Source organism: Labeo rohita, chromosome 9 (assembly GCF_022985175.1).
Source record: "Labeo rohita strain BAU-BD-2019 chromosome 9, IGBB_LRoh.1.0, whole genome shotgun sequence".
NCBI classification, from domain to species: Eukaryota; Metazoa; Chordata; class Actinopteri; order Cypriniformes; family Cyprinidae; genus Labeo; species Labeo rohita.
In genome coordinates, this window is record NC_066877.1 from 28,342,559 (window position 1) to 28,454,894 (window position 112,336).

Below are 112,336 nucleotides of genomic sequence, written 5' to 3' on the forward strand. Positions count from 1 at the left end.
TTTTTTCTTAGAATTGTTTCTTGCAATTCTGACTTTCTCGCAATTCTGACTTTGTTTCTCACAATTCTGACTTTTTCTTACAATTCTGACTTTTTTCTCAGAATTGTTTCTTGCAAATCTGACTTCGTTTCTTAAAATTCTGACTTTTTTCTCTCACTTCTTTTTTTTTTTCTTAGAATTGTTTCTTGCAATTCTGACTTTCTCACAATTCTGACTTTTTCTCGCAATTCTGACTTTTTTCTCTCAATTCTGACTGTTTCTCACAATTCTGACTTTTTCTTACAATTCTGACTTTTTTCTCTCAATTATGACTTTTTTCTCTCAATTCTGACTTTTTTCTTAGAATTGTTTCTTGCAATTCTGACTTTCTCGCAATTCTGACTTTTTCTCGCAATTCTGACTTTTTTCTCAGAATTGTTTCTCGCAATTCTGACTTTTTTCTCTCAATTCTGACTTTTCTTAGAATTGTTTCTTGCAATTCTGACTTTGATTCTCGCAATTCTGACTTTTTTCTTAGAATTGTTTCTTGCAATTCTGACTTTCTTGCAATTCTGGCTTTGTTGCTCACAATTCTGACTTTTTTTTTTTTACAATTCTGACTTTTTTCTTAGAATTGTTTCTTGCAAATCTGACTTTGTTTCTTAAAATTCTGACTTTTTTCTCTCAATTCTGACTTTGTTTCACGCAATTCTGACTTTTTTTAGAATTGTTTCTTGCAATTCTGACTTTCTCGCAATTCTGACTTTTTCTCACAATTCTGACTTTTTTCTCAGAATTGTTTCTTGCAAATCTGACTGTTTCTCGCAATTCTGACTTTTTTCTCTCAATTCTGACTTTTTCTCAGAATTGTTTCAATTCTGACTTTTTTCTCTCAATTCTGACTTTTCTTAGAATTGTTTCTTGCAATTCTGACTTTGATTCTCGCAATTCTGACTTTTTTCTTAGAATTGTTTCTTGCAATTCTGACTTTCTTGCAATTCTGGCTTTGTTGCTCACAATTCTGACTTTTTTCTCTCAATTCTGACTTTTTTCTCAGAATTGTTTCTTGCAAATCTGACTTTGTTTCTCGCAATTCTGACTTTTTTCTCTCAATTCTGACTTTTTTCTCTCAATTCTGCTTTTTTTCTTAGAATTGTTTCTTGCAATTCTGACTTTCTCGCAATTCTGACTTTGTCACAATTCTGACTTTTTCTTACAATTCTGACTTTTTTCTCAGAATCGTTTCTTGCAAATCTGACTTTGTTTCTTACAATTCTGACTTTTTTCTCTCAATTCTGACTTTTTCACACAATTTTGACTTTTTTCTCTCACTTTTTTTTTTTCTTAGAATTGTTTCTTGCAATTCTGACTTTCTCGCAATTCTGACTTTGTTTCTCGCAATACTGACTTTTTTCTCTCAATTCTGACTTTTTTCATAGAATTGTTTCTTGCAATTCTGACTTTTTCTCGCAATTCTGACTTTTTTCTTAGAATTGCATGATATAAACAATTGCGAGTTACAAAGCAACATAGCGATTCTTTACAAAATGTTTTTCCTCACAAATACTAATTTGTTTCTTGCAATTTTGAATTTTTTTCTCACAATTCTGACTGTTTTTTTACACAATTCTGACTTTTTTTTTCCTCGCAATTCTGACTTTTTTCTTAGAATTGTTTCTTGCAATTCTGACTTTGATTCTCACAATTCTGACTTTTTTCTTGGAATTGCATGATATAAACTCACAATTGCGAGTTACAAAGCAACATAACGGGATATAAACTTGCGATTCTTACTTTTTTTTCCTCGCAAGTACTAATTAGTTTCTTGCAATTCTGACTTTTTTTCTCGCAATTCTGACTTTTTTTCTCAGAATTAGAATATAAAATGTGAGTTTATATCTTGTTCTATCTTAAGTCAGTATGATAGGACATCCAGACCCCCCTTGAGTCTGGATGTCCGAAACTCGACAATGAAGTGCAAAGAACATTCTGAAATACCAAAGACTTTTTGTTTAGGGCCTCAGGAGGATGTCAGATTATCCCTTCTTAAAAACTGTGTTTTTCTGAAGTTGAACAAGTGATATAACTCTACATTATCACATCAAAACCAGCACAGTCCCTTATTCCCTGGAAAGAAGATCTTATTCAGATGCCGTGTTTACTTTACAGATAACTGGAAATTGTGCAAGTAAACAGTCGACTCCCATAAAATCCTGGTAGCATTCCTGAGGAGGGTCTGGATGGTTATAGCGATTGTTTTCATTGAGTAAAGACTCTCAGTCTGGCCATTTCCTGTGCTATCAAAGACAAAGCTTGATTAGACAGAACAAACATTTGGCGCCTTTGTTTCCGGAAAGAATTTGTACCGTGCAGGTCACTGCGGTGGGGTTCAGGGCCCCAGTATATGTACTTCGAAGTCTGAGTTTGGTAATCCTGAATTATTTATACTTTGCAATTCCCTACCCAAGGACGTTCTCATAGATGTCCCTTCAGGGTCTTTTTGGAGTCTCTGTAATTGTGATGTGTGTAAAATGTTACGCTGTAGTGAAAGTTATTCTGTCAGTCAGAATATTGCCCACAGAAATGATGTGACAAGATTGCTCGTTTTGGACATTTAGATGGCAATATTTACACTATTGAAATGAAAGACAATAGATGTGTACGTAACGCTAGTCACATGTGCGTTTCATTTAACCGTGAATATTGTTTTGTGTCATGATCATTTCAGTGTGCAATCTTTTCAACAACATAATCATTTTTGGTGATGTAAGAACTATATGCAATTAGTGAAATAAACAAATGGAAGAATAGGCTTTTCTCTGTGTGTGTTCCATTCGCTGTGCTTCATTCATGTCTTTCCCCAGGCGCATGAATGTGTGAGGATGAGAGTGAGTGTTACTCACCCATCTGTGAACTGGTATAAAGCATGTTTTCATCAGATTTTGAAGCTAAATGCAGGTGACATTGGCCTCGGGCAGCCTCCACCCAGTGTTATATTCCATTAGTCTGGCCTGCCTGCTGTGTAGGTCACATAGGGCTAACTGTAATCTTAAAACATGAATGCTAATGCTGTTGCATCTACATTATGAAAGATTTTAGATGTTAATATCAAGAGAGTTTAACAGATTAATTAAGGCAAAATAGGTTAATCCATTTAGAGATGATTGGAAGATATATTGGAGGATAAGGTTAAACATGAAGGTTACATTTTGCTTGTATGGATGTGGCTGACTGTAATGCATTTGGTAATTTCCTGATATTTCTTTTTAATTAATTTCCATTTATTTGATTTTGGGCCGACAGTGCTAAAAGGTATCCAAGGTAACTGTTAAATGAAGTCAGCTTTATAGGACTGATCTCTACACTGTTTAAGCCTTGCCAGCAGTAGAAAATATAGGCTACATTTTTATTTTGTATGGGTCAAGGCTTGTGCTGTATGTTTAAAGGAATAGTTCACCCAAAAATGAAAATTCTGTTATTAATTACTCACTCTCATGTTGTTCCAAAGTAACAATGTAAGTAATTACTGGTTTGGAATGAATTTAATAAGTAATTAAAGAATGCCTAGTAATTAATGACTGTATTTAAATTTTTGGGTGAACTATCCCTTTAAACATTAAAAAATAAAGAAGTCATTACAAAGTGGTAAATTTCAGTTTTATGTGAAAGTTTGGGAACCCCTTTCAGAATCTGTGAAAATGTGAATAATTTTAACAATATAAGAGAGATCATACAAAATGCATGTTAGTTTTTATTTAGTGCTGTCCTGAGTAAGATGTTTTACATAAAAGGTGTTTACATATAGTCCATAAGATAAAAAAAATAGCTGAAATTATTCAAATAACCCCCTTCAAAAGTTTGGGAACCCTTCTTTCTTAACACTGTGTGTGGTTACCTGAATGATTCACAACTGTTTTTTTTTTTTTGTTTTTTTGATGGTTGTTCCTGATTCAGCAGTGACTGTATTGTTTTGAGATCCGTCTTTTCAGGCTGAGGACAATTGAGGGACTCAAACACAGCTAATAAAAAATGTTCAAACATTCACTGATGCTCCAGAAGTAAACATGATGCATTAAGACCCAGGGGGTGAAAACTTTTGGAATTTGAAGATCAAGGTAAATTGTACTTAATTTGTCTTCTGGGAAACATGCAAGTATCTTCTTTTGCTTCCGAAGGGCAGTACTAAATGAAAAAAAAAAAGATATTTTAACAAAATAAGAAAAAATTGGACATCTTCATCCTGTTCAAAAGTTTTCACCAAAAGTTTCCTTTTGTGTTTCCTTCTGGAGCATCAGTGAATGTTTGAACCTTCTGTAATAGTTGTGTTTGAGTCCCTCATTTGTCCACAGTGTGAAAAGAATAATCTTAAAACCATACAGTCACTGCTGGAAAGCGTTCAGATATGCAAAAGATCATGGAAAACTGAAGAATCTGCAGGACCTGGAAGATTTGAACATGACACGGAACAGTGCTAATTTTACCTGTTCAGAGCAATCAAGGGACTCATGAACAACTATCACAAAACAAAAAACAGTCGTAGATCATCCAGGTAACCACACACAAACTTTTGAAGGTGGTTGTTTTAATCATTTCAGCTATTTTTTGGTCTTGTGGACTATATGTAAACATCTTTTATGTGAAATATCTTACTCAGGACAGTACTAAAAAAAATAACATGCACTTCGTATGATGTCTCTTATATTGTTAAAATTATTCACACTTTCACAGATTCCCAAGGTGTTCCCAAACTTTCGCATAAAACTGTAAATAAATTTTCCAGCAGCATTTCTTGTAGCAATTTAAACATTCTAAAAATGTTTAATTAGTGCGTCTCACAAAAACATGTCCAGATGTCTATTTTAATATCTGTTTTAGTGTAATTTAAGGTAATTTCCTGCTAAATTCTTATTAACGTAACGCCTCCAGGTGTATTTATTGTATTACACTAAAAATACTGCAGTATGATGATTTATAAAGCTGCCACACTCTCAGAAATAAAGGTGCAAAAGCTGTCACTGGGGTAGTACCTTATCAAAAGGTATATGTTTGTTTATTGCATTTAGTTAGACCTCGAACAATACAATATAATATTGTGGTGTTTCTGGGGTTTAGTTACTGAAATTTACCATTTGTAAATTTAATGTGTCTGGCTTCCGGTCTCATTCGTGTCCAACAATTTTTAGCTGTACAAAACAGCTCGTTTTGCAGCTTGATATTTTAAACTGGTGTGTCTTACCATATTATTTTAATGTGTTATCTTAGTTATCTTAATTATCTAAAACAATGGTTTGTAGTGCAAACAGGTTTACTGTTTACTGCACTTTGTTATTCTTTTCGTTGTTTCCCTAAGGTGGCTCATGAGTCTAACACGTTACCAGAAAACAGCTTACATCCGCATTGAAAAATAAGGTGGATAATCCATCCCCATGTACTAAAACAACATAATTTGCAGTCAGTGTGTGTGATGTGCAGTCTCCCAAGAGAGCTGGAGCTAGTCTTTCATAATTTATCCCTTTCTATCTGACATTTCCTGTATGTCCTTGTCTTTGGCATTGATTTCAGAAAATACGTAAGATGTCCTCAAAATACATAGACTGTGACTGAACATAATGGAAGCATATTAGGTGCATGGAAATGATTCATTACAGCTAATTGAGCTTTATTGAATATTATGATTCCTGCTTATGTGAAGCCAATTTTCACAAATGAAAACCCTCAATTACTTACCATGTTGTTCAAATCCTGCTTTTTTATTTTCTACCTTGAAATGCAAAATAGATGTTAGACAGCTTTTTAAGCTTCAGGTTGTATGCAAGGGAAAACAACAGTGATTTATACCACTCTGCTTACCATTTTGTGTTCTCTTTAATAAAAAAAAAAATAATAGGGTGAACAATTGCTTTAAGATAACTAAAGTGACGTTTTTAATAATCTGACCTGAAACTGTGAACCTTTTGGTTCCTTTAGAGTTTTTTTTTTTTTTCCCGTCATTTTTTCTCATAACTGCATTCTTCACCTGGCAGAAGTGTCTCATCGTGCCTGCTGTATCTCCCTGAATACAGATGCGTGCTATTTATTCAAGGCAATGACGTAGGGCACTGTTGAAAGTCTTGGATAAAGCAGAACATACGGTGAACACTTTCATGTGGGCAGAGGAATGAATGCTTATCTCCTGTTTGTCAAGTGGTTTTGCATGTTAGCCCACCTGCTTCACCAGCCTTCAGTTTCAGTGGACTTTCCCTCTGATTAGACAGCATGCTACATGTTGAGAGAGGTTTCATTTTTTAGCTTGAACGCTGAACGTGTCTTTTTGAGTTGGAACAGAATAATGAGATGTGAACACATTCTCTTCAATAGTCAAGCTAAAGGAAAATGGGCAGCAAAGTATAACATTTCAGACTAAATTATACTGATGGCCCCATGTCCCAAAGGCAGTTTTTTTTTTATCCAGTCTGTCATACAACTGTTTCACAGTTTGTTTTCCATTCAAATTGTGTAAAGACAGTGCTCAGTCCTCTCTGGGATTGCCCTGTTGGCTTAATGCTTTCCAAGATGGTGGACAACATATGGTCTCAATTTAATGCTGCACTGTGGCATGTCAGAGGAAACATCTGGTGGGCCCATACTTCCTTGGTAGAACTTTTTTGTAGTCTGTACACACAGCATGACACCCTTTAGTTCTCATAAATATCTGATGACATGCAGTCCAGACATTTACCTCTGTGAATTTACACTAGCAGGTAGGAATTCAACAATAAAGCAGCTACAGTATATCATCTTATTTTATTGTTAACAGCAGATTTGGAATTTGCTGTTTGGAAATGTCCTTTGAGGGAAAAAAGCTGCATGTTTGTAAACAAATGCATCATTAATACATTTTTTAAGCTCAAACTGTTGCTTCCAGTGAAAAAGTTGTTTTGTCTGAATCAGGAGAGAAATATGCACAGATCAAGCGCTATTTGCATGTTATTTTTTATTTAGAACTGTTCTGAGTAAGATATTTTACATAAAAGATGTTTACATATAGTCCACAAGACAAAAAAAAAAAAAAAAAAAAAAAAAAAAAGGCTGAAATAATTATTATAACCCCCTGGTTGTTAATACTGTGTGTGGTTACCTGGATGATCTACGACTGTTTTTTTTTTTTGTTTTGTGATGGTTGTTCATGAGTTTCTTGTTTGTTTTGAATGGTAAAAATGCCCGCTGTTCTTGCAAATTCTTCAGTTTTCCAGCATCTTTTGCATATTTGAACCCTTTCCAGCAGTGACTGCGTGATTTGAGATCTATCTTTTCACACTGAGGACAACCGAGGAACTTAAACACAACTATTAAAAAAAGGTTCAAACATTCACTGATGCTCCAGAAGGAAACACGCTGCATCAAGAACTGGGGTGTGAAAACTTTTGAAATTTGAAGATCACAGTAAATTGTATTTCATTTGTCTTCCAGGAAACATGCAAGTATCTTCTGTTGCTTCCAAAGGGCAGCACTAAATGGAAAAAAAAAAATGATTCCAACAGAATCATTTAAGAAAAATTTGGACCTCTTCATCCTGTTCAAAAGTTTTCACCCCCAGCTCATAATGCATTGTGTTTCCTTTTGGAGCATCAGTGAATGTTTGAACCTTTTTAATAGTTGTTTTTGAGTCCCTCAGTTGTCCTCAGTGTGAAAAGATGGATCTCAAAATCATACAGTCACTGCTGGAAAGGGTTCAAATGTGCAAAAGATGCTGAAAAACTGAAGAGTCTGTAGGACCTGGAGGATTTTTCTGAAGAATAGTGCTCAGTTAACTGTTAACAGAGGGTTCAGCCATCACAAGCCATCACAAAACAAGTAACAGTAATAGATCATCCAGGTAACCACACACAGTATTAAAAACCAAGGGTTCTCAAACTTTTGCAGCGGTTATTTTAGTAATTTCAGCTTGGTATTTTGAACAGGAGCGACGGTTTAAACAGACTTCATGGATTTGTTTATTATAAACGCGCACCTTTTCACTTCCCAAGATGTTAATTGATGGACTGGAGTCTTGTGGATTATGATGATGTGATATTTTATCAGCTGTTTGGACTCTCATTCTGATGACACCCATTCGGTGCAGAGGATCAATTAGTAAGCAAGTGATGTAATGCTAAATTTCTCAAAATCTGTTCTGATGAAGAAACAAACTAATCTACCTCTTGGATGGCCTGAGGACATTTTCATTTTCCAGTAAAATCCTTGCCTATATAACCAGATACTGTTTTTCTTTTTTATAGGCAATAAGATATTTTATTGATTGAAATGTAACATTATAGTTGTTAGATTTTTCTCTAGCAGTGGTCATCTAGACGGATTGGCTTTAGCTTTTATAGAGAAAAGTCGTTCTTGTTCCTCATTGTGTGTCCGTGTTCCTAAGCCAACTTATTAAAAATTCACTCGACTAAAGGGCACGTTTGATGCCGAGCATGACTTTGTGAGAGGACGTCATTAGATTGCCCTTGGAATTTAAGTAAATTGACTTCAATCCTCTGCAGTGTGAATAGTGGAACCTTTGATGTGCTTTCATGTTTTGATTAACTTCCCATCTCCACCCCAGTGCTTTTAATGAAACACACATTAACATGCAAACTGGACACTTGAAATAATCAACTATAATTACAGAATAATACAATACACATGATTGCAACACTGCCCACATTTTATGAAATAAATGTTACACGAATACACCTCAAGAGAACGAGACAAATTACATTCATACAGAAAAGAACATTAGAAGTGGTTGAATTTAAGTGCAGCATATACACAATACAACTATTCTGATAACTCGGAAAGCAAAACTTACTTTCACACAAAGTACAACCTTAAATACGACAAGCAAATATGTGTATGAAACGTATGAAACCGCCCTGCAGCAATTGTTTTGTTTTCACTGAAACACACAAAGTATAACTAACAACACAACGAAAAAACATCACAAAGCATTATGAGCAACAGTAATTGGCACACATTCATTAAAACTGAATGACATTCAAGAAAAAGAATATTGCGTCGAGTCTGATGATGAAAACCTGATGAAATGATACAGTGGATGTTTGATTGGCATTTGTTTACATGCTGTGAAGTGCTGTGGTTTGCAATATTAATACTGATTCGTTCCAAACCCAGAATGAGTTACGTTCCTGTTCAGGGTGGAAGAAATGCACACAAATCACATCAGCGGTACAAAGCGATGATATGCACACCCCTATAAAATATTCAAATGTGATTACAGCTAAGAATATATTATTTACATAATTAATACAAGCATATTCCCGCATTTGTAGCATTGCCAACAATTTTGTTTAAATATGCATACAGACAAAAGCTGGAATTAATTGAATAGTTCACACAAAAAAACAAATGCAACCGGATCTGGGAGCTTTTCATATATTTGTGAAAACATCACCGATGCAAAATAATAATTTAACTCACAGTGAATAATGGTTTGCAATTTAATCTATTTGTCATGTAAAGCGAACAGATTGAAATTTAAATCTTTTATGCTTTCTGAAAGCTTAGAATATAATGCATGAGTCAGATATGGGTTGCATTTATAATACATTTATGATGTTGTTTTGACAGATGTGGCCACTATAAGCTATTATTGGAAAGAGAAGCATGAGATTCATTGGAAATACTCTGAGTCTACATACAGTACGAGTTTGGAACGACATGAAGGTGAGTAAACCAAGACAATTTTCATTTTTGGGTGAACTATTCCTTAAAGCATTATGAAATCTTGTTGATTGTCAGAGAAGTCTAAAATGGAGTGAGTTTTGCTAACGCTGTGACATTTAAAGGAAATAAACAATGGGCACATTATTCAAATCATATGGAATGTAATTGAATTTAGGTAGAGTGGGTGAAAGGAATCCCTGCTTTTGACACAAGAGAGCGGTATCTCGAAAAACTCCACTTTTGCTATGTTAAAGGAAAAGTTGCAGAGTAACACTAGGTAGCGGGTTATTGTACCTTATTTTACAAAAGCCACATATTAAAAGAAACGTATACATGAAGAGAGAGCACTACAAGAAATATGAAGTCAAAACCTTGAAAATGTGGCATGTGTCATATAAATTAATTTGTGGAAAATAAGCATGTAATTTGTGAAATATATCTTAAAGTGGTAAGCTTGTTTTCGTACTGTAAGTTCTTACTAAACCTAGAAATGTTACATAAATTGTGGTCCAATCTCCAGTGTCATTTTTAGGGGTCAGGTGTTTATGAATGATTATGTTTGTGATTTGTGTCAAATACCTAGATAGCACACGTACGTCTGCAAGATGTCTGTTAAAGATCTCTTGATCTGGAAAGCATCTGCTGTGTACAAACGTCTGACAGACGTCTTTCAGATGTCAGTTTTACGTGCATTCTAAATCATAAACATCTTAAAGACATCTAATAGACGTCTATTTGACATCTGATAGGAGACGTCCAATAGACGTATTGCAGATGAGCAAACATTAAAAAAAAAATACATCTTGCAGATGTGAAATAGACGTCTTTGTGACGTACGTGTGCTATCAGGTTAACGGATGTATTTGAATCCAAACTTGAGTATACTAAAAATTATAAATCTTCAAAGTTTCAAGTTAGTTCTTGTCCAGATTAACAAAGACAACAATTGTCTATATTGGCTGTAATATTGTCTGCATAGGAAAAGAACAGATTTGCATTAAAATTATTAAATCATTATTATAAATGAGAAAAGTGGCATTGGCTTTTGGGCACTTTTCAATTTTTGTGTTTCAACTACATATAATTTTGTTTTTTAGTAAAAATATACATTTCTCAGTGTGGTCATGATTTTGATTAGATATACAGTTCATATATATATATTTTTTATCACAGGGACAAATATAAGACAAAGAAGTGCATTACACATGAAATCTGAAAAAAAAAAAAAAATATTAAAAGAAAAAAAAGCTAAATATTTACACAGTTCCACTGCGCACTGCAGTCGAGCCAACTAAAATACTGCAAAGTACAAAGACAAGGCCAGTAATGCTTATATTTGTCCATTTAACATTAAATGAAGGTAGTAAAATGTTTTCAGTGTAAATTCTAGGAGAAATGCCTTTTCTCCACCCTTCAGAGAGTATGAGCAGTGAATTATGGGGTAAAAAGGTCCAAGTCAGCCATGTGACAGCTGTCGCTGTAGTCAACAGTTTATTATATTTTTTTTTTTCTTAAGCGGCATACTGCCACATTCAGTGGCATCAGGCAAAGGGGTTCTCTGGTTTTAAGTTGATGTTGTCAATGTCATGATAGTTTTTGCCATTCAAGTGTTCTGTGTGGCCGTCAATGCTGTAACAGCCCTGCACCTCTGTAATGGAGGACGTGGTGTACGATGCAGATCTCAGACCATCAGACTGTATGATGCTCCCAAACTGTATGCGGTACTGGTTCCAGTGCCTTCTCAAAACAGCCTGGACCTGAGGAAAGTATGGATAGATGATCCGCTTAGTCAACAGAAATCACTAGACACGCAGAATGAATTATCCATTATCTTCTTGAACAATTTACAATTTTCAGTTTAAAAAAAAAACATTTCAGGGAGCCTGTAATGACTATAAATAAGATTTTTTTTCATAGGAAGCCCGTTTCTGGCACTGAATAAAAAATAGAAAAGGTAATTGTGACTTTTTATTTTACAATTTTGACTTTTTCTTGCAATTTCGAGTTTGCATCTCTGACTTTTTTCTCAGAATTGAGAGAAATAAACTCACTCAAAAAAATCTCAGAACTGCATGATATAAACTCACAACTGCGTATTATATGTGAGTGTTATATTTCAGAGTTTGTCTCACAGTTCTTGTAATTCTGAGAAATAAAGTCAGAAATAAAGATGCAGTAATTGTGAATTTTTATTTCTCATAATTGTGAGTTTACATCTCGCAATTCCGACTTTATAAGATACAATTGCGAGTTATTAGGTCAGAATTCTGAGACATAAACTTGTAATTCTGAGAAAATCTGTTATTTTTCCTCTTTATAACTCACAGTTGCGAGTTTATATCTCACAATTCTAAGAAAAAAGTCAGAATTGCGAGAAAATAACCTGGACTGCGAGTTTACTTCAAGCAATTCTGTGAGGGGGGAAAAAAAAAGTCTTAATTGCAAGTTTTTATTTCGCAATTATGACTTTATTTCTCACAATTGTGAGTTTACATCATGCAATCCCCATTTGCAATTCTGAGAAAACAGTTCAGACATGTGAGATAAAAAGTTGCAATAACTTTTTTTTTTTTAATTCAGTGGTTTCCATATTATTTGGAAATTTAGCAAATAATACAATAAAACTATGGAAAACCTAAAATTCACCTTGAAGTTGTTGTTTTTTTTGTTTTGCTAGGTGCCAAGGTTACATTTTTCATTTAGTTTAACTTGATACAAAATTGCCTGAAACTAAAACTGAAATTAAATTAAAAACTATATAGACAATAATAATAATAATAATAATAATGGCAAAAACATCAATCTAAAATTAAAATAAAGTATAAAACAAAAACTAATTCAAATTCATAATAAAAATCTATAATAGTATCTCATATATATGTATATATATGTATGTATGTATATATATATATATATATATATATATATATATATATATATGTATATATGTATGTATATATGTATATATGTATATATATATGTATATATGTATATATGTATATATATATATATATGTATATATATATATATATATATGTATATATATATATATATATATATATATATATATATATATATATATATATATATATATATATATATATATATATATATATATATATATGTATATATATATATATATATATATATATATGTATATATATATATATATATGTATATATATATATATATATGTGTATATATATATGTGTATATATATATATGTATATATATATATGTGTATATATGTATGTATGTGTATATATATATATATATATATATATATATATATATATATATATATATATATGATACAGAAATAACACTGGATGTTGTTTAAATAACCATATGGTAATGCATATTTTAATTAAAATAAATCTAATTTGATTATTTTCTCAGAAATTCAAACCAATAGCTAATTTAAGAGTTTGTTAATGACAAATTATGTCTGGCATTAGAGCTAAAACAGCACTGCAACAAAACTCAAAACATATTATAACATTTATAGTTACATGTAGTGTACCATCGTATATATTTGATTTTCATTATACATTTCATCATATTGACCAGCCATCTGTTTAAACATATAGGCTGCATTAACTGTTGGACTGATAATATTATCCATAATGGCTTCTGCATTCCTCATTACCACAGTGCCTCTAAAACAGCTCAGTGCAAAACAAAATGTTTTGGACAGGTTCCCTCTGAGTCAGGCATCTCGTATTGGTACATGTGGACATCTGCCAATGTTTGTAGGATTTAAACAGCCAGTACAGAATCTCCATATCTGAGCTTTGCTTTCAAGGAAAAGGATGTTGCACAATCCATAATTCCTTGCAGATAAACAGGAAATTTTTCATTTGAGCTGGATAAACACTTACCTCACCGTTAAAAAAGCAGAAGATCGTGGCCACCAGAAGTCCCTTAAAAACAAAATCAGAAATGCACGTCAGCAGTAAATCAGCATAAACTGCTATCTTGCACTGCTAAACTGTAATCTCATATATCGCAGCTTCTTCACTAATCGTTTCTCGGATGGTGTTGAGTACTGTTCTCCCTTGTGTTTTGACACATTTTGCCAGAGCGAGTGCTCTTGATGTGCACAGAGAGTCATCTGGGATGACAAGCCTGTTTTGTTGCATTATTCATTGTGCCGATTCAGCTAGGTCTAGCGGTACCAGCTGTCCAAGCCTTCTCACTTTGCTGTTTTCTTCACAACAGACTACAAATGATTATTTTCTTGCTGCTGAACACCTACCCATCTCAAAATAAATGTTCACGAGTCAGACTTTTAGGAGGCAAGTGACCTGATCCTAACAATTGCATTTGTAAATAATTGGTTCACCCCAAAAAAAGGTTGTGCCTTGTGTTATTTGCAGTTATTTTTTTTTAACTGAGATGAAGAATAACTGTAAATAATGACTTGCACTGGAAAAGACTTTTGTTTAGAACAGGAGAAAAACAGCATACTGTTTACAAAAAGTGTAATGTACAATATACCTGATTATTTTTCATTACAATTATATTTTAGCCATTAATGTGGCAAAATGTTCATTTTGGAACTCATAGAACTATTTCAGGGAGGCTGTAATGACCATAAATAATAAGGTTTATTTCACAGTAATAGTATTTTATAGAAGCCCGGTTCTAGCACTGAATAAAAAATAAAAAAGGTAATTGTGACATTTTTTTTCTTGCAATTGCAATTTCTTGCAATCTCACAATTCTGACTTTTTTCTCAGAATTGTGAGATATAAATATATAAATATATATAATAAGATACAATGTCAGAATTCTGATATAAACTCACAATTGCGTGTTATATTTCAGAGTGATATATTTTAGAGTTCTCGCAATTCTGACTTTTTTCTTAGAACTGCGTGATATAAACTTGCAATTTTGAGAAATAAAGTCAGAAATAAAGATGCACAAGGTTTCTGCGGATCTTAAAAAAGTCTTAAGTCTTAAATCATTTTTCCATCAATTAGGGCCTTAAATCAGAGCAGAAAAAGAAGAACTTGTCGTTTAGATTTTTTTATAGTAATAAAAATCATTTAGTTCAGTTAGAGAACTGACAGTACAATTAAAACTGAATGTGGCTGCTCAATGCAGTGTGCCAAACGACAGTCGCATTACAGATCAGATTTCATTTATCAGGCGAAGTAAGTCGAGCAGACTGACCAGAAGAGAAAGGTGAAAAAGACAAGACTTTGGCAGAAGAGAAATGCAAAAGCCCCTGTTTTAAAAATATTTTGGATTTTGAAAAGCCTGTTGAATTCTGCCATTTATCTAAGGTGATAGTGGAAGTTTCATATTTATTTGGTTCCACAGTGTTTGCTGATTTTTATTTATTTAAAATTTGTAAAAAAAAAAAAAAAAAAGATTTTATATTAGGCGTGCAAGGTGTATGTCGTGCTTTAAGCTTTTTTATTCGTTTTGCTAATAATCGTTCTTATAACGTTTATAAAAGTTTATTATTTATTTGGTTACGCAGTGTTTACTGATTTTCAGTTTTGTATATCTATTTAAACTGTATAAGTTATTATTTTATATTAGGCATATAACATGGTGTATTATTATTCATTTTGTTAATAAAAGTTCATTAAGTTACGTTAACGGCGCTAATTTAAAAGTGAAAGTAAAATGCGCAAGACGCTTTTACAAACTACTTAAAACTGAAGGAAAGTGAAGAAAAGAGGAAAAACTCAAACAAACCAAAAACAAACAACTGCTTGACGCCGAATTGCTACTAATTTGAAAGTGAAAGTAAAATGTGCATGGGGCTTTTACCGAAGGAAAGCGAGGAAAAGAGGGAAACTGAAGCAACCTAAAAACAAACAATTGCTAGACACTGAATTGCTGCTAATTTGAAAGTGAAAGTAAAACTCGAACTATACTTAGGGAACATATTGCTGTATTGTTTTTAGTTTTTTCTTAAAAAGGTCTTAAAGTCTTAAATTTACCCTCATAAAACCTGCAGAAACCCTGATGCAATAATTGTGACTTTTTATTTCTCAGAATTGCAAGTTTATATCTCACAATTCTGACTTTATAAGATGCAATTGCACCTGACCAAAAAGTTATTTGGTCAGAATCGTGAGATATCTCGTAATTCTGATAACATCGTTTATTTTTCCTCTCAAAATTGGACTTTATAACTCACGATAGCAAGTTTTTATTGCAAGTTCGCAATTCTGACATTATTTCTCGCAAATGTGAGCTTGTATCACGCAATTCTGAAAAAAAGTCAGAATTCTGAGATAAAAAGGTGCAATAACCTTTTTTATTTTTTATTCAGTAGCTTCTGTATTTTTTTTAAATTTAGCAAATAGTAAAATATTACATTTATAGTTATGTAAAAATAAAACTATGGAAAACCTGAAATTAACCTTGAACTTGTATGTAAAACATATATATATATATATATATATATATATATATATATATATATATATATTTTAGCTAGGTGCCAAGGTAACATTTTTCATTTAGTTTAACTTGATACAAAATTGTCTAAAATTAAAAATAAATTAAAAACTATATAGACAATAATAATCCCAAATGTATATTTTAAAAAATGCAATACAGAATATACATGACTATTTTTAATTAAAATTATATTTTAGCCATTAATGCGGCAAAATGTTCATTTTGGGTAAGCTTTTACTTCAAGAGTGACCGTAAACTGATCTGACAGCTTACCTGATAATGCATTAGGATATGCATGACATAGTCGTAGATTTCGGCAGAAACACGTTCCCCGGGTTTGTATGGGAGGAGAACGTACTGGATTCCCAGCAGTGGAACCAGAATGAGGGTGGCGCGGACCGCTTTCATATACAGACTAGACTCTGCTTGGTGCGTCACTTTCAGTTTGGTGATGAGAACTCGAACGATGTTCAGCAGAAAGAACAAATTTACCTGAAAGGACAGGCAAGATAAATGGGCAAAACAAAAAGATCCCAGCTGGATGGCAGATGTCAGAAGAGAGTTTCTGTATGATGTAGGTAACTTCAAACCGCTTTAGAATCCTAGTGTTCTTTTTGCTGTACCGATACACATAAACATTGTGCTCGGCTACTCGAAAATAAATTCTGGATGTAATTTGCACAAAAATACAGAAAGATTATAATTAATGTTGTACAAAAAGATGTGTTTGGAAACAAAGAGGACAAAAACATCCAGATGCCTTACCAGCAGTGCTGCGCAGATAGGACCATGAATAATGTATAGAAGAGAAGTACTTGAGCTGATCCAACAACTGCGGATTAGGAAGGAAAGGATTAGCCGAATGTTTGATACTGATCCTTAAACAAGAGTATTGTTTTGTACAATAACATGAATTTAGGTAAGAAAGCTAAAGCTAAGATTTTTTCAGTGTAGCTTATAAATTACAAAAACGAGTCTCACTATGATATCTTACATTAGCAATAATAATATAATTTTTTCTTAAAGCTACAGAACAAGTATACTCACTTATCATTGTAGTAATAACTTCTGGCTACGGCATGTATTGTAGCGGGTATAAGTGGGAAACCTGTGAGATTTAGAGGCCAGATTTAGTTTATGCAATTAATGCTGTAAATAAATTGCTTTATAAATATTCAAAAACTCACCCCATCCAAGAAGGTAATACCACATTAAATGCTGTTTTTCAGCAAAAACTGCCACAACAATGAGTGTGTGCAAGTAAATCCCTTCGCAAAGCATCCAGAAGTAGTTGCATCCAAAGATGTACAGATGGATAAATTGTGATACTTTGCAGCTGATCTGAATGGAAGCAAAATGAACATTTGAGGAAGATGAGGTAACATGCTGTAATGCCTTTAAATGATCAAAGAAAAATGAAAGTACTGTCCTAATTATTCACCATTTTGCTCTATAACTTATAACCTAAATATAAATTATTATTCAAAAAATTATTTTGATTTCCACAGAAAAAAATAAGCGCACAGGTTTGTAGGGAAACTTATTTATGCCACAGGATAAAAAAAAAAAAAAAAAAAAAAAAAAAAAAAGTATTTGTGACTTCATTTCACAATTTTGACATTTTTCCTTGCAATTCTGAGTTTTTATCTCACAATTCTGACTTTTTTCTTGCAATCAGAATTCAGAATTGGAATTGCAATCAGAATGTCTGAATTGTGAGAGATTCTTAATTCGCAAAGTTGCAATTGTGAGAAAAATTGTGAGATTAAAAAGTCGCAATTAGTATTCCTTATTCTGTGGTGGAAACGAAACAATAGAATTGCAAGGCGTAAACTCAGGAGTCTAAATAAATAAATAAATAAATAAATAAATACATAAATAATTAAAGTTAGAACTGCAAGATGTGAACTCAGAATTCCGGGGGAAAAAAGAATAAAAATAAAGTTAGAATTGCAAGATGTAAACTCAGAAAGTCAGTAAAAAGAAAAAAGAAATGTTAGAATTGCAAGATGTAAACTCTGAATTCCAAAAAAATAAATAAATAAAGCTAGAACTGCAAGATGTAAACTCTGAATTCTAAATGAATAAATAAATAATAAATAAATAAAGTTAGAATTGCAAAATGTAAACTCTGAATTCCAAATGAATGAATGAATGAATAAATAAATACATAAATAAGGTTAGAATTGCAAGATGTAAACTCAGAAGTCCTAATAAATAAATAAATAAAGGTAGAATTGCAAGATGTAAATTCAGAAAGTCAGTAAAAAAAAAAAATTGAATTGCAAGATGTAAACTCTGAATTCCAAAAAAATGAATGTAGGAATGAATAAATAAATAAATAAATAAAGTTAGAATAGCAAGATGTAAACTCTGAATTCCAAGAACAGAAATAAATAAAGCTAGAACTGCAAGATGTAAATTCTGAAGTCCTAATAAATAAATAAATGAATAAAGTTAGAACTGCAAGATGTAAACTCAGAAAGTCAGTAAAAAGAAAAAAAAATGTTAGAATTGCAAGACTCTGAATTCCAAATGAATAAATAAATAAATACAGTTAAAATTGCAAGATGCAAACTCTGAATTCCAAATAAATAAATAAATAAATACAGTTGGAATTGCAAGATGTATACTCTGAATTCCAAATGAATAAATAATAAATAAATAAAGTTATAATTGCAAGATGTAAACTCAGAAGTCCTAATAAATAAATAAATAAATACAGTTAGAATTGCAAGACGTAAACTCAAAGTCAGTAAAAAGAAAAAAATGTTAGAATTGCAAAATGTAAACTTTGAATTCCAAATAAATAAATAAGTAAATAAATAAATAAATAAAGTTAGAACTGCAAGATGTAAACTGTAAAGTTGCACTTGTGAAGAAAAAAGCCAGAACTGTAAAATAAAAAAAAGTGTGAGTAAAGCAACAATATTTTACGGTATTTATGTATATTCACACTACTTACTGGGTTTTCCTGAACCAGCTCTTGGTTGTTTGCCACTGCTGTTAACCAAATGATCGTGATGATAGAGTTTAATACAAATGAAAAGAAAAGGTTTTTGTGCAGGGTGATTCTCTGGCAGCTCAAACTCCTATAAGCACAAAAAAAGAGCGAAATGATAAGATAATTGTGACGATGTGTTAAAACATAAATACAGTATTGAAAGAGACAATTGCACTTACTTGAAATGAAAGAATATGCCTAGCGAGATGAACAAAGATGTTAAAGAGAGCCCGTGACCTATTAGCGCCAAGTAGAACAAATTCATTGCGGTCTGCAATCACACAAACAATACAGTCATGAAGTGTTTATGTTGCAAGCCAATTCAGATGGGTGTTTATATTCATCTCAAGTGTTTACAGTGTTCATGCTCATACCCTGCGTCCTTCACTAGTGTGCAAATTACATCTGGTGAAATTCGTCCATGTGCGATTACTCTCAGGATGCGAGAACCACTGCCCGCTTTCCGTACATATTTTGGTGACCATTTCTGCAAAGAAACAGAAGTAAACCAAAATGTGTTACTAAGAGAAGCATCAATATGGAGTCCAGACATCTTGATAATATTTGCTTCTCTTAGAAACAGTTTAAGATATGATGTCATGATACTCCTGTTTTGTATTTGTGTTGTGCTTTATTTATTCATTTTAATATTTTTGTTTTGTTTTTGTCTTATACATTCATTTTTTATGTACACAGTCAAAAGTTTTTTTAACCGTAAGATTGTTTTTTTTTTTTGAAAAATTCTCTTCTGCTCACCAAGCCTGCATTTATTTGATCCAAAATACAGCCAAAAAGCAGTAATATTGTGAAATATTTTTACCATTTAAAATAACTGCTTTCATATATATTTTATATATTTTATATATATATTTTTTTTTTGGAAAGATATTATAGAAATTAATACTTAATTAATACTTTATTTAACAAAGATGCTTTAAATTGATCAAAAGTGACAATAAACATTTATAATGTTACAAAAGATTTCTATTTCTATTCATCAAAGAAACCTGAAAAAAAAAGTACTCCACTGTTTTCAACATAATAATAATAATAATAATTGTTTTTTTTGTTTGCAGCAAATCAGAATGTTAGAATGATTTCTAAAGGATCATGTGACTGGAGTAATGATGCCAAAAATTCAGCTGTGAAATCACAGGAATAAATTACTTTTTAAAGTATATTCAAATAGAAAACAGTTATTTAAAATAGTAAAATATTATGTTTTTGCTGTACCCTTGCTTTGTTCTTCATGTATTTTTCTTCTGTTGTTTGGTTCTGTATATTTTGGTGGTATATGTGGTTAAATTGTTAAAATTGTTTTAAATAATATAAATAATAGCTATTTGTTTGTTTGTTTTCATGCTCCTCTGCATGTGTTTTTTTTTCTATTGTTGTAAAAATTAGACCATAATAATAGCTCAAATAATATTTATTCTAAGCCCTTTTTAAGATTGAAGGTAGAAATTATTACAGTAATTAATACCTTTTCTGCAAAATTTATTAAACCTGGAAAATGTCTTTAATATTGTAAATATGCTCATCCATTCACCTTATCTTACTTCAAGGCAGAAAATAAGTCTTATCAAAGTTTTAATAGCCATTTAGCCTATGGATTTAGCATGATTTGACAGCGAGGGGTAATAGAGCGAAAAAAACTGACAATGACGTATTAGGTAGGTGGCTAGAAAAGTAAAGTATAGGTGAAAGGAACCTTGCACTGAGCTCTAATATTCACCTGTAGGGTCAAAGTCCTGGAAATAGTCCGGGCAGTGTTGCTCAGAAGTGACACCGGCCTCGGTGTCATCCCAACACAACCATCCATCCCACGTCCTATTGCACACGGGGCCAACTATATGAAGACAAAAAAGCCCAAAACATTTATTAGTTTCTATGGAGACTGGGAAACTAACTTCCTGTTATTTTCGTTATGACTATTCTTAGTTTTATGAGCCTGTTCAAAAACCTAGTCCCCCGTGAGCTATAGGTGCGCTGCAGCCTATGGGAAACGTTCCAAATCAGCAATTGTTGTGTCTTATTTAGGATGCTAAGTAGGAAGTCTACTAGGTTTTGGAACAGAGCTAATATTTCACAGCTGTCCTGCCACCCAATGGGGCCAAATATACTCTTCCTAACAGAATGAATATGAGCCACCTGAGGCTTTGTGTGTTCTTGCTGTACTAATTAGACAGGATGACAAAAACTACGGTCACAGCTAGCAATGTATACTCCATGAGAGGTTTATTGAAAATTGACTTGAATTATTATTGTTATATATTATAAATTTAGCATGACACATTTGCGCTAGAGTGCTTGTACGAATACAAAACAGTAATATGGCTAGATTGAACTGGCTTGAAGTGGCTGATGTGTAATTTCTGTCACCAGTAGCATTAAACCTGTATTTGCATGCTTTAACATTGATATACACAGGATACAGAATAATACAGCTTGATCTCTGTCTTGTAAAAACATTATATGCAAAGTGTCTACCTCTTCTGTCTTGACTGGTGTCCTTCATGATCTTCTGATAGCACTCGAACTGTGCCGTCACAATCTTGTTTCTGGTAACTCCGATGTCATGGTACACATTTTGAGGATGTAGTTGCTGGCTTTCGTTTACCTCAGGACTGGCTAGAACAATGAACTACAAACAACAGAGACATTAGGAAAATAATGTCTGAGAACAGGCAGATTTTACAAGTAATCATCTTAAAGGGATAGTTCACCCAAAAAAAGAAAATTCTGTCATTAACTCCTTACCTTCATGTCGTTCCAAACCTGTAAGACCTTTGTTTATCTTCAGAACAAAGATTAAGATATTTTTGATGAAATCTGTGAGCTCTCTGACCCTCTTTGTTTTCTTTGCACACAAAAAGTATTCCTATAGCTTCATAAACTTACATTTGAACCACTGATGTCACATGGACTGTTTTAACGATGTCCTTACTACGTTTCTGTGCCTTGATCATGGTAGGACCCTTGTCTATCGAGCTCTCGGATTTCATCTAAAATATCTTAATTTGTGTTACGAAGAGAAACAAAGGTCATGGGTTTGGAATGGCATGAAGGTAAGTAATTAATTAATGACAGAGTTTTCATTTCTGGGTGAACTATCCCTTTAAGCTTTCATTTCATTTTTTCATTAAATGTATGATGCAAGTACACTTCCCTCCAAAAGTTTGGAAACACCCCTGGCAAAGTGTGGTTTTGGACAATATCAGCATAAATCCTTATCATTTTTTGGAGCGAATACATTAAAGTAACTTGACATTATCATTTAGAACCAGCAATAATAATTTTCATTTTCATTGCATAATAATGGCAATATATACATGTCAAAGTCAGACATGCCCCTTTGCCAGCTGTGATGCCTGGTTACTGGTTTAAACTTGGCACAGGTTTTTAAAAGATTTCTGGGTCAGCACACCTTAATAGCTTCAACAATTGATTGCCAATTAAGTTTTGAATACAGTGAATTTAGGCCCAGGTTATGCAGAGCTGTAATAGCTGCTAATGGTGGATATTTTGATGAATCGAAAATTTACGTTTTTTTCTATGTATAAACTTTTTATGTAATAAAATGTTTTCGTAGTTTGTGTTGTCCCTTATCAGTGCAAAATTAATCGCAAATTAAAAAGGATTCATGCAAATATTGTCCAATAACCCAATTTTCTAGTGTGTTTCCAAACTTTTGGAGGGTAGTGTAAATTTAAAATACTGCCTTATGTGGTTGTTCTTTAAATATAGACACTATATATACTATATATATAGGACAGATTAAAAAAAAACATATAGTCACTTTGGATGTAAATGTAAGTTAAACACATGTATATTTACTTTTTAAAGTTGCTACCTACTATATTTTGTACTAATCTCACTGAAATGTACTTAAGCAGCTGCTTCATTTATACATAATGTACCATAATGAGACAATTACCCATTAAAGTCATTACTCTATATTGTAATTAGGAGATCATGTTTTTTTGTAGGCCAAAACTCGGAAATGAGTTAGCTTTATTGGATGGGTTATTGGTTAAATGCATGATATACAGAACAGAAATGTAATCTGTTTCATTGTAATTTGTAAAATAGTTTATATAATTTTTAGTATTTTTTTTTATTTTATTTTTTTATAAATGTCGGTATAGTTTCTAATTTTTTATTTTCATTTTAGTCATGTTAGTACATCTATAAACTAAAAAAAGTGTTATTTATAAAAAAAAAGTTGTATTGTATTTTTACTTCATGTAACTAAAATGTTTATTATGGTTTTACTGGTAACACTTTACAATAAGGTTCAATAATTAACATTAGGTAACTACATTAGTTAACATGGACTAAGAATGAACAATACTTCTACAGCGTTTATTAACCTTAGTTAATGATAATTTAAGCATTCACTAATGCATTATTAAAATCACAAGTTGTGTTTGTTAACATTGGTTGCACTGTGAACTAACATGAACAAATAATGAACAACTATTTTTATTAACTAACACTGACAAAGATTAATAAATAGTGTAAAAAAGGAATTTTTCATTGTTCATTCATGTTAGTGAATACATTAGCTAATGTTAACAAATGACAACTTATTGTAAAGTGTTGCCATTATTTATATATATATATATATATATATATATATATATATATATATATACACACACACACATATACACAATGGCAATATATAATGTATGTGTGTGTGTATATGTGTGTGTGTATATGTGTGTGTATATGTGTGTGTGCGTGTGTTTAATGCATTTTTAAAATAAAAAATATATATCATCATATATATATGATATCTGTTGCATTGTAATTTTTTATTTTAAAAATGCATTAGTAAATGCTGAACATTAAATAACAGACTTTCAAATAAAAACTTAGTAAAAAAAAATCTAATTTTTTTTTCTTTACTTGTGTTTATCATTAAAGTATAAAAAAATATACAATAAAAAATATGAATTATTCCAGGCACGTGTTAAAATTTAGGGAGGGGGGGAGGGGAGGGGGTGTCTGTGAAATGAGACCGTTTTTATTAATTTACTGCAATGTATGTGAGTGGGAAGCTCTTTTAAATTCAGGTATGCCCAAATCCAAAAATCCAAAATATGCCAAAGAGGTTAAGATTAATAAATGCTGTAGAAGTGTTGTTCATTTTTAGGTCATGTTAACTAAAGTAGTTAGCTAATGTTAACTAAAGTACCTAAAGTGTTACCATGTTTTTAAAATAAAGACTGAAAGAGTAGCTGGAAGCTAAGTGATGGACATTCATTTGTGAAGATTATCATGATGAAACTTTAATTGGTCACAGAGCTTATTTTCTGCAATATTCTGAAAGCTAATGAAAAAATCCTGTTGGGTTTTGTCAATGGAACCAGGGTGATGCTTATTTCTGGGTTGGCTTACAAAAATACATTATCACTGCAGCATTCTATATTTTAAAACTACAGAAATCTTATGCATGTTTATAAAAATGATACAGCAAATAATCTTTCACCTCTGTGGCAGATCCCAGCAGAAACAGACAGATCGTCCAGCAGCTAGCTGTCATCTTCTTTGGCATTTGCAATGACCCACTATTGATCTGCAAGAAAGGTAATGTCAATAAAACACTGTACACAGTTCTAAGGGCTCTTATGGTGTTATTGACACAAACAGAAGTACTTGTCTACCTTTCTAGCGTATTGCAAACATACACCCATACCACTACACATAAACATACCTTGCACACATAGACACACATGCACAGAATACAAATTTAGAATATTTGAACTATTGTCTCTGATGGTTACTTAAGTTATGACACTTATCAAGACAAGCTGGAACATTATAACAGAAACAATTACGTGTTTATACAGCAGAAACACGTTTAAACGATTTTGTGTGTTGATGCAAAAGAATCATGAAAACATGAGTTTTGAATCAGTTCACTTAAATAGACTGCTTGAACTCATTCACATATGCTGTAAGTCTAATGACAAATCTTTAACCTAATAGACAAATAAAACCATTCGAGATATTCACAATTTTACTTGTTGTAAATACCTACGTAGAATGGTTATTTTTCACAGTTTGTGATTCTAGCCAGGTCAAGCACACACTTTGACCTAGATTGTGCAGTTTCTTTAAATCCCAGTGGCAAAGAACAGTTTAGTCAACGAGGGACCCTCATACGCAATAGAAAATATTGTGTAAAAAAAGAGTAGCTGATGTGGAGAAACATTCCCTGATATTACTAAATAATGTCCCTTGACTGCTCACATGGAAGTAATGGCATATGGTCTTTTTGGACGTGCACTATTCATGTTGGGTCACACTCTTGCAGCAGCGTGGGGGGGAAAGCACGGGGGGTATTGCAAATTAGAAACAGAAAGCCAGTTGTAATGTTACCCACAATTCAGCATATCATGAAACAGCACTGGCAAATCCCGAGGACCACTGCTTGTAGCTGCGTCATTGGCTGCAGCTGATAAAATGGTGTTTACTTTTCCATTCGAGGGAATAAACATGCAGGTTAGAGCCTTTGTGAGCCATTCTGCAGGCTGGTCGTGCTGATGTCTGTCCTCTATTGATATCCGCACTCTTTTATCTTTCGTTGATCGCACTACTTGAACAAACAGCCGTATTTCCCTTGCCGATGAAACGTCTGAGTACAAGCACATGGGAGGAAACTAGAGGCGTGTTTTGGTCATTTTAACTGCTTGAATTTGATAAATCATCTGAGTACTCAGGGGATGAGCTGGATGGAGCAACTTCAGTTTGTGCTTGTGTTTCGAACCATAGCTGTTTTTAAGAAAATAGTTAAAATAGTTAAACTTTTTTTTTAATGCAGTAACACATACTCTATGTACTAGGGGTCAACTGGTCTTTCAGTTCAGTTAGTTTTGCTGTTCTGTCCATTTGGTGCTGGCTGTGCATTATGACTCTCCACATGCATTTTCTACTTGCTCTCCTTTGCATTATTAAAGTGATGGTGTAAATGAATATTGTATAGAAAATACATATTAAAATAATATAATAGATATTAACCCTTAAATGCATACCTCGGGTCTTTAGCAACCCGGGACGTCATTTACTACCCTCTCCCTCCTTAATTTTTTAAAAATTCGACATCAGCCTTCTTAGAATTCTTCAATCTATTAATTATGAACAATAAAACAAGAATATATATATATATATATATATATATACAGTGTGTTCGGAAAGTATTCAGACCCCCTTAAATTTTTCACTCTTTGTTATATTGCAGCCATTTGCTAAAATCATTTAAGTTCATTTCTTTCCTCATTAATGTACACACAGCACCCCATATTGACAGAAAAACACAGAATTGTTGACATTTTTGCAGATTTATTAAAAAAGAAAAACTGAAATATCACATGGTCCTAAGTATTCAGACCCTTTGCTCAGTATTTAGTATAAGCACCCTTTTGATCTAATACAGCCATGAGTCTTTTTGGGAAAGATGCAACAAGTTTTTCACACCTGGATTTGGGGATCCTCTGCCATTCCTCCTTGCAGATCCTCTCCAGTTCTGTCAGGTTGGATGGTAAACGTTGGTGGACAGCCATTTTTAGGTCTCTCCAGAGATGCTCAATTGGGTTTAAGTCAGGGCTCTGGCTGGGCCATTCAGGAACAGTCACGGAGTTGTTGTGAAGCCACTCCTTCGTTATTTTAGCTGTGTGCTTAGGGTCATTGTCTTGTTGGAAGGTAAACCTTCGGCCCAGTCTGAGGTCCTGAGCACTCTGGAGAAGGTTTTCATCCAGGATATCCCTGTACTTGGCCGCATTCATCTTTCCCTCAATTGCAACCAGTTGTTCTGTCCCTGCAGCTGAAAAACACCCCCACAGCATGATGCTGCCACCACCATGCTTCACTGTTGGGACTGTATTGGACAGGTGACGAGCAGTGCCTGGTTTTCTCCACACATACCGCTTAGAATTAAGGCCAAAAAGTTCTATCTTGGTCTCATCAGACCAGAGAATCTTATTTCTCACCATCTTGGAATCCTTCAGGTGTTTTTTTTTTTTAGCAAACTCCATGCGGGCTTTCATGTGTCTTGCACTGAGGAGAGGCTTCCGTCGGGCCACTCTGCCATAAAGCCCCGACTGGTGGAGGGCCGCAGTGATGGTTGACTTTCTACAACTTTCTCCCATCTCCCGACTGCATCTCTGGAGCTCAGCCACAGTGATCTTTGGGTTCTTCTTTACCTCTCTCACCAAGGCTCTTTTCCCCTAGTCTTAAAAGATAGCTCAAAACTGTTTGGCCGGAATGCGGCCAGCTCTAGGAAGGGTTCTGGCCCCTCGTCCCAAACGTCTTCCATTTAAGGATTATGGAGGCCACTGTCCCCCTAGGAACCTTAAGTGCAGCAGAAATTTTTTTGTAACCTTGGCCAGATCTGTGCCTTGCCACAATTCTGTCTCTGAGCTCTTCAGGCAGTTCCTTTGACCTCATGATTCTCATTTGTTCTGACATGCACTGTGAGCTGTAAGGTCTTATATAGACAGGTGTGTGGCTTTCCTAATCAAGTCCAATCAGTATAATCAAACACAGCTGGACTCAAATGAAGGTGTAGAACCATCTCAAGGATGATCAGAAGAAATGGACAGCACCTGAGTTAAATATATGAGTGTCACAGCAAAGGGTCTGAATACTTAGGACCATGTGATATTTCAGTTTTTCTTTTTTAATAAATCTGCAAAAATGTCAACAATTCTGTGTTTTTCTGTCAATATGGGGTGCTGTGTGTACATTAATGAGGAAAAAAAAAAGAACTTAAATGATTTTAGCAAATGGCTGCAATATAACAAAGAGTGAACAATTTAAGGGGGTCTGAATACTTTCCGTACCCACTGTGTATATATACATATATATATATATATATATATATATATAGGGTCACTAGAGACCCGAGGAGTGTAATAGTGTATTAGTATAGTATATTTTTTGAGCGCAAAAATTGGTAAATATCTGATTATCTGATTACTAAATACATGCAATTCACCTTTAGTCCTCGAGATGGCACTTTTTGATAGACTATAATGATGTAATTACTCGCTTGTTGCAGGCATAAAACAAAAGAATTATATCAGCAAAATTTGAATTGGTTTGAATGGCTTTACTGCAGAGCAATTACTGTATGCAGAAAAATGGATGTGGCGAATAAGCTGCCAGCGATCAAAATAATGATTTTGAAGTCATTGAAAACGATAGTTTTGCGAGTATCATATTGAGATCGGGAATATGAGCCAGATGCTGAATGTACTGTGGAAGTGCGCTCTGATAACAGCGATGGTAAAATCATCTGCTCAATTTATCCTCTTTTAAGATTAAAAAGGTAACTAAATGTGCTTTATTTTATTCTTTTTTAATAGTTATCAAAATATCAAGAGAGTTTTTTGCTTTTGCAGCAGTTAGAGATCCATCCGTGCTGCATATGTAGGTCAGAGTCGCTAAAGACCTGAATATGTAAAAGCGATTGGCGAAACAGTCATGCATTTAGGGGTTAAACAAAAGATGACTCAGATTCATGTCTTTATTCCTATTGTATCAGAATGATGTTGTTGTGTTGAGTTTAAAGGAGAAGTCCACTTCCAAAACAAAGATTCACATATAATGTACTCATCTAAGATATTTATGTCTTTCTTTCTTCAGTTGTAAAGAAATTATGTTTTCTGAGGAAAACATTTCAGCATTTTTCTCCATATAATGGACTGATATGGTGCCCCGATTTTGAACTTCCAAAATGCAGTTTAAATGCGGCTTCAAACGATCCCAAATGCAGTTGTACGCAGACGTACCGACACAGTCTTTGCAAAGTGAACATTCAGAGATCAAACACCCTCAACAAAAAAGGTAAAATAGCGATATAGGGCGATTTTGAAGTTGAAGGAAGAACATGAGTTTTTCGACATACCCTAACTGTCCTGAACCGGAAAAAACAGTCCAGGCAGAGTAAGACAAGATGAGTGTTTGACATTAAAAAGTATATAAATTGTATTATTTTTATGAAAATAACCAATCGTTGCGCTAGATAAGACCCTTATTTTTCAGCTGTGATCATTTACAACCGCATTTGGGATTGTTTGAAGCCGCATTTAAACTGCATTTTGGAAGTTCAAAATCTGGGCACCATATCAGTCCATTATATGGAGAAAAATGCTGAAATGTTTCCCTCAAAAAACATAATTTCTTTATGACTGAAGAAAGAAAGAAAGGATCTTAGATGACAAGGGGGTGAGTACATTTTATGAGAATCTTTGTTTTGGAAGTGGACTTCTCCTTTAATACATTCTTCAACCGGTTTCAGAATTGTTTGATTTACTTTTGGAAAAATGTGCTATAAATGTGCTATAAATCTGGATATAAATGTTGTTGTTTTTTAAGTAATTTATCATGATGTGGCCATTCTAGGGAAATGGATGAGTAAACTGAGGTAATACGCTCAAATGTGCCAGAGATGGAGAACAGAAACCATCCAGCGCTATGTTGAGCATATTATCTCGACAAGTCAGCGGTCTGAGTGGCCATAAAAGTTACAAACAAGCAAAATGTTATTTCTTTGTACATTATACAAAGAAAACAGACAGAACAGAAAAGGTAAGAAGCTTTATTTGACAAAAGGGCATACTAATATAATAGGCGCAGACCTGTAACTTTACCCTGCGTTGATGTAATTTCAGATTTTTGTGAAAAAGCAAAGTCCTTTATCTATTCACCATATTTTCTCTATAAGAATTTAATTTAATGAATTTAATGTGCCTGGTTTCTGGTGTCATCTGCTTTCAGCTATTTTTAGCTGTACAATACAGCTCATTTTGCTGCAAACTGGTGTACCTTACCGTACTATTTTAAAGTATTATCTTAATTATGAACAAACTTTTTTGTAGTGTAAACAGTTTTTTTTACAGCACTTTACTTATTCTTCTTATTTCCCTACAGCGGCTAATGAACCGGAAGTCCCACCCTTTTACAGAAAACTGCTTACTTCCACATTGAAAAATAACCCTGCTGAAAAGAAAAAGATAACCAGCCTTAGCTGGTTGGCTGGTTTTAGCTGGTCATCCAGCCTGGTCTTAGCTGGTCAGCAGGCTGGTTTTAGAGGGGTTTTGGCCACTTCCTTAGCTTGTCAAACTGGGAGACCAGCTAAATCTAGCTTAGGCTGGTTTTAGCTGGGGGTTTTTTTCAGCAGGGAAGGTGGATAGTCTTTGGAATAATATTTGACCGGAAGGTTAAAAATGACAGTTATTTTCGTCATTTACGGCTCATTAGCTCTAGCATTCTGCCCACTTCAAATCAGACACAGAGATGAAATAGTGCAGTAAGAGCACATTTATTTGAAGGAAGTATAGCATTTTTTAATTAATTGTCGATCAATGGATCGAGAGAGAAAGAGGGATGTAAGGTGAGGGATGTAAACTTCTCGACAAACGGTGAAGTTTGGTTAAAAAACAGCGATTTTCCTCGTTGCTGAGGAATATAATGTAGCAATACAGTAGGCCTACTTAAGTTATTTTATTAATAAAAGTCGCAGGGCAACATTGACCTCTGGAAACATCCTGGATGTTTCTGTGTCTTCGCAGTGTGATTCTCTCTCTCTCTCTCTCTGTTTGTGTGCGTCAATGAAATTGTAATGAAACAATAATAATCATAATAATTTATAAGACAGAACTGTTAAACATACCATAAACAAATGATGACTAAGAATAGGAGCTCTAAAATGAGTCCTACTTCTGAATAACTTATTGGCCGATGCCAATAATAAATAATAAATGACAAATACCCCGAATACTCTCTCATATATATAGATATGCTATGCGTTGGTGATATAACGGCCCCTTGACTTAAGGCTGGAATACACTACATGACTTTTAAAATTTGATTCTGAACAGATTTTTAAAACACTAGGCATCATACAATTACCGACTTCGTAAATAGTGACAGAGAAAACTGGCCATCATACACTAAATGACTGAGGATCATGCACTACCAGACTCTGAAGTCGTTCCACTCACAACTAACTCACGCAGAAACGTGTGCCTTTTTGTTAGGCGACGCATGATAAATGAAAACAATACGTGTTCTAAAATCGGCTGAAAATATCAAACATGTTTGATATCCTCCGACTGGGTAGAATCATAATCTGAAGCTAAAAAAACTTGGAGGTTGTGACCATCATATGCTATGTGATTTTCTAGAATCTGTTAACTCTAATCTGCAGACTGGCTCTGACTTTCGGCAACTAGCGTCGACTTCTCCAAACTGTAAATCAGCGTAAAACGGGACAAAAACTGTGTAGTGTATTCCAGGCTTTAGTCACATTGTATGCTACACAAGTTGCCATTTTCCTTTCACTTATTTGATCCTAAGATACCACAAAAATATCACCATAAGCAAATTTCGCAATTAAAAGCACCCCATTTTTTTGTATTTGACACCAACTTTAATGCAATCAGTGTTTTAATTATCACTGCTGTCACTTGAATACTCAGTTAACTGTGCAGATTCCTACAGGAAATGTAATAAGCAATGATGAATATGCAATTCAGAACATGTACGTAAGTACTTTACAGATCATTAGACTGAAGTTGAAATGGCGTATTAGGAAGTCACACTTCCTATCACATATCTGAATCGAGTACTTCAGTGCTAGTTAAGGATTGAAATCTATTTGTACAGATGCATTGCTTATTCTATTTCGAATTTATATTTTTTGTCAGCAAAAGTGTGCAAAACTGGTTTGAGGGAGAGTAAGGTCAGAATAATTAGAATTTGCCAAATTTACATGTACTTGTGTTACCATCCTATAGCTTTATAGTGTGCTCTGATTGTTATGCATGTGTGTGAATAATGAAATCTGCCCACAAACTGATTTGCATTTGAATTCTTGCCTACACCTTCACGCATGAGCCTGTTCATTTGTTTCCTCATTTTAGGATAATCTTGTCCACATTTTACTCATGTGTTCACTAGTTTTGGGTAAACTACATTGAGTGTCCACAACAATGGCTGATAATGTTCTGTTTAAGCTGTTCTAAGTGTGCATTGTACTGTAGTTATGTTTTAACATAACTGCAATGCTTTTAACTTTTTTTGGGTTTCACTGTTAACTAATTGTAAAACATTATGGTTACTTATGGTACTTTCTCCAATCTTGTGAGTCCTCAAGCCCTTGTTTTATGCTCACAAGAAACTTTACATTTATAAAGCAACACCTTTTTGTAGTACACGATTTACTTCAAATGAGGGAACAAATGAATTAAACATCATTTGTCATCAATGATCATCCACAATATTGTCCCCTGTATGTCATGAGAGGTTCTGTACGTACTAGTGCAGTGATAAACATGTAACTGAAATTCTTTTAACTTTTGCTCTGATTTAAATACATTTATATTGTGTTCACTGCAGAAGTTAAATCATTCATGTGCCACATTAAGTGGAGAACAATTCAGAATGAGCAGGAAATAATCAAGGGTAAGTGCACGCACACTCCTTTGAGTAATGACCAATCGTCTCCACCCTTACTTATCCAACAAACGGAAATCCAATAACACTTCCTTTAATAACACTTGTTGAGGTCATTATTCATAAGTAAAAATGTCACTTTCCTGCAAACATGCAATTCGATAAATGGCGAGGCATCCCAGACTATTTCACTTGTGTGTTACCTTACTACAGTTGGAATCGATAGACAAAAAGGTCACTTTGTTGGTCAGGCAATCTTCCTTCACCTCATTGGGTAATAGATAAGACTTTGACATGTGTGGTACTTAATGCAGCAGACCATGTATTAAACATTTACATCACATGTGTGAAGAGAATTGTGTACTTGTGTATAGATTTATAAGGAAACCGTCTTTCTGCTTATCGGCACTATTGTTTTGAATGCAGTTGAAGCTTGTAAACATCCTACAGTGACCAACGGATGTTTGCTTACTATCCAAGTTCCTCCTTAGCATTCACGATTACCTTTTCCTATTTTCAGAACAACCCCAGCTCGCTCAGAACTCCCACAATGTGATCTGTAGCGATTAGACTTATCGCTCAGCTACATGCTCGACACAGACCCACATCGGTGGATGTAAATATGCCCTGCATACAATTAGTATTAATCTCGTTAGAGATGCAAATGTAAACACTGCAACTGTTCATTCAAGATAAACACTTCTTAAAATATATTGGACTGAAATCCAAAACAGTTCTGTCAGTAATTAATCCTAATGTTATTCTAAACTTATTTGTGGCTGTTTCTGACACCCAAAGGAGTGTTTTTGAAGAAGTTCACACGGCTCCATACACTGGCTGTAAAGCTCCAAAAAGGACACCGTAAGAGTCTATATTCCAAGTCATTTTTTTTAATTTAGGGCCTAATTGGACCCTAATTTAGGACCCTATTGGAATAGCTCAGTTTCTTCTTATTCTCTAAACATGCTTGAAAACTCATGAAACTTTGCGCACATACCAAAAGTGGTGAAAATTTACATCTGATATAGATTTTAGAAGTGGGTGTCAAAACACATCGATAGCTCGACCTAAAAAAAAATTCAACAAAGTGCCTCTCGAGATATTTCACATACATGGACAAAATTCGCTAGACACATGTAACACACCAATACCTACAAAAAAGTGTCCTGGTACAAAGTTCGAAACCCCATAGGAAGTCTGTTGTTTTGAATTTTCTCTGCAAACTCCTCCTATAGATTTTGTCAGATCAACAACAAATTTGGTCAGTGTAATCTAATATTTAGTCAGTCTACTCTAAAGGCCTTTGCAATGTTAAATTGCAAAGATCTTAAGTTTTCGCTAAAGGGCATATCTGTGGCAGCCTGACAAATTTCGATGTTTCACCATGTAAAAGGAAGTTGTTATAACTCAGCCATACAATGTCCGATCTGCCCCAAGCTTCACGTTTGATAAAAGTACTGGCCTAAACACATCTAAAAGCCAATATTCAGTTATAATCATCGTGCCACCTGTTGGCAACAGGATATGTCATGTCTTACACTAATTCAAACATACCATGTTCAATCTGCGCCAATCTTTATGTTTGAACAAAGTCTTGGCTTGAAGACATCTACATGCCAATATTTAGTTGCAGTCATAGCGTCACCAGCTGTCAGCAGGAAGTTTGGCACATATAAATGACTTTGACACATTGCTCCTATATTTACCACTTTTAATGCATACTGCTCACGGTTCGCTGTTTTCCTAAAGCCACCGGGTGGAGATAAGCTCAGGTGTGAGGGCCCTTTCAACACTGTTTGCAGCTTTAATTATTTATTTATTTTTGGTGAACTATAACAGTAACACTGCTCCAAAATGCAACCCATTCTTTCTTGTAACTAGCAGCCCTTATATATTTTTACAAAAAAATCTGGAACAAGACCACATACATATTCTAGAAAAAAAAGGAAAAGGAAACAGCTGTCTTTGCACAAGTCACTCCCAGCTGTAACCTGCCACCTGATTTGCACATAACAGCCTAAAGCCCTCAGGTGCAGTTCAATCTTTTACACACTCACTCCACCCCTTTGTTTTGTCAGAGCACCTTAAACCCTCAAACGATCCTTTCATGTGATCCTACTCTTGTGGATTTTTTTTTTTTTTGGTCGCAGCTGATGTGTATTAGCTGAACATGAAAATTAAGCCAACATTGGCTCACAGTTTGCCTTGGGCACAACCAGATGTTGAGCTTTATAAAGCCAATCATAATGAGGTCATGCAGATTCTGGAGAACACGACAGGCGATGCTATCAGAGAGAAAGCTGCTCTGAATTGTTTTAGAAGGCCTACGTTGGAGGGTGGGTTGTAGAACAGACCATTAAAAAAAAATGCCAAGCTTTTACTTTGTCTGATCCCTGTGCCCACACCCCTACACAACTATCCATGACACGTGCAACAGCATATGAAGACAGTGCAACAGTATAGCTGCATTTAGCTTTTTTATTTTAGACCTGAGATCCATTTTTGTGCCACGACTCAACCAGTTGAGAACCTCTGTAGACACAAGCTTGTCATATTTGTTTTTTATGAAATAAACATAAGGTTATTTCAATGTCAGCTTATAATGGTTTCAACAAAAGCAGCTAATGCAGCAACAATTTGATGGATTATGTAAACCTGAGTGTCAGGTTTGTCTTGATAGCTGCAGGATATTACAAAAGAGGGTGTGAAAACATACACTGTAACACAATCTTTGGAATATACCATTACTGGAACTTAAAATAGTGCCAGAGAGTATAAAAAGCAGCATATATACAAGTATGCTTAATTCAGACTGAAAGCTGCACCAGCATCTGCAAAATCAGGGCAGCAAATTGCTGTTATGAAACAGCAGTTACTACCTGGACACATTTGCTAATGTTGATGCTTGGTAATGTGAACCACCCTTTCCTGCTTAGTACAGCTGAATATGCAGAACCCCAGGGGCGACCATTATCCTCCAGTATGGCTACTGATACAAACAGCCCAAGGAGAACAGAAATAAAACAGTGTGGCAATGCCGGGCATATACGGCTACAAAAATACACATTTAAAAATAAAGCCATCACAAGCTGCTCCAGAATAACACCTGCAGAGTAAATACATATTTAATGCTATTTCAGGGCTCAAACTGTAATCCATTCCCAAAGTGTTTCCACTGTTTGTCATAACTCACTCTTGAGTGGCTGAATTCAGATGCATGTCGTGATGGAAAATATGATAATGATCTTTATGCACGGGCGAATTAAGCTCAAACAGATGCTTAATGCACTGGAGAAAATTATATTATTGTTATTTTTTAGCTTTTTAATTTGTGCTGTTTATTTACAGAATTTCTTCGGTGAACTGGATGCTGAAAATGCATGTAAATACAGTGGTATCTGCTGGCATAATTCAAATATTTAGTGTTTACCTGACAGCATATTCTAACTTCTACTGTTTAACATTGGCAAAGAACATCCTTTGAAAATATGTCTGCTAAATACACAGTTCTCTCTAGATTTATTGCATTATTCAAAGTAGGGCTGTCACTAACAATTATTTTGGTAATCGAGTAATCTGTCGATTATTCTGATGATCAACAGAGTAATCGGATAATTATAATACATTTTTTTTTGTAGTAATAAAAATAGACCTAAGTGAACAATATCCTTTAAAATCACTTAAAATACAACAACAACAACATGCAGAGACGCTCCACACATGTAAACAGTTTTGTGTTGCAGCATTTACTGTGAACTGTGAGCCACTCTGAGATGCACATATGTAACCTATACACATGTAAATAATTATATATTTACAATAATTACATTACACGCATATATTTATTTAACTGAATCATAGCGTTTGTGAATTCTTAATTGCATTATGCTTTATTATGTTTTTTTAAATGGGTTTAGTGGAATGCGCCACTTTCAGTATTTTGCCGATTACTCTGCGCTGGCAAAATGCAATCGAGGGTTTTTTAAAAATCAAATAATTACTCGAATAGAATCAAGGAATCGTTGCAGCCCTAATTCAAAGCATGTAACACGGATGCTCATGTGCAAAGTAATCATGTAGCTGCTCTTGCAAATAAGGTATTTTTATTTTAGTTTGAAGGAAAAGTTTACCAAAAATTTAAATGTGTTGAAAATGTACTCACCCTGAAGCCATCCAAGATGTAGACGAGGTTGTTTCTTCATCAGAACAGATTTGGAGAAATTTATTATCACATCACTTGCTCACCAATGGATTCTCAGCAGTGAATGGGTGCCATCAGAATAAGAGTCCAAACAGCTGATAAAATAATCACAGTAATCCACAAGTAATCCACACAACTCCAGTCAATCAGTTAAAGGGGTCATCGGATTCCCATTTTCCACAAGTTGATATGATTCTTTAGGGTCTTAATGAAAAATCTATAATATACTTTGGTTAAAAATTCTCAATGGTAGTGTAAAACACCACCCTTTTTACCTTGTCAAAATGAGGTCTGCAAAAATCATCCCATTCTGGGGGATTGTTCCTTTAAATGCAAATGAGCTCTGCTCACCCCGCCCCTCTTTATTCACTGTGAAGTGACCAGCTGCTCTAAGAGATTGTTTACTTTAGCCGCCTTTAGTGCGTTTAGCTGTGAAACTTGCTAACTAGCACGTTATTAGGAAAGGTGAAACCTTATACTCACTTCTGCTGTAAGTGAATCTGGATCACGAATGATTTGTGCAAACAAAGATGGATATATGTAGATCGGGAGGCGCATTCCCTTCACAAACAAATGTAATCCACTGCATCTTCAGTGGCTCAGATATCGGGAGTAAATGACGACCATTATGTTCATTATTACATCCAGCAACACAACACCTCAATCGTTCAATCTGAGATACTCTTGTCTAATTTACATCCCTGCTCCGGCATCCGAACAATGGAGGTCAGACTGTTACAGCTGATCTGAGGTAAGACGCTCATGTCAATCAACTATTATGGGAGCGGCCTCTGTCGGTGTGATGCCACACTGACAGACATCTGAGAATGGCTCGATTTGAAAAAGGGGATATTATTTTTACAGATGAATCAAAAACCACTGCATGGATTTTTATTATTATAGGGTGGATTTGTACATACACTGCCAACACACATTAATGTTCAAACAACATGTAAAAGTGAAGTTTGCATCCGATGACCCCTTTAATAGGAGAGACAAATCCATCATTAAGGTGTTTTAACTTTTTTGCTTCTAGCCAAAATATGAATTCTCCAGTATCCATATACTTTGTTGTTTAACATCAAAATCCACCAACTTATTTGTTTAGAACTGTTTTGGACGGTTTCCGCTTGTAAACGGTGCTTGATCTAGGCATATTTCTCACCTGATTCATAGAAAATTACTTTCATTGGAAAAAACAATGTTATGGAAAGAGGGTTTATATTTTAGCCAGAACAGCAATGGTTTGAAGTTAAAAATGTCTTGATGATTAATTTATTACAAACATGCAGCTTTTCGCTGGACTGGAGCCAACTGGATTACTTGTGGATTATCATGACATTTATAATCAGCTGTTTGGACTCTCATTCTGACGGCACCCATTCAATGAGGAGGAACCATTGGTGAGCAAGTGATGTAATACTAAATTTCTCCAAAACTGTCCTAATGAACAAACAAACTCATCCACATCTTGGAAGGCCTGAGGGTGAATAAATTCTCAGCAACTACTAATTTTTGGGTGAAATATTCCTTTAATGTAGCATTGACGAAAGAAAATCTGCAGATCAAGTAACAGCACAAATTAAAAATTTAAATTCATACAAATATTTTAATACCAGCAGTGCATTTCAGCACATTTAGCATCTGGTTGAGCTGTTTAGTGAATTTATATCTGCATTTACAAAACTATAAAAGTACAATTTTCCATTTAATTTGTGCGGTTACTTGATTTGCAGACTTTCTTTGGTGAGTTGGATTCTAAACAACTAAACAAAATACATGTAAATATAGTGGTATCAGCAAGCATGATTTAGATATTCAAGTGTTTAGCTGACAGCATATTTTAACTAGTGTTTTAATGACTGCTAAAACAGTTATTTTTAGTTTACAGCAAATGAATTATTCAAAGCATGTAGCACAGATACCTATCTGCTAGATAATCACATAGAAGGTCCTGCAGTGAAGAAAGTTTTTTTTTTTTTTTTTTTTGTTGTTTAATGAAGCACCCAGGACTAAAACGACTATGATTTTGCGTATTCTGCAGGAACAGGCTTGTTCCAATAAATCAAACAGAAGGACCAGGTCTCCTTTTATTTCACATGGCTTTTTTTAGAATGCATAAACAAACTGAAGAGGCAATTAGGACTTTCTCAAACCACAGACATGGAACCTCGACCCTCTTGTGATTCTGAGTTCAGCAACCAAAATGAACTGTTTTCCATCTACTTCGCTGCTTTGAAATTTGTCCAAACATATGCAAATACATTCCCAAAATATTAAAACTAGACAGCTGAAAAAGCTCAGGGGGAACTATTGTGTTCACAGACGATCCCCCAAAAACATCCTGCTGTGTATAGACAGCTAGTTCTGTGTCTGGCATATAAAACCACTTCCTTTGCAGACCATAACCCAGGACCAGAAGAGCTCTGCTTTGCAGGCCATCAGTCTGCGCTCCCTGGATTCCTCTGAGCTACGAAAATAAAACTCGGAACCTGATCACATTCACTCCTATTTTTAAACCTGCAGACCTTCAGCCGGTATCCTCCAGGACTATAGAAGGCATGTGAAAGGTCCTGAACTTGAACTGCTGTCAACTTTGCTGCTTACAGGAGAGAACGGCATCAGAATTTTTGCGGTCTAATGAGTTATGCAACTCGGGTAACACTTTCAGCAAGCAAACAAAAGTGAGAGATTATGGGAAAGATGAGAGTGTTAAAATTAGAAGAGGAAGATCCAGTTCCACTTGGTGCTCCTAAATCATTCTATGAAAAATTAAATCCCGCTTCAGAGGAAGTGTTTGGCAGACACCTGATAACCTAAGACTGACCCACTTGGAAGTGGGTGTGCTCTGATTCATCCACACATGTTCCCAGGATCCCCCGCACTCCGAGTGGTAGCAAAGGCCAGTAAATCTTAAAGCCGCTGTCCGCCAACGCTAGTTTGTTTAGTATATATCAGCTTTAAGCATTCATTCTGAAGCTCCATTTATATTGCCACTGTCCAGCAACCCACACAAGCCCTTCATCTCTAGGGTCCATTTTTAAAAATACTACAGTCCCATTCATTGTGTGTCACCAGTGACATGTTTGGCCATGATTAAACATTCTGCAGGACAAACCTGTCTGCCAGTATCCATGGAAATATTCATATCAAGCTGTTATTAGTAGTCATATGTATAGTGAACCGTTACTCTGATATCTGATATTTATTAATAAAATAGTATATATACACTACCAGTCAAACGTTTTTGAACAGTAAGACTTTTAATGTTTTTCAAAGAATTCTGTTCTGCTCACCAAGCCTGCATTTATTGATGGGGGAGAACTAAATTAAATGCAATTTGCTTAAATTTAATTATCTGCCAGTTGGGTAAGTAAAATACTCTCAATGCTTAAGAATATTTTACTCACCCCACTGGTGGATAATTTTACTTGTTTCCAGGGGGAAAAACAAAATTAAGTGTATTTTGCTTAAAACAAGATTAAATATCTTACGTCATTTTGCTTATCTAGTAAATGCATCTCAATTTAAGAATATTTTGACTAGAAACAAGATAAAAATAGGATCAAAATAGAGAGTAAAACAAGCTTTCCTTTTTTTTTTTTTTTTTGTTCCTGTGATCAAAGCTACATTTTCAGCAAGGATGCTTTAAATTGATCAAGTGTGATAATAAAGACATTTATAACGTTACAAAAGATCTACGCTGTTCTTCATCAACTTTTTCATCAAAGAAACCTGAAAAAATTCTACTCAGCTGTTGTTTTTAACGTAATAATAATAATAATGTATGTTGTTTTGCGCAGGAAATCATAATATTAGAATGATTTCTGAAGGATCTTGTGACTGGAGTAATGATGCTAAAAATTCAGCTTTGAGATCACAAGAATAAATACATGCATAATAAATACAATACAAGGAACAAATACAGGAACAAATACATTTTAAAATACGTTAAAAAAAAAAAAAAAAACATTTAAAAAAATGTAATTTAAAATATTTCAAAATATCACTGTTTTTGCTGTACTTTGGATTAAATAAATGAAGGCTTGGTGAGCAGAAGAGACTTCTTTAAAAATCGTACTGTTCCAAAACGTTTGACTGGTAGTGTTTAAATTAATAAATCAAATTATTCAAATTAATAATTTCAATGCAAATTATGTGTGAAATTTATTTGGAAAATTACTTTAATTTAATATATATTAATAATAATAATCATCATCATCATCATATTTAACCAAAAAGCTTGTTTATTTCCGTGTCTAAATTAAATAAATTAGGTGAATATTTTAATGTGATACCACATACGATTTTCATAAAATTGATGAATGTAAATATTTATTTTACACAATATTAACTCAAAATCACTAAAATACTTGGGAAAATTGTTAAATTGTCAGTAGTACCTATCAAAAGTTAAGAATAATTAGGATTTTTATTTATTTATTTAAAGAAATCTGCTTACCAAGGCTTCATTTATTTGATCAAAAATACAGTAAAAGCAATAATACTGTGAAATATTATTAAGAAAAAAGTTTTCTATTTTAATATATTTTAAAATGTCATTTATTACTATGATGGCAAAGCTGAACGTTTAGAAGCTAATACTTCAGCATTCAGTTTCACATGATCCTTTAGAAATCATTATAATATGCAAATATTGTGCTTAAATATTAATAATGGTTATTCTTATTATCAATGTTGAATACAGTTTTTGCTGCTTAATATTTTTGTGAAAACCTTAATACATTTTCTTTCAACATTCTTTTATAAAGCTCAAAAAGCAAATATTTGATCACTTGATCAATTTATCGCGTCCTTGCTAAATAAGTTTTCTTTCCTTTCTTTTTTTCTTTCTAATTCGCTTGCCCCCAATGTTTGAAAGGTAGTGTATTACAGTTTCCACAAAAATATGAAGCAGCATACACAGGTCAAACTACTTGTGTATACAGCAGACAGAGATATTTCATAAGCTTATACCTAGAGCAACAATTCTCTACCAAGCATCAGTTAGAAATAAAACATCCGTGATTTTAATGCAATAATACTGAGTAGCGAATGAAATAGATATGATGGAAATAACAGCTAGATAGCGGGTTGCGGTAAAAGGCTTGTTGCGCTTCAACACACATAAAACCTAATGAATTTGGAGAGAGGAAATGAAATTGTCCTGTTAGCCCGACACCAGTCTAATGCCTAAAACAAGACACTGAATCCCTGACTGTAATAAATCAGATTTTTATGCATTAATTCAAAGCATCTAATCATCAGATTGCTGCTTATAAAAATGCAAGACATATCATGGCCTGTCTTGCGGTGAAAATAGAGAAAACATTTACTTTGCCAATGCTCAGGGGTGTTTTGAGCTCACATGCATCTAATTATGACTAGTGTGCACAAATTCTATTAATCCAACCAGTGGGACTGTAAAGTATATTGCTCAAGAGCAGGCTTTTACACTGAGGGCAGGATTGTGATAGCTATATTTGCTGTAAAACATTCTGGCACCGTTTACTGTCTGCTCTCCACGTTTCCGTGACGGAGGCAAGGGGTGAACCATGGTAATGGCACAGTAACTGAATGCAATGTCGCCAGGCCAAGAACACAGCTTTGTTCCACTGACATTAAATCCTCCTTGAAAGCAGCACTCAACCCTGACAAACGCACGCATGCTTTGGGGCTCTGCATTGAGATCCACATAAAAGGCTCTCAAACGGCCAGGCTGAATAATTGATTCCCTTTTTAAAACATAATCTGTGCTCTTTAACATATTCTGTGTGAGGATTAATTGGCTTTCCGTGATCTAAGTAACAAATCCTCTTTCATTAGGTCTCTTTGCCAGTATAGCAATCCCGAGAGACGAGCGGTCACTAACCTTTTTATTTTGCAACCAATGCAGCTGAATCCATAGAACAAATTGTTCATACCTCAGCACTATGTATAAGGTTTAATTATGAAAATAAGCAATATTAGAAAGTGCTTGTTCATGCAAAATTCACTGCCATGATTCTAGGATGTTATGGTTGATTGACAGAGCTTTGCTATGTCTTTGTTAAGGTGTTTTGAGTGGTTTTACCATGCTTCTGTTGTGGTACTAGTGTATTCCAGGTGGTTGCATTGCTAGGTGTCTGCTAGTGTGTTCAGGTAGCTGCACGATTTAAGGTAGTTAAGGTCATGGTCAGTAGCACAAACACCATAATTGAAGTTTTACGTTTGGAAGTTTAAGATCTGTAAAGTATGAGCAATAATAATTAATGCTTGCATTTGAAATTATTTAAAATTAGAGAGCCAAGCAAAAGGGATGAAAGATCTTCAGAAGATGTTGCGCATCAAACCGAGACGGTGTCATTGCATCAGATGAGTGAAATCTGTAAAGATCATTTTAGCAATCTTTACTTCATCAGCTTCACAGTATTTCATCATGTACTGTGATGCTTATGTAACCATGTGTCCAAAAAACACAAATACCAAGACTATCTGTTGGCTAATTATCACAATCTTTCCTCCTTGGAGAGATTGTCAGACCCCTTCTGTCAGGTTAGGTGTCAACAGAACTTGGTATTTCTAGTTACTTCATGATACTGGTATTTTATCTTCTCAGTTCCTGGCAGTGATGAAGCTGTAAGGTTTTGGAATAATGAATAATCATAACAATAAGAGCTATAGATCTAAGACTGAATGGAAAAGAAATATATGTAGAGGTCCCCATAATGTCCAGCAAATTCAGTTTAGGTTTGACTAATTATATCAAAGCAGACACTTTCTTTACAGAAAATCAACTTTTGACTACCCAACTTTAGTCTTTAAGTGAATTTAGATGTGTGATGGTAGTGACATCCATCACTTTTTGTTGAAAACGTTGAATAAGTGTAGTACTTGCTAAGTAATCTGAAAAAAATATTAACCTTAATATAAAGAAATTGAGTGTTTCTCATTTACAATATTTAACACCAAGTATTTATTTGCAGAACGAGTCACGATAATCCATGACATATTAGTAATGACAACAGTCAGGACGAGAGTTTATACACACAAATACAAATTTAAATTCATTAATTTGTAAGTGCAATCAGGTTTTAATCATTCTAATACTGAATAAGACACATCCATGCAGATGTAGTCAAACTCACACAAAGCATCTCAACGGAGTTATGAAATTACGGGAACACGAGCCAAACTGTCCATTTGATATTTTAAAAATTTCGCTTTAACAGCGTCAACAGTCTTTAACAGGCAAAACCTCCGTTTATTTCTCAGTCTGACGCTCTTATTAATTCATAAGAAGTCTTGGAGTCCGTTCACAGTCAGCAATTATTATAACATGACATGAAGCTCGTTTGGCTGGAGAGGCTCCAGCTGCACTTGGTAAATTAATTCCCTGTCTGTCCATATCTATAATTCACAAGTCGTTCATCTGTATCAAGCGTATCCTTACCTGTAGATTAAATCCAAGGTGTTCTGCAGATGTTCAGATAAAAACGAATGCGTCGTCTTGTTATTTAAAAACACAAACAGTCATTACTTTCCTTCTCGACGTCACGACGGAATGAAACTAGGTAACAGTATCAGAGATGAAAGAGCGCCTGAGACGCGCAGCGCGTGAATGACGACGGCTGTCAGGCTGTAAGATATTCAGTGTAGTAGCTTCCTGTTACATCATCACAGCTTATCCCCGCCTCAATGGCACACAGGAGCTTTCCTTACACTGTTTGCTTTGTTATTTAAAACTATGAGGGTTGTCCTTGTTACTAGTACTGAGTAATATCAGTATCATCATGGTGTATGATTATTTGCATATCTATCTATCTATCTATCTATCTATCTATCTATCTATCTATCTATCTATCATAATTACTTTAGATTTGTGGGGTGAACAACATTCCTATTTTGAAGTAAAATTAGACCCTCTGTGTTAGATGGCATAAGTACATAAAAATATAGAACATAAATATTACATTTTAAGAAACATAATGAATTACAACCATAATGAAGCCACTGAAAGATCATTACAATATAATTGTTTAATAAGAGTTCATGTAAAGGCATTTTAACCACTGTTGGTGGATTTCAAAATGTCTTCTTAAGAGTAACAGCTCCATCTTGTGTAGAAAACAGAGTCGTAAGCAGTTTTTTAATCCATCAAGAAGTCCTACAATAACTTTCACAGTTTAATCACTGGTGCTCTACTGGTAATTTAAGATGTTAGTAAATTATGCAGTCATATAGGGATAAGTGGTACTCTTTGTGATGATCTGTTGGTCATGTTTTTTAAATGCTAGACTCAACTTTCAATCACTGTGTCTTTGTTTAAAAAAAAAGTTATTTGCCTCTAGTCATATAAACAGTGGCAAGAGTTCAAGGTCACAGTGCAAGGGCATAAAAAAAATAACATTTTAGAGTGTACTGTATAAACATCATAAAAAGACCAAGAATTAGTATGTTACAAAAAATAAAGGAAGAGACAGAAAAAGGTTTTAGAATCTTTAGCAAATATTAATAACAGCCATAAATAGAGTTAAATAGATCCATAATTAGTGGCACTGTGAAAAAAAAAAATCATAAGAGTAATTTTTAATGAAATGCATAGAGTAATTTAGTATGTGAATCCTTTTTTCCCCATAAAACGATATAGAGTGCAAGATTATGTTTTACACTTAAAATACATAGAATGTCTTTATATATGAAGCCCAGATTAAAATCCATTAACTGTGATAATTATGTACATGACAACAATGTAGGGTCAGCGAGGTACTAGCACATGCTTTCTTATTTTCTCTCTAAAGAGTGGTTTAGGATTTGGTATCATGAAAAATATATGTCCTAAACGGATCGGAATAAGATATTTGAGTTTCTTGTCTTTATCCGTATTTGCCTCCTCCGGCTGTGATCTGAAAGAGAAAACATTGAACATATAGAATCAACAATAGACACAAATTTTCCTGCTTCACTTTTTTTGTGGTCCAGGCAAATGGAACCCAAGTTGTACGTTTGAGCATGCAAGTACCATTATTGACACTAAACTGTATAGGTCTTCTCAATTATAATATCAAACATTAAGCAAGGGCTGAGGTAAACACACCTTTCATGCACGTTTTCATGCAGTGTCTCTTGTGGACAAAGTTGTTTTTGTTGCCTCCACAGCCAGTGTAGCGAAACATCTGGCATCTCCCAGTTCTGGGGTTATGCACGTATCTCCTCTCAGAGCCATCACAATCGCCCCGGTCAACTGGACTCGAGCAGAATTCTGGGGGATTGAAATCTGAAATGCAATAACAATATGTTGGCGATTATATATAGACCATTTTGTCAGATGTAAACATACTGGTCCCAATACACTTCCTGTTTCTTTTTTTTTAACTTTACACAAATATCACAAAAAAATACAACCAACATAACATTTGACTGGATGAAAATGTTACATTAGCACCTTTAAGATGTATTTGTATATGTGAAATAAAATAAAAAATAAAAAACAAAAAAACAGGAAGTGCTTCTGGACCAGTGTTGTTTACGTCTAGTGAAAAATTATTTTCCCCCAAATTAATCTACACTCCATACACCATAATGACAAAGCACAAAACAGATTTGTGACAACTTTGCAAATTTAATAAAAATAAAACACTGAAATAAGTGCATTGCATAAGTATTCATACCCTTAACTCAGTCAGTACTTAGTTGAAGCAGCTTTACAGCCACAAGTCTTTTTGAGTATGATGTGACAAGTTTTGCACAACAGCATTCAGCAATTATCTGCCATTCTTCTCTTCACCTCTTCACCTCTCAAGCTCTGTCAGCTTGGATGGGGGCTGGTAGACATTTTCAGGTTTCTCCAAAAATGTTTGATTGGCTTCATGCTCGGGCTCTGGCTGGGCCACTCAAGGAAATTCACAGAGTTGTCTATAAGCCACTCTTGCTGTGTGCTTAGGGTCATTGTCCTGTTGGAAGGAGAACCTTCAGCCCAGACTGAGGTTCTGAATGTTCTGGACTGGGTTTTCATTAAGACTATCTTTGTATCTTGCTGTGTTGAGCTTTCTTTCTACTCTGGTGAGTGTCTCAGTCCCTGCTGCTGAAAAGGAGCCCCAGAGCATGAGGCTCCTGCCAGCACACTTTACTGTTAAGATGCTAATGTGCAGGTGATAAGCAGTGCCTGGTTTCCTCCATACATGATGTTTGGAATTGAGATTCATCAGACCTGAAAATCTTGTTTCTCACAGTCTGAAAGTTCTTTAGATGCTTTGTTTCAAATTCCAAGTGGTTTTTCATGTGTCTTCATTGAGGAGAGGATCAAGTTTGGCCACACTGCCATAAAGACCAGATTGGTGGAGTGTTGCAGTGATGTTTGTCCTTCTGTAAGTTTCTCCAGTCTGCATACGTGATCATGAATTCCAACTAGAGTGACCATCAGCTTCCTGGTCATCAGTCTAACCAATGCCCTTCTCCATCAGTTGTTCAGTTTGGCCAGAAGGCGAGCTCTAGGAAGAGTCCTAGTTGTTCCAAACTTCTTCCATTAAGGGTAATGGAGACTACATGCTTCTGTGAACCATCAATGCGGCAGATTTTTTTCTGAACTCTTCCCCAGATGTGTGCCTTGACGCAATCCTGTCACTGAGCTCTACAAGCAGTTCTTCTGACTTCAGGGCTTGGTTTTTGCTCTGATATACATTTTCAACTGTTAGACCTTTTATTGAGAGATGTGTGTGCCTTACCATATCATATTCATACGAATGAAATTGCCACAGGTTAACTCCACTCAAATTGTAGTAACATCTACAAGTGATATGAATGCTCCTGAGCTAAATTTCTACTCTCCCAGATAAGGGTATGAATACTTATGCAATGGAATAATTTAAGTATTTTTTATTTCTAATAAATTTGCAAAGTTGTTACAAACCTGTTTTGTGGTTTGTCATTATGCTGTATGGAGTGTAGATTAATGTGGGGAAAAAAGTAATTTAAAACATTTTAACATAAGGTTACAACATAAAACATAAAAATACATCATCACTGAAGCAATCTATTCATGATGTTAAACATTAAACTCAACAAACGTGGTCCACTAGATGGCAGTAAAATCTAAGCATTGTCTTTCAGTGGACCCACAAAGCACTTGGGCATCCAAATGACCCATTTAACCCAAAAGCAATTATTGTAATTATTCTGCGGTTACTTTTAACTCAGAAAGTAAATTGGCAATAATAAATTAGTAAAACAGAATGTTGACAGGATAGTAAACATATGGTAATTCACTTGCTATACTTCATTAAGCACTGCGATTAAGGCAAGAAGAGGCAAATGTGGAGTAATATGTATAGCTCCCATTAAAAAATTTTAACCATGTAAATAAAGAAAATTGCAAGCGTTTAATAATTTGTTTGCAATTTTCCTAAAGAGCCCTAATCCCAAAATGAAAGAGTTTAACACAACAAAATATACTTGCAGTTACCCTGATATTCAGTTCAAGTTTCAAAACCAAATATTAATATGACAAAAATCACATATTTGACTCGGATTTCTGTGCAATCTGTGTGCCAGACAAGGATGTCATGTGCCCTGGGGCTGCGGAGCAGAGAGCAGCTCTTAACTGTCAAAATAAGCAGGAGGAGGCAGAAAAAATGGCTGCTACGTTGCCCTCTGGACTCAGACAAACAGACTGCCTGACACGAAGGCACAGCTGTCTAGAACCCTCTGCCTATGTGTGTGTGCTTGTTTGTACACGTGTGTGAGATGACTCTCACCTGCTTCCTGTGCAGATGTTTGGGACATTCTCCGCAGCGGCAAATGTGATGCATTCAATGGAGCTTCAACTAAAAATAACCAAAATCCACAAATATGATTAGTATAAAAAGTATTAATGCTATTTCTACAGAAAATGTGTTTTTGTGCAATGCTGCATATGTGCTAAAAGGTGCAACAGAAATCCAAAACAAACCAAAAATGGCTGAGTGCACCTTTAATTATTGATTACCACAAAAATAACCAGTAGACAAAAAAAGATTTTCTGATATTATCAACAAGTGGGACTTGGGATTCATCTTACCATGTTTAGCGAGAGGTTCTGTCTTGGGTTTGACTACTTCTTCCTCTGGCTTAAATGGAGCATTTTTTTCCATGTGGTTTGAGGCAGCTAAAAAGAGGAAAGAAAAATATTATATTTGTTGTCCTGTTGTTACAGAAAAGTCTTTCTCTCTCAGGTAGCACTATTAGCGCTATTAATGTTTCCTGTCTGCCTGTTTTTCAGGGTTAGTACTTCTAGGGCGACCATTCACACTCTCATGTCCTGGCCAGGATTTCTTGCCTAAAACGTCTGGGTTTGGCTTTGTTTTCATACTTGCTGAGGGTAATGACTGAAAAGTAGTTTGACCAATAGCGTGCAGGCATTGTACATAATCGACCAATCATGGCATGCAAGGAGGTGGGATCTGCAGGGAACGGTAAAAGCAATGCAAATATCTGTACATATAATGTATTAGGACTGTACAGAGCACATCAATAGGAAAACAAAGCAAAAATCTGGACATTTTAAACAATTTAGAAATCCTGACAAGGACATGTCTGTGAAAAATAGGACAAATGTTCACCCTAAATACTTCTGTATTCAAACATATGCTTAAAAATAAGTAACTACTGAACTCTTGATACAATTTAAACATTATTTACACTTCTTTTAGAACTTAAATGTATGTAGTTTACATTTCGCATGATTTTTCCTCTTTTTTAATTTTGTTTAGTGTTATTTTTTAACTTGTGAAAAGTAGTGAAGTGGTTTTTGAGGCTATATTTTTGTCAAAAACATTTTCACTTAGAAATTGCTAGTAGATTTAAAAGAGAAATGGCAATTTCAAATAACTGGCAAGTAACACGTTGAATTAAATGTGAAATTTTAAATAAAAACTGAAATAATATTCATCTTAATTTACTTAATTAAAAAAAAAAAAAAAACTTTTTAATGTAATTTTATAATACATTTTATGTAATTATATATATATATATATATATATATATATATATATATATATATATATATATATATATATATATATTCTATGTAGCATCTGTGGTATGTGGAATAGTCATCTACTAATTACAATTGTGGCAAACAAAGCAAGATTTATTGGATAGTTTGCCAAAAACCTAATTTTGTGTTTTGCTGTTGTTTTCACCTTCTCTCTGACCTTTAACAGGCGACTGTCCCTTTAAGACATCTGTGTAAATGTGAAATTGGATACATTGCTGTGCTGCTCTAACACACAAGCTGTCTGTTTGCTACTGGTTCCAGTGTAGTTTTTAACTGTCTTATCCTTCAAGTATAATTTGATTCCTAATGATAGCATTAAATGTGCTGAGAAATTTTCTACATTTGCATTTCTGCACTGACTGTGGCTGTTCAAATTTGTGCTAAAAAACAAAATGTGGACTGAATTATAACGGGCTGAATTAAAAGTGCTAATTGCACTATGGAATGAAGGTTGTTGAGATCAGAATACAAAAGGGCTGTAACCGTTGTCATGCAGATGACTTTAATCACAGGGCTTGTACAAAAACAATATGTCATTATTGAAAATTGCAGAGAAGAGAAATATTATGTTGCGGGTACATACATAGACATTTCTCTTGGCATTGTTTTATGGTCTTGAAGTTGTTGGCATTCCCTAAGCAACCACCATAAAAGAATCGCTTGCATTCCTGGCTCTTGTAATCAAAAAAATAACGAGGCACCAGCCCTCGACATGGCCCCGGCTCATCCTCCAGAAGGCATGGACTCTTATTCTCTACAAAAAAAAAAAAAAAAAAAAAAAAAAAAAGGAACAGACCATAAATCATTATTCATCATAAATCTTTTTCATTAACTTTGGACATGAACATAAATTAAACATACAATTATTTATTTCCTTTTTATCCATCTTTTTTCCATTCTTGCTTTAAAATATTGCATATAGGATACAACAGAGCTAAATGGACATTTTAAGGATGCAGAAAATGATCTATTAAACATTAAAGTAAAGTTAATATTAAGTCTCAAACAGAATAAGTTAATAAATTAATACTTTAAATTAATAATCAAAACAACTTCAAACTTATTTTCTGTTTATTTAAATATTCAAAGAATATATTAAGAATATTTAAATATTCTTAAAGCTTTATACTTTTAGATCCCATACACTTTATAATCCCATATAATTTAAAATGGCTTTATAGTACAATAAATATATGATGTTTAAAATTGTGTTGTTAATTATATGATGGTTTCATTATAATTATGGTGATTATCTCCCAACCTAATAAATGATATTAACCATCTGAATCGAACCATTTCATGTCAATGAAAAAAGTCAGCCAGCTATGTATTATAGGGTCTATTATTGTGCCTTTTGCCCCCAAAACAGGGGTACATTACGCATTTGTACATATTCTTCAGTTTCTGAAAATACTGTTACTTTAATTACCTTGAACAAAACTAATTCTAATAATAAATCTATAGATTCTTATTTGCTACATAAAAACATATAAAAAAAAACCATTAGATCAGAACATGCACATATAGTACTGTAGTTTTTGTGGCATCTAGTAATAAATGCACCTTTAGTGCTTTAGATCCTCTACAGTGAATGGGTGCCGTTAGAATGAGAGCTCAAACAGCTGATAAAAACATTACAATAATCCACACAACTCCAGTCCATCAATTAACATCTTGTAAAACAAAAAACTGCATGTTTGTAATAAATCTGTTATTAAGACATTTTTAACTTTTAACCTTTGCTTCTGGCTAAAATATGAGTCCTCTATTCAAAACATTGCTTTCTTCCGTAAAAAGTTGTCTTGTCTCAATCAGGAGAGAAATGTGCAGTTCTAAACAAATATGTTGGTGGATTTTGATGTGAGAGAACAACAGGGAATGGATGTTTTCTCTGGAGGAAGAATTATTATAGATTATAGACTCATAATTTGTCCAGAAGTGATTAAAGTTCAAATTACTTAATGATAAATCTGTTACAAATCTCATTCTGATGACACCCATTTACTGTAATAGACCCACTGGTGAATAAGCGATGCAATGATTTCTCTAAATGTAACCCCTGGACCACAAAACCATTCATAAGTCCCATAATGTCCTATGTTTGGATAGAACAATATTTGGTTGAGATGCAACTATTAGAAAATCTGGAATCAAAATATTGAGAAAATCGCCTTTAAAGTTGTCCAAATGAAGTTCTTAGCAATGCATGTTACTAATCAAAAATTAAGTTTTAATATATTTACGGTAGGAAATTTACTAAGTATCTTAATGGAACATATTACTTAATATCCTAATGATTATTGGCATAAAAGAAAACTCAATCATTCTGACCCATACAGTGTATTGTTATGACTGGTTTTGTGGTCCAGGGCAACAAATATGTTCATATGAAGAAACAAACTCAGCTACATTTTGGATGGCCTGTGGGTGAGCAAATTTTCATTTTGGATGTACTACTGTAATTTTACAGCCTAGGATAATGGTGTACAGCAATTTTTTGTACACAATTTTTATGCAAGAATTACATAAAAAACAGATAATCTGCACATATATGTATAGATGTTGAATGTTTCATGATTAAACAAAACAAATATTGGGATTGAATTCTAAAGCAGTGGCTTTCAGCAGAACCAGCTCTACTGTCCCCTTAACAAACAGCCTGGCCATAAGCCACAGACAGGCTGGAGTGATTGATATATTCCAGCTCCATCTATAGCACATACGCTGTTGATAAATTAATGGCAGGATTCCAAAGTTCCACAGACTAAAAAAATCACTTAATTTCCTGCCACATTTTTACCCTGTAATGCAGAATTTATTTATGGCTATTGCTAATTAAAATATTTCACTTAAGTGGTCATTCATCATGGAGAAAGGCAACTTTAATCCAATCAGCTGGATTGGATCATTATCTTTCGGATAAATCAGATTTAGAAGGAACGATGAGTCGCACTAACCTGATCATAAATGTCACATAGTTACCATATACATTAAAACCGGTTGCTGCTTTTGGATGTAATTCAATGATAATTGCAGTCTCACTTACTGCTTGAAAGTGATTAAAATGCGATTATGGTCAGTGCAAAAACTCTGAGTAAGCAGAAAATAAAACTGCTTTTGGTCCATGTATTGGTAGTCAATAGGGTCAAAAACAACATTGAAGTTAAGCAACTTTCATAATTTACAAAACAGCATATAATTAAAAAAAAAAAAAAAACTTGTCGGTGCCAATAGCCTCACGGTTAATGCATCGACATACAGTGCAATTTCGAATCCCGGCTCGTGGTTCGAGTTCCAATCCCGGCTCGTGGTCCTTTGCCGATCCCACTCCCCTCTCTTTTCACCCAGTGCTTTCCTGTCTTATCTACACTGTCCTGTCCAAATAAAGGCATAAAAAAGACCCAAAAAAAGAAACAAAAACAAAAACTCAAATTAAACGCTGAAATACAGATTTACTTTACCCTAAAGGTGACATTTTCTTATGAAATTTCCACTCTTTGTTGTACATAATAAACTGGGAGAATTCACCAGGGAGCAACTAAACTCATTAAATTAGATACTATGTTCTTCTGTCACTCTACGTCCCAGACAGTCGTCCTAACCAGAGTGGTAGACGAATGCTAATTAAGCTAAGCAAATGACCACTCGCATACAAGATTGATCTAAAGTTTACATTCACAAGGACACTTAGTAAATGGAATTAAATTAACTGAATTGAAAAACTCCGAATGAATTATGCCGTTTTAAATGGGCGCAGTCAATGCACTTCTGCTTCTAGCAGACGTGTGGATGGGATGCATCTAAAACACTTACTAAAATGAATAATTCAAAACTGCTGTTCTCCTAAACAGCCTCTTGGGTGCTTTTTAGGAAAGGAAATTGTCTTGATGCCAGGCTAGTGTCTCTCATTCCATGTATCATTTATTCACAAGGACAGGACTTATGCTTAATATGTTTAACTGAGTGCTCATTAAAAAATATGGCAGCAAGACAGGTACCTTCAAGCAGGTTGTGCACCAGCTAAGCAACTCCTATTGAAATTAATATAAATGCTATAGACAGCTCTGACAAATAAATTGCAATTCCATATATTGCCACCAGAGGCACACAAAAAAATACACACATCACCTTTTAAATTTTAAAACAAAATATCTGTAAAGAAACTGAATCAGTTTTCTAGGAGAAAAAAGATTTAGAAAATGATCTTTCTTTCCCAGTTTCACTTCACATTCAAACACAAAAACAAACCACTCTTTAAAGTGCACTGATACTTTGATTCACTAGATGGAGACATTTATCATTCATTTCTCACAATGGGTTATTATTTTATGTTTGTTCCATACACTCAGTGATTCCCTTTGAATCTGAATTTTAAGTGCTTAAATGCAAACACTGAGAGCTTGTTTAATTGTTGCCTTTTCATTTAGAAGATGCTTTTATCCAAAGTGACTTATAAATTAGGAACATCACAAGCAAGAGCCAAAAATACTCCCAGTACTGCAATGCAGAGTTACAGTGCAGAGAAAACTGCATTTGCATTTGCTTAGGGTTATGCTTGAGATACAAACATAAAGATGTTTGTCATAAGCCATATCATAAAGGTTGTTATTGGCATCTATGGGTTATGAAGAACCTTCAACCACGTGCTCTTAAAAATAAAGAGTAGCATTGGCATTGATGGTTCTATGAAGAACCTTTAACATGCAGCAGTGGAAATTATTAAAATTAGATTATTAAAATGTTCTTTATATGACAAATGGTTCTTTTAAAGGGGTCATCGGAGCAAAGTTCACTTTTACATGTTGTTTGAACATTAATGTGTGTTGGTAGTGTATGTACACATCTACCCTATAATGATAAAAATCCATGCAGTGGTTTTTAATTAATCTGTAAAAATAATATCCCCTTTTTCAATTGGAGCCATTCTCAAATGCCTGTCAGTGTGAGGCCGCTCCCATGATAGTTGATTGACATGAGCGTCTTACCTCAAACCCGCCTTAAATCTGTTGTAACAGTCCGACCACCATTGTTTCGATGCCGGAGCAGGGATGTAAGTTAGACAAGAATATCTCAGATTGAGGTGTTCTGTTGCTGAATGTAATAATGAACACAGTGATTGTCATTTACTCCCGACACTAGCCGGTGAAGACGCAGTGGATTATGTTTGTTTGTGAATGGAATGCGCCTCCCAATCTACATATATCTTCTATGTTCCTGCAAATCATTTGTGACTCAGCTTCACTTACAGCAGAAGTGAGTATAAGGGGTTTTTTTATGAATCTCTAATGTGCTAGTTAGCAAGTTTAGTGGCTAAATGCGGCTAAAGTAAACAGACTCGTCACTCCACAAAGAGAAGAGAGGGGCGGGGTGAGCAGAGCTCATTAACATTTAAAGCAACCTCGACCAGAACAGGATGATTTTTGCAGAGCTGATTTTGGCAAGGTAAAAAGGGTGTTGTTTTACACTACCATTGAGAATTTTTAACCAAAGTATATTATAGACTTTTCATTAAGACTCTAAAGAATCATATCAACTTGTGGAAAATGGGCATCCGATGACCCCTTTAAAGGAGAAGTCCACTTCCAAAACAAAGATTCACATATAATGTAATCACCCCCTTGTCATCCAAGATTTTCATGTCTTTCTTTCTTCAGTCGTAAGGAAATTATGTTTCTTTGAGGAAAACATTTCTGCATTTTTCTCCATATAATGGACTGATATGGTGCCCCAATTTTGAACTTCCAAAATGTAGTTTAAATGCAGCTTCAAATGATCCCAAATGCGGTTGTAAACAATCCCAGATGAAGAAGAAGGGTCTTATCTAGGGAAACAATTGGTAATTTAAATAGTTTTGAGGGAGAACATGAGATGGGAGTTTTTCAACATACCCTAACTGTCACAAACCAGAACAAAAACAGTCCAAGCGGAGTAAGACAAGCCAAGCATTTGGCATTAAAAAGTATATAAATTGTATTTTTTAAAATAAAAATAACAGATCGTTTCGCTAGACCCTTCTTCCTTGGCTGGGACCGTTTACAACCGCATTTGGGGTCGTTTGAAACATGGGTTGTCCAATAAGATTTGAGCATTACATCACGTGGCCACAGTACATTGAGCAGCAGACAATGTTAAATCCATATAAAAGATACATATCCAAGGAAAAATGCATTGTTGGTCGACGCCACCTAGCGTGCGGCCGTGAATTAGCAGAAGGAGAACATTCGGTTCGCGCTTTGTGTGAAAGCATCATTTGTTGGCGATTCGCCTCGCATTTTCGCATCACGCTCAGTGTGGAAAGGCCTTGAGACTTGTATTACATTTTGTAAAAAGTGGCATAAAAGGTTACCTTTAAGAATTGATCACTGAAAGGTTCTTTGGGAAACCCAAAACGGTTCTTGTACAGCATTGCTGCAGATAAATCACTTTAGGAACTTTGTTTTTAAAGATTGTAGGAGGCAGTAGCATCAGAGCACTGACCGAGAGGAGTGTGACATAAACCCTCTTTGGTTCATTGAGGACCAGATGTTATGTTAGAAGTGTTGTTATGTTTAAAGGGTTAAATCTCCTCTATATGACTAGAAAAAGCAAGTTTGGTGGTCGCAGAAATTAGAAACTGACTTGGCAGAGCTGAAAATAATCAGGGGCATGTGGTGAAGAGTGCAGAAGAAATGAATCCAAACACAGCAGTCAATTTCCTCTTCTGCCTCCATGGGGGATCTTTGGCAATACTTCGCAGGCATTTACGAGAGCTCATGTCCTTGGAGGTGTTTGTCCAAATGAGCTGCAAAGTTTCTGTTTTCCCCACTCTGTGGCTGGGATGGGACTGAAGCTTGTTTAGCAGTCACATGACACAGTCTGTTTTGTGCTGATTATTATGATGACCTCTCACAGGAGGCGTCGTTGCAGGGGCCGTCCAATTCACAGTGACCCCCGCTGGAAAGCGTAATGAGATATGACTCACCCAACCAACCAAAGTGCTGTAAATAATCCAATGTGGCCTGACTTTACTGTGAACTGCACATTTGTCCTTGTTTTAATAAGAAAAGGACCAAGAGTTCCTTATTATTCTTGTTGAAATAATCAGATTGCCTAAATGGTATGTTTCATCTCTCTCATCTTAGCCTTGGCTTGTTGCCGTGAATTTGACTCTGCGTCCTCGAGTAATTTTCATTTCTGCCTTTATATACTAATTTAATGGCAATATTGAAGATGAAACCTTTTAATATTTGGTTTGTTTGAATTCTTTGTATTCATCAAAGCTTTGCTTTGAAGGGCTACAAAACATGCATTATTCCATGCATGGCGTCCCATAGTTATCTAACATACACAATAATGTCTTTGTTTTTAAAGCATGAAAGTTTTCTGAACAAAACAACTCCTCTTCTGATCTCAGCCTTGTGTCTTTTAAAGTATCCGTCATGCCCTCGACAAAGTAATATAGCATAGGTTATAATTATAACACTCGCTGAGTCTAAACCAATCCATAATTGCAGTACCACAACAATCCATTACATTATTGGTTTTCATGGGCTGCTAATGAGTCATTGGGAATGACTCCCTCATGGTGAACTCTTCACTCTTCCCATAAAAGTGTATGGTGGAATGTGTGTTATTTCTATGGTTATAAAACAAAGAGTAGTTTTGGATGCCGATTGGTCAACAGCATTCCAGCAGTTGTAAAGTACAGATATGACGTACAACACCCACATCACTGTGCTGCACCCAGAGACTCATGTGCTGTTACTGTTTACATGTCAGTGACTTCACTGAGGTACAAAGCTATGATGTAACATGATATAAAATCCCTGTTTATAGTTAAGGGTTCAAGCGCATAGCACTGAAACCATACTGTAATTGTTAGAATGATCACAGATCAGCAGTCTCCATGTAAAACTGATCGTGCAGACCAAACCGTAAGTTGTACAGACTTGAAACTTGGAGGGATGGTAGTACTCACAACTGCCTACAACGTGACCAAGGCTCTCCCCAATAGAGTATATGTCGAACGTCACCTGCCCAAACCCATAAAACAGGTCTCATCACTTCCACTTGTCAGAGAACGTGTTAATAGCCACATTAAATACTGTCCATATCGATGGACTTTTAACATAATCAGTTAAACGTGCTAGCTGTTTTTATTGTTGATGTTTTATTCGATTTTTATATATAAATGTTAGTTAAAAGAATAAAAATAAAAAAACTTTTATGTGTCAATCCACATATGTTATGGACATTGGTTATGATTATCAAGGTGTCTACTTTGATGACATCTTGAGTAAATCAGCTTCATATTTAATAAGGCATATGCAAAACGCATGAACGAGAAGCAACAAGACCTGTTTAGCAGAATACAGAAGTCTGTTGCTCATAAACCCTACGCTACAGCGAACAAAAGTATAAAGTAATTCAATCGTGAGTCTGGCAAAATTTTTGGGCATTTAGCACTTTTTGAAAAACCTACTTTTGCGAACTAGTCCTAGGTTTTTCGCCCGATTGGAACCACACCAGTGCAGAAAGATTCTCTGGAGAGTGAATATCAATAATAATTAAAAAAGTAGAACATTCGACTCACCATCACAAAGGGACTGAAAAACATAAACAAAATAAAAAATAAAATAAAAAAAAATCGCAAAGCTTGGCTACTTTGTGGCGTTATTGAAACCCATAACAATGGCTGTAACTGCGCAACCATTTGTTCTTTCAACATGGAAATCGGTGTGTACGGTCTTGGTCTACAGTGCCACAAGTGTCTGTAAGGACATTTGCATACCTCAAAAAACACGGCCACCATTGGCCGACAAATTTTGAGCACCTATTAGACAAGGTTAACGGAGGCCAATCGGAACGAAACTCGGTGGGCCTGTTCAACTCGTGAAGAGAAGTTTTAGAAGAGAGAAATTTTAAAGAAATATGCCACTGGGGGGTGATATTGCATTTTTCAAGGGCGTAAACATTTTTACGTCACACTGTTTTTCGCACATATGTGCGCTATTCATATTATACGATAGAACTCCTCATTCTGGACAACTTTGCCTCTTGAACCACTGCTGTCCATCAAATCGTTTGTTAAATGATTGAGAAGATGTACAAAACCTACTTTTGTGAACTACTCCTAGGTTTTCACTCAGTCTGGAAAAAAAACACAATTTTCTGGACTCTCTAGATCAATAATTATCAAAAAAATGTTGAAATTTACCTTTTGGGAGGTTATAATTGGGTCATTTAGAAAAGAGGCCTGTCCAAATTTACCTAAAATCCTATAAAGCCTAAAGGAAAACTCAAAACTTCATGAACCTGGTGAGGACATGAGTCAGGTGATTTTAAAAAGCATGCAAAGTTTTAAGGAGATCGGACCACAACTGGCACTATAACAGTCATAAACATTAAAAAACATCATATTTATATGGTAAATTACCTGGATTTGTCAAAAAATGTTTATTTAAATCATTGATTTGGTGGTTACAGGGTTGCTAAATAATGTTATATTTCGTATGTACTTAAATACCTTGAAGTGTTTAAACCCTGGTAATCGCTGCTTGCAGCTATATTTATTATTATTATTGATTATATACAATAACAGTATATAATATTACACTTTGAGTTAGCAGTTATTTTTATGCTTCAAGTTTTAATTTTAGTTAACGTTTTAGTTATTTATATGTATGCATTTGTCTTTTCATTGTTATTTTATGTGCCTATATACCTTTAACTAATACTTCACTTTTAGTTCTTCATTTAATATTTAGATTTTGTTTTATGATCACTTTTTGATCGCTGCTTTTTTCTCAAAGTTTCAGTTTTAGTTCACAGTAACAACGCTGTTAGAAACAGAAGTACTTTCACTAGTACTTTCAGACTTTTAAAACTCTTTGTACATCTACTTATGTGCTTATTAAAATAATCAGTTTCCCTTATATTTTTATGCATTGGGCGTTTCATAAAAGCAATAAAGCCCTTAAGACCTTGCAATATTGTGAGTAAATACACTGCTGTGCACTAAAAACGCCCCTTGGCTCTGACTCGTTTTACAATATAGCACAATCACTCATAACTTATTGCTTAGTACTATATTCGTAATCTTTGCTTTTACTTTGCCCAAGATACGCTTATCTGTTTGTAGCATAGGTGTGTGGAATACTGTCACGACACATGAGTCTGGGTCAGGCCATCCAATATACTGAGCGAAAATGGAATTTACTAACACAAAGGACACATCCTCATTCCGAAAGATGCATTGAATCTAAAGGCTATTTTACACAAGTTCAGACATTTTCTGGAAAAACAGTGATGTTTGTATTTATTTTTATTTGTCATTGAAGAGCACAAGTCAGGTAAAGATGGCCTTACCTTTCACAAGACACATTTTTTCACATTCCTGCAGGGTCTCGAAATTGTTTGCATTGCCTTGGCAGCCTCCATATTCAAAGTGCTCACAGCGACCTGTGTCAGTGTCAAAGTAGAACCTTTCCTTTATTGCCTTGCACGGCCCTTCGTCTTTCTTCAGGGCGCATGAGTGATGGAATATGTGGAGTTCAGACCTCACTCCATCTGCTGAGGGTGGAAGGAAGCCAGAAGTTATAATTTGCTCCGGACATAATTCACAAAACTCTGCGTGGTAAATTTAAGCCATCTATAAGCTCTCACCTAAGGCTTAGTAGGGGGTGAAAGAGCTTTCTGGCACTGGAAAGTAACTACGCACCTACTTTTAATAGAGCTAGAGCATTTGCTCAAAGAGATCTCATTGATGTGACAGTGTGTAGATTTTAGGGATCTGACAGCTTTGCCCTTGGTGTTTAACGCTTGGTTAAATCAGGATGAACCTCCTACACTTTTCCACTCTCAAGCCAAAAAGGAAGATAAAGCACTCTTTCTTGAATATAAATTTGGATGGTTTAAATCAAATAGTTTTTTCTTTTCCCCAGGAATAGGTTCTTAATCCCTAGTAAGAACCAACCGTATTAGTTTGTTCTAAGAGCATGCTGGGTAAAGTGAACTCAGTGGTCCTTCCCATTCACATAACAAGGACTGAATCCAAAGTGCCACAAACTAAAGTAACAGATGGTCTTGGACTGGAGTGACAACATCCTGCGGGCGGTTGGATCACTTATCCTGTCACATCCTGATGTTCATCTCCTCACTGCTCTCCACTCTAAAATACTCTCTCAAAACTGCCCTCGGGTTGGAGAGAGTTCTGCTGAAGTATTCCACATGCTCTGGATAAAATTCTTGCCTGCACAAAAACAGGAAACACACACCCCATAGCATACGTCTTGATGGCTTTGCCATGTAGAAAAATAACAAAAGCATCAATATTCTTATTTGCATCATTATTCAATGCTAACAGAGGCTACATTTATTTGATTAAAAAAAAAAAAAAAAAAAAAAATATATATATATATATATATATATATATATATGAAAAAACATGTTCTGTTTTAATATATTTTACATTATAGAATGTATTATTAATACATAATAATATTCTTATTATTTATTTTATAAAATAAATATTCCAGTGATGCAAAGCTAAAATTTCTCAGCAGCCGTTACTTCAGTCTTCAGGGTCACATGACCCTTCAAAAATCACACCAGTACTGATTTGGTGCTCAAAAAACATTTTGTATAATTATCAATGTTAAAAACAGCTGTGCTGCTTACTTTTTTTGTGAAAACCTTGATACATTGTTGCAGGATTTTCAGAGAAAAGTCATTTTGAAATCCTATAGAAATCTTTTGTAACATTATAAAAGTATTTACGGTCACATTTGGTCAAATTAATTTGTCATTGCTGAATAAAATGATACATTTTTGTAATGTAGTAATGAAGATATTTCATGTTTTGCGAAATCTGAACACACTAGACACACTGTTGAGATCTCTTGTAAAATGTAAGATTTGCTCTATTATTTATATATATATATATATATATATATATATATATATAATTCCTGCACATTGTCATTGAGAAACTAGAGCCTTCATTAGGATTTTTTTCTATGTTCCATCTAATCATATGAAGATGGAAAAAAAAATCGAAACAAGATAATTACGTTAATTACGTGAGCCAAAATTACAGAGGACTTGTTTTTTTTTTCTATTTCCATGGACACAGCAGCTCTTTTAAGATGAAGCTGTTTAGGTCCTTTAAAATGTAAGCATTTTTAAATGTACTATTTAAACATGCAATTTCAGTGCATCATAACACAGACAATACCTGGACCTGCATTTCCCCCCAAAATGTATGTCTACAATGGAGGGCAAAAAAACTGTCTGGCTGTTAAAATTTCAACTGCCAGATGCTTTTTTAGCCCAGCATGAATTTTCTGTTCTGCTTGGATTCACCTCAATTTGGATAGCGGTCAGAACAACCCAAAACTGGTGCTTTGCCAAACTCATTGCCAATGCTGAGCTCGGGCAGGTTGCCCCATGTTGAGACTCAGCCCTTGCTTGTTTTTATACCCGTCATGAAAGCTAGGTGTTGATTTTATCACAAGGTGGAATTTAGCACATTGGTCAGTATCTAAAAAGAGTAAAACATTGAGGAACTCTCAGTCTAATGGAAAGCACAATGCATGTAAATATCTGTTTACAGGTGTCAACATGTCATGTTTGCTCAAGGTTTGCTGTTGGTTACCTGAGCAACAACGCAATGATTAATAGCAGCGTCAGCAGCGGATTGACCATAACGCAATGACACTATAAAGATGAGTGTCATTTGTAAATTAGTAACCAGTGAGTCAGTTAAAATCAGCCCTTTTTCAGTATGTGGCATATTAACAACTGTTCATTTGTCAGAAGTAATTTCACTGATACAGATGTGAGTGTTAGACAGTAGTCACAAAAAGAGATGTTTCATAGTCAGAGGCTATGATTCTACTAGTCTGAGTCATACTCAGATTATCTGATTTCTGATTTAGTCACCAGATATATAGTCCAAAGTCCATGGGCACAGTCATATTGGATTAACATTCATAATACACAATAAAACAATGTCAATATTGAGAAATATAACATTAAATAGTGTACACATCACCTGTATTCTAAAGTAACACTGTCCAACAGCGACACCAGCAGGTAAAGTTACAGCGGGAGTCCGCGTCTCTCTTGCCTCCCCTGAGACCATTGAGTTTAACAGACCCCATAAAGCATGCGCTGAGTTTGGTGGGGGATAATTGAGAATGAATGGGGGAAAGTCATTCAAGAGGAGGCAATGCCTCCATTGCGATATGATTGGATATGACTGGTTCTGATCGGCTGTGATTTGTTTGTGCGATAAATCCCGCCTCTTGTGTTTGTGCACATTCTGCATGAACAATATAATGGCTGTAATAGGAAGACTAATTTAAAAAAGTAAACAAACAAATCACACACTTAGATATATTCACTTACGTCAAAATAAGAATTTAAATGCCATGAGAACGTGAGTTTGTAGTGAATAATCAGCTTGGTGAAATTTAAAGTAAATATTTGTGTCTGTGACTAGTATTTGCTGTGCTTTGGCTAATGAACTGAAAAATTCCAAAACTGTTAAAAGTTAACTATTAAAAAGAATAGCTGAACATGTTGCAACATATGTTGCTCCTTTAAAGGTCAACTGTGTCATTTTTCAACGTATCTGCAAAATGTTCATTATTTTTACCAAAATTAGAGGGATCATTAAATATTCATGTTATTTTTTTATGAACTGACCCGAATTAGATATTTATCATAAAAGATGTTTACATATAGTCCACAAGAGAAAATACTAGTTGAATTTATAAAAATGACCCTGTTTAAAAGTTTACATAAGCTTGATTCTTAATACTATGTTGTTACCTGAATGATCCACAGCTGTTTGTTTGTTTTTGTTTTGTTTTGTGATGTTTGTTTAGTTGTTCATGAGTCCTTTGTTGTTGACTGTATGATCCATCTTTTCAAACTGAGGACAACTGAGGGACTCATATGCAACTATTACAGAAGGTTCAAACACTCACTGATGCTTCAGAAGGAAAAGAGCCAGGGGTGTAAACTTTTAAACAGAATGAAGATGTGTGCATTTTTCTTATTTTGCCTAAATATCAGTTTTTCATTTAGTACTGCCCTTCAGAAGCTACAGAAGATACTTACATGTTTCCCAAAAGACAAAATAAGTTAAATTCACCATGATCTTCAAATTCAAAAAGTTTTCACCTCCCTGCTCTTAATGCAGCGTGTTTCCTTCTGGAGCATCAGTGACCGTTTGAACCTCCTGTAATAGTTGCATATGAGCCCCTTAGTTGTCCTCAGTGTGAAAAGATGGATCTCAAAATCACTCAGTCATGAGACTATGTGGACTATATGTAAACTTCTTTTATGTGAAATATCTTATTCAGGTCAGTACTAAATAAAAAATAATTAACATTTTGCAGATTCCTCGAGGTGTATGTAAACTTTTGATTTAAACTATGTATGCACTGTTGCTGCCAAAAATCACACTGTGTTTGATGCAAAAATAACTTGACTAAATCAAATAAATCAAGTAAAATAACATTGTAATTGTATATTGTCATGCTTTCTCAAACAAAGCAATATTTAAAAGTCCACTGAAGTGTATCTTCTTACATTTTTGGCATAGACAATGTATTCTGAAGTTATAGGCTACGTTATTTGGCAACATGCTTAAGTAAACTAATAAAGTGATTAAAAATGTTTATATAAAATTTGTATTGATTTTAATGTTCCCTTTGTTTTCCTTATTCCTGTGACACTTACAGTTAAAGTCCTTTACTGATTTCAGTGTTGTCTGCACGGTCACGTTGCAGCGTTTTACATTTTTGATATTTTACATGGTATGTTGTTGGAGTAGCATCACCCATCTGAGAGATTTTAATCTTGGTGTACATGGTTAAATGATTTCCTTTTCATTTTAATTATTTAAAATTTTTAATTATTTTAATTTCTTAATTTTAATTATTTTAATGTTAATTATTTCCCTTGTCATCAACTGACCTGACAACTAGCTGAATCATGTGTTTGATGACTTGTAAGGCAAGGGAGTTGTCTGGTTATCTTGAAAAATTTTACAACATGGCCTTACACAACAATCAAACCGTTGCTCCTTAAAGGTCAAATGTGTAATATCTGTCACCAAATCAAACTGAAAAAAATGACTGTGTTCAGCTGTGGTGAGCTAGTAGGGAAAGTGCCATGTTTATCCTTTGTTAAATGGTTTAAGAGTAATCCTACAATTATTTACTTTTATGCTCGTCTCTACATATTGAACAGAGACTGGAAAAAGTATTTTAAAACAGAGAAAACTATACAGGTGTTTTGTTTATCTTACGCATTGATTTGTAGCAAAGTTTTGATTGATTTTGCTTTACTATTGTAAAGCACCCAGACTTGATCCACGTCTAGGCCTGTTTGTCAGTGGCACTGCAGATCGTCTTTGTCTACAAAATCCTCCACTCCTGCAATGGCTGCAACACCTTAAAATCCCAGATAGGCCAGAACTTGTTTATTCTACTACCGTTCGCAGATAACAACAATGGGTGACCTAGTAAACCTTGTCGTGTCGGATCCCATGAAACTCTTGCGGTACAGAAAATCCTTCTTGCTGTCACCTGGTGCAATTATCTGAGGTCTGCAGTGCAGGGCTCGCTGAAGCAAATAATCCCGTACACCCCAATTAATCATTGTCAGGTCTGCAACTGACTGCATGAGAGGATTCAAGCTCTTCAAATGACTGTGTGGCCACCGGTCTGTTCAACCATATGGGACACCTGATGTGGACATACGTTAAACATAAGGCTTAGAGGAGAAAAACACCCTACAGCATCGCATGGTATGCTGTATAGCAAGTTAACCGCCTAAGGTGAAAGGCTTAACTGGTTGCTCTCTATCTTTACCTGCAATACATCTGTACACAATACAGAAAATGGGAAATTGAGAGCACTGATCTTCCATTAACCACTATGAGGCAGTTGATGTAAACGTGTGCTGGCAGGAATACATATAGAGCAAATAAATCACCATGGTTTAAAGGCCTCGTATTGAATACAGATCTGTACTGTACGAAGATATTTACACACACTTTCAGTCAATTGCTTGTTCGGTCCTTTGTTATATGGCATCTATAGTGGTCTTTAAAAGCCATTTTAATCATTCACAGTGTGATGTTACATTCAAACCACTATGGGTGATTACCTTTGACCCTTTCTCATATTTCTGTCCTTTTTATATGGTGTTTTTTTATTTATCACTACATAAATTCAACATAGCTGACAAAACCAAGCAACAAGGACCTCTGGAATATCTACTTCTACCTTTTCAAGGAGACCTAGACTGGTAAAAAATATATTGTGAAACATTTTGATTCAGGTAACATCTCTGTTATATTTATTTAATTTTATAAACAGGTATTCAAGTGTAACAAGCATTAAAGAGTACTGAATTTCCACTCACCACCATTGTACAGTATATGCAAGACTATTTAAAATAAAACAATGTAACTTTTATGTGTTTTTAAATAGTAGTATGCATAATTTTTACAACTCTAAATACATGGTGTAACTCTCTAACATGCTGTTTGGAAGGTAAAGCAGGAGATAAAGTATTTTTCTTTACTACAGGCTTAGCTATACATAAAACAAGTACAGGCAGCAGAAAACTGATCCACTATTACATTATGTAAGTAACTGCATCTCCACATAATCTATGAAAAATGTTCTGATAACCTCTGCCAGGCCACAAACAGTCCAAAAACCCTACTGTAATAAAAATATTTCCCACTGCACACTATTGGGGAGTGTAGACTATTCCCTGAATGACACTGATTATCTTAGAAAAACACAATGTGGTCGTGAAATGTCATCAATCATGATACAAAAGCTTTCAAGGTCAGAGGGAAGATGAGACCCAGTATTTGTGTATGCATGCATGAATACCATTCCAGTACTTAAAATGTCAGTGCAGTAGAATTTGGAGAGAGAAACCTCAGTGCAGTTCTAAGTTTGGTGTCATGATCTCTTGAGTTAATGCAACAGATCAAACAAGGTCTCGACAAACTGGGAGACCTTTTGGCTGTTTTTTCACAATAATTCTTACCATGGGAACAGTGTCATGAAACAAGTTAATACTCTTGGCAACACTGCTAAGGTTAAGATGTTGCATGGTAAAAGTGTATGTTTCATAATTGATATCAGAGGTATTATAAAGGCACAGATAAATCATAGGAATAGTTCACCCAAAGTGAAAATTTGCTCACCCTCAGGCCATCCAAGATGTAGCTAGGTTTGTTTCTTCATTGGAATCTTGTCTGCATGAACTCTGTGCATGCCGGTTCAATACAGTTAGGGTAGGTCGAAAAACTCCCGTCCCAGTCTCGTCCTACATCGCTACAGAAGTACTGACCCAGTGTTTACAAAGCGAATGTGCAAGGATGGTCAAACACCCTTTACAAAAAAAAAAAAAAAAAAGTAAAACAGCCATGTAGCGAACAATTTTGAAGTTGGAGGAGAAAATGAGATGGGAGTTTTTCGACTTACCCTAACTGTCTTGAATGGGACTGCACAGAGTTATGGTGTGTTCAAGCCATGTCGGATAGATCGTATTTATGAATTGAACGCACATGAACGCCACCACAAAGTCGTTATTACGAGTTGAAAACTCGACATTTTCTTTAAGCCCTGAGTTTCCGAGTTGGGGGCGTGTTAGTCAGAAAACATGTCGGATACAATGGACGCAGCCAAAGACTATATAGATATGCAGCGTCTGTATTGATGGTAAATTTGTTCAAATTAATAAAATGATTATTTTTTGTACAATAAAACTATATTATTGTATAATTACCATAGAATATATAATGATTTAGTTTACATCACCTTCATAAATTTATTAAAAACAGAAAAAAACAAAAACACAATAATGCTTATTCTTTATTCGTCATTTTGTAGATGTAGAGTTGAAAAATGTTGAATTTTATGTGGAAAAGTTAAATCGCCACCTTCTGATGTCGTAATGACGATTTGTCAATTCGTAAGTACAAACATCCCAGAAGGACTTGAATGATGAGCATTTGAGGTTAAAAAGTATATAAATTGTTATTTTATTATTATTATTTTTTTTAAAGACAGATCGTTTCGCTAGATAAGACTCTTATTCCTCGGCTGGGATCATATAGAGCCCTATGAAGCTGCATTGAAACTGCATTTTGGAAGTTCAAACTCATGGGCACCATAGACGTCCACTATTTGGAGAATGCTTTCCTCAAAAAAACAATTTCTTTACGACTGAAGAAAGAAAGTTCTGGAAGTGAACTACTCCTTCAGTGTCTTGTTAAAAACAAACCCATTATTAAGGCATTTTAACTTTTTCACTTTTAACACTTTCACTCGAGAAAGCAAAATTAAAGAAAGATGACTTGTATTTTAGGCGAAAACAGTAGTCTGAAGTCTGAAGAAAATGTTTTAATAATGGATTTGTTTATTACAAACATGCAGCTTTTCACTTCACAAGATGTGAATTGACTGGACTGAAGTCGTGCTTTTATCAGCTGCTTATGGCACCAATTCACCACAGAGGATCCATTGGTGAACAAATGATGTAATGCGAATTTCTCCACTCAACTTATTTACTTCTTAGATGGCCTGAGGGTGAATAAATCGTTGGATGAACTATTCTTTTAAATGGAAGAAATCACAATATGACAGTTACCACATTCAAGTAGATAGGACCTGTACTTGCATGCCTGTTGCGATAGAATATAGCTGCTGGGGGTGTTGCAAACATGGTCGCTGAGTACACCAACTTGCCTTAAAGGAACTTTGGGGGGTTTTTTTCAATATATTTTGACATTTGATATAGACGGCTGAAGGTAGACATACACATAAACGCATATACAAGTACACTCTAAAGGCTTGTAAATGAGAAAACTTAAATTAAGCACTGAAACACAGTCCTTCACTAAGTTTTGATGCCTGCAGAGGTGATTAGCTGACTTTTGCATAGAAGAAAAGTTATGATCCTGCAACAAAGAAGTCCTATTTAAATTTAAAACACAGGGGAAGATTTGACACCAAAGGTTGTAGTTAATAAAACAGTCCACATGAGTAATTTTGATGTTAATCTAGTGTGTTTTGCATGCAAAACCCATCCAGTGTTAGAACTACTCAACTGTGCTATATTGCAATGAGTAACAAGCAGCCCGCAGGGTTATTTGCAATACCTTAGTGTTGATACGTGATCTTAATGCAGTTGTTTTATGATCTTTTATAAAGGAGACAAAGAACAATGTCAGAACGTGCCTTGACTCAACTCCACTGCTTAGCTAGTTTGTACTGAAAGCAAACCAATGATGTCATCTCAACGAAGAGTCATTGTGGAACATTTGATACAGTATATGGCCCAGCAGGCCCAGACAGAATCAGCAGACTTTTTTGTTCATTTTACGAGCTGAACATAGAAAATTCTTTATCAAACTAGCCAAATAAGGAAAGTGTGGGCTTGTTACGCATGTTACAGTTCTGTTGAAACCTACTAAGCTTTCTGTGGAGCTCTGTGGGCACAGATTCCATGTGGGCCTGATGATAATTCTCACTGAACTGTTTTAGGGCGCCTACACATGAGGGAAGCATTTGATGAATAGGACTGATAAAATATGTTTTAAAGGCTAAGGTATAAAGTAGTTCAGGAATAGTACTTCACTGCTACACTTATGTATTATTTTGGGCAGTCTGTACATTACAAGAGTTCTGTTAAAACCAAATAATTGTACTTTTACTCAATAACATTTAAAGAAAAAAAATATTTTTACTATATTACAATTTCATTTAGTTGTATACGAACTAAGCACATTGTCATACATCTTTATAACTTAAAATAATGATTTGATAAAATTTGATAATTTTTGTTTTGTTTTGTTTATACTAATGTGACTAACTGCCCGAAAAGTCAGCAAGAGTTGTTCACCAAAAAATAAATCTCATAGTTTTCCCACCATCACTGTCATTCCAAAAAATAAATTTCAGAATTGTCCCACCATCACTGTCATTCTTCATTACTTTCTTTTTCTGTTTTGAAGAATGTTCATGCTTTTCCTGACCATCATGAAAGTCAGTGCAGACCAGGTCAAGTTTCTAAAAATTTCAGTTTCCTGAAAATGCTGAAAACCTAGCATGAATCATATCATATATCTGCATGAAACTATCATGAATGTAGTAAATACAAATCATGTCCAGAGTGAAATGTATGTTCATTCTCTTTCGTTGTACACACAAGATCAGTTTGGACATTCTGCTATAAATAACTCCTTTGTGTTGCAAGGAAGAAAGTCTTGATTATTAGTCTATGTCAAATATCTGTATAATCTTCCGCTGGTAATTTTGGCTGAAAATATTCAGGTAACAGGTTTCAGGACTTCTCGCATAGTCAGAAAAATTAGATTTTTGATGGGGTTCTTTACAAGGTTGGTTCATTAAAAATTCTAAAAATATAAAATCTTATTCTGTGTTTCTGACTCTTCTTTTTAAAAGTCAAGCTATGAAACTACTTTTAAGTGCTTAAGTAAAATTAAATGTGGACACTTTGTTACTCTCATAATTGTTAAGGCTTAAGGTACTTACAGGACTTTTCATTTTAATTGAGTAAAATCTTTGACTTAGCGTTTGTGCTTTAAAAAAAATGAAAATTACCCTATGAGTTCTCACCCTTAAGCCGCCATCCTAGGTGTGTGTGTATATATATATATATATATATATATATATATATATATATATGTATATATATGTATATATATGTATATATATGTATATAATTATTTTTTTTGTTTCTTTACAACAAAGAAAAAACAGTCTCCTCTTGGCTTATACTGATATTCTCCAACATTTTTTATTTACAAGTCCTTGTTTTGTATTTCTAATTCGAGGCCGGTGTTTTGTTTTACTCTCTCCTCTGCGCTTCCACGTTCGTCACTTCTTACCGATTACGGCTTATGAATACGGCTGCAGATGACTGTTTATATAGTTTTAATTATGGATATTTTTCTTACACAAACACATCGATTTACTTTAGAAAGCCTTTATGAACACGCCGAAGCCATGTGGAGTACTTTTCTAATTTGATGGATGCACTTTATTCACACTCTTAAAAATAAAGGTGCTTCACGATGCCATAGAAGTTGTGTAAATGGTTCCATAAAGAACCTTTAACATCTGAAGAACCTTTCTGTTTCATAGAAGGTTCTTTGTGGCGAAAGAAGGTTCTTCAGATTATAAAAAGGTAAGAAAGAGATGATTCTTTAAAGAACTTTTGACTGAATGGTTCTTCTATGGCATCGCTGTGAAGAACCTTTTAAAGCACATTTATTTTAAAGAGTGCACTGCCATTATAAAGCTTGGAAGAACCAGGACATTTTTTAATATAACTCTGATTGTATTCGTCTGAAAGAAGAAAGTCATATACACCTAGGATGGTTTGAGGGTGAGTAAATCATGGGGTAATTTCATTTTTGGGTGAACTATACCTTTAGGTGCAATATAATGGCAGTCCCAGTACATTTACACTTCTGGTAAAGGGCATGGAAAACCTGTCAGGTTAAAAATGAAAATGTACAACTCTACCCTCCTCCCGACATTCTCGTTTCCTCACTTTCGTAAAAACCCTTGCGTTTTCCGTCTATATTCTTTTTTGACACACTACCGAAATCAATGTTGTCACATCACTGATGCGGTATAAAAGTGTGTAGGCGCCTTTAAGCTCACCCAGCTTTTTACAACCCACACAAGGACCCTGGGTACTTACTCTATATATCTTTGCCCTTTTAGACTGTATTTGAGCAGTACAGCTGCCATATGAACACATTTGAGAATCCATTGCATTTTTTAACGATGTAAGTCTATATTTAATGGCATCAGTCTTGCATGGATTCCTCTTCAGAGTAAATGTGTAAGGAATGACAGATGCAATTACAGTCTCTGTCGTAGTTTAATCAGGAGAGCACACTTCTCTCTGACCTCTCCTGATGTTTCACTGGAACTTTAGATATGGCACTTCAACTTTTACAGACCATTCAAAACTCCCTTAAGGGAGGAGCTTTGTGCAATTCTTCTAAGTGTCTCAACAAACACTGAAATAAGCCATTCGTCTTGAAAAAGGGTCAGACCTCAGGAAAAAGATAGAGCTATCAGCTCAGACAAGCCTTCCTCTAATGACTCATTCAATGAGGCATGACTAATAGTGGTATATTTAACCCAGAAAGAAAAAAATTGTGAGGATTATGTGTCTTCCAGCTTAGGATGGCTTTGCAGGGTTCAGTAAAATTTCGTGATGAAAATTAATGTGAAGTAGCTTCATGTCCGCACGTAATATACCAAACCAACAACAACATACTTTGAGGCTGAGAGTGTTTCTTAAATATAAACATATATATAATCCTGCAAAATTGTGTTAATTTACCTAACCTTTGTCATATAATATTCATAATACTGTCAGTTAGGTCATTAACATAACGAGAATTCATTACACGTTTGTTCATCGAAAAGGTTACTAATAAATCACTTGTTCACATACTGTCACGCCATATCAGAAGCCTGATCTCTGCATTGCACCATCTTGAGAATGGAGGTCGCATCTGGCGAGAGTGGATGTCTCTTTATGTGAGCTTCACAGATGATACTAGAGTATAGGCTCATTGTTCACAGAAAAAAATATCTCTTACTCTTCCCTCTACAATTTTCCAGAGTAAAATGCATCAGTGGCAGAATCTTTCTGAAGAAATTAAACTACTATTTCTATGCATTCTGTATTCTGTGCCAGGTGACAACAGCAAAGTAAATGGCCAAATGCATTTTGTCAAATATGTAATATATGCACAATTAAATTAAATTAAATTACCAATAATCCCAAATTGAAAACTCATTTTTATATATCATATGGAAGCCCATTTCCGCCACTGAATAAAAAATAAATAAGGTAATTGCGACATTTTATCTCACAATTCTGCCTTTTTTTTCTCAGAATTGTGGGATATAAACACAGTCTCACAATTCTGACTTTTTTTCTCTCGCAATTGGGAGTTTGTATCTCGCAATTCTGATTTTTTCCCCAGAATTATGAGATACAAACTCGCAATTGTGAGTTATAAAGTCCAGTTATGAGGAGACAAAAAACTGATACGTTCAGAGAATTGCGAGTTTATATCTCACAATTCTGACTTCATTTCTCAGAATTGCGACTTTATATCTTGGAATTCTGACGTTATAAATAGCAATTGCGAGTTTATATAATGCAATTGCGATTTTATTTCTCAGAATTTCGACTTTATATCTCGCAATTTTTACTTTATAACTCGCAATTTTGAGTTTATATCTCACAAAAAAATTGAGAAAAAAATTCAGAATTGTGAGATAAGTCGCAATAACCTTTTATTTTTTTATTCAGTGGGTGAAACGGGCTTCCGTACAATCAAGTTCATATAAGGGCTTTACAAACCATATTTAATCACACTGTAGTCTTTAGAAGAAAGAAGCATTTTCTTTTAAATGTCAAAGTAAAATCTGCCCAAACATCAAACAAGTAGTGTCAAGCCGGCAGATTTTATAACATATACCATATGCACAACCCAGAGATCTGCAGTATTAATGTTTCATTGCACCCATACGTACACCAATCTATTTTTAAAGATCATTTAATTAAAACAAATCCTTTCATCATAACAGGAACAGTGTTGAGTTGAGATTGTGACCTCCACGCATTCAGAGACGCTAAAGAGATTTATGGAGGATAGAGAGCCAGCATATTGATTGGTGCAGTTAAGCAGGTCTAAAAGTTCACAATGCTTGGACCACAGCCAAAAAGAACAAAAACATTTCTTCAGCGTAAGCGCTTTCCATGTGTAACTTATTAAAGAGTTACGGCTCCAAGGGGTGGGCACTGAGAAAATATTACATTAACAACCAAGCAATCATATTTTACTGATGTTATATCCCATCCATAATGGGATCTATAATGATCTCTGTACCTACAATATCAGATTTGTATATGCTGGAATTCAATTTGTTTAAGTCAGGGTCAAGAATTAATAAGGGGTTGGGGCAAAAATGTCATTGGAAGTAAAAGGAAAAATCCCAGTAATGAATTAGCCTAATGTATTAAGATATTAAGATTTTATACAGATACTTTTGTATTTAACAGTGATTTAATTTTATAGGTAACAGTCTTGAGAACTGATCAACTGATTTGGAAATTGAGAAATAAATGCCTCGTAATTACAAAACTCTGAAAATAAGAGTTTTGATTAAAACTTTTGTACAATATTCATGACACTTGTGGTCTGAATGAATGACATGAAAATGAACTAATTGGTGAAATTATTGCATTAAGTCGAGGAATTCCACTTTTATATCTAATTACTGATTTTGATCTTCTAATTTTGTCAGATTTCCTCAACTAAAAATAAACTAAGAACATGTAAAATAACATTTAGGTACATTTTTGTCTTTTCAAATTATGAAGTCATAGGAAATACATCACATAACTGAGGCAAAAACTTTGGCCAAACAATCTACTGACACGTTTGTTTGCATTGCAGGTATTAAATAAACCTGTCAAGTTAAATATTAAATTCCAGTTCCCGCGAGTTAAAATCTCATCTTCCCATATACATGACAGCAGGCAAAACAGAACAAAAGTGGCACAAAATGCTCATTTTAATGCTCTAAATCCTTTCAATCCTTGAGTTTCATCTCGCTTAGAAATTGTGGTTGTAAAGCACACAGCCCTTGTTGACAAAAAATCTAAAGTTTGTTTTGGATTTAAACATTAAAGTTAAGATGAAAGTTTTGAGCCACCAGCGCGCTTGAACTCTCAGCGGTGGGACACCGTCAGCAACCTAGTATTTAGTATGCAATTCTACAGTCTTTACAAATAACCCGTGATCGGAAATATAACTTAATCTGTCACATGTTACTTTCAAAGTAGCTTTAGCTTTCTTAAACAGTTATAACACGTCAGTATTGCCTGGTTTGACTTTCATTTTCTTACAGTGGTCGTGTTAAGACAAGCTTTAAGTTCTGACCGCAAATATGAGTATAATACTTTTATTACTGTATCTAAATAAACAAATAATCATTACAGCGGGGTTATCTATTCGTTTGAAATGTTTTGAGAACTTCTAGAAGTGCTTCAAAAGGGCATACATTCCCTTCTCCTGTGGGAAAATGAACTTTAAAATAATAATAATCAGAAAAAAAGAATAGTAACTTACCTCTTGCCAATTTTGTGAAACATATTCCAATAAGAGGCAGTATGAGCAGCGTTCTACATGACCAGTTCAACAATGGAGCCATTCCAGCAGGCGAGGCAATCACACGTTCCCAGAGTTATGTGGAGTAGTAAGTATGCTGTAGTTTAGTTTGTGGCTGCAAATAGTCAACTACTCCAAGTATTCATTGACTGCGCGGTAGCCAATGTCACGCACTTCCGGGTGAACGTTCGTTCTGGTGAAGTGTTCTAAAGAATTTTGAGATTCTTATTCCAATTCCCTTTAAAGATTCCAGTTCGATTTACGATTCTTTTAGCACTTCTGAGGGGGAAAAAAAATTCTGAAAGAAAGTAATGTAATGTTCTGTTGTATCATCTGCCTACTGTTGATAAATGATGATAACATTTCCAGAGTCCAGAATATATAACAAATCATAATAGTAATACAATTCATTCAAAAGTTTGGTTTAGATACTTTTAATGACTTTAAAATATAAATATAAGGCTATAAATAAGATCTAAAATAATATCTCCAAGTTCTTATATTCTGTAACTTCATTTAAGTGTCACGATCGGTTTATTCTTTATTCGTTTCGAGGCAGACATAAAATGTAATAATGTGTTACGTTCTGGAAAGATCCGACTCATACGAGTCATTCGTTCGGGAACCATAGTAAGCTGGTCGCTGTGTATGTTTCGATTCATTTAAAAAGAGCCGACTCAGAATAATCATTCATTTGGGAATCGAACTACTTTGGTTGCGCTGTAAGTATTGATTCACTAAAACGAACCGGCTCATAGGAGTCATTCAAGGTTTTTAGCAAACCAGTCCTGATGAGCAAGATCAGCCTGAATGTTTTAATGTTTCCATTTCAGACTGATTTTCTAATTAATCATTCAGACCTGTAAAATGGTTCAATCAATTATTTGAATAGAGCTGACTCAAAAAAAGAGTATCGATTCACAAATCACAAGCCTCTTTATTTATATTTAGTTTTTTAAAGAACAACCAAAGAAAGTATATTCAACAACTTTTCCAGACTTGGGAAACATTTCTATTCATTTTTTATATCAATTTCTTAATTGTTTCTGATTTTTCCATGTTAAATCCTGACCGAAGCCATGACGCTCAGCTTACTGGAACTGGATTTGTATTCTTTAGTGACTCACTGCTTTTGCTTGCCCTTTGGAATAGATGGTCTGTATCTATCTTTAGAGGATTGATGATTCACCTTTAAAGGAAGTATTAATGAAACATAGACACTTAAATCCACAGGGGGAAAAAAATAGGTGTGAATGTTACAGTGAAGTCTACAGGCAATCTACTAGAGCTCTTTACAAGGATTTTGTAGGCTGAAGTATTTATTCAGCAATGGGGGAATATAATGTGTAAAGAGCAAATGTGTAATATTCACATACATTCACACTCCTTTAAGCTGTAACACACACCTAAACAACCTTAGTGTCTTGAAAAATTTTGCTTCAGTAGAAGTTTGAAGGCTTTGGGATTTCCACAAATTATGTGTGGTTGTTTGTAGAATGGGAAAAGTATGTGATTTGTTTGTATTTAGGGCACAGGGTTAAAAGTGTAGTTCTGTTCTGTGTAATTCATTATTTGTGCAGTAAGGAGTCTGTTTTCTTTTTGTTGCCAAATCTGTTTTTGTCTTCCTGTCTCAGCAAGTCTGTCCAGACATGGTCAGAACTTTTTTTAGTCAAGGGCCAGACACAGTCAGGTCACATAATAAACAGACTGCTTTTCAAATCAGCCTGCTTATTTGTTGCTTCTCCCCAGAGTATTTTAATTGTGCGTTTTATTTAAGTAAACTAGAGGTTTTATACTGTGTCTGGCCTGGGCATATTTTGATTTGTGTACTTTGTACCATCTTCTTTTTCCATTTATTTCTATTTCACTTCTTCTTCCTGTAAACACTGTTTTTAAGTATAAGGTTTCTGAAATAAAAAGGCAAAAACCAGTTTTTCTTAGGTAGACTAGCTACCTGATTCATGTGGGTGATATCAAAATTATCTTTGTGTGTGTGTGTGTTTTTGTCATTTTTATTAGTTTTTGTTTATTTTACACATTACTATTTATCTGATTGTTCAGGTTTATTTTATTCCCAGCTGTAATTTTAGAGCTTGATCTTTAGAGCTTTTGAAAATTGGAAACATTTTAACCTTTTTTTTTTTTTTTTTTTTTTACAATTTTCAAAAATCATATTTTTCATTGTGCATTCCATTTAATATCAATTTTACTGCAGTTGGGTTATTTTGTTATAAAGTAAAGATACCAAAAAATACAGCTCACTAACACAATAAAAACATGATTTTTGAGTTATCTGTTTATGAAAATGCCTCAAAGTCTCTAAGTGCCATATGAAATTTTCTCCTAAAATGAGCATTTTTATCAGCCTCCTGTGTGTAGGTTTACTAATTTCACTTTAATGCCAATTCTTGTCATTGCCATCAAAGTGAAATAACTGAACATAAACATGGGAGCCTAAGAAAAAGAAAAATTCAGATGGCACTTAGAGGTTTTAGCATGTGAACTCTCTCTCTCTCTCTCTCTCTCTCTCTCTCTCTCTCTCTCTCTCTCTCATAAATATATATATATATATACACAAACATATACACACACACACACACACCATACTCCATTTGGATACACCAAAGTTAAAGTTTAAGTATAAATAACTCTTTAATGTTATAACTGCACATATCCATTTTTACAGAGTATTCTGAACTGCAGAAGTGGAAAATTTCCTTTGGCCTTGTTTCCCAGAATACCACAAACCTTGCATTTTTTCATCACCCTCGAAAAATGCGTATCAAAATATTCCATGCACCAGAGCATAATGTGCTATCTTAGTTCAGACCCTTATCCCTCATGAAACTGTATACCGCCCTCTTAACATCTCAAAGCAAAGATGAAAAACTTACAGATGTGAGCTTGATTTACGCTTTATGATCTCAGGGAGCTCTAATTACATTGGCAAAAAAAGTATTAAATGTTCCACCAACATCACTCAGGATATTATAGAACAATACAACTTAACATATTCCGATAGATAGACAGATAGATGGACAGACAGATGAAAATGCATTGTCTTTTTCAGTAGAAGTGACCTCACTGTCTGTTATTGAGATACAGTTATTCTTCTGAGAGACTTGAAACATTCTTGACGCAAGCTGGATAATGTGAATGCATCCTCGTTCATCTCAGATGGGTCCCACAGATTGGTGTTTGCCAGGAAGACAGGGTAGAAAATATGATTGGGGCAGACGTGCTCTCATTCCCCTGCGCTGTGCTGGCCGATGTTGCCTGGAAACAGATGGAGAATCACAGTCCATCATGCATTTATGGTGGTGATTACCTTGAATATCAGCCTGGAAGGCCACTAACAATTAGTCTGCAACCACAATAACTTGAAGGAATTTACCAAATCAAGAGAAACTTGTAGACATCCTGTTTAGAATTGTGTTCTCTGAGTCAGCATGTTAGAAAAACTAGCCATTTTGGCTAACAGTCTGAAACTGCCCCGTTAAAACGAGTCTTCAAATGACTCACATTTAATTTTCCACCAGTAGGTCCACACTATTTCCTTTTACATCATAATCTTGATGTAACAGCTAGGACAACCTTTCAGTCTTTCTCAGTCTAAATCCTTGAAATCCCTTCAATGTTACAACATACTCTCCATTCTTTCTCAATTTTTGAAAGTTTTTTTTTTTTTTTTTTTTCAGTTTTTCAGTTTTTCAGTTTTTCCCAACCTGCAAAATACTGAAATTCCCTGGTAGCAATTACATCACCTTTGTCAAGATATAAAAAAAGTTGCTAATTTAGCACACAAGTAAATGCTAATATTCATCAATCTTCTTTGTTATTCTCTCTCTATATATAACAGGGCTGCTATTTGATATTGAATGAGAGAATCACCTCTCAGTGTCTGAAGGTCATTATATTATTTGTGCTAGTTATAATAAGCTTTCACTGCAGTCATTTAATGTCACAGTATACCTGTGGGCAACTTGGGTTACATCTCATTATGCAATGCATTGACATTTACAAAAAAAGTCTGAGCACAGAGACCGGAATGTTTTTAGTTTGGTGAAAACTGTAAAGTGACTGGTAGGAAGGTTAAATAACTTGCTGACTCACTGTCGATGAACATTATTTCGAGCAAACATTTGTATGGTAATTTATTTGCCAGGTTACTCTTAGAAAATATCACTTGTTTGACCTTTCATGCAAAAAATAGCATAAAATGTGAATACTCTTAAAAATAAAGTTGCTTTAAAAGGTTCTTCACAGCGATGCCATAGAAGAACCATTTTTTGGTTCCACAAAGAACCATTCAGTCAAAGGTTCTTTAAAGAACCATCTCTTTTCTACCTTTTTATAATCTGAAGTACCACAAAGGACCGTTTCTGAAACAGAAAGCTTCTTCAGATGTTAAAGGTTCTTTTGGAACCATTTAGACAAAAACGGTTCTTCTACACCAAGGTGTGCTCAACCCTGTTTCTGGAGATCTACCTTCCGGCAGAGTTCAGCTCCAACCCTGATCAAACACACCTGAACCAACTAATTAGGATCTGAAGGAGCGCTTGATAATTTCAGACAGGAGTGTTTGATCAAGGTTGGAACTAAACTCTGCATGAAGGTAGATCTCCAGGAACAGGGTTGGGCACCCTTGTTCTACACTCATAAAAATATATATTTTTTTTTATTGGCATTGATGGTTCCATAAAGAACCTTGAACATCCATGAAACCTTTCAAATGCAGAAAAGGTTCTTTAGTGGAAAAAAAGTTTTTTAAATTTTTAAAATGTTCTTCAAATGGTTCTTTTAAGAACTGTTCACTGAAAGGTTCTTTGGGGAACCAAAAATGGTTCTTCTATGGCATCACTGCAAAAATACCCTTTTGGAACCTTTATGTTTAAGAGTGTATGGCATCATGAAGCAACTTTATTTTTAAAACTGTATAGCGAAAATAACAAAATGTCAACACTGCCTTATACTATACAATAAAAGTCAGTGGTGTCCAGAAGATGTCAAGCTCATAAAAGCACCCTATTTCCTAAATATATATAACTCATTGGCATCTCATTCAAAAACTTAAAAAAAAAAAAAAAAAAGAAAAGCAAATGATGACAGAATTTTGCTTTCCAGTAATCTGTTTATATGCAGTCTTCAGTGTGAATGTTATATGCGATAAAACCCTCTTGATTTTGAATATATTTGAACTTTTTAAAGATAATCATATTGTACAGGATTTAAAGGGATAGTTCATCCAAAAAATCTGATTGTTCTTTCTTCTGTTTCTTTCTTCCTTCTTCACAAGAGAAGATATTTTGAAGAATCTTGCTAACCAAACAGTTGCCATAGCCATTGACTTCTATAGGGTAGGGAAAAAAATGGAATGGTCAACTATTTGGTTACCAACATTCTTCAAAATATCTTCTTTTGTGCTCAACAGAAGAAAGAGGCTCATACACGATGACAGAATTTTCTTTTTTTGCTAAAGTATCCCTTAAATCCACTGACAAAACACAGGCAGTGAAAACAGCGTGAGATCTGACTATCTCTGAAGTGTTGTCTCTCTTAATGCAAAATAGTGCTGCTAACAGTTTCAGGATGCCGTGCAATCAGACTCAACAACAGCTCGGTACTCTGAGATAGAGGATAGATAAAGGATAGAGTGTCAGATCATGTTACCTACTTATCCATCTTATGGAAAACAAACTGCTTCGGGTCACCTTGAGCAAGGGTTTGCCCAAAGCAAATGAACGCTTTTCCATATGGCCCTCGGATCCACTGTTCTGTGATTTCCTTTAAGCAAAATTAGAAAGATAGAGTTAACTGATTAATATGTATTTGGGTCTTGTGTTCATGTTATGTAAAAAGCCTGTAGGGTTTAATTCATTGCCAATTATCCTATACAGGATGTTGAGAACAAAGGCTTGCTGCTGTAAGAGTGATTCTAGCATAAAAATTCATAATCACTGATGAATCTGAGATGATTGCTTGAAGACATATTGGAAAAGAGACTTATCTTGGGCAGAACTTAACCAGCACTAGTCGACCTGTTAAATTGCATTACATTAGTTTTTTGCCGTTAATAAAGAAACATAATAATAGTTTAAACGAACTATTTTTTTCTGTAATTTTTTTAACGTAAATATTTATATGGTTGAAGCTGGAAATAAAATCTACATTATTAGAGAATGTTATACAAGAAAAGTTTTTCTGCTTCTAAATGTCATGTATACAGTAATTGACTGTGTTAATTGTTTCTTTGAAATTTTAAAATTTCTGAGTGAAAATTGTTTCTAGACCATTTTTTTAGCACAAAAATTGTGTTTGTTATGCTTTTTGGTGCTTGTATTTGCTGTGTTTATATGGCTGTTTTTATGTATTCATATTTGCTTGTAATACAAAGATATGCATTCTTCAGATTTAGCCCCATCTTCATTTTCATGTTGCTATATTATATTATATCTTTAAAAACATTTTACATCTTTTTCTAAATAAAATCATCCAAGGTACATTTGAAATTGTGACTGATAATGTGGAAAGTTGCCAGAAACCTTTAGTCTGTAACTTTAACCCGAATTCTTTCCACTGAGTAAAGACTTTGTTTGTAAAAAATTTACTGGTAGAGCAAAAGTTAGGATGTGTGTGGGTTTGTATTCATTTACCGCTACACTAGAACACATTAACAAATTTAAATAACAGATAGATCTTGATGAAGTATTCACAATAATAACAACATATTGTCAGTTCAAACTAGGGGTGGAGCAAATTATGGTCCAGACAATAATATACAGTTAAATGTGTTCTGAATAATATATTTTAATATATAAATGTATTAGCCCTAGCCCTTTTACCCATTTGGAATAGCACATTTTCAGTTATAATATTCATTTGAAAATATTTTTGTACTCAGATGAACCTAACTGAGGCATCTCATCCATTCGGGTGCTGCGTTGAGCACAAACAAATCACATCACTGCATTTTATAGGGCTATTCCATTTTCAGCAGCATCATTTGAGGATGTAATCAGCAGTTAAATCACTCATAACATGTGGAATCGTTTTGTATATAAAAAGGCAAGCATATTTTTATGTAAGATGGGCTATAAAACAGATCAAATCAACTTTAAGCTATGACACTGTGGTGTGAAGCATTTTGTAAAACAGCAGATGTCAATTAATGTTAAAAGCGTGATTTTAATTCTGCGCCCACAGAAGTTATTTACTCAACACAGCGCTTCGGATTCGGGGTTCTCTATTCTGATTGGTCAACCGCGATTACACGCATCTTTTCTTTGTGAAATGTGCATAAAACAACCGATAACAACGCACATTTTGTGCTAAAGCAGAGCAAAAGTTTTAAGAGAATATTACTTATCAATTTTGTTCAATTCAGTAAGTAAAGCGATGAATAATAACACATTCAGTTTGAGTTTGTTAAAGTAATGTTTATAGCGACTTACCTGAATAACACATCCGGTTTGGATTTTTGCAACGGAGGGTCTATCACCCCCCGAGTACTAAAGATTGTTACTGTTAGACCAACTCAAGAGTGCAAGTATGTTTCACTGGCTACTGAATCTGGCGCTATTTTCTCTCCTATCACACCACGGAGTGTTTTTTTTTTTGTTGTTGTTGTTGGTGGTGGTGTAAAATTTTTTTAAAAAATTCTCAATGGTTGTGTAAAACAGCACCCTTTTTACCTTGCCATAATCAGCTCTGCAAAAATCATCTCATTCTGGTCGAGGCTGCTTTAAATGCAAATGAGCTCTGCTCGCCCCGCCCCTCTCTTCTCTCTGTGGAGAGACGAGTCTGTTTACTTTAGCCGCATTTAGCCATGTTTAGCCGCTAAACTTGCTAACTAGCACATTATTAGGAAAGGCGATCGCAAAGATTCATAAAAAAACCCTTGTACTCACTTCTGCTGTAAGTGAAGCTAGATCACAAATGATTCGCGCGAACATAGACGGATATATGTAGATCGGGAGGCGCATTCCCTTCACAAACAAACGTAATCCACTGCATCTTCAGGAGCTCAGATGTCGGGAGTAAATGAAGACCACTATGTTTATTATTACAACACCTCGTTCAATCTGAGATATTCTTGTCTAACTTACATCCCTGCTCCGGCATCGAAACAAAGAGGGCGGCCTCTGTCGGTGTGACGGCACAATGACAGGCATCTGAGAATGGCTCGATTTGAAAAAAGGAATATTATTTTTACAGATTAATTAAAAACCACTGCATGGATTTTTATCATTATAGGGTAGATTTGTACATACACTGCCAACACACATTAATGTTCAAACAACACGTCAAAGTGAACTTAGCACCTGATGACCCCTTTAAGACAAACAGGCAAGATTATACAGTAATTTCCAGTGTTTATTTATTTGGTAAGTAGCATGTTGAATACATTATCCATTACTTATTTTTCATGTTATACAAACATCGCTGCTGAGGGGAAAAAACAGTAGACACCATCACAGAATTTGTGATAGTTCTTGGTTTTAATGGAAACTGTAACTGGACCCTGTGGGGACCCTACTGGTAATTGGTTGCCTTCTATTGGTGGCTTGTTAAAACCATTAAATCCTGAATGTTGTCCCAAAAACACACTACAGAAAACCAATGGTTTTAATGGTTAAAAGTTAATGGTTTTTATCGTTTGTAATGGTATTTGTAGTGGAAACCATTAGAATTTCTGTGATTCTAATAGATTCTAGCGTTTTTGTTTTTTTCAGCAGGAGTATTTGTAATGAGAGTGGTGACTAACAGCAGTTTGCCACTTTTTTAAATAGGGCCTAACAATCACATTCGTTTCTGGGTGTTTGGCAAAAAAATATGGTTACCATAGAGAATTTGTGTAATTTTGACACATATAACCAGGTTGTGTTCCAAACGGTTACTCATTATTTTTGTATACAGATTTATGTAGGTATGTATTTTTCTTTTACACCTTCATATCATAACCTGACTTCATTAAGAGATTGTTTTTTGTTTTTTTTTAAATAAAAATTAAAAAGTATATGCAGAATAGCTGCCCACAGTGCTTTTTAGCACATTGCTGTGTTCCTAGTTTACCTACTGCCCAAATAAAAAAGGTCCACCTCAAGTCTTTTGATATTTTAGTAACTATGTGTTAAAAAACAAGTCTTTGAAATCTTGTGTAGAAAAGTAATACCACATCTTTACAGCTATACACACAAGCTACATTTATGCCTGTAGCACAAATTAAACAAAACATATTTGATATTTTGAGTTTGAGGCTGGTTCAGTCTTCTTTCTTCAATATTAACGCTAGCCTTTGAAATTTCCCACTAATTCAGATTTTTCATTTACAGATGCTACAGGTTAATTTGTTTCCATTTGATAAACTAACTTGAGACTGTTTATTTTGACTGGAAGGTGACGCATCATACTAATAATGATGCAGTTTTAACTTTATCATGCATAACGCTCTTATTCTGGTTCATAAATGAATATTAAGTGCCATTATTTTTAATTACCGGATTAAGATTTAACAAAGCAAACAAATCATGGTGAAAAACAAACAACAATTCCAGCATATGGTCGCAAAGAACAGCTGGAGTTTGGACCTCATGGGGATAAGAGCAAATAAACACACTAACTCGAGCCAAATATAATAAATGGCACGTTTATATTCAGTTTCTTCTTACTTTAAAACAAATATTGACTCTAGCCATGGCACTGAAGATGATCTTTTGAAACAAACAGATTTGAGTATTAAGTTGCACATTTTATTGAAAAGTGTGCATTGAATCTATTGTTTAGATTCAAGATAGCACAGACACAGTACATTTGTGAACTTGTTTAAATGTGAAGTTATTATAAGTGTTCAAATAATTAAATGGCAAAATCATCCACAAGGAAACCAAATGTAGTTATATTCATTTTATTTATTAACAGGTTTACATTGCTTAAAATAGTTAGTTTGAGAACACCCAGGCCTAAATGAAAAAATAATGCTATTTCTTCCCAGAAAAGCAGGCTCTGTGATTCATTTTAGTAAGTATTCCAATGCTTCTTTCTGAGCACTTTTCCTTTGTTAATCGTCTTTTCATGAGCAAGTGGATCACTGTGGCAGTATGGCAGCGATGCACTGAATGTTTTATTACTCTGGGGCCAATCTGTCCCTACACCTCATTGTGCTCATCACAATATCAGAGTATGTTAAATATCTAAATGGTTCTGCCTCGATGCAATATGTCTGGATAATGTTTTTTTATCATTAAATTCCCACTCCTTAGCAGGCTGCCACCTCAACAGTGCCCACCCAGATGAGCACAGCTCAAAAACTGCGTTCCACAGAGGACTGGATGATCTCGCTATTTCCCTCCTTAAATTCAGATACCCATTGAAGTGAGACTCCCATAAGATGTCTAATGAAGCAAATAACTGATTCAGGGTTGGTTTCGAAGAGGCAAGAGGGAGGAAAAACATAGCGATGCTGAGGCTGGAACCCACAAGACAGTGCTGTCGACTCTCATTTAGATGTCTTACTGGAGACAGTGCCAGAAGTGTTTTTCTACATTTGCTTGGAATAATCACAGAAAACTCTCAAAGCTGAACTTTTCCTTTGAGGAAGAGGAAGCAAAGACAAAGGCATGCCTGCCAGGCCAAACACATATCTTGAATACTAGTTGAGCAAGTCTAATAAAGTTCACTTTATACAGAGTAGTGGTACTGTAATTAAATTTAACAGATTTGATTGCCTAAAAATAAGCATTCTGTCATTTAATCACACTTATGTTGTTCTGAACCTGCATGACCTGTTTTTTCACTCTTGTGAATTATTAAACTAGTCATAGAATAGCTTTGTGTGAAATCGAACTACTTATTCACTCATTAGCTTCACCACTAGAGGGCTGTTAACTGCTGAGTTTATAGCCAATAAGTTAGACTCATGAACCAGATTAGGATATTGATTCACAAACGGATCATTCACACTAGCTTAGTGAACAAAATCAAATGATAATAAAGCTCAAAAGCTCTCTTATAAACCCTCATGGTTTCTTATTTTAGTTAATAGCAGTCTGTCAAGTTTGGGATCATTTTCCAATCAATTTCCAATCATATTACAATCATTTTCCAATCAATAAAATATGGCCTAATGTACTGTTTTAATCTTAAGTAATTTTGTCGTCCTGATATATATATATATCAGGACGACAAAATTACTTAAGATTAAAACAGTACATTATATATGTCCATTATATAGTTTTTATTTATAGTTTCCATTTATATAGTACATTTTTTATATATATATATATATATATATATATATATATATATATATATATATATAATATATATAATATATGTTTTTTTGTTTTTTTTTAACAGGTTTGGCCAGTATTTTGAATTATGTATTGCATTGTATAGTGTTTTTGAGTTGAAGGAAATGTCCAAATGTACTGGTAATTTTCTGCCAGTTTTTCTATGGATTTTAAAAAATCTAATTTGCTTTTCAGTGTTATTGTTTTTCATCATTGTAGAGCACGGTTTATTGTTTTGAATTAGTGTATTTACAGTAGGCTATGATCAAGCTCGAGTTCAAGTATGTTTTTCTGTCTGTGCATTAGAGAGCTCATTGGCATGATACAAAAACAAGAAAAAGCCCATTAACGCATTTTAGCCGGAACTCTTTATCATACAGATGAGCATTTTTCCCGTAAACCAGACATCTCATTTCACTGGTTAGTGTGCTGGGATTTTAAGGGAAAGTCCAGGAAGGTCACAAACTCCTGAGTGAAAAGTCAGCGCTGGGGGAACAGTGCCAGTAGGCCAGAACAAAATCATCCTTGTGGGAAAAAATATCATAATATAATAACCTGACCTCATTAAGAGATTGTTTTATTGGAAAAAGGCCTTTTTAATGTACAAATTAGATAAGTATCTGCAGAATAGCTGCCCATAGTTCTTTTTAGCACATTGCTGTGTTCCTAGGTTACCTACTGCCCAAATAAAAAGGTCCACCTCAAGTCTTTTGATATTTTAGTAACTATATGGCACAGGTAACTCCTTAACTATAAGTCTTTAAAATCTTTTGTAGAAAAATAATACCACACCTTTACCTTTGTCTATAGCACAAATTAAACAAAACATATTTGATATGTTTTTCTGACTGTGAATTTGAGAGCTCATTGGCATGATACAAAAAAAGAAAAAGCCCATTAACGCATTTTAGCTAGAACTCTTTATCGTGCAGATGAGCATTTTTCCTGTAAACCAGACATCTCATTTCACTGGTTAGTGTGCTGGGGTTTTAAGGGAAAGTCCAGGAAGGTCACAAACTCCTGAGTGAAAAGTCAACGCTGGGGGAACAGTGCCAGTAGGCCAGAACAAAATCATCCTTGTGGGAAAAAATATCATAATATCATAACCTGACTTCATTAAGAGATTGTTTTATTGGAAAAAGGCCTTTTTAATGTACAAATTAGATAAGTATCTGCAGAATAGCTGCCCATAGTTCTTTTTAGCACATTGCTGTGTTCCTAGGTTACCTACTGCCCAAATAAAAAGGTCCACCTCAAGTCTTTTGATATTTTAGTAACTATATGGCACAGGTAATTCCTTAACTATAAGTCTTTAAAATCTTTTGTAGAAAAATAATACCACACCTTTACCTTTGTCTATAGCACAAATTAAACAAAACATATTTGATATGTTTTTCTGACTGTGCATTTGAGAGCTCATTGGCATGATACAAAAAAAGAAAAAGCCCATTAACGCATTTTAGCTAGAACTCTTTATCATGCAGAGGAGTATTACTCTGTATGTATGACACTGCTATCTTTTATTTCACTTGTTGGAGAAAAGCCCAAGATTCCGTAGGTTAAGCAATCCAGCGTTCTGGAACATTCAAAAGGAAATGCAACTTTCAAACTCTGGCCAGTAGTAAGGAGAGAGATGAGCCAGCCTGTAGACAGCAGACTCACTGAATACACCACATTTATGTAATTGGGAAACTACTGGTAAACTGTTATGACAATGATGAAGTAAAAAAAAAAAAAAAAAAAACGTAAAATACTTATTTTATTTCATTTAGTTGCCAAGGCAGCATTTCTTGTTTTTGTTTAGTACTAAAGTAACTAAAACTAATAAATAAAATGAATAAATACTATATTTTTATTCTAGAAATTAAAAATAAAAACTAAAAAAAAAAATTACTATTAGTTTAACTAATATTGAAGTAAAAACTAAAAAATATTTAAAGAATCTAACTGAAATATTAACAAAAGCTAGAATGGTATATCAGTAACAAAATATATAACAATTTAAAGCAAGCCAATAAGCTAAATATTAAAAGTGAACATATAGTTGAAGTCAAACGTTTACATACATCTTGTGTAATCTGCAAAATGTTCATTATTTTGCCAAAATAAGAGGGATCATACAAAATGCATGTTATTTTTATTTAGTACAGACCTGAATAAGATAATTTACATAAAAGTTGTTTACATATAGTCCACAAAAGAAAATATTAGTTGAATTTATAAAAATCACCCCGTTCAAAAGTACATACACTTGATTCTTAGTACTGTGTTATTACCTGAATGATCCACAGCTGTTTTATTTATTTATTGTTTAGAGATTTAGGGATTGTTTGGAGTTGTTCTTGAGTCTTTTTTGTCCTGAACAGTTAAACTGCTGTTCTTCAGAAAAATCCTTCAGGTCCCACAAATTTTGGTTTTCCAGCATTTTTGTGTATTTGAACCCTTTTCAACAATGACTGTATGATTTTGAGATCCATCTTTTCACACTGAGGACAACTGAGGGACTCATATGCAACTATTATAGAAGGATCAAATGCTCACGGATGCTTCAGAAAGAAACACAATGCATTAAGCGCCAGGGGGTGAAAACTTTTGGAATTTAAAGATTAGAGTAAGTTTTACTTATTTTGTGGTCTGGGAAACATGTAAGCATCTTCTGTAGCTTCTGAAGGGCAGTACTACATTTAAAATATATATATTTAGGCATTTTTTAGGCAAAATAAGAAAAATGTACAAGTCTTCATTCTGTTCAAAAGTTTACACCCCTGGCTCTTAATGCATCGTTTTTCTTTCTAAAGCGTCAGTGAGTGTTTGAACCTTCTGTAATAGTTGTGTATGAGACCCTCAGTTGTCCACAGTGTGAAAAGATGGATCTCAAAATCATACAATCATTGTCAAGTGTTCAAATACACAAAAATGCTGAAAAACCAAAGAATTTGTTGGACCTGAAGGATGTTACTGAAGAAGAGTGTGCAGTTTAACTGTTCAAGACAAACAAGGGACTTACGAACAACTATCACAAAACAAAAAGACACAGCTGTTGATCAATGAGGTAACAACACAGTATTAAGAATCAAGCGTATGTAAACATTTGAACTATTATTTTCTCTTGTTGACTATATGTATATGTCTTTTATGTGAAATATCTTATTCAAGTCAGTACTAAATAAAAAATAACATGCTTTTTGTATGATCCCTCTTATTTTGGTAAAATAATTAACATTTGCAAATATTACAGATTCTATCAATCCAATTGAAACAATCAATAACTACTACACTGATGTCTGCTTTCTTTGTCTGTTGAAACTGCACTGAGAACAGTTTTCCTTTTATATTCTAGTCTTTAGCTCTAAAGGCTTCAGGTAGTGCTCAGCCGCAGCCATAATCACTGGAGAGCAACTTCAGTATCTTATTACTTAGCTGCTTCTGGGTTGTGGACTTCTATGATGAGTGATGCTGTGTCCTATAACTCAATTAGAGGAGACACAGTCTAAAGATTTTTTTCTTCAAGAATCATTTTCTAATTCAGTTTATTAATCTGCGCAAAGACATCGTGAGCTGTCAGACTAGAGAATCCTCATTATTCAATACACCTGAGGAAACTGACAGGCCCTGTAATGAGATTCTCACTCTGCGCTTTTTTTGCAGTTTCATACTAAACAGCACAGGGTGCCGCTGAGTAACTCTCTAGAATAAAAGCATGTAAAAGGATCAAGAGAAATGTGATTAAGTTGGTTCAATATGCTGTAGATGCTGCATGACTATTTCGCAGTTGGCTTGTTGAAGCAGTTTCACTCTCACTAATGTTATAGACCTGAATTAACAATTTGTTTTAATAGAATGACCCTCAGTGCTCCTTTGTTTTATTGGAATTGGGTCACTTTCAATTATAGGGACCAAAATATCCCTTGATTTTTCAACTATGAAAAACATGACAAACCAGAATATTCATTAAACTATGTGTGCGTCATGACTAAAAAAAAGTTACTCTTGTGTAACACTGATATAGATGTAACTTTAATTAGATCTAGCTCTTGTAGCTTTGCTCTAAAATAAAATAAAATAAAATAAAATACTGGCAGAGACACAGAAATGTTACCACAGACAATTTCAAAAAGTGCCAAAAACAAACAAAACATATTAAATAGTATCTTAGTTTAAAGCTATTCTTCTGAGTTTTTTTTTTTTGTATGCGTGCGTCACGACTAAAAAAAAAAAGTTACTCTTATGTAACACTGATATATATGTAACTTTAATTAGTTTTGGCTCTTGTAGCTTTGAAATAAAATAAAAAAAAATAAAATAAAATAAAATAAAATAAAATAAAATAAAATAAAATAAAATAAAATAAAATAAAATAAAATAAAATAAAATAAAATAAAATAAAATAAAATAAAATAAAATACTGGCAGAGACACAGAAATGTTACCACAGACAATTTCAAAAAGTGCCAAAAACAAACAAAACGTATTAAATAGTATCTTAGTTTAAAGCTACTCTTCTTTTTTTTTTTTTGTTTTGTTTTTTTTTGAGATGCACATATTCTACACAATAAAAAGAGAAATTTGCAATGCAGCTGTCGGATTTCAGCTTCAAATCACACCATGCATAGTTTAATTTAATCATACTGGCTGCATAGACACCATTGTGCAGAAATGTTAAGTATGTTAATTATTATGTGCTTGTCTGGCAGCCTAACAAATCAGTCTAACAAATTTTTTTATTCGCTTGAATTTGTCAAAGTTATTATTCATGCCTTTTCAAATGAGGTATGCTATTAAGCATTAGCCACATCCATAATGAAATGCTTTGACTATACTTGTTTTGCACATTTTAATTATTTGAATTTATCAAGTGCCTGAAATGCTGTTTTCCATGTACTAATTTGCATGTACTATTGGTCTTACATTTATTAAAAAAAAATAAAATAGTGGTAAATATTTTAATCTGCTCAGCTGTGCATTTTGATATGCTATTGTTGCAATTGCCATCTTAAAGATATTTTTGTCAAATTTGTGACCCTCAAGTTGTGAAGAAAATAATCAAGTTGTCTTTTATGATTAGTAATTATGTCAAGATGTTAATAAATGTTTACTCCCCAGTTTTCAGGAGGATGCTGAACTGAAATCAAAACATCTAACATTTTGTAACTGTTTTTTTTTTTTTTTTTTTTTTTTTTTTTTACCCAATTACAGTAAACTACTGAACTGAAATCCCAAAAGGTCTTTTATATAAATACTTCCAGAAGGGGGATTAATCCTAGTCTTGGTGCTAAATCTATCTTTTTATTTGAAGTTGATCTTGAGGTATTAAGATCTTCCTTTTGGCTTTAAGGTGTTGATAGGTGCTCTTTCCTTTTAAGGGGCTCCTTATCAGAATCTGTCCTTGGCCTCTCTCTCATTTTTAGTCTCAACACGTACCAGGTTCACCTTTATGAGAATATCATGCCCATCAAACACTTAGACAAATGTCATTTTTGAGATGAAGTTTGTCAAAAGCTTCGGCTGTAACAGTGATGCCTATATAAAAAAAATGAATGTGAGCTTTGGGGAACTGCATTGAAGGCAATGAGTTATTAGCACAGCTAATGATAGTGCTGCTGCATCAAACTACAAAATGTGGAGAGTTGGATCTAGATAATAAATGAAGACTGAATTCAATTCTGGTTGAAAAATGGCATTTTTAACTTGAACCTGATGCATTGTGGCTGAATCTCTCCATCACCCGTGACATTCTGTCAAGGTTAAGAATTTTGTTTACCAGTCAACTTATTAATGTCACTGTTCTCATCTTTTCTATCATTTTGTTGACAGTCGGCCAATTTATAAAACTGGAGATAAAGTTAGTAATTCGACAAGAATCAGACAGAGCTCTCTGTCTTTGCAGACTCTATCAGAGGCCTCAGATAAGATGGTCACATTCATTTTACTGTACATCTGTGTTCTTCAGTTTCCTTTCATACTTAAAATATCTTGTTTATTTGGACAGTTATACTAGACATTTTGATGTCTTAAAGTGAGCAGCATTTTCAATTCCCATTTAACTTAATATTTTCTTGTCATTGTTTTATGTACAACCCTTGATATTTCTGTACACTTGTAAAGTAGCTGTATAAAATACTCATTTTGGGCTTTAATCTAAGTATGTGTATGCATCAAATGACCTATTGGCATATTCTCATCCATTTTATCTCAAGGGTGGCATAGCATTTAAATAGCAAAAGGTTAATGGCATTACAATGACTTTCTCAAACAGGTTATTGATTAAATGCTCATTAATGTTTGGATGTTTCCCAGCTGATGCAGCATATAATATAATGCTCCAGACTTTGCCTCATGGCCATATGGACCTATTATAAACATCTGATAGCCAGTCCAACAGTTTTGTTGCAGTAACCTTTTACTGCTGATAGATTTCCTCCTTTCATTGGTGTAGCACAGTATTAAAAATACGACCCACCGGCGTGGGAGCTGAAGCACTCACAGTTAAGTGCGTGATTAATGCATGACAATATGTCAAACGTGAAGTACTTTGAATATATATGAACTCATTCTCAGTGAGATTGTTAAAAAATATGGACTGTGCTATGCAATCAGAGTCCATATTTTTTCAGTTATGAAAAAGTTGTTTTGCAAACTAAGCTAATGATATTTTCTATCCACACATTTAAAAGTTTTACATTTTTACAAATGTACATTTTTAGGTTTGTTAAAGGAGATCTATTATGCCCCTTTTTACAATATGTAACACACGTCTCAGGTGTCTCCAGAATGTGTCTGTGAAGTTTCTGCTCAAAATACCCCACAGATCATTTATTATATCATTTTGAAAATGCATATTTTTTAGTGGAAGCAGAAACGTGCTGTTCATGCATGTCTCTTTAAATGCAAATGAGCTGATGCTCCCCGCCCCCTTTTCCAGAATAGAGCTGTGCCTTTATTTATAATATTTCAACTTTATTCTCGAATTATTTCATCTTTATTCTCATAATTACGACTTTATTCTTGAAATATTTTGACTTCATTCTCTAGTATTCAGTGTTTATTCTTGTAATTTTGACTGTAGTGTCATTTTATTTTTACTTTATTCTTGTAATTTTGACTTGATTCTCAAAACATTTCGACTTTTCTCAAAATATTTTGACTTTATTCTCAAAATATTTTGACTTTATTCTCAAAACATTTTGACTTTATTCTCATAATTTTGACTTTATTCTCAAAATATTTCGACTTTTCTCAAAATATTTTGACTTTATTCTCGAAATACTTCAACTTTATTCTCATAATATTTAGACTTTAATTTTAAAATATTTTGACTTTATTCTCATAATATTTCAACTTTATTCTTGTATTTTTTACTTTACTCTCAAAATATTTTGACTTTATTCTCGTAATTTAGACTTTATTGTCGAAACATTTCATCTTTATTTTAGTAATATTTAGACTTTATTCTCAAATTATTTCATCTTTATTCTCATAATTACGACTTTATTCTCAAAATATTTAAACTTCATTCTCTAGTATTCAGAGTTTATTCTTGTAATTTCGACTAGTGTCATTTTATTTTTCGACTTTATTCTTGTAATTTTGACTTTATTCTCAAAACATTTAGACTTTTCTCAAAATATTTTGACTTTATTCTCGAAATACTTTATTCTCATAATATTTCGACTTTATTCTCATAATTTGGACTTTGTTCTCAAAATATTTCAACTTTATTCTCAAAATATTTCGACTTTATTCTTATAATATTTAGACTTTATTCTCAAAACATTTCGACTTTATTCTCGAAATATTTTGACTTTATTCTCATAGTATTTTGACTTTATTCTTGTAGTATTTTGACTTTGTCATTATATTTTGACTTTATTCTTGGAATTTCGACTTTGTTCTCGAAATATTTCAACTTTATTCTCGTAATTTCGACTTTATTGTCATTATATTTCGACTTTATTCTCAAAATATTTTGACTTTATTCTCAAAATATTTCGACTTTATTCTCGTAATATTCTGACTTTATTCTTGTAATTTTTATTTTATTCTCAAAACATTTCGACTTTATTTTTATAATTTGGACTTTATTCTCGAAATATTTCGACTTTATTTTCAAAATATTTCGACTTTATTCTCATAATATTTCAACTTTATTCTTGTATTTTTTACTTTATTCTCGAAATATTTCAACTTTATTCTCATAATATTTCGACTTTATTCTCAAAACATTTTGACTTTATTCTCGTAGTATTTCGACTTTATTGTCATTATATTTTGACTTTATTCTTGGAATTTTGACTTTGTTCTCGAAATATTTCGACTTTATTCTCGTAATTTCGACTTTATTGTCATTATATTTTGACTTTATTCTCGAAATATTTTGACTTTATTCTCAAAATATTTCAACTTTATTCTCGTAAAATTCTGACTTTATTCTTGTCATTTTTATTTTATTCTCGAAACATTTCGACTTTATTCTTATAATTTGGACTTTATTCTCGAAATATTTCGACTTTATTTTCAAAATATTTCGACTTTATTCTCAAAATATTTCAACTTTATTCTCGTAATTTGGACTTTATTCTCAAAACATTTAGACTTTATTCTCGAAATACTTAGACTTTATTCTCATAGTATTTTGACTTTATTCTCGTAGTATTTCGACTTTATTCTCGAAATATTTTGACTTCATTCTCGTAATTTTGACTTTATTCTTGTAATTTTTATTTTATTCTCGAAACATTTCGACTTTATTCTCAAAATATTACTAGTTTAATCTCATAATCTCAGTTTTTTTTTAACGTGGCACTAAAATGGCGCCGTAGTGAGGGACCCTTTGAGGTGACCCCAATCATTTAAAATAAATCAGCTTTAATTTGGCTGCTGGTATGGCTGCATGGTTTTAAATGTAATTTAAAAAGTAAAAAGCCTATGTGTAAAACTTTTTTTAATGAGGAAATAATTACTGAGTGCACATTTAATTTCATCGGTCATGCCATGTTTCTGTTGACCTTTTGTGCTGGGGACTGGCATCTACTGTCTGTATACAGAGGCTCTGATTACACTGCAAATTATAAGAGTTATGATTGCAGGGTTGTGCTTCTTCCTGGCATGTGTCTTTTTAAGCAAATAACTCATTTCAAAAGCATACAGTCATTAATCACTAAAGATTTTTAAATCAAATGAACACCTTATACTCGCTGCATGATAAATGGATTTATCTAGTGAGATAGAACGTAGTGTAAGTATAATGTATTAGGCCTGTGCGCCAATGAAAACTCAGTCAAGGCAAGTACAGGCAATTCGCTGTACCCTCCCTGAAATCAAAGAATCCACAACATCCTAAATATATTTTATAAAAACAAATAAAACGATCCTCTGCTCTCATCTGTGTTTCAGTGACTGAAAGAAGCCATTATGAAACCTGGCAGACGCCACAGCTTGCTGGCAGTTTAAAGCTGGGCAAGACGTTTTGGTCAATGGGTTTTGCAAGGGTAAGAACTTTCTGTGCCAAATTCATAATTGATTGCAAAGAGGCTCATTTGACATGTTAAATGGAAGTCTTAAATCTTTTGCAGGGTTCAAGCATGGCAGATAAACAGTACACAAGACCTTGATAAAAAAGACTGTAAAAGGCAAAACACAAGAGAGGATCCAATAAGAAATTTATGGGAATTAAAGGTGCTGTAATCCTACTACCTGACGGATATCATTAAAATTAATGCTCTGAGATATTACTCTCATCTAAAGACTGTGTAAACCAAGGAGTTCTAATATACCTTGAGAAAGCTGTGAGGTTGTGTAAAATGCCCAGTATCAGTTACTGCACCATTAATCAATTAAAAATTGTCAGAACGTTATTTAAAGACACCAGATTGTTTAGTCTATCTAAGTGCTGATGTGAAAATACTCTTAATGTTTTCAGCAATACCCATTTGGACAAATTGCCTTTGAATTGCCCTCTAGAGAGCCAAGACCTGATGGATATATCTCATCTTCTGTCAATATAAATGCCACTGCAGCATGTTCTTTTATTATTTTGCAATTTGGAACTCTGTTTGTCATTATATTTAAGATAGATATAAGTCACTTAGAATGAAAAAAAAAATGTTTTATTTTTTTAAAAGCCACTGAAGCTGTGGATCTGCCTCTGAGGACAGGCTTCCACATTTTACTCTGTGGGACGTCTGCATTGACCTGTAGCAAAATTAGACAAAATGGACAGTTGGGCTGCAGGGGATGCACAAGAAAGGTATTCTGTCAGATGCAGCAATCATTTATTTTATAACAAAAAGTTTAGGGGTCGTAGGACTTCCTGCTCCTTCAGAGAGGAAAGAAAAAATGCAAAAATAAAATGCAGCCAACCATCAAGCAGTTAGGACAGCAAAAGCTTGTCAGGTTGTCTGTGTAATGTTTTGCTTATTGTTTTTTAATTTGGATTTTTGTTTACTTTTATATGATAAGCTGCGGCTTCTAATTTCAAATCTGGGTCCTGAAGAAAAACCAATTGAGAATCAGTGATCAACAAATTGAGGTTTCATTCAATTGTGTTTATTCAACAGAATATCTTGGAGTTTGTTATAGCCTATAGTCTAATGAAATTATCTGATAACTTTTTCAGGAACATGTTGAAACAAGTTTTCTGCTTCTGCTGGACACTCATTAAAGCATGGTGGCTGTCTGTTTGCAATTTATTACAATTTATTCTCCAAAAAAAGACAAAATAAATAAATAAATGCAGAATACTGCTGACTTGGAAATATACTGATACAAATGGATAATGCAGTATGCAGTGTTGCTTGAAAGTTTGTGAACCCCTTAGAATTCTTTATATTTCTGCATAAATATGACCCAAAAGATCATCAGATTTTCACACAAGTCCTAAAAAATTGACAAAGAGAACCCAATCAAACAAATGAGATTAAGAAAATATACTTTTTCATTTATTTATTCTGGAGAATTACTCAGTATTACATAGTGTGAGTGACAAAAAGTTGTGAATCTCTGGGATAACCAGTTAATTTGAAGGTGAAATTAGAGTCCATCTGTTCAGAGGTGTTTTCAATCAATAGGATGACTATCAGGTGTCATTGCCTGCCCTGTTTTATTTAGAGAACAATGATCTATCAAAGTCTGATCATGTTTGTAGAAGAAAGTCATGACACAAACAAAGGAGATCTCTGAGAACCTCAGAAAAAGAGTTTTTGCTGCTTATCAGGCTGGAAAAGGTTACAAAACCATCTCTAATGAGTTTGGACTTCACAAATCCACAGCCAGACAGACTGTCTACAAACGGAGGAAATTCAAGACCATTGTTACCCTCCCCAGGAGCTGTCCGCCAACAAAGATCACTGCAAAAGCAAGACGTGTAATAGCTCATAGGTTGCAAAGGACTCCAGGAAAACTTCTAAGCAACTTGAAGGCCTTTCTCACATTGGCTAATGTTAAAGAGCGGGTCATATGGGTTTCGAAAAATATATTTTTTGCAGTTTGTAACATAGTTATCCTTCAACAGCCTGCAAAGTTGTTAATCAAAAAAATGCATGATAAACAAAGATATTGTCTCTCAAAAGAAAGAGTCAACTCGAGCCGCCTTTATGAGTCATTATATTCTCAAATTTTATGCATGTTACGGATATACGTCACTAAGTAACACATTTGCATAATCCCCACCTGCCCGCAAACACTTCTGATAGTTAGTGTTTACATCATGTCGAGAAGACGCTGTGTTCTGCGCTGTCAAATCATTTTAAGTGGCTCATTTGGTTATAATAATATTCACATATTGGAATGCTTGGGTAAGATAACGTAATATTAAAGCAGTCTTCTGTTTGTGCTGCCTTAATTTACTTACTCGTTTTCATCACTTTCGCTTTAATTCTCCAGCACTGATTCCTTTGCGAAACTAGGCATCCAATCGGAGTTCTCACTTTCCCCGACGGTCCCGACGCTGATTCAACATGCTGAATCGGGCAAACTCCCACCGACGTGAGCCTGACGAGTGCCGATTTGTGGAATACACCAAACAAACTAGCCCGACAGATGCTGTTCCGCCCATTAAATACACATTTTTTGTCGAGGTTACCCTTATAAATTTGCATTCCAGGTGCTAAATATGACTTTATTGGGGTTGCTTCAACCTGCGAACATCACAAACAACCGTGGACTTGGCAACACTGTTGGCAGTGCTTGCTAACTTGCTTGAGTACTCCTCTCTGTGCCAATAAGAACAGGCTTGGCCAGCTGATCAATCAGAGCAGAGTAGGCTTATGGATCAGAGGGGTTTACAGACCTTTAGCTCAGAACTGATCGAACGAATCGTTTCGAAATCATTGAGAAATGACGCTATGTTTAAATGTATATTTTGAGAAAATTACAACGTTTTTTGACCTTAGATGCATTTAAACCTGTTTCAGGGGACTCCAACACAATATTAGGACACTTTAAAATACCATATGACCTGCTTTTTAATGTTGGAGAACACTAAACAACCGTGGTGTGCATGGCAGTGTTGCAAGAAGAAAGCCACTGCTATCCTAAAAGAACATTGCTACCTGTCTGCCGCTTGATAAAGGTTATGTGGACAAGCCAGAGGGCTATTCATGAAATTTTTGATGGACAGATGAGAATAAAATAGAAATTTTGGGTTTAAATAAGAAACGTTATGTTTGGAGAAAGGAAAATAATGCATTCCAGCATAAGAACCTTATCCCCATCTTTGAAACATGGTGGTGGTAGTATAATGGTTTGGGCCTGTTTTGCTGCATCTGGGCCAGGATGACTTGCCATCATTGATGGAACAATGAATTCTGAATTATGCCAGCAAATTCTAAAGAAAAATGTCAGGACATCAGTCCAAGAACTGAATCTCAAGAGAAAGTGGGTCACGCAGCAAGACAATGACCCCAAGCACACAAGTTGTTGTACCAAAAACTGGATAAAGAAGAACGAAGAAATGACAAAGAAATAAAGAAATGACAAAGTATATTTTTGTCTTTTGTTTGATTGGGTTCTCTTTGTCTACTTTTAGGACTTGTGTGAAAATTTGATGACGTTTTGGGTTATATTTATGCAGAAATGTAGAAAATTCTAAAGGGTTCACAAACTTTCAAAAAGCACTGTATATACTCATAGGTAGCATAAGCATTTCAGGATACATATGTGGTCCTTGGTTAACAGTTTGCAGTATACAGCTAGCTTACTTGCATGAGTTTTGTTTCCCATGATGCATTTGATTCTTCAAACTACTGTCTTTGAACAAATTGGGATTTTACAGGTCATTGATCAGGTGGCATCAAATTACAGAATAATCAGTGCAATTTATGTCATTTTAAATGTAAGGCAGCCTTGCAGAGAAATATGGCAGAGATGAACATTGTTAGAAATAGATGTTAGCGATTGTGAGCAATTTCACTGCACAGGCATCAGACAATCTCTATGTGGGGCTTTCTTATTTATTTCTTTCATACCATCTTTAAAACATCCATATCTCTGAGGGGTATGACACAGACTTCATCTTTATAGTGAAGTCAAGGACAGGTTCTATTTTAATAAACGTCTCTAGAGAGTTCAAACCCGTGTCTCTTAAGAGGGTGTCACGGCAGCAGTCATTTTGAGGGTGTGTAGTTGGATGAACACGCTCACAGGAGCAGGGAAAAGTGTGCACAAGCATATACATATGGCTAATCTACTTAAATGAGGGTAGGGACATATTTTTCTGCTCTTTGAACACCGCTTAATATCATCACGGCAGTTTGCACAAGATCATTTACTTTCATCATATGTGCCATATGATATTGAGCTTGCTAAAACATAATTTCTCAAAATTGAAATTCTTGAGTCAGGGACTTTCATATCGCTCTCCATCTTTTGACAGTTTAGAAGCCAGAAAATAATCTTACTATAGGAATTTTGATTAAAATGATAATTTTTCTTTTGGCAGACAGTAGGACTATGCTCTATGCTCACCATTAATAGGGTACAAAATAGGGCCTGAAACTTTTAAAAAATCTTTAAGATGTCTTGATTACAAATCTTAAACCACAAATAGTCTGTGAAAGGAGGTGCTTTTTTTCTTGATCAAATGTAGATCATTATTTACTGTACTGAGATTTACTGTAGTAGCACTAACTGCACAGTGGTATTGTGTCAGAAACGTGGGTATATTTGTGTCGAATTTTATTCTATTATTAATGTTGATGTGTATTAAATGTATTGAATGAGGAGTAATGGAAAATAAGTACAGTGTTTTTTTTTGTGATTAAGCTATAGTGTTTATGCATTTATACTAAATGTATGTAGTCTACTGTTTTTCACACAAATACCTAGGAACCATATTACATTTTTACCACGGTACTGAGGTGCTGTATTGTGATTTTAACTGTTACTATCATGATCTGTGGATGGTGTGGAAGAGCAATGGTTAATAAAAAAAAGAATAATTAAATTTCACCATAAAAATGAGGTTACTATTGATATTTCTGATTTTGATAATGAACATAAATCTACATCTGCATCCAAACTCAAGCTACTATCAAATGTGTATTTCTAAGAGACAAAAAAGTTATATTATTATTATTGATATTATCAGGTAACACAAACCTGTTTCTTGATTTGAAACAATATTACTCATTAAAACATGCAGAACTAAGAAATTATTTTTTTCTGATATTTCAGATATTTATTTTAAGGAAAAATGACTGGAAAAAAGTGTGAAGAATTAAAAAAAAACATGAAGTGCTTGTCATGTTCTTACCATAAAGAATATTTTAAAGCCAAACTTAATCGTCTGATTTTTACAACTTTCACATTGTAGCAAAACTCTGCCTTTAAACTTGAAAGAAAAAAAAGTGACCTTGTCGTGATAATTATCGATATCGACTGATTAAAAAAAATAATACTGTGATAATTTTTTGGATATATCACCCAGCCCTATATGAAATGAAATTTATTTTGTGCAAACATTTTTTTCAGCAATTTACAGGTTCTCAGATCTGTAGAGCGCTGAAATGCAAAGCATTTTTCCATGGGGAGGAAGGCAGAAAGCTCATGGAGGTATGCGCTTTGATAACAGGGAGTAATTTTACACAATTCTTTAATTCCTTTCCACCAGTCACTTTTGTCTGTTTATATGACATTTATTTGCAAGAATTATATGATTAGTTTGGTTGAGCTGGAAGCTCTTTTCACAACAATCCTTCCCAAGTCGCTTGCATTGTTCTGCCATTAGCCAGCTAAAGCTGGAGAGATTATAGCACTAGTGTTTTAAAACAGGCATGTAATTGGCTATTTCCAGTATAAACAACCCTTTCGCCCAGGGGACGCTTTGACCTCTATAACTGCCATGTTCCATATGAAAAGAAAGTGGGCTGCCTTTGTGTGCTTTCTGTGTCAGTCCCTGAGAAAACATGCCATGTGCACATGAAGTGTTAAATGTTTTCCTGAGAAGATAACATTCTGCCACATTTCGATGCTGGTTCCTATAGCATGTTCAAAGAAACACAAAGGTGATAAAACTTATCTGTAGTCATCAACAGAAAATCGACCCTGTTGGTCCCCTAAGTGAGCCTTGGAAAATTAGATTGCTGAAATGATATCGTGAAAGCTATCACAACGACTTCTGCTTGGCAGTTCACCAAAGCCCCCGCAGATATAGCCTACTCCCAGTGGGCTTCAAACATCATACAGAAATGTGTTTTAAAAAGGAATATATGTCTAGCAGAAATAATATTCAGGAAAGGAGGCCATGAAGCCCATTGTGATAACCAGTACGTAGATGAATGGTGCTTGTTTTCAATGTTATATGTGAGAAAATAGACCATAAAGCTCTTTGAGGGTGTGTGAAAAAACATGCTTACCACCTACATATAGGCTAGCTGGGATATTACTGACACAGTTTTTTGAATGGGACAAAATAAAACAGCCTTCAAAAGACTGCATCATATATTTTTCACTGTGCATGGACACTTGTCAGTGAGCTGTTTTAACCGTGACAATGCTGTGTGTGTCATTATCGGACATTATACTGGCTAATTCTCCCACTTACACGCCTACTGACTAAATAAATGCACAAATGCATGGATGTATTGAATTATTTTATCATTTTGCCTGTATATTATATTAAAGTTGCTGCTACGGAAAGACAATTTTACAGTAATATTATCATTGATGTCTTGTGGTGGCAATTTAAAGGGATAGTTTACCAAAAAATGAAAATTCTGTCATACTCACCCTTATGTTGTTCCAAACCTGTAAGACTCTTGCTCATCTTCGGAACACAAATTAAGATATTTTTGATGAAATCCGAGAGCTTTCTGTCCCTGCATAGACAGCAACGCAACTACCACATTCAAGGCCCAGAAAGGTAGTAAGGGCATCGTTAAAATAGTCCATGTGGCATCAGTGGTTCAACCGTAACATTATGAAACTATGAGAATACTTTTTGTGTATGAAGAAAACAAAAATGACGACATTATTCAACAATTTCTTCTCTTTTGTTTCATTCCTCAGTGTGCGTTCATGAGAATACCACGACACATGCGTGTGGTCCTGCTGACGTAGGAGCCAGCGTTCTGACATAAAACATCCATTTTTTTTAGTTAATCGCCTATATTCTGGTTCAAATAAGTAAGGCTGCACTCTAAAAAATGCTGGGTTAAAAACAACCCAACATGGTTTTTTTTTGGCAACCCAGCACTGGGTACATATTGGACAGAACACATGCTGGGCTATTTTGATCAAGCTGGGTTGTTTTTTTATAAATCAACTATTGTTTAAAAATTATTATATTACTGGGTTAAAATGACCTGGAAATGAAGAATTATAGAGGCAACAGCAATAAACAAAAGAGGAACATTTATTATTAATATTTATTATTAACACCCATGGACAAAAATATATAACAAATCAAATTTATTTGGGTGAATACAGCATAGTTTACAATATTACATACATTTAAACTGATTTATGAAGCATTTTAGAAATAAAGAATGTAACATTTAAAAATGGCATTTTAATTTAACCCTTTAACTGCCACTCCCATTTTTGAACATAGACGTGAAAATGCACTATTCAAATATCAATTTTTATAATTCATGAACAAAAATATTTTGTAATCCGATTTTAATGTGCATTTTCAATGGTAATGCAATGTCTGATTTTAAAATGGTTTTTAAATTTTTTTCGACTGATATATCATTTCTTAGGATATCGAAAGCGTGAAAGGGAAAAAGGCAATGAAGAAAGTGTTTTTGTGACAAAGGTCAGAACTCCTGTTAATAATGTAGATTTTTTGACGTGCACTTTTGTCATAAATTAATCTATTAGTTTTCCTAATTTGTAATTTGTAACACAAACAGTGTAAAATATCTATTTAGGAGTCTTAGACCTTTCCAACGATATATAGATTGTCATGAATAAATAAGGATTTATTTGTAATATGGTGAAGTAAACGTAAGCGTTTCGTAGAAGGGACGGGTATCGGGTATCGGATGCTCATTTTCCACAAGTTGATATGGTTCTTTAGGGTCTTAATGAAAAGTCTATAATATACTTTGGTTAAAAATTCTCAATGGTTCTGTAAAACAACACCCTTTTTTTACCTTGTCAAAATGAGCTCTGTAAAAATCATCCTATTCTGAGGGATTGTTCCTTTAAATGCAAATGAGCTCTGCTCGCCCTGCCCCTCTCTTCTCTCTGTGGAGTGAGGTGCTGCTTTGAGAGATTGTTTACTTTAGCCGCATTTAGCACATTTAGCTGCGAAACTTGCTAACTAGCCTTTATTATGAAAGGTGATTGCAGAGATTCATAAAAAACCTTTATACTCTTCTGCTGTAAGTGAAGCTGGATCACGAATGATTTGCACGAACATAGACGCATTTATGTAGATCGGGAGGTGCATTCCCTTCACAAACAAACGTAATCCACTGCATCTTCAGCAGCTCAGATGTCGGGAGTAAATGACGACCACTATGTTCATAATTACATCCAGCAACACAACACCTCAATCGCTCAATCTGAGATATTCTTGTTTAACTTACATCCCTGCTCCGGCATCGAAACAATGGAGGTCTGACTGTTACAGCTGATCTGAGGTAAGACGCTCATGTCAATAAACTATCGTGGGAGCGGCCTCTGTCAGTGTGACGCCTATCTGAGAACAGCTCGATTTGAAAAAAGGGATATTATTTTTACAAATTAATTAAAAACCTCTGCATGGATTTTTGTCATTATAGGGCAGATTTGTACATACACTGCCAACACACATTAATGTTTAAACAACAACAATATCTCTGTAATCACTTTTCACCGAATTGTGCTAATTCTTGTGCCAGTGTATCGCCAAAATCTGAGCCGGTGATGGGCTGCTGTTCGGCGGGGGAACTTCTGACCACCGGCTCGGGTTTCACTCATTACTGAAAGATGCCATGACTGACTCCATAACCTGGCCATAAACAAGGTGCAACACATCTGAGTTCTACGTCAGAGAGAAGAAATTGTTGAATAAAGCTGTTATTTTTGTTTTCTTTGCACACAAAAAGTATTCTTATCGCCTCAAAACTTTATGGTTGAACCACTGATGTCACATGGACTATATTAACAATGTTCTTAGTACATTTGTGAGCCTTGAACGTGTCAGTTGCGTCGCTGTCTATTCATGGTCAAGCTCTCAGATTTTCATCAAAAATACCTTCATTTGTATTCCGAAGATGAATAAAGGTCTTATGGGTTTGGATTAACATGAGGGTGAATTAATTAATGACAAAATTTTAATTTTTGGGTGAACTTTTCCTTTAATCCCTAATCATAATACATTTCTCTAGAGAGCTGTGCAATAACAAGAATTTTTTAAATCTTCGGTGTTATATCTTGGCTGTTCATTAAAATAGTTTCCTGTATTTTTCTTTCCTGTAAAATACCTGACCCACTTGTTTTGATTTTAATATTTCAGTCCTGCTGCACCTAGCCTGAGCAATTTTACTGCCTCCCCACTGTAGAATGAGTAAGATATTTTTACTCAAAGTCTCAGTGTGTTCATTTATAACAGGGGTTGTTTTGGGTCAAAATATTATATCACAAAGTACCAACTGAATTATATTACACTGTATGTTCTGAAAGCCTTTTAACTTTTATTACAGCTATAGGGATATTTTGCGTATACTAGCAGCCTCAGAACAACATTTGCCTCATTTTAAAGGGTGTTTTTTTACTTCAGTCTTACAAAGGAAAAGAACCCCACCTGCAACAGTACAAATGCAGGCAACAGTCCAACAAATCACAGACCCGTGTGGACTCCCGCACCTCAAACTCCTTATGTTGATCATTAGGAACATGACAACAGCATTCTTTCCTCCTAACTAGCCTCGCATTTGTCCGTGCTGCAGTGGTCTTGATATGGTTTGCTGTGCGTAGAAGCAATAGTGAGGTGTGAAATTCTAAACCACTTTGAGCAAACTGTGATCGCCTTATCAGTGGACCCTTTTTAATGGGATTTTCTGCTCTGCCCGCCAGTGCTGTTTTGCTGCTTGTTTTCTGGGTGTCTCAACTCCTGCTAACATGCAAAGTTTGTTCCTTGAGAGAGAGAAGATTAAAGCAAAGAGCACATAGTTCAGATAGGGTCTTGGTCCTCACCATATCTCTCTGCATTAAACAGATATACAATATGTTTAAGGTGACATATGGTGGCCAGCAACATATTTAGAAATGTCCCATTCTCTCGGCATATGAAGTGGTTCCATTAATTATGTTGCAGCAGATAAAGAAATAATACTTGGTTTAATTATTCTTCATTTACAGATTTCTGTGAGTGTGCCATTTAATTTATCCTTGCAAGAAAAAAGAGGAGGTTTAATGAGCACACAGAGCGCTTGCTACTGAGATAATGTAGTACATTGTTAACGTGTCTCATGACAGTGAGCTCTTTTCAATTAATCATTGGCTAAATAGGCGAAAAAACTTTTCCTGTTTGAATTAAAATACATTTCTGAAATTATATATGCAACATAATAATGCATTTGATATATGATTTGCATGTAACAAATACAGTTTATTTATTTAGTTTGTCAAAATATTCCAACCCATTATATTGTGTTATATTGGATGGTTCAGACTGCCTTAAAAAATGCTTATCTTATCAGCTATTAGGCGTTGATTAAATTGTTAGAATGGTCAAGGATCAGCGATCCCTACGTAAAATTGATAGTGCAGACCAAACCGTAAGTCGTAGAGACTTAAAACTCGAAGGAATGGTAGTACTCACACCACCTACAACGCCACCAAGGCTCGCCCCAATCGGCCTGACGGGGGCGCTACAGTGGTCAAAAGTATGAAATCACTTGTAACCCCTAAACCATCTGTCGCAGGCTCAAGTGTCTTATGTCACTGGAATTCTTGGACTTGATCGTGAGCTGTCGAAATGTTTGAGTATTTTGCATTTTTTGAAAAACTTTTGTGAACTAGTCCTAGGTTTTTTTGCCCGAATGGAACTAAATCAGTGCAGAAAGATTCTTTGGAGAGTTGCACTTTCGACTTGCCGTCTCAAAGGGGCACCAAAATGTTCGAAAGGGGTGGGGCCACTTTTAGTAAAATGCCTATAACTCCTGAACGGAACATTTGTCCCATCAATGTGAAAATCTGTGTCTTGATGCCAAGTTCCACAAGTGTCTACAAGAACATTTGCTATCTCAAAAAACATGGGCGCCATTGGCCAACAAAGTTTAAGCACCTGTTAGACAAGGTTAACGGAGGCAGATCGGGATGAATCTCGGCCCCAATCTCAGCCCCAAAGGTCTGAGAGAAACTTAAAAGAAATCGGCCACTGGGGTGCAGTATCACATTTTTCAAGGTAAACGATTGTACGTTGCGCAGTTTTTCCCGCATACGGACAATATTCATATAATTCGTTAGAACTCCTCATTCCAGACAACTTTGCCTTTAGAACCACTGCTGTCAATCAAATCATTTGTTAAATGATTGAGAAGATGTAAAAAAAAAACAAAAAAAAAAAAACCTACTTTTGCGGAAAAAAAAACAAAAAACACTGCAGTAAAATTCTCTGGACTCTCTAGGCCAGTAATTATCCAAAAATGTTGAAATTTAACGGGGTTGTTTAGAAAAGGGGCCTCTCCAAATATACCCAAAGTCCTATAAAGCCTAAATAAAAACTCAAAACTTCCCGAAACCTGCTGAGCATGTGCAACTGGTGATTTTAAACAAGCATGCAAAGTTTTAAGTGGATCGGACCACAGCTGGTGCTGTAACAGTCATAAATGGTAAAAAACATCATATTTCTATGGTAGGGTGACCAGACGTGCCACTTCCCGGGGTCATGTTCAGCACAATATTTCTAAATTGGCTAAAATAACCAGGTCTTGCCTGTTTACACTGCGCAGATCAATCGTTGTATGATATCAAAGTACCACGAAAGTGATGTGAGGGCATGGGTCCGTCTGCTCTGCTCTCTATAGCTCTCGCTGTACTTTAATGTATGGGCGCAGTGCAAACAAACAGCACCTGGTTATATTAGGCAGTTTAAAAAATATTAACTGGATTTACCAAAAATGCTTTTTTAATCATTGATTTAGGTGGGTACAGCCTTGCTAAATATGTAATGCGTTTTTCCATATATGCTTAAATGCCTTAAGTGCTTGAACCCTAGTAATTACTGCTTGCAGCTATATTTTATAAATTGTTATTGCCGATTTGTTATCCGTTTCTGATTATATATTTATTTATTTATTTACAGATTTATTTCAATTAAAGTAAAACAATTGTTGATTACGGTTCTGTTTAAAACTTTTTTCCTGATTTGTGTAAAATGATGGTGCGTTTTAATTCATCATCATGGAAACTATGTTCTTATTTTATTCATATTAAATTGTCATAACATATTAGATTGACATATTAGATTGTTATATTGAAATTTGCAGTGTATAAAAGCAGAAATTCTAGCTCTTACCATGTCTTAGAGTAAGAAGTTAAAGAAAGTCTAATCTTACATCAACTTATGTCACATCTCCACGCAGAATGAACATAATTAAATGTGGGTTGATTTACTTAATTGTGTGTACAATTTAGCTGATATCTCTACAAAATTTGTATGTTGAACTCAAAATAGAAAAATGCAGAAAATCTATTTTGTGCAACCACTTACCATAAAACTTTAACATGAAAGCGGAGACTAAACAGTTCCTAGATCCTCCTCAAATCATCAGTATTAATCTCATTTCTGTTTCATCCATTACACTCAAAGAATTGAAAACAATTAGTTCAAAGATAACTAATTTAGTTGCTTTGTGTGAATGAACTGCTGCCTATATTCAGAATTACACAAAGATATATGTTTAATGACTGATCAAACAACTCTCCCCACAATACATCAAAAGAGATAGATTCACTTAATAAACAAGGGATTGTTTGATGTGCATTTTAGTTTGCATTGCTATGAGTACCTGTCCTTTTGAATTTGTGATCATCAGACCTCAGTGAGTTCATGAAAAGATATAGCGAGACTGAAAATTATTATTATTGTTGGACTGCATAATCATGCACAGCTAGCCTGTAAGTGGCCTAGCCTGTAAGTGGTTCTCTTAGTATTTAAATGTAGATTTCCTAGTAAATCTAAACATTTAAGTCCTTTATATACCGTGGCTTTAAGCTCCAGTGCGACATAAATGTAAATCATAGTGTTCAATGAGCCTTATAAAATGCACCGTCATTTTAAATGCCATGACCAGCCCATAATAAGTGGAAATAATATAGTGTACCATGAAAAGATCAATACCCATATAAATCCTGAGAAATAGTTTCCAGTGGAATAATAATTTTTTTTCAGTTTCAGCAATTCTATCCATTTTTTTTTTTACACCAAAATCCGCAAAACAACATTCTTAGGGCCAGTTTGTGGCGCTCATGTTAAAAGAAGTGCTCAAGATGAAATGTTAAAAGAAGAAATCTCAAGACCATGCTTTTTTCCATTTCACTACTGCGTCTTCAAAGCAAAAACACATTCTCTGTGAATGGCCTCTTAGCTGACACATTCTTTACATTAAAATCCTCACATTCACACATGCACAATGCTATAATTTTAGCACATTTTGATTTTTTTTCCTCAGTAAAGCCTTTGTTCCTGGGATTTTCTAATGGCCTATGGGTTTCTGCTCTGAAGGAAAGGATTTTGTGGCTTACAGCTATCTGATAGCTAAGCTATGTAGGAGCTTTTTCATTAGAGACAGTCAATTATCTTTAAAAGGGTTGTTGTGTAAAATGAGATGGATTCACAGCCTTTTCAGATTCAGATTCTTAGATGTGATCTCTGTACATCAGAGAGAAGTCATTGTCATTAGGAAAATTCAAATTCATTCCTTATATGAAATACCTCCTATATTAGAGAGAACAAGGAAATACACGCACACACAAAGAAAGGGGGGAAAAAAAAAAGCAATTTGAGTTTCTAATTTATGTTTGCCATTATTGCATTGGAACAGCATGGCACTGCAATACCAAGTTCATGTTTTTGATAAATACTTTACATAAACTATAAATACATTGATTAAAGTGTCTACCAAAGTCTGTTTTTGTTTATTGCCACATCAACAGAAACATTTTCAACTTTTTTTTTGAGTGAATGCATAAAATGGTTTTGCCATTTACTTAATGGTAATGTATGCCGACAAGATCTTCCTTCTGATTAAAAAATGCTGCATTTTCATCCAATTTACCCTTCATCTTGATTGTCCTTTGGGGACTTCAAAAATCTCAGTTAAAAAAAGAAAGAATTTCAAACTGATTAAGAAAATCCTTTGGAATTTATTTATTCACTTAGTAGCATTTCATATCATAAGCCCATTCATTTTCAAGTTTTCACGAACAATAATGTAAATTTCACTTGAAAAGACAGTGATTACATGAAAGTCATTCTGGTGCTCTTTTCTTTATATTTCCAGGGTTTGCCCCTGAATATTGTAATCAGTGTGATTAAAGCAGAGTGTTTCTCTTGTACATTTTACAATGAAAGTACTAAATCCACAGCTCCAGAATTCATGTTCGGTCATAGCTAGGCAAAACTAATGTCTAAAACCTTGCTTACACTTCGTCCCTGCACCACTTGGCTGGCACTGTGCTCAAAAAAAATCAGCGTGATCTCTTTGTGAGAGCTCCTTTTGTGATGCTAAGGCTGCTATTCTCATTCTCCCTGGATTCCTCATCATGCACCTGAGTATGCCACGCATCAGTTTTCCATTGACAGTTGATGACAGGCCTTTTTATAGCACTGATGGCCTTTCTATGATAATAAACTAAATGTAGGCCGATCACTTGCTCACATCACATTCCTAGAGAACTGTTGTACATGATAACTAATAGGAAGAAAGATGAACAGCTGCATTTAAAAATGTAAGACATGTTCAAAACACTTTGTTAACAAAACTGAGCCTTTATGTTCTTAATGCACATTCCTTATGATACTCGGTTAATCAGAGTTTAAACACTCACAATCTGTACGATACTATATTTTGTCATTTTGCTTGGTCATGGTGGCTCAGAATTCAATGTTCAACAGTCAACCTTCTCAGAATTTAGAACATTCTAGCAAGGTTCTTTCAAAGTTGCGAACAAACATTTTCCAGTAACGTTCATAGAATGTTTTTAAAATGTTAGCACAAAAAAACATTATTTTATTCACTTTTTGTAGAACGTTTTTGGGAAACATTTTAGTTGGGCATTCATCTAAGAGGGTTTAGAGAACATTCAAAAGTAACATTGTCATAAAATAATACAACGGAACATTCCCCTTAAAGCGAACATCGGAAGCCCATTTTCCACAATTTGGTATGATTCTTAAGGGTTGTCATAAAATGTCTGTATCATACTTTGGGTAAAATTCCTCAATGGTCGTAATTGTTTTTACTTTGTCAAAAACGTCTCTGTTTACAGTGACCTGTTTCGGTGCATGACCTCTTTAAATGCTAATGAGGTCTGCTCACCCTGCCCCTCTCTTCCGTGGAAGAGAAAGGTGTTTTTGCAAATAATAATAAAAAATATTAAATGTTTCAGCTGCTCGAGTGCGAGAAGTGTGGTGGACAGTGTACAATGGGCTGAGGGTGGAAATATGATAATATAGGACAGTCCGTCAGTGGTTGTAGGCGGGGCCTGAGCAATATGATGTCATACTGCTCAGAAAATCAAAACGGCTTGATAATTGAAACTGTTTAGGTTTTTTGGGGATTAAAATAAAAGAAGTGAATGGATTTTTTATCATTGTAGGGTAATTGTGTCCACACACTGCTAAGGCACATATATGCAAACACCATGTAAATATGAGTTTTGCATCCAATGTCCCCTTTAACGTTGTCTTTAGCATTCAAACAACCAAGAAATAAAAAAGAATAAAAACATTTTTTAAACATGTAAAAACTGAATATTTTAAACATAATAGGAATGCTAGAAAAACATTTTTAGAACATATTTTTGTCACAAGGAAATGCATGAAAAGCAGTCTGTTGAAGCATCAAGAAAATACAAGGCATGTGTTCTCAGTGTTTCAGTGGCAATAGAGTCACTTTATAAGTGAGAGGGAGCGTGTAAATGCAGAGAGCGGTTTCTATTGGCTATTTTGAGATTGAGTGTGTTGCATCATGCCTCATTTCATGTTCAGATAAATTGTTTGGTCCTGGAATTTTCTATAATCCAATTCATTCCTATATTTATTTTTTCCTTTATATGGTGTTTCACTCAAAAATGTGTCAAATTATAAATGTAAATGGATGGCAGCATTTCTTAATTTCATTTTTTATTTAATTTCATTTTTTTTAATTCATTTTTTTTTATTTAATTTCATTTTTTTATTCATTTTTTTTTGTATTTAAATTTTAATGAAATAATGGTAAAATAAATACAAAAACAAAAAATTAATGTAAAACTACATTAAAAATACTGAAAAGACAAACTCAATGTGCAAAAAAAACAAAACAAAACAAAAAAAAACAAACAAACAAAAAACAAACAAACAA

The 112,336-nt window shown here is 34.4% G+C and overlaps 2 protein-coding genes and 1 long non-coding RNA gene across 3 annotated transcripts; 1 reads left to right on the forward strand and 2 right to left on the reverse strand.

The window, feature by feature from the left end:
• Positions 1-8,590: 8,590 nt before the first annotated feature.
• calcrla (calcitonin receptor-like a) lies at positions 8,591-44,649 on the reverse strand. The gene is made up of 13 exons (XM_051118305.1): positions 44,212-44,649; positions 24,609-24,695; positions 21,602-21,755; positions 20,847-20,960; positions 19,486-19,598; positions 19,291-19,382; positions 19,073-19,199; positions 17,295-17,448; positions 17,155-17,215; positions 16,873-16,939; positions 16,381-16,599; positions 13,560-13,601; positions 8,591-11,435 (listed from the first exon to the last, which is right to left on the reverse strand). The coding sequence occupies exons 2-13, from the start codon at positions 24,672-24,674 to the stop codon at positions 11,220-11,222; spliced, it is 1,425 nt and encodes a 474-aa protein (XP_050974262.1). The 5' UTR covers positions 24,675-24,695; positions 44,212-44,649; the 3' UTR covers positions 8,591-11,219.
• Positions 24,618-96,280, forward strand: LOC127170423 (uncharacterized). The gene is made up of 3 exons (XR_007828368.1): positions 24,618-24,706; positions 95,730-95,824; positions 95,909-96,280. It is a non-coding gene; the product is annotated as an uncharacterized LOC127170423 (long non-coding RNA).
• On the reverse strand, positions 45,322-75,174 carry tfpia (tissue factor pathway inhibitor a). Its single transcript, XM_051118328.1, has 7 exons — positions 75,011-75,174; positions 60,139-60,342; positions 50,375-50,545; positions 48,814-48,900; positions 48,512-48,580; positions 45,856-46,035; positions 45,322-45,664 (listed from the first exon to the last, which is right to left on the reverse strand). Exons 1-7 carry the CDS (start codon positions 75,090-75,092, stop codon positions 45,597-45,599), a joined length of 861 nt encoding a protein of 286 aa, XP_050974285.1. The 5' UTR covers positions 75,093-75,174; the 3' UTR covers positions 45,322-45,596.
• Positions 96,281-112,336: the final 16,056 nt, after the last annotated feature.

What these genes read in the sequence shown, in the direction of transcription:
- calcrla (XM_051118305.1), bottom strand. Translation starts at nt 24,674, where the DNA reads ATGCCAAAGAAGATGACAGCTAGCTGCTGGACGATCTGTCTGTTTCTG. An exon ending in CACCAGTCAAGACAGAAGAG is followed by an intron (nt 20,961 to 21,601) that starts GTAGACACTTTG and finishes GTCTTCATATAG; the next exon opens with TTGGCCCCGTGTGCAATAGG. An exon ending in CTATCTGCGCAGCACTGCTG is followed by an intron (nt 16,600 to 16,872) that starts GTAAGGCATCTG and finishes CTGTCCTTTCAG; the next exon opens with GTAAATTTGTTCTTTCTGCT.
- tfpia (XM_051118328.1), bottom strand. Translation starts at nt 75,092, where the DNA reads ATGGCTCCATTGTTGAACTGGTCATGTAGAACGCTGCTCATACTGCCT. An exon ending in AGAACCTCTCGCTAAACATG is followed by an intron (nt 48,581 to 48,813) that starts GTAAGATGAATC and finishes GGTTATTTTTAG; the next exon opens with TTGAAGCTCCATTGAATGCA. An exon ending in AACATCTGCACAGGAAGCAG is followed by an intron (nt 46,036 to 48,511) that starts GTGAGAGTCATC and finishes ATTGCATTTCAG; the next exon opens with ATTTCAATCCCCCAGAATTC.